This window comes from Patella vulgata, chromosome 6 (assembly GCF_932274485.2).
Source record: "Patella vulgata chromosome 6, xgPatVulg1.2, whole genome shotgun sequence".
Taxonomy (NCBI): domain Eukaryota; kingdom Metazoa; phylum Mollusca; class Gastropoda; family Patellidae; genus Patella; species Patella vulgata.
The window spans coordinates 70,814,691-70,958,869 of NC_065884.2; the positions used below are offsets into that span (position 1 = coordinate 70,814,691).

At 38.3% G+C, this 144,179-nt stretch overlaps 3 protein-coding genes and 1 long non-coding RNA gene across 4 annotated transcripts; all 4 read right to left on the bottom strand.

Annotated features, from left to right (window-relative positions):
- Positions 1–2,361: 2,361 nt before the first annotated feature.
- Positions 2,362–4,918, bottom strand: LOC126824542 (toll-like receptor 2). Its single transcript, XM_050553774.2, has one exon. It carries the CDS (start codon positions 4,916–4,918, stop codon positions 3,410–3,412), a length of 1,509 nt encoding a protein of 502 aa, XP_050409731.1. The 3' UTR covers positions 2,362–3,409.
- Positions 4,919–16,337: 11,419 nt separating this feature from the next.
- On the bottom strand, positions 16,338–23,464 carry LOC126825506 (toll-like receptor 13). Its single transcript, XM_050555147.1, has 2 exons — positions 23,427–23,464; positions 16,338–21,073 (listed from the first exon to the last, which is right to left on the bottom strand). The coding sequence occupies exon 2, from the start codon at positions 21,059–21,061 to the stop codon at positions 18,881–18,883; it is 2,181 nt and encodes a 726-aa protein (XP_050411104.1). The 5' UTR covers positions 21,062–21,073; positions 23,427–23,464; the 3' UTR covers positions 16,338–18,880.
- Positions 23,465–26,868: 3,404 nt separating this feature from the next.
- Positions 26,869–30,042, bottom strand: LOC130013262 (toll-like receptor 4). The gene has a single exon (XM_056102075.1). It carries the CDS (start codon positions 29,816–29,818, stop codon positions 28,811–28,813), a length of 1,008 nt encoding a protein of 335 aa, XP_055958050.1. The 5' UTR covers positions 29,819–30,042; the 3' UTR covers positions 26,869–28,810.
- A 12,571-nt stretch (positions 30,043–42,613) lies between these two features.
- On the bottom strand, positions 42,614–106,949 carry LOC126825541 (uncharacterized). The gene is made up of 5 exons (XR_007682038.1): positions 106,683–106,949; positions 61,299–61,398; positions 56,084–56,179; positions 54,549–54,672; positions 42,614–42,793 (listed from the first exon to the last, which is right to left on the bottom strand). It is a non-coding gene; the product is annotated as an uncharacterized LOC126825541 (long non-coding RNA).
- Between the last annotated feature and the right edge of the window lie 37,230 nt (positions 106,950–144,179).

Sequence of the window (144,179 nt, forward strand, 5' to 3'; positions counted from 1 at the left end):
CAGCAGTTACAAACCTTTACAAATAATCGAAACTAGGGAAGTTTCAATTCATACTTATTGACGATTCACATACCACCCCAAAGGGTTAAAGTGAAAACAAAGATTATTATTTCCTCTACATGTAGTTGTTAATATAAAGTGTCCGAAATCTAATAAATTTACACACGATTTTTACTTTTCTTTTAATTGTGTACTATGGATTAAAGGACCAATCCCGATAATATTTTGGAGAATAAAACTGCTTTGTGTTAAAATCCCTTAAAATCCCCTACCTTAGGGCCGAGCAACTAACTCAAGTTATGTGATGCGTCTGTCTTTATCTGGAAATGGAAACCGGTATCCCACCCTGTATAATGCGGTGTCTGGATAAAACCAGACTTTTATTTTATAAAAATAATGTGTAGGTGAAATTTACCTGTCGTTATCAAGTACAGCACATGGGTCATTCATTGTATAGACCTCTAAAGGAACGGGAATCGATTATCAGGTCACTCAACGAAAAATTTGACCCGAAATCTTAAAAGGGTTACGTGTCCGGATAAGCAGTTTTGACATTCACGTCCAAACGACTCAAATATTTCGAGCTGAAAGTTTGGGACAAGGTAAGTACACCAGTCCTCTATATTTTGGCGTTTAAATTTCATACGTACTCAGACTTTTATTTTTGTTCAAATCGGGATAGTCCCTTTAAAGCATTTTGTCTGGAGTCACTCTACTTTGTGGGACATTTTTCGGGCATCGATTATTATTTGTGAATTCAGCTGCAACAGTCTGATTGGATGGTTGGAATTCGGGTCGGCATAGAGTGGGATATCAGTAGCAATCCGATTGGAAAATTTGAAGTTGCTTAATTCACGAGCTAGAAATGCAGAAAACGCAACTTGCAATCATTCATTGAGCTCATCCGCCTAGGCATCACTGGGCCATTTTATGTATACATTTATCTACTATTTCTTGATTTTCTGCAGCACATTACTTTGGCACATGGTTCAACTAGACGGGAGGTCCAAGTGGCCCACTCTGATCAACCGACTTTGGTCGTTTTAGCTCTGTAGAATGTACATTTCTCATTTTCATTTGTTGTTTTTTATGTTCAGCAGGTTTACCTTTGTGTCCTGAGTACATTTACAAATCAGGTTAGATAAATATTTTTACTTGGGTTGAATATAACCCTCGTCGAGCCCTGAAGCCATGCACAGGCTATCCGTGCAAGCCACCCCCCCCCCCCCCATAAAAAAAAAAGATTACAAAGGCATGGCCGAGGTTTCTGTTAATTGAGAGTCCCTCTACCATTTTTGATATTCAATGGATATCAAAAAACTAAAAAAACGGGACACTCCTTGTAGAGAATGTGGTAAGGAACAGCATGCAACCATACTGCTTAAATTCACATCCTTAGCACTCATTCCTATCAAGGTGTCCCCGCATAGGTCGTTAAATTCAAGTAGAGGAGTTATTCGTTGTCGGAATCTTGAAGACAGCAGTGAGGGTCAAATGGTAGAATACTTTTCATATCTAGGCGTCTCGCATGTAAAAAGGATTTTCGTGCGCCGGGGAGATATACTCTTATATCAGATTCCAACTGCCAAGGGATCTTTTACGTGCATGTCAATGTGTTGATGGGGCCCCTGTATTTCGTCCAATCCAAACGACTAGACAGCCGCAGGAAAAGCTACAACTTAGTGCCTCACAATCCATAGGGGGCCCTAACATGTCTACCACACCCAAGCTAGAAGCCTACAGTACAAACACTGGCGTATCTAATCAAAATGCTGATCTATATTTCGTTTCGTTTTTTTTTTATAATGAAGTAAAGACCAGTAAAACGAAATTTGAACAATAAAAAACAAAACGAAATATACTTAGTTCATCGCTACGATACAATGACGTTGGTTTTAATCAAATGAACACTTTCAGTTACACCTAAATCAAATAATTCTAGATTTTATAAAAGGGATAAAGAACCCAGTCAAGTACACAACTGAATGAATAAAACCCAGTCAAGTGCAACTACCCAAACAGATGCATTGTGTTTAATTAGAAACGATTCTACTCAAACCACCCCAGTTATCATCCTCGGTGGTCTCATTCCGTTCTACCCCACTAACCCATGGGTTAATCCATGGGGGCGAGGCGTGTATTCAAGTTATCTGCGGTTGATAATTGTGCTATTTTTATCGACCAATTACATAAGTCGTTAATTACAAAGGAAGTTGGCGAAGGGAAGTAACTCTCATCGGGTCAACAAAGCAAAACGCTAAGGCTCCCCTTCAAGAGACACGGTTAAGAATTAGCCATAAGTTACCCAAACATCCCTAAGCAAAAAACAATATTATTTCATATTATGCTAAATGCGTATTTATTAACATCAAATAACAATATTTATATTATATATTATGGAAGACGAGACAGATATTTAAATATGTGGGTTCAAGAGTTTTATTGAGAATTGTATCTTAATTTGGCGGTTTCGTAATATCAAAACTCAATCGTTTACACTTGGGTATCAGCCAGAGTACCTTCACACTTCACACACTAAATTACCAAGTACATGTATATGTTCAATAATAATAAACATAACAGAATGGTAATAGTATAGAAACATTTCAGATAACGAACTAATAGTAATAATTTTAACAAAAGTCAAACATATACATTTTATACATAAAATAAAACCATGTACGAATAATCCAAACCATTAGTCCTAAAAAAACGGTATAGGCAAAATAGTGAAATAAGGCAAAATAGTGTAATTAGCATATGGACTGTTCACCGTGTACAAAATACACGACAAACAGTGGTAACAGGTGTCCGGAAGAGTAAGCTTACCCTGCCTGGCGTCACACCAAATCAGCGAAACATACTTCAAATTTTGATAATACAATAAAATATAAATGAATTAGAAATATATACATTATTTACATAAATCAGTCAGTGTACATGAATAAAATAATAAATAAAAATTCATTAAACATATATAGCGACAAAATCCAGCTGGAAACAACTGCTCTATGGCGCTTTTACAATGATACAATGATACAGGTCTAAAGAAAGGACTACAATATACAGATTTAGCTTTTGCATAATGCCTGTTTAATTCAGAAAATACTATGACAATATCAACAATAGATTATCTACCTGGTTGGATTTCAACAGATTAACAAGAGGCCCATCAAAAGATTGATATTGTCTACAGGAGGATTCAAATTGGTTGAACTTAAACTTCTAGTAATAATATCAAACCAAGACATTCGTAGTGTATAAAATCAGTTAACAAGTGATATTCCATTTGTGTATTCGAACATGAGGAATGGATACAGTCTCAGATTGAGTGGGCGGGGTTGTTGTAGCTATTGAACTACGGACCATGAAACCACTGCGGTAAACAGATCCATGTACTTTAATTTTATTATAATTCATATTGACGTTTAAGTGATGTTTTTACCATTTGCCAAACTATCTCTTTGTTCTCATTATCTTGCCATTTGATATAAGTAGTAGTTTTCAATAGAGCGTTCAGTGATTTACTCATATTAACTGTTTCTATATCCTCTAGTAATACTACTACTATAGACTCTATACTCCTATCTATAACCAATTTCTGAGCTAAACTCATTTCAAATTGACACCATTTACTTCTAGCAAAATCATTGGACAAAACAACAAGAACTTTACGACTGCTTTCCATGTGCTGCACGATATTATCAATGATCAGTTTTCCACCAAGAAAATCTCTTTCGTGGATACACAACCTAATGTTTTCACCTTCCTCCACGACAGGTAGAAGATCATGTAAAACCCAGTCTCCATCCTCTACACAGTAAGCAACAAAGGCGTCATGGACAAAGTGTTTCTCTGCAATATCCAACAGCTGTTTAGGTCTGTATCTCCACATATAAATATGATATTTAATATGCCAGATATATTTGTTGATAACAGAAGCGATCAAAATGACACAGATAAAAAAACATGTTACTGTTGTCACAGAGATAAACGCTCCAGTGTTATTCAGACAAATTCTCTCCGTTATATTCAGACATCTATAGCCTTCCGGATAATCCCAAAACTTGTATGGTTCCCTATGAATCCACTGAATCAACCAAACCAATTCACACTTACATACGAACGGATTTGCTGTTAAGGATATTGTTTTCAATCTTTCCCTCAACACTTCAGGCAACATTTTACTTGTAACAGTCTGAATTAAATTTTGACCTACATTTAGGTTATTCAATTTAGTGTTCCTTTCAAACAAATTATTTGGCCAGGATTTAATCAGATTCCAGCTAACATCTAAATAAGTGAGATTATGATAATATCTGGTGACAGTAGGTATTGTCTGTAACTTACAATCCAACAGCAACAATTCTTCAAGAGATACCAGAGGGGTTAGCGTTGTATTTAGTTTTTCCTCCATTTTAAAGAAATTATTTTTAGCCAGATTTAGTTTTTCTAACCGATCCATTCCACAAAATGCACATCCATGCAGACTTTTAGTGGTCAATTTGTTCCTTGATAGGTCTAGACTTAGCAGGTTGCTGTTGTTGAACGCACGTTCCTGTATATAAAATGTTCTACTCTCTCCTGAGATACACAACGAGCTAAGAGACTTGAAAGAATGAAAATAATCTGTTTTTAATAAGTCAATGTAGTTTAAACTCACATCCAAGACTTTTAGCTTTTCCAAGCAGTTTAAATATTCCGGAACGAAATTACCGATCTTGTTGCTGTCTAGTTGCAATTCTGATAAATCTGGATAGGAGTTTCGACGAAGACAAAGGTTTGGTAAAGCAGCCAAACTATTATTAGAAATAGAGAGGTGTTGCAGATGTTGGCTAACACCAGGAATGACGGTGGAAATTTTGTTATGCGAAACATCCAATTTTTGCAATTTTTCTATTGCATTAAATGATGTCATATTAAATAGTTTGATACTATTCTGAGATAAATCCAAGGTTATCCTTTCCGCGGATTTAAAGTCAACAAAAACATTATATGGAATATCTTCTAAGCGATTTCTACTGAGAAATATCTTGGAGAGTCTGCTATTTCTCTGAAAACTAGAGAATAAGTTCCGCAACGAATCTGAAGTGAGTAGATTATCGCTTAAATCCAAGAAGGAAACCTGCGATAGATTTTGAAAAACGTTTTCGTCAATAGACTGAATTTCATTATGATGTAGAGTTACCCATGATATTTTTGTGTTGCTAATGTTTAAAACTGTAGTTGGACCTATATGAGGTAAATAATTAGATTTTATGAATATGGCTTTGGTGTTATCGGGAAATTTTGGAATGTAGGTAAGGTTTTTATTATAACAGCGAGCAATACGATGTGCGCACCGGCATAATCCGGTTGAACACGCATCCTGACTTGCCACAGATGGAAAACAAAGAGCAAGGATAACAACAGCCAACATCTTGAATGGATCTACCATCAAAACAGTTCCCTGAAGAAAAGAATATTTATTTTAAGACGGATGAAACAAAATGGGGTTTAAGGCCCTACATGTCTGCACAAGCCAGGCCGTTGGACAACAGTTTGTAATAGATTTTTCCGCTCCTTTTTCCAAAAACATTGTGATCATGATAAAGGTGCCTTAAATGGGCTGGTTCAAATCTGGTGTAAAAATTATGGTTATGGGATGACAATTGCTCTAAATGATCAATGTTGCAACCTTCTGTTTTGTTGTTAGCTCTTTCCCTTAAAACCCCATGATAGAGGTTACCGTTTTTAAATGATTTTCAAGCTTGTGAACACAATAGAGATCAGGTTCCTCGAATGACCCCTTATCAACATCCTTGTTGTAAATTTTAGATAGACTCGCAGTTATGACTATACTAGTTAAAAAGCCAACAGTGAGGCTGATGTCCCCCGCTGAAATGCCAAAATAAATAGATGACACATATTAATTAATCGCACCTTTTTTTCAAAAGTATCGAGCAATCAAGCTGATTATCAACTATACACTAAGTTTTATCACTCTCTATCATTGAACTCAATCAAGACATTCACCTAATGAACATCTACATCAAGTTTAAACATTCTACCTCAATTCAAAGCAGAGTTGCTATGTTCCAAAGTCTTGACCAATAAATTGCTTATCGCTCCTTAGCCTAAGCAGAAAATTCTCACCATCGAACTTAGTCAAGGTAATGATATAATCAATCTATATTCAGAGTTCCATCGCTCTCACTTCATTATAACCAAAGTTATCGTGCCCCAAAGCATCAACCAAACAGATTGCTTATCTCTGCTTACCTTAAGCAGACAATGTTCATCATCGAACTCCATCAAGGCATCCACCTCATGAACGCCTACGCCAAGTTTGAAATTCGTCCTCAGTTAAAAGCAGCGTTATTGTGTTCCAAACTCTCGACCAATCAAATTGCTTGTCGGTCCGCTAACCCTGAGCAGAAAATGTTCATTATCGAACTTAGTCCAGGTATTGATGTAATAAAACTATACACCAAGTGTCCTGACTCTCAGTGAATTAGAACTAAAGTAATCGTGTCCCAAAGCATCAACCAATGTAATTGCTTATCTCTATGCTTACCCTAAGCAGAAATTCTCATCTTCGAATTCCATCAAGGCACTGACCTAATAAACACCTACGCCAAGTGTGAACATTCTAGCTCTATTTGAGAACGAGAGTTATTGTGTTCCAAAGTCTCGACCAATCAAATTGTTTATCGCTCTGCTTACCCTGAGCAGAAAATGCTCATTATCGAATTTAGTCAAGGTATTGATGTAATGAAACTATACACCAAGTTTCATCACTCTCACGTAATGCCAAAAGTTAGTCTCGGTCATTTAACACAGGGGTATAATTGACAATTGAACCAAGTTGTAGTTTGTGTGCAATGCCATTTAAATAACTTGGTTTTCATCTCGCAAAAGAGGGGTTGAGTGACAGAATGGTTAACGCGTACACGCTGAGACAAAAGATCTGTCCTTGAGTCACGTGAAGTGGTTTCGATTTCCCGCTTGTCGGTGACACTTTTATTGAAATAAAATTGACCTAGTTTGTGTCGAATGAACGTTAAACCCCATTTCTCTCTCTTTCCCTCTCATCCGACAAAAATATCAATTCACCAAACAAAGTCCGATGAAATAATTAATTTTACTTTTGCCCAGAGGTCTAATCATATTATTTGTTCTATATTATACGATATAACGAGAGATAATATACTTACCTTTCAACATGTAGATATAACAGGTGCCCGTTTGCTTACACAACTACAACACGAGTGATATGAGTAACCGGAATAGAAGATTAACAATATATAAAAAAACAAATACTTTAAAGATGCAGTATGCAAGATTTAGATAAAGAGTTGTCTAGATATACCGATTATAAAATAGATAAGGAAAAAGGAATATTTTGAACATTGAAAATTTCAGTCAAATTACATTATTCCAACGAAGTTACGGATGCTGATCAGAATAGTGTAGTGTCGGTTACCATTGCTATCATTGCTATGACAACAAGTAAAGCCTTGATTATTCATTTTTAAATCAAAACGTAATGGAGATTGTGTTTCAATTCATTAAAATCACAAGCCTCTGATAATCTAGAGAGTTTATTTTAGGTTTGTCATGACAATATTTATAAAACATTTGAGTCTAAAGGATAGGTCTGCAATAGACAGATTTAGAGCTTACATAAAGTATCTTTAAAGACATGATGCGTCATTTTAAACAGCAATATATGAATCACTTACAAACTAAAATATTGTAAAAGATGAACCTTCACAAATAATCGAAACTAGGGAAGTTTAAATTTATCCTGATGGGTTTTTCACATCCTTCTCATTTCCCCTTAAAACTTCGCGAGTGACCTACATTACGTAAGAGCTAAATCTACCTATTGCAGATCTTAAATGTTATATTAAATATTCACATGACAAGCCTATAATCAACTATCTAGATCGTCGGATGATTGGGATTTTAAATAGAATGAAACACGATCGCCATTTTTGAATTACTGGATAATCGATACGTTTATTATCGTAACAATCGAAAGGAATTAATTAAATAAAATGGTGTTTAACGTCCTATTGTTCTGCTCCGAATGGGCTAATGAAGACGGGCATACACCATGCGGTGTGCTATGAAAGACATTTTGCCCAGACAGCGGCCCAGACAGCGATAATACACGAATCACCCATTCCAAAAAAATGGCGTCTCGCTGTTGCATTGTGGGAGATCCGTGAGCAAACTCACGATCAGGCCGCCATTGCTTTGCATGGGATTTCTCTGACCAAATTTCGAAAAACGCCGATTTTACGTTAATTTTAGTGATGGGGGATATTTCGTATGATGTGATAGAGACACAGATGGTTGATGCACGTACAGAATACCTCAGAAAGCACATTCTGAAGTATACAGATTAGTCCGGGGGCTGAGGGGGGGGGGGGGGTCCTGTGTGCAATCATATGTCCCCTAATTTTGACTCTTGATCCCTGTAGGGTACCCATTGGAGATTGAAAAAAACTTGGGTAGACATTCCAGATATGGGGCAGAAAGGTGTAATTCAAGATGGCGTTCAAGATGGTCGCCGTACCCATATACCCGATATAACTCCATCTGGATTTGTCCTAAAGTGATGAATTTGGTGTCTTTAACTAGGTTTTGAGGGTCAAGGAATCCATTGAAATCATTTTCAGGGTGAAAAAAGTAGCGGGTAATGGTGAATTCAAAGATGGCCGCCACGCCCTTCCGGCTAGCCTGTCAAGGTGCATAATTGAGCGAGGAGAATAAACTTGGTGTCTTTTCTAGAGTTTTAGGGGTCAAGGATTGCACACAGACCATTCACTCTGCCGGAAGAACAATTTATCATTGTTAATTTCAGTATAGGGCAGCCAGTTGATCAGGATACTGGTTTTACTCAACCAAAATGTCAGAAGGATTTGTGATCATGGCCCTGAACTTGTGTAATTAACGATATGATTGGTTACTTTAAGCTAAATGATGCAATTAGAATAATTCCACTCACGTGTAATCTCGGGGTATTTTATAGACACATGTTATGGTTAAATAACTCTTTTTTATATAACAATATGTCATTTATACCATAAGTTGATTTAGTACACACTACATATGTGAATATGTTTGAAATTACTAACTTGCCAAAGATATTAATTAATGAAATATAAAGCCATCTTATTTCTCTATTCCTTGTCCATAAATTTAAAAACAATGTCTCAACGACGATAGTGCTACACAAGGACAGGAGCGAGTGGCACATTTCACACAGTTACATTTCAAAGACACTTCATCTGGCAAATTACGATGGTATTTATTTGGGACAAGACATTCGTTTTCCATGGTAAACCCATAGTCTTGTGGGTTCAGTAAAAAGTCTCCCAGGCAATTGACTTGGATGTAGGTTGCATAGAATGCCCTCTGAATATGACCTTCTGTAGCATCATAACTGGTTGGGGGAGGGTAAATAATTGTCTTTGACTTTCTGTGATGGTACCAGATGAAACGTAAATTATCCATCGTTTCAATGCCATGGTTCCCTCTGTTCATCACTTGTACCAGGAACTTCTCAGCGTTTTGCACACAATCCTGTACATCGGTATGTGCCCTCCCAAAGTCCTTCAAGTGCAGAACAGGATCGGCCTTGATGCCAGCAGCTTTTGTGCCAAATTTGCTGGTAATGTCACAGCCGGTCAATGCATGTGTCGCAGGGAGGACTTCACACATTGGTTTTCCAACTTTCACAGCTATTACATGAATAGGGATGAATCTTGTCTTGTCGCCAACTCTCCCTCCGAGCCAAAGTTCAGCGAGTCCATTTGTTGCCAACACCCACACAGTCGATAAAGAATTTGCCAGATGAAGTATCTTTGAAATGTAACTGTGTGAAATGTGCCACTCGCTCCTGTCGTTGTGGAGAAAGTAACGTCCGCTGCTGCATATTCTGTAAATGCCAGGCAAACAGTCAGTGCAACCAATGCAAAAACCCTAATGGTGGTATTTTGAGAAATTGAGTAGGTGTAGTTCATAAAAAAAATGATAATCAGAAAAGTGATCCTAACTGTACAACTTATTTAAGGTGAACATTTGTAGATTTGTGAATATTGTGTACAGCATTGTTCAAGATAACAACGCTTGTCAAAATACGATAGTTTATCTCTAGATGTTAATAAAGTATCCAATCTCTGTCACATAGTCAGACAAATCCTTCTGACAATTTGGTTGAGTAAAACCAGTATCCTGATCAACTGGCTGCCCTATACTGAAATTAACAATGATAAATTGTTCTTCCGGCAGAGTGAATAGTCTGTGTGAAATCCCTGACCTCTAAAACCCTAGAAAAGACACCAAGTTTATTCTCCTCGCTCAATTAAGCACCTTGTCAGGCTTGCCGAAAGGGCGTGGCAGCCATTTTGGCGGCCATCTTGGAATTCACCATTACCCGCTACTTTTTTCACCCTGAAAATGATTTCAGTGGATTCCTTGACCCCCAAAACCTAGGTAAAGACACCAAATTCATCACTTTAGGAAAAATCCAGATGGAGTTATATCGGGTATAAGGGTACGGCGACCATCTTGGACGCCATCTTGAATTACACCTTTCTGCCCCATATCTGGAATGTCTACCCAAGTTTTTTTCAATCTCCTATGGGTATCCTACAGGGATCAAGAGTCAAAATTAGGGGACATATGATTGCACACAGGACCCCCCTCAGCCCCAGGACTAGATCGCAAAAAGGTAAAATGAAAACTTCAAAATAAACAGCTGTCAAAACTTAACCTTCGTATCAATCAGCTGATCGCTGTCACTTTTAACAGGTCAATACTCAAACTGTGAGTGTACAGTGTTGCATAGAAATAAATAGCACAGGGTACATTAAGAATGCTTAATAAAAAACATGTTTATTACGTTCAGTATTATTCATTTATATATTTTAAAATTAATTTCTATTATTAGTCTTGTTGTATGATCTATTCTATGCCTACGTTCATTAGTTTTGCTGAGTAGACCAGCGCTACCAACTTCTTTTTGCGGCCTGTACACTTAAGATTTCGCTTTCTCAGGTATTCTTTAAGTGCATCAACCTTCCAGGTCTCTATCACATCGTATGAAATATCCTCCATCCTTAAAATAACAGTAAAATCGGCGTTTTTCTCAATTTGGTCAGAGAAATCCAATGCAAAGCAATGGCGGCCTCCTCGTGAGTTTGCTCACGGATCTCCCACGATGCAACAGCGAGACGCCATTTTTTTCGAATGGGTGATTCATGTATAGCCGAAAAAGGGGAGAGCTAGGTCCCCATACCCAACGACGATGGTTGTTTGGGATTCAAGTAAGTCACTCAAGATAGGCTATTGAAACCACATTGAAGTTGCTGTATTCACGGGCTAGAATAGCAGAAAGATGTGTTTGCGGCAGTTAAATATTCAAGAATTCATTGGGCTCGTACGCCAATGCATCACGGTACCATTTTATGTAAACATTTATCTGATATTTCTAGATATATCTTGGTAAGTGGACACCGGTGAAACATACATCATAAAAGGCTTCTGGTTATTAAAAAATTTAAAAGTCATGTCATGATCCAATAGAAATAATGAATTTACAACAACCATATATTTATCGTTGATGTTATACGTATACAATTTCACAAACCCTCTTCTTTATATATACTATTCAAAAAAAGTAGGGGATATTTGATTTTGGGGGCATAATACTAAAATATGCAAATGACTACGAAAAAAGTCACTATAGAACCTAACAGAAGAAACATTTCCAGTTACATGTGACGCCCAAACGCACCAATAGCTACCGCATGGAATGCAGGTGATGCTTGGGATCATCATGGGGGTCCAACCCAAGTTTTGCACGACTCTGACTTTGAATGTTACAGTCATTGTGGCATTGAATTCCAGGGTGGTAACATCAGTTTAATTGTTTTAGTGACCAGAAAACAAATTTTGATATGCGTCGGCTTACCCAAAATGAAAGGTTACGTGCCCTTGGCATGCTACAGATCGGCACAACACAGGCGGTTGTGGCGCGGACGATGAATGTTTCTCAGTCTGTCATAAGCAGGCTATGGTCCAGATACCGTGATACACAATCTGTACAGGACAGACCACGCTCAGGTCGACCAAGGGCGACAACTCAAGCCCAGGATCGATTTATCCGTACCTTGGCCTTGAGAAATCGTATCATCACAGCAAATCAGATCAGCGCTCGTCTTCAAACAGACACTGGTGTGAGAGTGAGTGGCCAGACGATTCGGAATCGACTGCATAGGGGTCACCTTCGCGCCCGACGTCCTCGCGTGATCCCTTGTTTGAGAGATCATCACATTCAGGCAAGACGTCGTTGGTGTAGGGATCGTCAACACTGGGATAATCGACGCTGGAGCAATGTGATGTTTTCAGATGAGTCAAGGTTCACTGTTGATTTTTTGGACAGACGTAGGAGGGTGTGGCGTCGTCGAAACGAGCGCTTCCAAGACGTTAACGTCATCAGACATGATCGATTTGGGGGTGGTTCTGTTATGGTGTGCGGAGGCATCACTGTTGCTGGAAGGACGGCTTTACATGTTGTTGCAGGGCGTGTTACAGGCCAGTACTACCGGGACAACATCTTGGCAGTCCATGTTGTGCCGTTCGCACGACGTCATGGCCGCCGTTTCATCTTCCAGGATGACAACGCAAGATGTCACAGGGCCAGGATCGTTACAGGTTACCTCCAACAACAGAACATCACCACATTACCTTGGCCCGCACTGAGTCCCGACCTCTCCCCCATCGAGCATGTCTGGGACATGCTTGGACAGAGGTTACGTCAACGTCAACAACGTCCTGCCAATGTCCAAGAACTTGCTGCTGCGTTGCAACAGGAATGGGACAATCTGGACCAAAATGACCTTAGACGTCTCATTAGGAGTATGCCACGTCGGATCAATGCTTGTTTGGCAAACAGAGGAGGATTTACCCGTTACTGACTTGGTTGTGATGCTGTGGTAACTTTGCTGTTTGACCCCGGGTATCATTTTACCCTTATAATGGTCAGTCTGTGCCTTACTTAGTCTAACGATCATTTGGAATAAATCGATGAATGTGAACTTCATTTCATTTTGTCATTTCTTTCTTCGTCAGTTTCATTAGGTGACTTTAATAACACTTAAAAATCAAATACCCCCTACTTTTTTTGAATAGTATTATATACTCAGCCAAATTAAAAACTTGACACTCGGGATTTTTGGGACTAGATTTTTAATATTTGGTTTAAGGCAACTATTTTAGTGTTATGTTGTGCACAGACGACCTTGACATCAACAGAAAGCAAGAACAGGTCTCGCCGAAAGTCCTTGACATTGATAACGTTCGTGATGTCACAGTACCCCCCAAAATGAAATTCACAGACTTGGGAAACAATAGGAATAAAGTGTTTAGTAACGGTTGTGGCCTCCTCTAGCGTCTCGTACTGCCACACAACGTCTTCTCATGGATCCCAGAACATTAGTAAACACTACCCGAGGAAGACGTCGCCACTGCTCAGCAAGAGCATGTTGAAGGTCCTGCAACGTCAGTGGTGGATTCACTTGCTGACGAACACGTCGACCAAGTTCGTCCCAGATGTGTTCAATAGGATTAAGGTCGGGGCTAAGCGACGGCCAATCCAGGACTTGGACACCGGCATTTCATAAAATATTCTGGGTAGCAATTGTTGTATGGGGTCGAGCATTGTCTTGTTGAAACGTTAGTCCAGGTCCATGTCTCTGCATAAACGGAAGAAGAACAGGTTGTAAAATCTGATCCCTGTACTGGACAGCATTTACGTTCCCTTGGACAACAACAAGAGGAGAACGTCCATGTGCACAAAAAGAACCCCAAACCATGACGCTGCCGCCACCAAATCGGTCAACTTCTCTGACGCATACTTTAGCGTAACGTTCACCTCGTCTGCGGTACACACGGGCCCTGCCATCGGCAAATCTCAAAGTGAATCGAGATTCGTCACTAAACACAACCGAATTCCACTGTCTTTGAGTAAATCTTATGTGTCTTGTGGCCCACACAAGTCGGTTACGGCGATGAAGAGGTGTCAATATTGGTCCATTATAGGGCCTTCGAGCTCGAAGACCAGCAGCCTGCAAGCGATTTCGAACAGTTTGTGCAGTTACCCTTCCACCAAACATCTCACTACTTGTGGAGGTTGCAGTGACAAATCTGTTTCTAAGATGACGTAATCGTATTGCTTGATCTTCATGAGGCGGTCGGCAATAGTTCCAGTTTGAAGCACTCTAATTCTAAGATTAATTATTGTCTGGCGTGAACAATTAAAGGCTCTTGCAACAGTGACCACAGCTACTTATAGCACGTAGACGTTCTACATTTGAAAGGCGCGGCATTTTCTAACAAAGATGAAAATAACAATTTTAATTTGTTTCTCCAGTTCAAGTTACGTGTGCGTGTTCAGTTTAAGCAAACTTGCATCGATTGACCTCACGAGTTTGTGTTTGCACGTGTTTTTCAGGTTTTTCATCTTTATATGCTCAAAAGTCACGTGATCCACGTGACTTTACAATTTTATGAAATTAAAGGCTTCTTACTACTTAATATTGTTAGAAACACTTTAAAATTTATTTGACTTACCAGAAAAATAAATTTGTTGGAATTCATCAGTGTCAAGTTTTTAATTTGGCTGAGTATATATTATCAATGGCATACTTATTCAACAAGGACGTTACTCAAACATCTATTTTATTTTACACATGTGACGGCGTCAAGGAACATAAAAGGCTTGAGTATTCGTGCAAACCAGTGAGGCGTTACAAAGAAGATGTAAATACAGCCGTAATAATGTTAGATTCCCACTATCACGATTCGCCCCGAGAAAACGCCCGATTCTTTTTGGCAATTCAGGTTTCGCCCGCCTAAATTACAAAGTGTACGGCCTACTCTTATATCGGATTCCAACTTCAATGGATCTTTTACGTTCACGGCAATGTGCACCTCGTTCTTCTGTCCATTCCAAACGACTAAACGGCCGGCCTTGGCAGGAAAATCGAGAGAACGCTATTCCTCAAACAGTCATAATTAATTGGTTTGACTGCAATTTTTAATATATTCATTTCATCTGTTTTGAAACTATTATAGCGAAAACTGTCAGCTCTTTATCTAAATCTTACATAATGTATCTTTAATCTTTTCTCATTCATTATGTTAGTGCATATCTTTGTTCAACATATATTATGCAAGATCTAAATCTGCCTATTAAAGATCTTTCTTTAGGTCTGAAATTTTATCTGAATTATAAATTAAGACATTAATTAACTTATTCAGACCATAATCACTTACTGTCGATGTCGTCGCTAGCCTGTGATGTTTTTTGGATTAGGTTCCGATTTGCTCTTCGACTTCCATTCATGATATAATCATGAATAATTGAGACTATGTTTTTATCGTACCACATTAGTAATGATGGTCGAGGCTAGACTGAAAATTCAATCGCTACAATCTCGGTTCAGAGTTGATCAATTTGACTGAAATTTTCAGCAAATTCTCTTTACATTATCTAGTTTTTAACTATTATAGTGAGAACTACCAGCTTTGTATCTAATCTCCTATAATGTATCTTTAAGATATCACGAATTGGTTTGTAACAACGAACCTCTGTAATTCCGTACGGTAATAAAACCATCCGTATTTAGCTGACAAAGGCATCATTTTGAGAAAAACTGGATGCGTCTGTAACACTATTAGTGATAACAGGGATCAATTTCGTAAATAAATGATTTCAGAACCCAAAATATAAAAGGGTTAAAGAACCCAGTCAAGTGCACAACCGAGTGAACAATACCCAGTTAAGCACAACCACCTTACATACTAAAACCCAGTCAAGTACAACTACCCAACATACTAAAAGCCAATCAAGTACAACTACCCAACATACTAAAACCCAGTCAAGTACAACTACCCAGCATACTAAAACCCAGTCAAGTACAACTACCCAAACAGATGCATTGTGTTTAATTAGAAACGATTCTACTCAAACCACCCCAGTTATCATCCTCGGTATCCTCAGTGGTCTCATTCCGTTCTACCCCACTAACCCCTTGGTTAATCCAACGGGGCGGGGGAGGGGGGAAGTCGCACGTATTCAAGTTATCTGCTGTTGATAATTGTGCTATTTTTATCGACCAACCACATACATCGTTAATTACAAAGGAAGTTGGCGAAGGGAAGTAACTCTCATCGGGTCAAAAAAGCAAAACGCAAAGGCTTCCTTTCAAGAGACAAGGTTAAAAATTAGCCAGCAGGTAGCCTAATTCTCCTCAAGCAAAAAACAATAGAAGTTCAAATTATGCTAAATGTGTATTTAATTATTTACATCAAATTACAATATTTATATTATATGTAAATGAAGACGAGACAGATATTTACATATGTAGGTTGAAGATTTGTATTGACAATAATATCTTGATTTGGCGGTTTCGTAATATCAATACTCAATCCTTCACACTCTAGTATCAGCCAGAGTACCTTCAGCGATTGAACTGCACAGCTTACGTAGGTAAAACACCATCACTCTCCACACATTAAATTACCAACTATATGTTCAATAATAACAAAAATAACACAATGGAAATAGTTTAGAAACATTTCAGATAAGGAACGAATAGTAATAATTATAATAGAAGTAAAACATATACATTTTATACATATTTGAATTAAGCGAAACATACTACAGATTTTGATATTACAATAAAATAATACTGAATTAGAAATATATACATTATTTACATAAATCATTCAGTAAATGGACATGAATAGGTTTATCTACCCTTATAAATAACGAACGCGAAACGAAGTCCGTTTCATTAGTAAGACTGATTTGTAAACTGTTTTTTGGTTGGTTCGTAGACTGAAGCTATAATCAAGGCTAGAGCAGATAATTTGAAATAGTGGAAACCCTATGTATTAACCCAGGGTATAGTGTATTAAAACGGAATGAGACCACTGATTAAACCGAGGATGCCCTGGAGACGGATATCACAGTGGGAACAACTGACCCAGGCTGAAGCGACAGGATGGCAATGGATTTTAGTTTTCATTCCCAGGTCATGCAAAATTATAAACTATATGCACTTGAAGTAAACAAAGTATGCATTGTAAACAATATTAATTCAACATTATTTAACAGTTGACATACAAAAATGCATGTTAGTTACGTTAAATATCGTAGGATATGCATATAAATTATAATCGCATGCTTTACATTCAAATTTAGCTAGTTAAGTAAAGGGAGATAATAATACCAATAATATGACCACAGATCACCAATGATTTCCCCATGTTAATTCTCTCCTCTTAGGCCTTGCTTTTTTCCCCTAAATTTTCGTTGGAGCAACATGTGGCAACCTCCTGCCCATGACAAACTTGAGATTGAGATACACAAACTGGATGACGGCGTAGAAATAATTGGTGAGCTTGATCCGTATTCATAAGGTTAACATATTATAAAATATAGTCCCTCACTATAATATATAACTACAGTGACTTAAATCTAATTATAGCTGTTATTTGTCTCAACTATTTATACAGACTATAAATAAAACAATACTAACAAAATGAAACTAGGTTTGCCACACTATATCATACATACATTGTGTGTGTCATTTACATTTTTCACAATATAACGCTACGATGTTCTCAAACTGCTATAATAGTTAAAATATAGATAATGAAAAGAGAATATACTGACAATTTCATTCAGATTATTTCACTCCTAGCCTAGATATCGGCAATACAAATAAAGCCACTATTGTCATTACTACCGTTGTTACAATAATAAACATTATCTATTGTTACAGTAAGCTCATCGACCACAAAACGTATTTAAATCTACTTTAATCGCAGCCATCCGATGAAATCGAGAGTTGATTATGGCCTCGGTAAGTTGTATGACATTTCAGGTCTAACGAAAGGCCTACAATAAGGAGATTTAGCTCTCCTCCAGAATGCTCGAATTTAAACTTCTAGTAAAAATATCAAACCGAAGACATTCGTAGTGTGAAAATTCAGTTAACAAGTGATATTCCATTTCTATATTTCTAATTGTCATTTACATTTTTCACAATATAATCCACGTAAAATGTTCTCAAATTGAGAAGTTAACATCTAAAGCAGCATTAGGTAAGCTTAGATAAAGAGCTGACAGTTATCACTATAATAGTTAAAACATAGATAATGAAAAAAGAATATGCTGACAATTTCATTCAGATTATTTCACTCCTAGCCTAGATATCGGCAATACAAATAAAGCCACTAGTGTCATAACTACCGTTGTTACAATAATAAACATTATCTATTGTAACAGTAACCGCATCGACCACAAAACGTATTTAAATCTACTTATATCGCAGCCATCCGATAAAATCGAGAGTTGATTATGGTTTTGGTAAGTTATATACTTATATCACATCCATCCGATGGAATCGAGAGTTGATTATGGTTTTGGTAAGTTATATAAAATTTCATGTCTAAAGAAAGGCCTACATCAAGCAGATTTAGCTCTTGCATAACGTCTGTTTAATTCAGAAAATACTATGACAATATCAACAGTAGATTATCTACCTGGTTGGATTTCAACAGATTAACAAGAGGCCCATCAAGAGATTGATATTGTCGACAGGAGGATGTCAGATTGCTCGAACTTAAACTTTTATATAGTAAAAATATCAAACCGTAGTGTATAAAATCAGTTAACAAGTGATATTCCATTTCTATATTCCAACATGAGGAATGGATGCAGTCTCAGATTGGGTGGGGCTGGGTTCTTGTGGAGATTGGACTACGGACCATGAAATAACTACGGTCAACAGATCCATGTACTTTAATCTTATTATAATTCATATTGACGTTTCAGTGATGTTTTTACCATTTGCCAAAATATATCTTTATTGTCATTATCTTGCCATTTGATATAAGTAGTAGTTTCCAATAGAGCGTTCAGTGATTTACTCATATTAACTGCTTTTATATCCTCTAATAATACTACTACTATAGACTCTATACTCCTATCTATAACCAATTTCTGAGCTAAACTCATTTCAAATTGACACCATTTACTTCTAGCAGAATCGTTGGACAAAACAGCAAGAACTTTACGACTGTTTTCCATGTGTTGTACAATATTATCAATGATCATTTGTCCACCAAGAAAATCTCTTTCGTGGATACACAACTTAATGTGTTCACCTTCTTCCACGATAGGTAGAAGATCGTGTAAAACCCAGTCTCCGTCTTCTGCACAATAGACAAGAAAGACGTCATGAGCAAAGTGTTTCTCTGCAATATCCAACAGATGTTGCGGTCTGTATCTCCACATATAAATATGGTATTTAATATGCCAAATATATTTGTTGATAACAGAAGCGATGAAAATGACACAGATAAAAAAACATGTTACTGTTGTCACAGAGATAAACGCTCCGGTGTAATTCAGACAAATTCTCTCTGTTATATTCAGACATCTATAGCCGTTCGGATAACCCCAAAACTTGTGTGGTTCCCTATGAATCCATCGAATTAACCAAACCAATCCACACTTACATACGAACGGGTTATCATTTAAAGATATTTTTTTCAATTTTGTCCTCAACACTTCAGGCAGCATTTTACTTGTAACAGTCTGAATTAAATTATGACCTGCATTCAATTCCGTCAATTTAATGTTCCTTTGAAAGATCTTAGCTGGCCAGGATTTAATCAGATTCCAGCCAACATCTAAATACGTGAGATTATGGTAGTATCTGATAACAGAAGGTATTTCCTGTAAATTACAATCTAACAGCATCAATACGTCAAGAGATTTCAGAGGGGTTAACGTTTTACTTAGTTTTTCCTCCATTTTAAAGAAATTACTTTTAGACAGATCTAGTTTTACTAACCGATCCAGCCCACAAAATGCATGTTCATGTAGACGTTTCGTAGTCATTGTGTTCTTTGATATGTCTAGAGTTAGCAGGTTGCTGTTGTTGAAAGCACGTTCCTGTATATAAAATGTTCTACTCTGTTCTGCGATAGACAACGATCTAAGAGACTTGAAAGAATGAAAATAATCTGTTTTTAATGAGTCAATGAAGTTAAAACTCACATCCAAGATTTTTAGCTTTTCCAAACAGTTTAAATATTCCGGAACAAAACTCCGAAACTTGTTGATGTCTAGATGCAATGTTGTTAACTCGGGAAAGGAGTTTCGACGATAACAAATGTTTGGTAAAGCAGCCAAACTGTTATTAGAAATAGAGAGGTGTTTTAGCTTTTTCGAGCAGTTTAAATATTCCAAAACGAAATGACCAATCTTGTTGCCTCCTAGTTGCAGTGTTGTTAACTCTGGAAAGGCGTTTCGTCGAAGGCAAAAGTTTGGTAAAGCAGCCAAACTATTATTAAGAATAGAGAGGTGTTGCAGATGGTGGCTAACACCCGGGATGACGTTAGATATTTTGTTCTGCGAAACATCCAATTTTTGCAATTTTTCTATAGCGTTAAATGATGTCAAATTAAGTAGTTTGATACTATTCAGAGATAAATCCAAGGTTATCCTTTTCGCGGATGATTTAAAGTCAACAAAAACATTATGTGGAATATCTTCTAAGCGATTTCTACTGAGAAATATCTTGGAGAGTCTGCTAGTTCTCTGAAAACTAGAGAATAAGTTCCGCAGCGAGTCTGAAGTGAGTAGATTATCGCTTAAATCCAAGAAGTAAACCTGCGATAGATTTTGAAACACGTTTTCGTCAATATACTTAATGTCATTATGTTGTAGATTTACGGTTGATATTCTTGTGTTGCTAATGTTTAAAACTGTAGTTGGATCTATATAAGGTAAATAATTATATTTCATGTAGATGGCTGTGATGTTATCGGGAAATTTTGGAATGTAGGTAAGGTTTGTATTATAACAGCGAGCATTACGATGTGTGCACCGGCACAATCCGGTTGAACACGCATCCTGACCTGTCATAAATGGCAAAGAAACAGCGAAGATAACAACAGCCAACATCGTACATGGATCTACCATCAAAACAGTTCCCTGAAGAAAAGAATATTTATTTTGAGACGGATGATACAGATAAAATGAAATACAATGGGGTTTAACGCCCTACATGTCTGCACCAGTCAGGTCGTTGAACATCAGTTTGTAATGGATTTTTGCCGGTTCCTTTTCCAAAAACTTTGTGAACATGCTAAATGTGCCTTGATTGGGTTGGTTCATATGCGGTGTAAAAATGATGGTCATAGGACGACAATTGCTCTAAAGATTCAGTGGTCTGCAACCTTCTGTTTCGGTGTTACCTCTTTTACCCCCTAAACCCCTTGATAGAGGCTATCGTTTTTATTTGATTTTCAAGTTTGGGAACACGATGGCGACCAGGTTCCCCGAAGGACCCCTTATAAAATGTGATAAGCACCCTTGTTGTAAATTTGAGATACAGACTCGCAGTTATTACTATACTAGTTAAAAAGCCAGGAGTAAGGCTGATGTCCCCCGCTGAAATGCCAAAATAAATAGATGACACGTATTAAATAATCGGTTATTTTATTTTCAAAAGCATTGAGCAATCAAACTGATTATCAACTATACACTAAGTTTCACCACTCTCTATCAGATAGAATCAAAGTTATCGTGTCCCAAAGAATCCACCAATGAAATTGCTTAGCTCTCCTTACCTTTAGCTCGAATTATTAATCATTGAAAACAGTGAAGACATTCACCAAATGAACATCTCCATCAAGTTTAAACATTCTACTTCAATTAATAGTAGAGTTGTTAGGACTTGATCAATCAATTAAATTGCTTATCGCTCCTTAGCCTAAGCAGACAATTCTCACGATCGAACTTAGTCAAGGTAATGATATAATGAATCTATATTCAGAGTTTTATCGCTCTCACTTCATTATATCGTGCCATAAAGCATCAACCAATCAGAATGCTTATCTCTGCTTACCCTAAGCAGACAATGTTCATCATCGAACCCCATCAAGGCATTCACCTAATGGACGCCCACGCCAAGTTTGAACATTCTACCTCAATTAGAGGTTATTTTGTTCAAAAGTCTCAACTAATCAAATTGTTTGTCGCTCCGCTTAACCTCAGCAGAAAAGGTTCAGTATCGAACTTAGTCAAGGTGTTGATGTAATAAAACTATACACCAAGTGTCCTCACTGAATTAGGACTAAAGTTATCGTGTCCCAAAGCATCAACGAATCAAATTGTTTATCTCTGCTTACCCTAAGCAGAAAATGCCCATCTTCGAATTCGATCAAGGCATTGACCCAATAAACACCTACACCAAGTTTGAACATTCTAAGGGGGTTATTGTGTCCCAAAATGTGTGACGGATGGGCGGACAAACATACAGACGGACGAACCCATTTTAATAATCCCCCGCTTTCAAATCACTTTTTTTCTGAGCCGAGTTATTGGCGTTAGAAAAACAGTGTAGACACGATTGTCATTGCTACATACAGTTGTTACGGTAATATACAAAGTCTCGATTATCCATTTTTAAATTAAATTATTAACTGTAAGTCGAATTTAAATCTGTTGAAATTCTCGAGTATCCGATAGCATCGAGGGTTAATTTTGGTCTTGGTTAGCTAATAATGTCTAATTAATAAATTATATAACTTTATATGGTCTTGCCATGTTAATAAATGTCTAATTAATAATTTATATAACATTTAAGGCATAAAGAAAGACCTACAATAGGCAGATTTAGCCCTTGAATAATATCTTTTTAACTGATTGTCATCTGAATAATGGAAAAAGGTTACACGTCTCGTCGGTTCTTTAAAATTAAATGAGGTTTAACGACCTACTGCTCTGCTCCCACTAGGCTAATTTGAGACTAACATACACTTATTCTGTTTCTATGGTTTCACGTGAAATGAGTGTAGAAGAATTTTACTGTTGTGTTCTCGGTTACCCTTCATCGAGCTATATCTACAAGGGGATATTTTACGTGCACTGTATCACTATAACAATTAAAGATACTTTTATCGTATCACCTTTCCAAAGTTAAGTTAGTTAACACAGGGGTATAATGTACAATTGAACCAAGTTGTAGTTTGTTTGTAATATCATTTATATTTACATCTCACAAAAGAGGGGTTGAGTGACCGAATGGTTAACGGGTCTGTGGTTGAGTCACGTCAGGTGGTTTCGATTTCCCGCTTGTCGGTGACACGTTTATTGAAATAAATTTGACCTAGTTTGTGTCGAATGAACGTTAAACCCCATTTCTCTCTCTTTCCCACCCATTCGACAAAAATATCAACTCAACATATAAAATCCAATGAAATAATCAATTTTACTCTTGCCGAAATCCTATTATTTGTCCCATATCTTGCCATATTATGAGATATGTATATACTTAGCTTACCTTTCAACATATAGATATAACAAGTGCCCGTTCGCTTACACAACTACAACATAACTGATATGAGTAACCGGAATAGACGATCACCGGTATATTAAACAAAATATTTTAAATTTTAAAGATGCGGTATGTAAGATTAAGATACAAGAGTTTAGATTACAACACGACTGATATGAGTAACTGGAATAGAAGATAACAGTATATAAAAAACAAATACTTTAAAGATAAAGTATGCAAGATTTAGATAAATAGTTGACTCTTCTCGGTATACTGATTTTAAAATAGATGATTGATATGCACTAAGCTTACCTCTACACATAGAGATCGAACAGTTGTCCGTTTGCTAACACAACTACAACACAACTGATATGAGTAACCGGAATAGAAGATCAACAGAAAATATAAAAAAAATACTTTAAAGATGCAGTATGTAAGATTTACATAAAGAGTTGATTCTTCTCGGATATACCGATTTTAAAATAGATAAGGAAAACGGTATATATTGAAAGTGTAGTGACGGTTACCATTGCTATCATTGCTTTTACAACACGTAAAGCCTCGATTATCCATTTCGATTGTGTTTCAGTTCATTAAAATCACAATCATCCGATGGTCAAGAGAGTTCGTCATGTGAATAAATGTCTCATTAATAATTTATATAACATTTGAGCCTAAAAGAAAGGCCTGTAATATGCAGCGTTAATTCTTAAATATAAATGCCTGCAATCTTTAAAGACATGATGTGTCATTTTAAACAGCAATATATGAATCACTGAACCTTTATAAATAATCGAAACTAGGGAAGTTTAAATTAATGTCTAGTTTCCGGTCGTGGTTACGATCCCTGGTGTGAACATATGGATTTAGTACGGGTACTCTGGTTTCTTACTACACCAAAGATACCTGCGCCATCGTTATTCTGACGCCCCACCCCCGCCACGCACCGACAGGCAAGACCCATGGACATACACTAAGCATAATAAAATAAGGAAATTCTACGATTTTACCCTCGGTGGAAGCGGACGTTAAACATTTATATAATCTAGATACTGATGACAGCTATATATTCATCTTACATCGAAAACATGGGTTGGCAGAGAACGAAGCTTGACTACCATGCAGCAGCTATGTCGCCAGGGTTTAACGATACATTCCCAGATTTAAAAGTTTATTCCTTTAAAACGAGTTTGTTTTTTAAATATACAAATTTCCCAAATAGAATGGTTGAAAGTTTGAGATGAAATCATTGATAGATGTACGCAGTGAGGAGGTGCTTATATTAGAAATTGCACAATCAAAGTGTATGAATGACTTGATGTCAAAGATAAACACTATAGTCTATATGTAAATATGTAAGCTTATTGGGGATTGGTCCTATTTACCTGGACTGTGGCACTATGGGCTTCTCTTATATTGAATTCAAACTTTCAAGACATGGAACCTCGGTCTTTCATTCCAATCCGAACGACCATGCACTGTCCCTTGCCAGGACCCCGGCCCTGCACCACTGGCAAGGGAGAAATACGCCGGAAATCCCCGATGAACTTTCTCTGCTCACACCGGGATCGAACACTGAACCACAAGGTTAGAGATCCAACGTCTCACTTACTGAGTCACCACAGCCCCCGATAAATGTATTAAAATTCTTCCGTGTACATCGTTATACATTATAAGTTACAAGCCTTTACAAATAATCAAAACTAGGGAAGTTGAAATTCATACATATTGGTGATTCACATCCTGCTGATTTCTCCTTAAAACTTCGCGAATGACATTTTCGGGCATCGATTATTATTTGTAAATGCAGCTGCAACCGTCTGATTGGATGGGTGGAAGTCGGATCGACATAGGGTGGGATTTCGGTTGCAAACTTTCAAGTTGCTTAATTCACGGGATAGATTAGCAGAAAAACGCATTTGCGGTTAAATGTTCTCGGGGCCCCCATACCCTATTTGATAAGGGTTGTTTGGGATTTGGGATGCAGGTAAGTCACCTAAGGTAGGCTATATTGAACCACGTTGAAGTTACTGTATTCACGGGCTGGTATGGCAGGAAAAGCGTTTGCGGCAGTTAAATTTTCAAAAATTCATTGAGCTCGTACGCCTATTGGTATAAATTTATCTGATATTTCTAGATTTATCTTGGTAAGAGGTCACCGCTGAAACATGAAACAACCTTCATAAAAGACTTCTGGTTATCGAAAATTAAAAGTAACGTCATGTTCCAAATGTATAAATAATGAATTACACCAACCATATATTTATCGTTGATGTTATACATACGTATATAATTTCACATACCGTATTCTTTATATTATATATTATTATTGACATACTTATTCAACAAGGACCTTATTCACATATCTCTTTGACGAGGTTAAAGAACATAAAAGGTTTAACTGTTTATTTTATTCGTACAGACCAGTGAGGCGTTACATAGAAATAGAAGATGTTAATACAGTCGTCTTAATGCTAGGTTTCCACTATCACGTTTGCGGCCGTTTTGGGGTGTGTGGGATGGGGGAGGGGGTACACTTATATCGTTTACGTGCACGTCAATGTGTTGACGGGGCCTCTGTTTTTCGTCCAATCAAAACGACTAGACAGCCGTAGGAAAATCTACAACTAAGTGCCTCACAATCCATAGGGAGCCCTAACATGTCTACCACACCCATTATAATAAGCTAGAAGCCTACAGGAAAATCACTGGCCTGTCTAATCAAAATACTGATCTATAATGTAGTAAAGACCAGTAAAACGAAATTTGAATTTTAGAAAAAAACAAAACGAAATATATTTATTTCATTGCTACAATATAATCACTATAGTCAAATGAACACTAAGAAACCTACAAAAGGGGTAAAGATCCCAGTCAAGTACACAACCGAATGAACAAATCTCAGCCAAATACAACTACCCAATAAACTAAAACCCAGCCAGACACAACTACCCAATATACTAAAATCCAGTCAAGTACAACTACCCAATATACTAAAACCCAACAACTATACAACATACTAAAACCCAGCCAAGTACAACTTACCCAATAAAGTAAAAGCCAGTCATGTATAACTACCCAAACAGATGCATTGTGTTTAATTAGAAACGATTCTACTCAAACCACCCCAGTTATCATCCTCGGTATCCTCAGTGGTCTCATTCCGTTCTACCCCTCAAACCCCTGGGTTAATCCATGGGGGCGGGGGAGGGTGGAGTGGAACGTATTCAAGTTATCGGCCGTTGATAATTGTGCTATATTTATCAACCAATCACATAAATCGTTAATTACAAAGGAAGTTGACAAAGGGAAGTAACTCTCATCGGGTCAAAAAGCAAAACGCAAAGACTCCCCTTCAAGAGACAAGGTTAAACATTAGCCAGCAGGTAGTCTAATTCTCCTCAAATATCCCCAAGCAAAAAACAATAGAAGGTCAAATTATGCTAAATGTGTATTTATTTACGTCAAATTACAATATTTATATTATATGTAAATGTAGACCAGACAGATATTTACATAATATAGTTTGAAGAGTTGTATTGAGAATGGTGTCTTGATTTGGCGGTTTCGTAATATCAATAATCAATCCTTCACAATCTGGTATCGGCCAGAGTACCTTCAGCGATTGATCTGCACAAATTACATAGGTAAAACACTACCACACAACACACGCTAAATTACCAACTATATGTTCAATAATAACAAACATAACACAATGGAAATAGTTTAGAAAAATTTCAGATAAAGAACGAATAGTAATAATTATAATAAAGTAAAACACATACATTTTATACATGTTTGAAATGGGCGAAACATACTACAGATTTTGATATTACATTAAAATATATATGAATTATAAATATATACATTATTTACATAAATCATTCAGTAAATGGACATGAATAGGTTTATCTACCCTTATAAATAACGAACGCGAAACGAAGTCCGTTTCATTAGTAAGACTGGTTTGTAAACTGTCTGTTTTTTGGCTTGGTTTGTAGACTCAAGACCAGGGCCGATAACTTGAAATGTGGAGACCCTAACGATTATCCCAGTGTATAGAACGGAATGAGACCACTGAGGAAACCAAGGATGCCCTGGAGACGGATATCACAGTGGGAACAACTGACCCAGGCTGAAGCGACACGATGGCAATGTATTTGAGTTTTCGTTCCCGGGTCATGCAAAATTATAAACTATATGTACTGTAAGCAAACAAAGTTTGCATTGTAAACAATATTAATTCAACATTATTTAACAGTTGACATACAAAAATGCATGTTAGTTACGTTAAATATGTCGTAGGATATGCATATAAATTATAATCGCATTCTAGACATTTAAATTCAGCTAGTTAAGTAAAGGGAGATAATAATACAAATAATATGACCACAGATCACCAATGATTTCCCCATGTTAATTCTCTCCTCTGAGGCCTTGCTTTTTTCCCCTAAATTTTCGTTGGAGCAACATGTGGCAACCTCCTGCCCATGACAAACTTGAGATTGAGATACACAAACTGGATGACGGCGTAGAAATAATTGGTGAGCTTGATCCGTATTCATAAGGTTAACATATTATAAAATATAGTCCCTCACTATAATATATAACTACAGTGACTTAAATCTAATTATATATGTTATTTGTCTCGACTATTTATACAGACTATAAATAAAACAATACTAACAAAATGAAACTAGGTTTGCCACACTATATCATACATACATTGTGTCTGTCATTTACATTTTTCACAATATAACGCTACGATGTTCTCAAACTGCTAAAATAGTTAAAATATAGATAATGAAAAGAGAATATACTGACAATTTCATTCAGATTATTTCACTCCTAGCCTAGATATCGGCAATACAAATAAAGCCACTATTGTCATTACTACCGTTGTTACAATAATAAACATTATCTATTGTTACAGTAACCGCATCGACCACAAAACGTATTTAAATCTACTTATATCGCAGACATCCGATAAAATCGAGAGTTGATTATGGTTTTGGTAAGTTATATCACATTTCATGTCTAAAGAAAGGATTACAAAAAGCAGATTTAGCTCTTGCATAATGTCTGTTTAATTCAGACAATACTATGACAATATCAACAATAGATTATCTACCTGTTTGGATTTCAGCAGATTAACAAGAGGCCCATCAAAAGATTGATATATCTACAGGAGGAGGTCAGATTGCTCGAACTTACACTTCTAGTAAACATATTCGTAGAGTACAAATTCAGTCAACAAGTGATATTCCATTTCTGTATTCGAACATGTGGAATGGATACAGTCTCAGATTGGGTTAGGCGGAGTTCTTGTAGCGATTGAACAACGGACCATGAAACCACTACGGTAAACAGATCGATATACTTTAATCTTATTATAATTCATATTGACGTTTCAGTGATGTTTTTACCATTTGCCAAAATATATTTTTGTTCTCATTATCTTGCCATTTGATATAAGTAGTAGTTTTCAATAGAGCGTTCAGTGATTTACTCATATTAACTGCTTCTATATCCTCTAATAATACTACTACTACAGACTCTATACTCCTATCTATAACCAATTTCTGAGCTAAACTCATTTCGAATTGACACCATTTACTTCTAGCAAAATCATTGGACAAAACAACAAGAACTTTACGACTGCTTTCCATGTGCTGCACGATATTATCAATGATCAGTTTTCCACCAAGAAAATCCCTTTCGTGGATACATAACGTAATGTTTTCACCTTCTTCCACGATAGGTAGAAGATCATGTAAAACCCAGTCTCCATCTTCTACACAGTAAGCAACAAGGGCGTCATGAACAAAGTGTTTCTCTGCAATATCCAACAGCTGTCTAGGTCTGTATCTCCACATATAAATATGGTATTTTATATGCCAGATATATTTGTTGATAACAGAAGCGATAAAAATGACACAGATAAAAAAACATGTTACTGTTGTCACAGAGATGAACGCTCCAGTGTTATTCAGACAAATTCTCTCTGTTATATTCAGACATCTATAGCCGTCAGGATAACCCCAAAACTTGTGTGGTTCCCTATGAATCCATCGAATTAACCAAACCAATCCACACTTACATACGAACGGGTTATCATTTAAAGATATTTTTTTCAATTTTGTCCTCAACACTTCAGGCAGCATTTTACTTGTAACAGTCTGAATTAAATTATGACCTGCATTCAATTCCGTCAATTTAATGTTCCTTTGAAAGATCTTAGCTGGCCAGGATTTAATCAGATTCCAGCCAACATCTAAATACGTGAGATTATGGTAGTATCTGATAACAGAAGGTATTTCCTGTAAATTACAATCTAACAGCATCAATACGTCAAGAGATTTCAGAGGGGTTAACGTTTTACTTAGTTTTTCCTCCATTTTAAAGAAATTACTTTTAGACAGATCTAGTTTTACTAACCGATCCAGCCCACAAAATGCATGTTCATGTAGACGTTTAGTAGTGAATGTGTTCTTTGCCAGGTCTAAAACTAGCAGTTTGCTGTTGTTGAAGGCACGTTCCTGTATATAAAATGCTCTACTCTGTTCTGTGATAGACAACGAGCTAAGAGACTTGAAAGAATGAAAATAATCTGTTTTTAATGAGTCAATGTAGTTTGAACTCACATCCAAGTCTGTTAGCTTTTCCAAGCAGTTTAAATATTCCGGAACGAAATTACGAATCTTGTTGTTTTCTAGTTGCAATATTGTTAAATCTGGAAAGGAGTATTGTCGAAGACAAAAGTTTGGTAAAGCAGCCAAATTATTATTAGAAATAGAGAGGTGTTGCAGATGGTGGCCAACACCTGGGATGACCGTAGATATTTTGTTATTCGAAACGTCCAATTTTTGCAATTTTTCTATTGCGTTAAATGATGTCATATTAAGTAGTTTGATACTATTCAGAGATAAATCCAAGGTTATCCTTTCCGTGGATTTAAAGTTAACAAAAGTATCAGGTGGGATATTTTCTAAAAGATTCCTACTGAGAGATATCTTGGAGAGTTTGCTATTTCTCTGAAAACTAGAGAATAAATTCCGCAACAAACCTGAGGTGAGTAGATTATCGGTTAAATCCAATAAGCGAACCTGTGACAGATTTTGAAACACATTTTTGTCAATATACCGAATTTCATTATGGTGTAGATGTAGGCTTGATATTCTTGTGTTGCTAATGTTTAAAACTGTAGTTGGACCTATATAAGATAGATGGTTATATTTTAAGTATACTACTATGATGTTTCTGGGAAATTTTGGAATGTAGGTAAGGTTCTTATTATAACACTGAGCAATCTGATCTGTGCACTGGCATAATCCGGTTGAGCACGCATCCTGACCTGCCACAGATGGAAAACAAAGAGCAAGGATAACAACAGCCAACATCTTGAATGGATCTACCATCAAAACAGTTCCCTGAAGAAAAAAATATTTATTTTGAGACGGATGCTACAGATTAAATGAAATAAAAAGGGGTTTAACATACAACATGACTGCACCGGTCAGGTCGTTGAACATCAGTTTGTAACTGATTTTTCGAATTCGGTGTAAAGAATTTGGGTCCTGAGAGGACGAACCCTATTGATATACAGCGTTCCAAAATTACGCTATATTTTCCAAAAACCTTGTGAACATAATAGAGGGCGAAGTCTTTAATAGGTTTGGATCAAATCTGGTGTGCAAATTATGGTCATGAGATGAGGAACGCTCTAAATATTCAGTGGTCTGCGACCTTCTATTCGGAGTTACCCCACCCCTTTTCGCCGAAATCCTTTAAACGTGATAGAGGCTAATGTTTTGTAAGGATTTTCCAAGCTTCTGAACAACGTAGAGAATCAGATTCATTGATGGATCCCCTTATCAAATTGGATCAACACCCATGCTGTCAATGCATGGCTATCTTTTATTTGTTTTTCATTTAGAGTGAAGCCTGTGCTGTTTGTCTGGAGAAACTTACAGGGGTTGTCTGCGTGGGGTGCCCTAGCTACAATATTTCGCGCTAATCTGTGTTTAACGTTACAATTGATACAGACTAAAACTCCTTACGCAAGTACAAATAGGTTCAATGTACAATTGTCAACACATAGCATTACAGTTTGTATTGAAATAAGTAATTCTATCACAAATAGTGAAGACTGGACCACTAAAATTGTTTCCCAGCGATATTTCTTGCAATGTACAAGCCGCCATGACACCACCCAGGTGAAATCTCGCCAAATATAAAAGGCCTTAATCCCGCCCATCGAGTCGCTTATAAGGCAGTGTTACTGCGTTTTTGTACTATTAGAGCCATATATGGAAAGAGACGTTCTGGCTGGGCGGACATTTTAAGTTGAATAGGAGAATAATTTCGTATAGCAGTTGAATTTCATCTGATCATACAATTATACGGTAAGGCTTCTCATTTATTTTAATGGGAATTGGTTTATTATATGTTAAGCTATGTGCAGTACAGTTTGGGGTCACTTTATAGGCCAGTAATTTTAGAACGATCCACTACTGTGGCTGGAGTAAGACGGAAGATATCATTAGTGGAATCATTTCTAGCGGTCCAACAGCACTTACTATTAGGAGAGAAGTTTTTGTTATACCTTCTACTTATAGCGAAAGGTTTATTTAACTGTTAGTTAATTGAATAATGGAAAGTCGTTTAACGTCGGCCGGTCGTCAGCCAGAGGCGAAGTTGTGGAGATTCCCATGTAGCCCCACAGACCCGCTCCCAGCATCGCCCCTAGCCCCGCTCCCAAATGAAAATTTCGGGCGAATCGTGATAGTGGGAAGCTAGCATTATTACGGTTGTATTAACATCTATTTTGATGTAACACCTCACTAGTTTGCGCTAATAAAAGCAATAGTCAGACCTTGTATGTTCCTTGACGCCGTCACATATATTTGAGTAACTTCCCTGTTGAATAAGTATGCCAATAATAATATATAATTTAAAGGGGGCGATACGTATAAAATCAACGATAATTATATTTTTGGTGTAATTCATTAAATCATTTTGGCAATGACGTGACTTTTAAATGTTTTGATAACCAGAAGCCTTTTATAAAGGGGGTTTCACGTTTCACCGGTGTCGTCTTTCCAAGATAAATCTAAATTTATACATAAAATGGTCTAATGATGCATAGGCGTACTAACTCGATGAATGTTTGAAGGTTTTACTGCTGCAAACGCGTTTTCCTGCTATTCAAGCCCGTGATTTAACTGCATCACAAATCCCGGACAACCAACCAATCGTCCCGGGGTATGGGGGCCTCGCGCTCCCAGAGAAAATTGTGAAAATTTAACCTCAAATGCGTTTTTCTGCTTTTCTAGCCCGTGAATTAAGCAACTTCAAAGCAAATCCCACTATATTCCTACCTGAATTCCAAACATCCAATCAGACTGTTGCAGCTGCATTCACAAATAATAATCGATGCCCGAAAAATGTCGCACAAAGTAGAGTGGCTCCAGACAAAATGTTTTAATCCATAATCAATTATTCAGTACAAATTCGTGGTATGCAATTAAAAGAAAAGTGAAATTAGTATGCTATTAGATTTCGGAAAAGTAGGATTGCCCGAAAATCCATATAAAATCCACTGAAATGACCAATTTCATTTTTGCCCAAAACAAATAAGTATAATCATAATATTGTCCCATATCTTGCCATATTATGAAATATTTATATACTTAGCATACCTCTCAACATATAGATAGTGCCCGCTCGCTTTAAAAACCACAGCACAACTGATATGAGTATCCGGAATAGAAGGTCAATAGTATATTAAATATTTATGTACTATCAAAAAATATTTTAAAGGTGCTGTATGCAAGATTTAGATAAAAAGCTGTTAGTTCTCGGTATAATAATTGTAAAAAAGATACTGAAAAAGAAAAATATTGAAAATGTCATTCAAAGAACATTATTCCAACGAAGTTATGAATGTTGATCAGAATAGTGTAGTCTCGGTTACCATTGCTATAATTGCTATGACAACAAGTAAAGTCTTGATTATCCATTTCTAAATTAAAACATATAATGGGGATTGTGATTCAATCCATTAAAATCACAAGCCTCCGATGGTCTAGAGACCTGACTTGGGGTTCGCCATGTAACTAATTGTCTAATTAATAATTTATATAACATTTGAGCCCAAAGGAAATGCCAGTCTGATTAAAACATAGATCCTATTTCGTTTCGTTTTTTATAGTTCAAAATTTCATTTTACTTGTCTTTACTACACAAGGATCTTGAAGAGGTGTTATCATTGACGTGTTCTGAATGGTGTGAGAAATTAGCCAATGAAACGGTCTGTTACGGCAAGCTTTAGGCGTGTTTTGCACGGAAGGGTGGGTAATCCACTTGTGACATTAATGCTGATTGGTTAATCAAATGTCTGACGTCATAGGGTCAAAACCTGCTCGTATGACCTCTGACGCGACCTATCGCTACAACCGGTCAGATCTTCATGTAGTGTAGGCTACCGAAAGTATAAAAAACGAAACGAAATATAGATCTGTATTTTAATCAGATTGGGAAAATGCCTGTAACATGTAGACTTAAATCTTCTTACATAATGTACCTTTAACTAATAGGTGTGAATTAAGCCTTGTCATAATTTTACAATTCCAATGAAACGTGCTAGCTGTTTATATAAGTTGGAGAGAGAGAGAGAGAGAGAGAGAGAGAGAGAGAGAAATGGGGTTTAACGTCCACTCGACACAAACCAGGTCATTTCGGGACTAACATATGGTTTAATTTTTTTAATTTTGATAATTCGCTTGCGCGTAGGAGTCGTTAGCAGTGGGAGGAAACCGGGGGACCCGGCGAAAACCCAGGAGGTTGGACAGGCGACCCTACTCCTTGTCACGTACAACCGGGGATACGAAACCACGCCAGTTTATATAAGTTAGGTTGGGGTGGCCTAATGGTCAGATGCATTGACGAAGGCAACCTGCAGATTTCCCTCAAGGTCACGAGATGCAAACAGGGTAAGCGCTAGCACTAACCCTAACCCAATACCTAGCTCTAAGCCTTACCCTAACCCACAATCCTTTGTTTAAATATACAAATGCTTGTTAGCAAGTTTCCCAGATACCATGCTTGAAAGTTTGAGATGAAATCATTGATAGATGTACCCAGTGAGGTTGTGTAACTTATTTTAGAAATTGCACAGTTGAAATGTATGAGTGACTTGATGTCCAAGATAAACACTATAGTCTATAAAGGTGTTAGCTTAGGGATTGGTCTTTATTGCCTGGATAGCGGCGCTATGGCTTACTCTTATATTAAATTCAAACTTTCAAGGGTTCTTTTACGTGCACGCAAGCGGTACATGGAACCTCAGTTTTTCGTTCCAATCCGAACGACTATAGGCTGTACCGTGCCAGGACCTCAGCCCTGCACCACTGACAAGGGAGAAACACATGCCGGAAAATCCCGATGAACTTTCTTGACTTACGCCGGGATCAAACACCGGACAACAAGGTTAGAGATCCAAAATCTCACTCACTGAGTCACCACGGCTCTCAATCTACCACAAATTGTATGATGGTACTTAATGTATTTAAGTACTTCCCTGTAAGTTGATACACATGAGTACAAATAATTAAAATTAGGGAAGTTTAAATTCATCCTTATTGGTTTTCCATGTTTTGCTAATTTCTCCTTAAAACTTCGCGAGTGACCCGCATATAGACCGGGAGCCCAGGGGTGGGGGTGGTATTCCACGCCCTAAATGCCATGATCCCCAACTAGGCTAGATTAGCTCAAAAGTGTACCACACGAAAATCTTACTGCAGCGTAGCGTATATCCTCAGGTGTTTTTGTAATACCTGACAATTTACGGTACATTGCTGTGCGATTTTCATGCGGTACACTTTTGAGCTAATCTAGACTAGTTGGGGGGGGGGGGTGCATGGCATTTTGGGCGTGGAATACCACACCCACCACCAGAAACCCGGCAGACTTACATTCTGATGATACCAGATATACATACATTGATACCATATAGGTGAAAATTGGTACACTTTTCAGCTAGGTTAACCTACTGGGCTCCTGCTTTAATATTAAAGTGTAATCTTGTTCATGTTTCGATGTCTTCACTGAGGCGGGTGGATTGTCGAATGGTTAGCGCGTGCTTGTTGTAGCATAAGGTATGTCGTTGAGTCAACTGGCGTGTTAGTGACAAGGGGTAGGGTCGCCTGTCCAACCTCATGGGTTTTATCCGGGTCCTCCGGTTTCCTCCTACTGATAAGACCCCTACGCACAAGCGAATTATTGAAATAAAATTGAACCATAAGTTATTTCCGAAATGACGTAGTTTGTGTCGAGTCGACATTAAGCCCCATTTCTCTCTCCCTACCGTCTTCACTATGCCAGTTTGTGCTGAAAATTATCAAGGACAAGTGTAACCTTAGTTAGGCGGAGAAGAACGCGAACAACTTTATCTATCATTAGTTTCAATGTAGTTATTTCCCTTGGTTCACTAGATGAAACCGGGAAAACACGGCCTACTGAAATTATACAACGCCTTCACTCGATAAAGAGATTATATCAAACGCAAACTATGAAATTTATAATAAAGATTTTTTATTTTTTTTAATCGAAGCAGGGTGGTTTGTTTACATTTTCTGTCACTTTTTGGGGAATATTGATGATTTAGGAGGGCAGGTTTACATGTCAGTATCTGGTGTGATGTAAAAAAATAATTATGGAAACCCAAAAAGGTGATAGAAATGAAATGAAATGAAATTGGGTTTAACGTCCTACTGTTTTCCTCGGACAGCGGCACTAGGACCTATTCTTATATCGAATTCCAACTGTCAAGGGATCTTTTACGTGCACGCCAATATGTACACGGGACCTAGGTTTTTCGTCTCATCCGAATGACTAGACAGCTGTCCTTGTCAGACCCTCCCGTCCTGCATCACTGACAAGGGGGAACTACGCCTGAAAATCTGGGTGAACTTTCTCGGCCAATGCAGGGATCGAACACCCGACCTCCAGGGCGACCTTCGGTTGCACGGATTTTCTTACTATAGTCGAACCATCTGCATGCGAATGACATTTATTTCAACCAGTGGTCGTGACCAGCCGTACCATGCGATTAAGCACGATCGGGATAGTTCAAAGATGGCTGACAAAACTGACACTTGAGAAGATTTTCGGAAAAATATAATAAAATTGCCGATTGCCGTTATGTTATTTACACCTTGGTCGTTATTATAGGGCCCATGTTAACAGATGTTAAATTTGATTTTTGTTCGTCTTTTTTTTTTTGATGAATTTGATAGATTAGGATCATCTTATTCGAATACATCTAGGCACACGACAAAAAAATGTACGTGTGAAATGATCTTGGTTGGGTGACATTTATCCAATGAAAAAAAAATATTCTGATATTGACTAATCCTATTTGTAACCTATTTTAAGCTTGCTTTCACATCGCAGTATGGAAAATTATCCAGTTTTTAAAAATACATGAGTAAATAGGAGAACATATAGCAGGCGGAACAACTGACATGGTCGCCACCATATTGAATAGTCAATGGCTAGGGCCATTTGCGTTTGGGTGCTGGTTCAGACTGTAGTCGCGACCATAGTCTACATCCGAAGGTCGCCCAGGCTAGTGAGCCAGCGTTTTACGCACTTAGCCACGGGGGGGGGGGGGGGGGCTGTGCCGGCGTGTTTTGGGTTGGGGGTTGGGGGTTAACGTCCATTCGACACAAACTAGGTCTTTTCGGAACTAACACGTTTGAATTTTATTTCAATAATTCGCTTGCGCGTAGGGTTCTTTAGCAGTGGGAGGAAACTGGAGATGACCTGGAGAAAACCATCGAAGTTAGACAGGCGATCCTACTCCTTGTCACGCACAAACGGGGAAACGAAACCACGCCAGTTGACTCAATCTCAGACCTTATGAAAACACGCGAACGTGCTAGTCATTCGGCCATTCACCACTCTCAATGTTATTCTCGTCTTCTTGATCGGTTCCAACTTTCTCCAAATTCAAAAACCCATCCTAAAACATGCGGCTATCTGCCCTAAATTCAAACCAATGGCTTCGTTTCTACTCTCTCTCTCTCTCACTCACTCTCTCTCTCACTCACTCTCACTTGAGAACACACGGTAAGCTAGATGATCGACATTTTAAGTCCTAAATTATTGATGAGTTTAGTCGAAAAAAAAACTAAGTATATTACGAGGGTAATATTATGTGTATAACAAATGTGAACCGGACTAGAACCGCATTACAAAATAGTATAGGGGATCACGTGGCTAAGTGGGTAGGACGCTAGCTCGCTAGCCTGGAGGTCGGGTGTTCGATCCCTGCATTGGCCGAGAAAGTTCATCCAGATTTTCCGGCGTGGTTCTCCCTTGTCAGTGATGCAGGACGGAGGGGCTGACAAGGAAAGCTGTCTAGTCGTTCGGATAGGACGAAAAACCGAGGTCCCGTGTACACATTGGCGTGCACGTAAAAGATCCCTTGGCAGTTGGAATTCGATATAAGAGTAGGCCGTAGTGCCGCTGTCCGGGCAAAATTTCCCTCATGGCACACTGTATGGCGTATGCCCGTCTTCATTAGCCCAGGTTAGGAGCAAAACAGTAGGACGTTAAACTCCATTTCATTTCATTTTCATTTCATTTCATTTCACAAAATAGTATACTAATGGTTGTATATGGCGGCCATTTAGGGCAGAGATCTATTCTCGAAGTAGGTAGTTTTCTGTATGCTGAATGGGATTGTCGCCACACCATCGTAAATTATTCTATCTGACGGACTGTCTTTAAGTTGTCGTGTTTGGACATCGTTACTCAGTGGAAACACCAAATGAATCAACAAAATTATAGAAATCACTGACACAAATACTTAATTAGATATAACAGGCTTTCTCTGATTTCATGCCAAAATGGGTTAATTATCTTTAAAATGGCTAATTAGTCTTGCTAATTATGCAATTAGATCGTTGTCATGGAGACGGAATTTAATTGTGACTATAAGTTTAGCCACTGGTGTCCAGGCGAAGGCAGTTGTAATAAGAGCCTAATACAATTAGAGACCGTGGAATGATATTAAATGGTGTTGATATATCGCACTCCGGCTAAATATAGCCACTACAAATAGTCGAGTTGAACCATTCGGCACACAGAGGACTATCTACTATACTTCGAGAATAGATCTCTTCCCTAAATGGCCGCCATATCCAACAATTAGTACACTGTTTTGTAATACGATCCTAGCCCAGTTATACACAAAAAGACTAATTAAACCTGTTCAGTTTTATTAAAGAAAAGCAGAAAATATACTTCTCGATATTCTCGAAATACATGTATACTTAATGTTTTCGACTAAAATAGCCAATTAAGAACTTAACATGCCGGTCAGTGGGTTCGTTTATTATGAGTTGAACCAGCAGCTGGTCCCCCATACTCCTCTTGTTGTACTTCTTCTTGGACCGACGCTCTTTTAAAACAATCCTAAGGCCCGCGAATCCATGTTCGATGAACATCAAACTGGGCAGAATTTTTTCTTGTATAATTCGCATTGATGAAAAGACTTCGATTTTTTTCGTATGAAGTCACGATTCCAAGATGGCGGCTTACCGATTCCTGGTTCCACTCGACAAATCTCAGCAGACCGTACCCTAACTTTGGCCTCGACTGTATGACGAATTACGTCATTGGAACTACTTTCAAGTTTCAGGATTACAAATGGCGTCGTCTATGAAAACGACTGAGAAGAGTGTTTTATTCTTCAAAGCTTTCAATGTCTAAAGTTGTTTATCTTTCAAGTTTATCCGATTTTCTTTAAATAAAAGACACATTTGGAATCAAAACTCTACAAACTCTTCAAACGACGCAGTTTTGAGAATTTTTTTCTAAAAGCGGCAAGTTTTCCTGTTAAGTAAACCGGTAGCCACATCGCAATTGTATAAGCGTAGGTACATATCCCTTACCGTCATATAAGAGTGTGGGGGGATGGTTACCGTGTGCGTGTTATATCATAAGGTCTGACGTTGAGGTTTCGAATCCCTGGTTGTTCGTGACAAGGAGACCAACCCACGAGGGTTTTCTCCGAGTTCTCCAGTTTCCTCTCATTGCTAAAGACCCCTACGCGAAAGCGAATTATTGAAATAAAAGTGAACCATATATTAGTAACGAAATGACCTAGTTGATGTCGAGTGGACGTTAAAACCCATCTCTCTCTCTCTCGCCCTCTCTCTCCCTCACCGTAATACAGCCGAGGCTAGATGTAGGATACCGGAGTATGCCGATGTTTGCCGAGTGGCATATTTCCTGGTTCATATGGTATTATTGTTATTGTTTTGATAAGCGACTTTCTTTTATTTCTTTTGAAGTGGTTTTGTTCATTAAATAATAGACAAAACAAGTAATCTACTTTGGTACGTTGGATTCTTTGACGTGAAATTTACTTTTGAAGTTTGCTTTAATAAAAGAACATCCACTCGATGCTCTATCGCTTCCGGCAACCTGATTTTGTTGTCGATATAATAAAATGTGATTATAGGTACCTTTACATGCCAAAAACACGATATCGTAAAACAGGACTGATTATAACTTCTATAGAATTCTTACAACATAGTTTATTGATGAGTTGTACCGCTGTCCAATTTAGTTCGATTAACATTGCTAGTTGGAAACGTCTATCATGAGCATTTCGGGGAACACTAGATCGGAGACGGTCCTGCACATATGACGGCATATGCGGATTGTGCGTTAGGTTTAAGAATTTGGGGGAGAGGTTAAGACTTCACATAAGCACTGATGAAATCTGCAGCTCCTAACCCTAACCCACAATCCACATGTGACGTCATATTATGTGCTAACATGTGCAGGACCCTCTCCGATCTAGCGTTCTCCTAACATTTCATATAACGTTGTTCAACCTTATTACAAGCAAAATTGGCCTCAATAGTTCTAAACGTTTTAATGACAGAAATATCGATCGATCATTACATTCACTAGAATAATGCCAAGTTGCTCAGCTGAAAGGTTCCCCGGGATTTTCAAGTGAGGTTTGCCCATGTGATTGACGCATGACAGTCTCCAGCATTCTGCACACAGATATATGGAAGCCTGTTGCAGCCATGTGATACGTTTAGAAGTCGACGACCAAAAGGCGAGAGCGAGAAGTCGAGGGCGGGTGTGAGAACACGAAGAAACAAGACCAGACGATGGCGCCCAAAGAACACTTCCGTCCATCGACCCGCTTGCTTTGAAATTCCTCTCGTTCTCACACTCTCTCCCTCGACTTCTCCCCTCGGACCAGAATGCGAGTATCTCGCCCAAATAACACGTCCGCCCCACGAATCGCTTCTTCGCCTTTAAACATCCCCGCGATCTTATACTCTCTCACTTGATTTCCCACTCTCTCGACTTCGCCTCTCAGACCAGAATGCGACGATGTTCACTGACTACAACCAACCGCACAATTTACCCAAACTCACTAAATTTACCCAAATCCACAAAATCTACCCAAATCCACATTAATTTACAATCAGTCAAACTTAAATCGCATTAATTACGTCATGTCGTTATTTGACAACATTCCTGATGACAATATATTATTATAGACCACGAACGGCATTGTTTATCAAACAAGTTACTTTTCTTTACAAATATGTCTAATGAAGGCGGGCGTACGCTGTACAGTGTGCTATGACTATATGAGCGAATTTTTTCCAAGACAGCTGAGCAAAAAGTCGAAATTATAACATGGCCGCAATAGGCTTCCATGTATCCTTGAGAATAGATCTCTGGTTAAATGATAAGGCCAGCTAAATTTCTCGTCATAGGTCACGAGATGTAAACAGGGCTATCGCTAATCCCAACCCTAACCCTGGACCTAGACCCATGCTTACCCTAACTCTGACCTGCAATATCGCCAACAATCATGTGCCCTAACCTTATTTACATCTCAGCGAGCGACCGTGACAAAAATTTAGCCATAGATCTCTGCTGAATGACAGCCATATTGAAAAAAAACCCAAAATAGTCTACTATTTTATTATACGGTTCTGGCTAGGTTTACACCAATCACACACACTAAGACCACTAAACAACCCCCATTTCATAATTCTCGCAGTATCTAGTGTTGTCGACTAAAATGGTGGATTTAGGAATTAAAATATCGGTCAACCAAATTCGTTTCTGTTCTTGAGCGGGGCGTTGGGTGGCCGAATGGTTAACGCGTGCATGTGTGATTTTAAGGTCTGTCATTTGGTCAAGTGGTGTGGTTTCGATTTCCTGCATGTACGTGACAAGGAGTAGGGTCACCTGTCTAACCTCGTGGGTTTTCTCAGGGTCCTCCGGTTTCCTCCCACTGCTAAAAGACACATGCGCTAGCGAATTATTAAAATAAAATTGAACCATGTGTTAGTCCCGAAATTTCCTAGTTTGTGTCGAGTAGACGTTACTCCCTCCCCCCCCAACCCCACCCCCTTAAGTTGCGAATGAGTTTTCATTAGTCTGGTTGGAAGAGAAAAGTTGGACGTCACCAAGCCCTCGATGGAATGAAATTACAATGAGGTTTAAATTAGGACCCTACTTTTTTGCCAAGTACGCGCAGTGGGTGCTGCCAATGCTCATTACCCAAAACATTGCAGGTTCGATCCCAGAGTTTTCCGATAAAGTTCTCTAGGATGTTCCAGCGCGGTTTCCCCCACTGCAGTGGTGCAGGTCGGGGGGACTGACTAGGAACATCGTCTACCAGTTCTGATGGTACGAACCATCGAAGTCCCGTGTACACAATGGCGTGCACGTAAAAGAACCCGCCGCCAGGGCAATCTTTCTCTTATAGCACACTGTATGACGTATGGCCGTCTTCATTAGCCCAGTTGGCGCAGAACATAAGGACGTTAATCCCCATCGTTTTCATTTTATATCCACATTTAATCCAATTTCAGAAATAATCGCTACCAACCAATCATAAGTTAAAACAACCAATAGTGGTCCATGAATGCAAGGGTTCCAAGGCGCTACCAACCAATCATAAGTTAAAACAACCAATAGTGATCCATGAATGCAAGGGTTCCAATGCGCTACCAGCCAATCATAAGTTAAAACAACCAATAGTGGTCCATGAATGCAAGGGTTCCAATGCGGTGGGGCGGGTTGGGTCAATTAGCTCTTTCGTTTGCGGGATTTGATAATAAATAAGTACAAGATAAGCTGTTACACCATTTTTAATTTTCAAATTGTCTCCCTTGCCATACAATATATTACATCATCAAATATAACTACACAGCAACAGCAGATGTGTCTACGACGTCACTAAAACGCGTGTATTATTTTTAGCGCCGCTGATCTGGAGATCCAAAAAGTTTTCCCCAAAACCGTTCATCATCCTGCAAATAGTACAAAAACAAAAATCAATAAATTGTACAAAGTTAATGAATTCTAATTACGGAGGAAAGAGAGAGAGAAATGGGGTTTAATGTCCACTCGACACAAACTAGGTCATTTCGGAACTAGCATATGGTTCAATTTTATGTCAATAATTCGCTTGCGCGTAGGGGGTCTTTAGCAGTGGGTGGACCAGAGGAAAACCCACGAGGTTAAACAGGCGACCCAACTCCTTGTCACGTACAACCGGGGAATCGAAACCACGCCAGTTGACTCAATGACAGTCCTTATGATGCAGCGCACACGCGCTAACCATTTGACTACCCACCCCACCCACCCCTTTCGATTTACGGAAAGACGATGATAACGATGGGCTAACAATTCGAACTAGGCCTAATTACTACAATGGACCTATATTTTACAGGCATAGATTGTAATCTTTCATCATTCTCATAAAATGTCGGTCATCCCTGCATTTTGTTGACGCCCCTCCCCCCACAAGGGAAACATACCCATGGGAAACACGGACAGGCCTTGAATGTCCCTAGGTGGATTCCAAGGATTACTCGAAACCAGCCGTCATTGGTCATAAGTGGCACCTGGGCCTCCTATTTCTGACAGTATGAAAAAGGCATTGGCATGCGTGTTTCTGAATGAACCATTGAGATGTAGTTGGTGATTGAAGATTGGTGATCGGATACGCCGCTGTCCCGGATTATCGCCCCACCCCCCACCCACAGGCGACTTGACACCGTATAGTTGTTCGGATTGACATGCGCGTAAAACAACCGTTAACAGCTGGAATTCAAAATAAGTGTAGGCGATGGTGCCACTCCCCGGGCAACATTCCCGTCATAGCACGCCGTATGACGTAAGACCGTCTTCATTAGCCCATCCGGAGCAGAACAATAGGACGTTAAACCCCATTCCATTTAAGTTTTTTCGTTCTTGGAGTTTTACGTTCACTTCCACTAAGGATAAGTTCTTGTTATATAATGGCGGAAGATGAGATTAGACTTAAGCTCTGATATCAATATGACACGATGAAAGCACGCGGGACATGTTTTATCAATTACAGTCATATTTACCCCGTCACGTTTCAAATCCAGAACAGGATCTATACTAATCTTAATACGTCTAACAAACTCTTGTAATAATGACAAGATTAAACCGCCAATTGTTAGTAAAACAATCTATTTATAAGCCTTTATTTCATAATAAGTCAAAATTAAGCCCGACTCTATCATCACAAAATATATTTAATCTTACAATTAGCCCCGAATATCCAGATAATTTCACAATATTTTGACAGTTCTACGAACTGGAACTACATTCTGTCGCGTGAGGATATTTAATGAGCTGACAACTCGGATTAGTTTAAGAGATCATGTTCAAGTTATTTTGGGTAGCAATGGAATTTCACTCAGTTTCAAATCACTTTTCAACCACTGATCTTTCAATCACTTTCAATGTTAGGCCTATGTTAATTCTCGCCTCTAAATAATCTTTCCACGTACAACCAGTGAAAAGGGGGGTTGGACGGCCAAATGGTTAGCGCGTGAGAGTTGTGACATAAGGTCTGTTTTTGAGTCAACTTGCGTGGTTTCGATTCCCCTATTGTACGTGACAAGGAGTAGGGTCGCCTGTCCAGTCTCTTGGGTTTTCTCCGGCTTCTCCGGTTTCCCCCCACTGCTAGAGACCCCTACGCGCACGCGTATTATTGAAAAAAAAGTGAACCATATGTTAGTCCCGAAATGACCTGGTTTATGTCGAGTGGACGTTAAACTCTTAATAAATGAAAGTAGAACATATAATTAAAAAATTCTCGAAATATTTTTAGTGTTTTGACTTTAATCATCGATTTAGAACTTAAAATGTTTGTCAATTAGCTTAGTGTCTGTTCTCGAGCGCATCTAATTGTAGACGACAGCGTTAGTTTAGTATGCCAGTGAACGTGTAACTATAACTTAGATGGCACGCAAATCGCGTGTAATAATTAAACATTATACTTGACGCCATTGCATTGAAGGGTATCAGCGGTAAGCCATGGTGATCTGCGCATAGGCTTACGCACGGACAAAAAAATCTATAATTAAACGTTATTCTTGGCGCCATTGCATTGAAGGGCATCAGCGGTAAGCCATCTTGATCTGCACACATAGGCCTACCCACGGACAAAAACAATCTATAATTAAACATTATTCTTGGCGCCATTGCATTCAAGGGCATCAGCGGTAAGCCATCTTGATCTGCACACATAGGCCTACCCACGGACAAAAAAAAAATCTATAAGGAGGATTGATCGTGTATTGCAAATTAGAGCAACCCAAAGTAAATTGACACCATAGCGATACAACCATACTCATCACGTAGTCAACGATAAACCATATTAATAAAAATATTTATTCGCTGTTGATGTTGACAGTAGGTTATATGTGATGGATCTTAACACGGTAATTATTGGCTGAAAATGACTGATCGCCTTATTTATCTCACTTACAGAAGAGTTAGTAAAGGGGAATAACAAACAATGCGGTAGAGTAGTCGATAAAGTTGATATAAGCCGCATTTAAGATCAAACAAGAATCAATAATTGCTACAATAAGATGCTATAATTACTGCTCAAGGCTTATATCAACTGTTTTACAAGGTGTTTTTTTTATTTTTAATAGTGAAATATTCTAGCCCCGGGGAGAATTGCCTCCACGATGTGTTGTAGTTTAAGATTAAAAAAAAGACATCAGGTATGCAAGTGCACATAGAGTCCATATTGTGTAACAGTTTTTAATTGATGCGTAATACGCCACAATCTATTGATCCGTATCTATTTTAGAGCAAAGTTTGACAAATCAGTATATGAAAATGGATTCCCTTTTTGACATTTTGCCATATAGTCGCTGACAGCTATTTAAGGGATTTTGAGTTCCGTGCAAGATACAAGTTGCGAAAGTGGAAACATTCCGCTCAGTATGTATTTGCCAAAATGTGATGCATTGAAATTTCGCAATATACGACATCTGTTGCGAAATGCTATAATATGAAAGTTGAATCTTTAAATTTTTAAATTCCTTTCAAGTATTTACAAGTATATGACGGCTTGAAATTTTCGGAACATTCGCTATCCTCTGTAGTCTCGGTCACCCAGAACATTATAGTCTTTAACGTAGACTATTTGTCTGGTCGATAGAGACTATTTGTCTGGACGATAATGACTATATCCTCTGCAGACAAAACCATTGCCATCTATAAAATTTTTCGGCAGGCCTCTTTGTAAATCGATTGAAACCAAACCGGGATATTAACTACTGTTTTGTTTTGGAGCTACGGTGGCTAAGTCAATAAAACGCTGGCTCGCTAGTCTGAAGGTCGCAAGTTCGCTTCCGGTGTTGGTTGAGAAAGTTAATCGGGATTGTCTGACGTGGTCTCCCTTATAAGTGGTCTAGTCTTTTGGATGGAACGAAAAACCGAGGCCACGTGTACACATTGGTATGCGCGTAAAAGATCCTTTGGCAGTGAAATGCGATTTAAGAGAGGCTGTAGTGCCGCTGTCTGGGCACAATTTCCCTCATAGCACACTGTATGGCGTATGCCCGTCTTTATTAGCCCAGTCGGGGGATCACGTGGCTAAGTGGGTAAGACGCTGGCTCGCTAGCCTGGTGGTCGGGTGTTCGATCCCTGCATTGGCCGAGAAAGTTCATTCAGATTTTCCGGCGTCGTTTCCCCCTTGTCAGTGATGCAGGATGGAGGGCCTGACAAAGACAGCTGTCTAGTCGTTCGGATGGGACGAACAACCGAGGTCCCGTGTACACATTGGCATGCGCGTAAAAGATCCCTTGGCAGTTGAAATGCGATTTAAGAGAGGCTGTAGCGTCGCTGTCTGGGCAAACATTTCCCTCATAGCACACTGTATGGCGTATGTCCGTCTTCATTTGCCCTGTTCGGAGTAGAACAGTAGGACGTTAAACGCCATTTCATTTCATTTCATGATGCATCTTTAATATCCTAGGTGAAAAATTATTCTATAAATAAGGAGAGTCTTAAATTACTCGCGACAATTCATTTCATGTCATTTCATGTATTTCCTGTTGATATTTTGGTTTTGTTTGCTTAGTTGCAAGATGTTAAATAATCAATTTATGTGCATATTAGGTAAAGCATAATATTATATATCGTCCGAATCATTCGCCACCAGAATTGGGGACTTCAGTCTGAGAGAGAACTGTAGATTAATACCCACTCAACACAAACGTCCAGATTTTCCGGTGTGGTTCCCCCTTGTCAGTGATGCAGGACGGAGGGCCTGACAAGGACAGCTGTCTAGTCCTTCGGATGAGACGAAAAACCGAGGTCCCGTGTATATATTGGAATGCACGTAAAAGATCCCCTGGCAGTTGGAATTCGATATAAGAGTAGGCGATAGTGCCGCTGTCCAGACAAAATTTCCCTCATAGCACACTGTATGGCGTATGCCCGTCTTCATAAGCCCAGTATAGGAGCAGAACAGTAGGACGTTAAACCCCATTTCATTTCATTTCAACACAAACTATGGTATTTCGGGGCTGTGGGGTTGGATGGTCTAGTGGCTTAACGCGTGCGGATGAAATGACAAGGTCTGTCATTGAATGTGATAAGGTGGTTTTATCTGGGTTCTCCGGCTTCCTCCCACTGCCAATGATCCCTACGTCACTGCCAATGATCCCTACGTCACTGCCAATGATCCCTACGTCACTGCCAATGATCCCTACGTGCAAGAGAATTGTTGAAATATTTTGTGACGAGTTTGTGACGAGTGGACGTTAAACCCCATTTTATCAATATATAATTTTTCACTCTCTCTCGGGACTAACGGTAAATTTTATTTCAATATTTCATTTGCGTTCAGGTGTAGCAGTAGGAGGAAAAGTGGATCGAAACCGTACCACCTGACTCAATGACAGACCGTATTATCAAAAGCGCATACGTTCGGCCACTCGACCACCTATGATTTGATTCTAGGCTAATGAATGAGTCACTTAAACATACATTATGCAAGAGCTTAATCTGCCTATTGCAGTTCTTTCTTTAGGCCTGAAATGTTTTCTAAATTATTAATGTAGACATTAATTAACTGATCCAGGCCATAATCAACACTCGATGGCATCGAATTTCTCCGATATTAAATAGAATAGAACGGTTCAGCCATATTTTGATTTAATCTTAAAATGGAGCAGCGAGACTTAGCTTCGAACATCCAGTACGGTGGTTGAAATTATTGCACACGTCTTGTCAAACCTTTAAAGGCTAATATCTTCGCTCGTAATTTGATTGAAATTTTCAAATTATTCATTTTACATTTTCTATTTTCGAACTATTAGAGCAAGAATGGCTACCTCTGTATCTAAATCTTACATAATGTATCCTTAATTCAATGTTAATGAAGTTACGTAACTGCATTAGAAACGCATGTCGTTTCGTTACAGCTCATTCGGAGTTCGGTCCATAATATAATATAACATAACATTCAAATTTATATAGCCCAATAAATACTGTAGTAGTTAGTATTTTATTGTATATTTTAAACCTTATAATCCTTCTTGTTGTTTTAAAGATTATTCTAAACGCTACCTTAATTAGATGAATTATGGTATAAGCTGTATTGGGGTATTAGCAAGTATTGTGAGGGCTGCGTCTTTAGTTACAAAGAATAAACTTTAATTTAACTAAATTGGCTGCTATAAACTAGGAATGCATAATCTAACTATAAAAGGAAGACATCTAGTAGACTCCTCATAAACTTGCTATACATCTAATACAGTGTTTGTTTCATTTAAGATTTATAACCAGAGAACTTTAGCTTTTACAATATTCGTATTAGGAGTTCTAAATGCTCGTGCAAAGTTCTACATTTTGGTTCCATTTCATCTCTAATGTTGTATGAACCTTGTTTTGAAAATGCAGACAGACTTTTATTCTTTTATATGAAGTGGTAGTGCATTCCACAAGTGAGCTGAGGCCAAGTGGTCCAGAATGCAAGGCTTTTGAATAGTGAACAATATGTGACGAATTGGTCTGTGTCTTTTATAAGGAGGTGCTTGATTGATGTGTATGCAAATCCAGAATTCTTTATTCACTCTTTTAGAGGATTTTAGCTCCGTGATGTTGGCCCCGTGATGCTGGCCCCGTGATGTTGGCTTCGTAAGAGAATGGCGGAGAGTCAAAGTTTATGGTTTTAGAGTGGACAATATACGATATCTTTGATCACAAAAGCTCAAACGAAAACAATCGGTTATTTTAATGAAATGTTAATTCAAATGTCAAAGTGGACCCTCTTCTATCATAGTGCTGACGCCTGACATCCAGACAAACACCACCCGGTAGTCACCGGTTATTAAATATTACAGTAACTTACAATTAAATAGATTACTAAAACATCGTCCGATCTATCTTAATTACAATTCGCCATCTTATAAACATATAATACGATGTTCTTTTAAATTCGGAGCCACGGTTGCTAAGTGTGTAAGACGCTGGCTAACTAGTCTGGAGGTCGGATGTTCGATCCCAGCATTGGCCGAAAATGTTCATCGGGATTTTCCGACGTGGTTCCCCCCCCCCCCCTTGTCAGTGGTACAGGAAGGAGGGCACGACAAGGAGAGCTGTCTAGTCGTTGGGGTGGGACAATAACCGAGGTCCAGCGCATACATAGACATACACGTAAAATATCCCTGGGCAGTTGGATTCCTATGTAGGCTATAGTGCCGCTGACCGGGCAAAATGTCCCTCATAACACACTGTATGACGTATGCGAATGGTTAGCGCGTCTGTCATTGATTTAACTGGCGTGGTGTCGATTCCCCGGTTCCGGTTGTACGTGGCAAGGAGTAGGTTCGCCTGTCCAGCCTCGTGGGTTTTCTTCGGGTCCCCCGGTTTCCTCCCACTGCTAAAGACCCCTACGCGCAAGCGAATTATTGAAATAAAATTGAACCATATGTTAGTCCCGAACTGACCTAGTTTGTGTAGAGTGGACGTTAACACCCCCCTCTCCCCCCTCCCGTCCTCATTAGCCCAGGTTAGGAGTAGAACAGTAGGACGTTAAACCCCATTTCATTTCATTTCATTTCTCTTTCTCTCTCTCTCTCTCTCTCTCTCTCTCTCTCTCTTTATTAACATGTCAAGACCATAATCAACTCTAGATGCCATCGGATACTCGAGATTTGAACTAGATTAGTACGGTACAACCATTTAATGATTCAATTAAAATATGGGGAAGCGAGGCTAAGCCCCAAATATCCAATGTCCAATTAAATGAAATGGAGTTTAACGTCCTACTTGTCTGCCCCGACTGATGATAATAATAATAATAATTTAATAATAATAACAATAATTTATTGTTTACAGTCAGTCACGTACACATATCACCGGACTTTACAGAATTAACACAAATATAGAACAAAAATAAAAAAACAAAAAGCTATAAAAAGATGCTAATGTGTCTATTGTGCGGATTCTAGGCGGCAGATTGTTCTAGAGACGTGGTGCGGCGATAGAGAAAGGGTGGATCCATAGAATTCACATCCGTCATACTCCGGTACATGATGACGGACAAACGGCCTATATTTCGAATTCCAAATTTCCAGGGTTCTTTTACGTGCAAGCTAACCTGTACTCGAGACAAGCTGTCGTATTTTCCTATTTATTATCTTAGCGCACGTGTAGGGGTCTTTCCTGTGGGAGGAGTCTACCCACGAGATTATTGAGAAGGCGCCCCTAACCCCAAGCCACATACTTTTACATGACGGATAAAAACCACAGCCGCCAGCCAGAGGTGATAGGCCAGCTAGAGGTCGAAGCGCGACACTATATACCACTACCTCCCCCCCCCCCCGTTGTTTTTCTTAGTGTTTAACGACTGCTTTCAACGAAGGTGATATCGCAGACAAATCTTATTTTCAACTTTCCTGTGGTTTGGATATCCAAGCCACATACGCTCACATCAGGGATCGAAACAAGGACCAGGCAAGCTGGAGGTCGAAGCACTAGGCCACTCCCCCCGCCCCGCCCCCACGCCACTGTTTATAATAGGCAACAATAGTGTTTATAACTGCATGGTAGTCAATTATCGTGACTCCCTCTATCATTGTCTGGGTTGAAAGTTTCTTCATTTCTCACACATCGGGTTACTATTGCTTTCTATTGAATTATCATGTGGCGGAAACAGTGTTTCCATTACAGTGATAATTGAATCACATGCCGTACAAAACACGCAAAAACTTGACCAGAAACTAACTTAGCGACGTGTAAAAAAAAATCACTAAATTTACAACTGGAATATTCATTCGGTTAAATCGAGTTAAATAGCCTTATAACTACATAAATTTCATATTCTAACGCCATTGGGTTTTTTCTATTTCTTCCTGTCTTCAGACCTGTCTTCGTCACGATATGGATTTTTTCTAATTGCAAACAACGAGATGTCAGGACTATTCAATAAATCCATATTATGTAACTTATCTTTTTCGTGGTGGTTCAGTGAGTAGGGCGGTGGCTCGCTAATCTGGAGTTCGCGTGTTCGATGCCGCTATTGGCAGAGAATGTTCACTCACTAACCAGGAGGTCGCGTGTTCCATCCCTGCATTGGTGTGCACGTAAAAGATCCGGTGCTGTGTTCTAATCGTGTAGGGGGCCACGGTGGCTCAGTGAGTAGGACGTTGGCTCGCTAACCCGGAGTTCCCGTGTTCGATCCTGGTGTTGGCAGCGAAAGTTCATTGGGATTTTCCGGTGTGGTTCCCCCTTGTCAGTAAATGTAGGATGGGACAAAAACCGAGGTCCCGTGTACACATTAGCGTGCACATTACAGAAACCTTGACAGTTCGAATTCGAAAATAGAGTAGGCCGTAGCGCAGCTGTCCGGGAAAAAAGGCGTATGACCGTCTTAATTAGCCTAGTCGGAGCAGAACAGTCGAACGTTAAACCCCATTTCATTTCATTTCTTTTCTTTTTCTTCGATCCCTACATTGACTTAGAAAGTTCATCCAGATTTTCCGGCGTGATTTCCCCTTGTCAGTGATGCAGGACGGAGGGCCTGACAAGGACAGTTGTCTAGTCGTTCGGATGGGACGGAAAAACTGAGGTCCCGTATACACATTGGCGTGCACGTAAAAGATCCCTTGGCAGTTGGAATTCGATATAAGAGTAGGCCGTAGCGCCGCTGCCCGGGCAAAATTTCCCTCATAGCACACTGTATGGCGTATGCCCGTCTTCATTAGCCCAGTTTAGGAGCAGAACAGTAGGACGTTTATAAGTTTATAACCGAGTCTGTTGCACACTTACTATTCTAGAACAATGTATTTTAGATATTAAAGCCTGGATGAAAACCAATCCATTAAAACTGAATGACGACAAGACCGAAGTTATAAGATTTTCAAACCGCTTTAGTAAACACAATTTAAAAACCAATGCAGTACGTGTTGGTAATAGTTCAATCACATGTGTTGATACTGTAAAGAACTTGGGGGTTATATTCGACTCAAAGATGTCAATGAAAACACAAATAACTGCAATGTGCAAATCCTGCTATTATCAACTGTATAATATTGGCAAAATTAGGTCCTTCATTGATTATGACACAACTAAATTACTTGTAAATGCCTTTATCACCTCAAAATTAGACTACTGTAATTCGTTGCTTTCTGGCCTTCCTTCTTCATATATCCAACCGTTACAGCTAATTCAAAATAAAGCTGCCCGAATAGTGTCCCGGACTAACAGGAGTATACATATAACACCAGTGCTCAAAGTCTTACATTGGCTTCCAATCCCATTCCGTATTGAGTTTAAAATATTATCATTGACATACTTTTGTTTAAACTGTGACAATGCTCCAAGATATCTTAAAGACCTAATTCAACCTTACAGGCCATCAAGATCTTTACGATCAAGTGATCAAAATCTTTTGGAAATTCCAAAAGTCACTACTCTATTTGGACAAAGAGCCTTCTCATTTTCTGCCCAGATGCTGTGGAACAAACTTTCCCAACAAACCAAATCCAGCTCAAACTATGCAGTATTTAAGAAAAACCTTAAAACTGAACTTTTTAATCATGCTTTTAAATAGTGTGTAAATAGTGTTTAAATTGCTTTATTCATGTAATGATTTTATTCGTATTTGCTAATTAACTTTTAAAACATATATATATTTTAAATTTTGAGTAATTTTAAGCCTTGTTTGTTTTTTTTTAAATAATTGTTTAAATCGTATATGTTTTTTAAAATAATTATAAATTTAATATATTTCAAATTTAAAATGTATTTTTAAAGTATTTATCTTGATGTAAAACCACTGAGCAGCTATACTAGCTGGAACGTGTGCGCTTTATAAATGTATTAAATTATATTATTATTATTATATTATTGGTTAGTCCAATAACAACAACGGGGATGGATGATCGAATGGTTAGCTCGTGCGTGCTGTATCAATGAGTCAACTGGGGTGGTTTCGATTTCCCGGTTGTACGTGAAAAGGAGTAGGGTCGCCTGTCCAATGAATGAAAATTCTGAAGATATAATTAGTTCGGAGACTAGAACTGGATAAGAATATATGTAGTAACATAGCCATTGATATGAGACAAAAAATTCATTTCATGTTACCTAATCACAATTGAGATAACTGGCCAGTTCAATTTTTGTCAAGGTCGCTGAGATGTAAATAAGGTTAGAGCACGTGATTGTTGGCGAGATTGTAAGTTGGGGTTCGGGTAAGCATTCGTTCTAGATCCAGGGATATGGTTGGGATTAGCGCTAGCCCTGTTTACATCTCGTGACCTATGACGCAAACTTGAGCTGGCCTTATCATTTATTACTAACTGCAATGTCCGCAGTGTTGGTGAAAATATTTTGTCGAATTAGCATAACCCGATGTTTTTTTTGGTTTTTTTCGCTTTGCTATGGGGTAAGACTCATTCGATTAAGTTTTATTTAGGAATAGGTGGAATGTTTTATTGCTTTTTGCTTAAGGCAAAATCCATTCTGTTAATTTTTTATTTTAATCAATTAAGCGGAAGTCGACATGTTTACTAATTATTCCATGTCAAAACGAATCAAGCTCGACCTCATGAACTGTTGCCCAACGTGGAACAGATGCTGGTTGCATTTTGCGTTGCTAATGCTAGGTTTTCACTGTCGTGCGATGCTTTACAACAGGCTTGTCCCTATTGAGTCCACGATCTGGTGTACGTGCAGATACGTTCGGATACGTTTCTATACGATCAACACGATTGCTACGACTGATCTCAATATATGATATATTATAGAGAAATATACAGTGACGGATCCAGGTGTGAGCCCCCACACCCACACCCACCCTACACCTTGGCGTGATGTATTTGGTAAATTTGGATGTTCTATTCGAGTCCACAAATGCGCCACAAATCACCATTGACACTCGGACATTTATAAAATTTTCTCGGAGCACCCACACAGTGCCCTCCGGCCCCCGCCGCCCCCACCCCTCTACCCAAATACCCCACGGCCACCACTGGAATTATATACTACTATAAACTATTGCGATATAATATAATATTTAAAGTTCTAAACTATTGCGATATAATAGACTATTTATAAACTATTGCGATATAATAGACTATTTATAAACAATTGCGATATAATAGACTATTTAGAGCTATATATTATATAATGGGAAATGGTGCGGCAATACAGAAACACTTTTGACTACAAAACGTTATTCATTCATTCATTCATTCATCCACTTATGGAACTTACCGAGGAATATGTTGGTTGTTCCACATCTTTATCATTTATTCTTGTGATCAGGAATTTCAAACCTTTCAAAAAATCCAGGGTATCTTCTTCATCTGTGTCCCACTCATCGTCTAAAATAGGCACTCTGTAAAATAATGGTAACTAAATTAGATGTTCGTGCAATAAGTAATTGAATTTATTTGTGTAAATTTGAAATCACGTGTCAGACTCTAGTTTGTTATTTCTTGGTTTTACCGTCAAAGATATTTTATTTTATCCACTCCAGAATAGAGAGTGGAATAGAGAGAGAAAGAGAGGGGGGGGGAGTGGGAAGGGAGAGAGAGAGAGAGGGGGTAATGGGCTTTAACGTGCACTCGACACAAACTAGGTCGTTTCGGGACTAACATATGTTCAATTTTATTTCAATAATTCACTTGCGCGTAGGGTTTTTTAGCAGGGGGGAAAAACCGGAGGACCCGGAGAAAACCCACGAGGTTGGACAGGCGACCCTACCTCTTGTCACGTACAACCGGGGAATCGAAACCACGCCAGTTGACTCAATGACAGACCTTATGATATAGAGCGCGCGCGCACGTGCTAACCATTCGGCCATCCAACCCCCCTAGAAGGTAAATACGGACGGATTGAAATGAAATGAAATGGGGTTAAACCTCCTACTGTTCTGCTCCTATACTGGGCTAATGAAGACGGGCATACGCCATACAGTGTGCTATGAGGGAATTTTGCCAAGACAGTGGCGCTACGCCCTACTCTTATATCAAATTCCAAGCGTCAGGGGTTATTTTACACGTACGCCAGTGTGTACGCGGGACCTCAGTTCTTCGTCCTATCCAAATGACTAGACAGCTGTCTCTTGCCAGGGGAACTACACCCGAAAATCCAGATGAACTCACTGGGCCAACATCTGGGAGCGAGGTCGAGGCCTCTTGGTTAGCGAGCCAGCGTCTTACTCACTGGGGTACTGGGGCTCCCTATCAGACTAAGGAAAAGAGAAAAACTGAAAAGACGTGTTTGCAAAATGATGAATTACCAAGTCAAATATGGTGAAGCATAGATACAGATCTAAATAATTTGCCAAGCTGTGCTTGCCGTCGACAGTGACCTTAATCAGTGTGCTTGATGCTTGGGACTGTGCGCGCACACCGCGTCACTTAAGAACCCCAGAAGAGCCACACTGGTCCGCAGTGAATATTCACTAGGCTGCGACAATCACTGATAAGGATGACAACGATGCGACTTAATGAGACACAAATATTAAAAAACGTTTTTTTTATGTATTAGAAAAAATAAATAAAGACGTTTGAAGTATTTGTAGGCAAAAATGATTTCCTATTTTAGTGTAAATGGGTATTAAAATGAGTAAAAGGCGCCATTCTGCTCGAATCAGTAACGTCATATGTAAACAATGCACGCGCCATTGAGCCAATGAGACTTTCGTAATATTCTGTAAAACAGATTGCAGAAGAGCCTGGAAGTATCGACTGTAGAGGAAATGACGAAATGAACAAAAAATAAACAATTGAGAACCAACTTACGATTTTGAGGATCTGTGACTGGAAATTTGTGGATAGTTTATTTGATTGTCTCTTTTAGCAGCTACACCACGGCATTTTGGAGCGAACACAAACTTCCTGTGAAAATAACAAAACAGCAATCGGATTAAAATACACATCTATATTTCGTTTCGTTTTTTATACTTTCAATGGCCCACACTACATTTGACAAGTTGTACTCGAAGGTCGTGTCAGGGGAAGCACGAGCGGCGTTTGACCCTATGACGCCAGGCATTGATTAAACTATCAGCGTTGACGTTTCTAGTAGTCTACCCACAGTTCCGTGCATGGCACACCAAGAAGTAACCGTAACAAACCGTTTCATTGGTTTATCCCTCACTTCAACCAAAAAGCCGGTAATATAACAACTCTTCCAGATCCTAGTGTAATAAAGTCAAGTAAAACGAAATTTTGAACTATAAAAACGAAACGAAATAGGATCTGTGTTTTAACCAGATTGATAAAACAGATACATATATATATATATATATATGAAATAATTCAATAACAATATCACATCATGCTCCAAAGTGGGCCACGGTGCTGTACGACGGAGGGTCTACCAAGGACGAAACGTCTTATCGTTCCGAAAGGACGGAAAACCGAGATTCGTGTACACGTTGGCGTGCACATGAAAAGAATTGGGGTTTAACGTCCTACTGTTCTGCTCCGAACTGGGTTAATGAAGACGGGCATACGCCATACAGTGTGCTATGAGGGGAAATTTTCCCCGGACAGCGGCACCACGGCCTACTCTTATATCGAATTCCAACTGTCAAGGGATCTTTTACGTGCAAGTCAATGTGTACACTTGAAATCGGGGTTTCATCCCATCCGAACGACTAGACAGCTGAGAGAGAGATGGGGTTTAACGTCCACTCGACACAAACTAGGTCATTTCGGGACTAACATATGGGTTAATTTTATTTCAATAATTCACTTGTCCGTAGGGGTATTTAGCAGTGGGAGGAAACCGGAGAACCCGGAGAAAAACCCACGAGGTTGGACAGGCGACCCTATCTCTTGTCACGTACAACCGGGGAATCGAAAGCACGCCAGTTGACTCAATGACAGACCTTATGATACAGCGCGCACATGCTAACCATTCGGCCATCCAACCTCCCGGGATTTGACAAGAGTGGGCGGAAACACATGCTCTTGTTTTTTGGCCAAGTTGGCGCAGAACGTGATAACCATACCATCCCGTAACCGGTAACTCCCGAATGGTACTAATGGTGAATCTTTGGCCAAGTTGGTGCAGAACGTGATAACCATCCCACCCCATAACCGGGAACTCCCGAATGGTACAAATGTTGAATCGTTGTCATGGCAATTTAATTTCTTTGAATAGCAACCACCCATTAACAAAATCTTGATGGAATAATGAAAGCTCAAATTGGAAACTTCTTTGATATGAAACAGATCTCGGAGACAGGGAAAGCGACCACCCGCAAAGTATATAATCAAATGTTACATATTACATTTCAAAACAAAAACAAAACTACATATTACAAAAGTGATAGCGTGCTGTAAATATGATTAATCAAATATTATTTAACAAATATCCTTGAGTTAGTTAAACCCCCCGGGATTACAAAACAAATTTACCTTCACATCGCAGTAAGCTATAACAAATTTACTTATAAATGTCAAGAAAATAAGTGATGCTCCCACAAGAAAACATTTATGGATATTTGTAATATTAAAGGTCGCATCCCACGTTGAAAACTGGCTCCATACATAAAAGTTAATTTAAGTGTGTCAATGAAACGTCAAAATTGGAGAAAATAATCCTTGTACGATTTGTGAGTCACAGAGAGAGAGAGACAGAGACAGAGAGACAGAGACAGAGACAGAGAGTTATCTCAATTGTGATTGGTAATTAACAAATAATGGCTTTTTCGTCTAATATCAATGCTATGTCTTATCCTTATCCAGTTCAGGTCTGCGAACGAATTATATCTTCAAAATTTTAATTCTGGTTCGTTTCACAGAGTCCCATTATTTTATATTTGTTCATCTGTGGAACTTACAGATTGGGTAACGAATGGCGATCTTAGCGACAGCTGACACCGCTGACGGGGTACGTAACGAATGGCGATCTTAGCGACAGCTAACACCACTGACGAGGCTACGTAACGCATTTAAAGAACCATTCTGCAATCGTATTTTGTGACAAAGTTTCATAATGCTATAAATATCTTTCACCACTAAATGTTATCTGGGCTTTCTCCTTATACAGGCGGAACGGTGCTTATACGTCATCGCAAATGTTATTTTCGTGAGCTTAGATATGATTTATTTCAATAAAATGGGCGAACGTAGGGTCTTGAGCGATGGTAGGACACCAGAGGAGGCGATGCGTTCGTTCCAGTAAAAATGGAGAAAACTAAACAAGGGACGAGGGTGTTTATCTCTAATATAAATAGAGAGTCACGGTGGCTAAGTGGGTAAGACGCTGGCTCGCTAGCCTGGAGGCCGTGTGTTCGATTCCTGGGAAATGAATTTTGATGACCTACTGCTCTGTTTCTACTGGGTTAATGAAGACAGCCATACGCCATACAGTGTACTATGAGGGAAATTTTACCTGGACAGGGGCACTAGAGCCTACTCTTATTTCCAATTCCAAAAGTCAAGGGTTCTTTTACGTGCACGCGAATGTGTAGATGGGAACCGAACGACTATAGGTTATCCGGTGCTAGCCCCGCCCTCCTCCTCCTCCTTCATCACAGATAATTAAATATATAATGCGGCAGTGAAAGGTGAACCACTTTAAAATTGAAAGATGTATCAACCTCTTGAAAATTGAAAGATCTACCAACCCCTTGAAAATTGAAATATGTATGAACCTCTTTAAAATTGAGAGATGTATCAACCACTTTAAACTTGAAAGATGTATGAACCTCTTTTAAATTGAAAGATGTGTGTACCTCTTTAAAATTGAGAGATGTATCAACCTCTTTTAAATTGGAAGATGTATCAACCTCTTTAAAATTAAAAGATGTATCAATCTCTTTAAAACTGAAAGATGTGTCAATCTCTTTAAAATTGAAAGATGTATCATCCTCTTTAAAATTGAAAGATATATCAATCTCTTTAAAATTGAAAGATGTATCATTCTCTTTAAAATTGAAAGATGTATCATGTATCAATCTCTTTGGAATTGAGAGATGTATCAATCTCTTTAAAATTGAAAGATGTATCAATCTCTTTAAAATTGAAAGATGTATCAATCTCTTTAAAATTGAAAGATTTATGAACCTCTTTAAAATTGGAAGATGTATGAACCTCTTTAAAATCGAATCTCTTTAATATTGAAAGATGTGTCATCCTCTTTAAAATTGAAATATGTATTAATCTCTTTAAAATTGAAAGATGTATGAACCTCTTTAACTATAGTCACCACAACGTTATACAGCTAAGCGGTCACGGTCGACTAAAGTCGACCACAACAAGAACCTTTTTTATAAGCCGCATTTGAGTATTTAGTTTCGTATTTAATTGATATGGCCACGCATGCGTGTCAGACAGGAACTTGTCTTGTCAAGGGCATTGAGAAAAACATGTCTTTGTTCAACATTTTTTTGACGAAAAAGGTAATTTAACGGTGTCGGGAACGTTAAAGACGCTCGAAGTGGTTGAAATACTTATGAATTATTCCGAATCGGTTTATATCGATGACACCGATTCTGAAGACGATATTATTGATGAAAAGGATTTAGAATGATTTGCAAATTATAGATCAACTTATCCCCAACTTTTTTATTGGTGTCAAGAGTCTATCACTTATAATTATTCGGCAATAGTCGATTGAAATAGGCATACAAAATATTTCACGTCAGCCTTTATTTAGCCCGACCACTTGACGTCATAACGTCAAAATGACGTCGACCGGTTAAGGGTCGAAAGATGTATCAATCTCTTTAAAATTGAGAGATGTATCAACCTCTTTAAAATTGAAAGATCTATGAACCTTTTTTTAAATTGAGAGATGAATCAACCGCTTTAAAATTGAAAGATGTGTCAATCTCTTTAAAATTGAAAGATGTAATTGAAAGATGCACCAACCTCTTTAAAATTGAAAGATGTAATTGAAAGACATATCAACCTCTTTGAAATTGAAAGATGAATCAACCTCTTTAAAATTGAAAGACGTAAGACGGGTAAGACGTATATATATATATCAAAGATTTCACATTTCCTTAATTAAAACATAAAGTTCAAACAATAACAGTCGGTGCGTGGGTTGCGATACTCATCATCTGAATAATGTCTGATTATACATCGATATATAGAATTTCTTGTTATAATATTAAATATTGGAATAAAATAAACACAGCATCATTACAATATCCCAAGTATTAATACTAACACTTGACTATGATGCCAATTTGTCGAGATCACTTTTATGTGAATTAAGATACAGTTTATGAATTGTAAAATTAGCTAACGGTTATTGGACGCGGAAATTGTCGTTCGATTGCCGGGGGTGTCCGCCGATATACGTTGATATCCGAGAAAGGTCACAAAAGGGTTGCTTCGCACTTGAAATAAAATGAGATGGGCAAAGATGTGATAATGATAAAATCCATGAATGAGTTAATGAACTGTGATGACGATACACGAAACTGCATGAATGAGTTAATGACATGTAATAACGATACACGAAACGCCATGAACATAGGCGTACGAGCCAGGGGGGGGGGGGGGGCGGCAGCTGTTGCCCCTAACTTTCAAGCAAACTAACTTTTCGGGCAGACGGGTAAAGTGAAAGCAAAAAATATTATTTCATCCGAAATCTAATAAAACACTATTTTACTTTTCTTTTAATTGAATACCACGAATTTATTCTGAATTTACTATGGATTTAAGCATTTTGTCTGGAGCCACTCTACTTTGTGCGACATTTTTCGGGCATCGATTATTATTTGTCAATGTAGCTGCAACAGTCTGATTGGATGTTTGGATTTCAGGTCGGCATAGAGTGGGATGGCGGTTGCAACCCGATTGGAAATTTTGAAGTTGCTTAATTCACGGGCTAAAATAGCAGAAAAATACATTTGCGGCGGTTTAATTTTCAAACTTTTCTAGGGGAGCGCGAGTCCCCCATACCCTCGCCCTCCAGGCTAGCGCAGGACTATGTATGTTTGCATAATGTATGTTTAAGGATTATGGAAAATAAATTGTTGAAACTTACGTGCAGTCTATTTTCCTGGATTCTGTTAGAACAACTAAAACTAATATAAAAACAGTTACTATAGAAACCACCTTATCTGACGTCGTCCCAAACATCGCTCCTGGAAATATAACAAAAAACAGTATTAAATTTAATAAAATCCTTTATTGGATTGAAAACCGATTAAAGTAGCGTGAACAATATTGTATGTCCATAAGTGTCGTCTAATGTAAGTTTGATGAGTATTATGAATACACAGGGGCATGACGTACCTTGATATAAATTTGGTAGAGTAAGTTTAGACTCTGTAGCAATAATTTAACCGGCTATCGCTGCGTGCTTCCTCGCATTATCGAATAGACAAGGACTACTAAACTAAACTTTTACATTTGTATGGGGCTTTTAACAACTAAAATACTTTCTAATTGCCAATATTTAAAGGGGCTAAATCGCTAATATTTAGGACCTAGAAATTAACACAAATGGATCGCAACGCATAGAATAATGTAATATGAATGTATATAAACTGATTTACATTCAATCGTTTCCGTTTTTAAGCTTATTTCAAGTCAGTTATTTTCGGAAAGTCTCAATCGAATGACAATTTCTAGCGTCGGGGTATTCCAGTCTACATAGTATTTATTGCGCTTGCACTCCGAATAAGAATAATTATGGCATAATCTTTTGACATGACTTGTGGAATATGTATAGTCTCGTTCTTCGAGAATGGGCCTGAAACGCATTATGGTACACGATTCGTGTACCAATGATAAAATGTTTATTTTGTCTTAAATATTGTGTATCAAAAGTCCACCTTTCCCCGGTAAGATCACAACACCAATGTTGATTTAAATTGATAAATAATTGGTGTTTTCAATGTGGAAGATTCTGGATGATATTGAGTTAGAGACTTAGCTACTTTAAGTATGTTAGATATCAACTACCCACATTTAGGTACGTTTAACGTCAACTGCCCACAATGTCTGAAAGTCACTATCCGCCTTTTAGACTTGATTGTGGTTTCATCAGTTGCCAACATGATATTATATTAATTGATCTAAGTAGCTGTAAAAAGCGTTTGATACGATAGATTCTGTTGATTGATCGTTTAATAAACATAAATAAATAAAGGAACATCCTAGATTAAGATAGGGAGACTGGCTGACTACCTGTAGAGGGTCAACAGATATTAGGTGAACCTAGCATATATTCAGATACTTATATAGAATCAAGGTGTGTCAAATACGGTAAAACAATTAAACACATGTCAATTGTCCATTAAACGTCCCACAAGAAAACATTTATGGATATTTTTTTTTTGTAATGTTAAATGTCGCATCCCACGTTGAAAACTGGCACCGTACATACCAGTTAATTTAAGTGTGTCAATGAAACGTCAAAATTGGAGAAAATAATCTTTGTATGATTTGAGAGTCACAGTGAGAGAGAGAGAGAGAGAGAGAGAGAGAGAGAGAGAGAGAGAGAGAGAGGGGTGTTAACGTTCATCCGACACACACTAGGTCATTTCGAGACTAACATACGGTTCAATTTTATTTCAATAATTCGCTTGCATGTAGGGGTCTTTAGCTGTTGGAGGAAGCCGGAGGACCCGGAGAAAACCCACGAAGTTAGACAGGCGACCCTAATCCTTGTCACGAACAACTGGGGAATCGAAACCACGCCACTTGACTCAATGACAGACCTTATTACTCCGTATTATAGAGATTGAATTATCTTGTCTTTGAAACACCTGGTCTTTGACACACCTGTATTTGTGTATTTCACCCAGGAGATGATGGGTCAGTCTATCTTTCGACCATGGGGGGGGGGGGGGGTCAATCTATCTTTCTACCAGGGGATGGGTCCATCTTACTCAATCTGGGCATATTTATTGATCTTATATATATTTTTTTTAATTGAACGACAAAAATAGTTTTCATTAAAACTGGGCGTCGCCATAACACGCCTATAATTAGTATCCATTAAAACTGGGCGTCGCCATAACACGCCTATAATTAGTATTTGCATCCTGAATGTATAGTCTGAATGTATAGATTCCATAATATCAAAAGGATGGCAACAGATAAGAAAGAGTTTATAATATTACACATTTCAACCACATGACTCATAATGGGGTTACTCGATTGAACGTTCCAGAATTAAATTCTCTCAATTCCTAAAATAGTGTCAATAGAGTGAAAAGGAGAATTTCGGAGCACAACGCATGTGCCGACTGCATAAAAAATATCTCAACCAATAATAACAGCTGAAACATATTTGTTACTTAAAATACATCACGATTCTACTCACACCACCTCAGCTGTTGGGACTGGCAGAACTGTGACAGGACTGAATTCCGTATCACTTGATTGCGATTCTGTCAATTCGGGATGTTCCGGACTGACAATCGAGTATCCCCTAAACTTCCAACGTGTTTCACTTAAAGGAGATAAGTCGCTAATATTTGGGACCTAGAAATTGACACAAATGGGTCGCAACGCGCGCATACAATAATGTAATATGAATGTATATAAATTGATTTACATTCAATCGTTTCTACTGTTTTTACTGTAATGTCTAATCAGTTAGGTTCGGCGAAATATGCTAGTATTCTCAATCGAATTTCAATCTCTGGCGTCTGGTTATTCCAGTCTACACCGATAGTATTTATTGGGCATGCTCTCCAGATAAGAATATAGCGTCACCATTTGACATGTCTTGTGGAATATGTCTAGCCCTGTTCTTTGAGTCCCTTGTTCCAAATGGCGCTGAAACGCATTGTGGTACACGATTCGTGTACCAATTGTAAAATGTTTATTTTGTCTTGAATGTTGGATATCAGAAGCCCATCTTTTTCCTGCAAGATCACAAGACCAATGTTGATTTGAATTGACAAATAATTCGTGTTTTCAATATCGAAGATTTTTGATGATAATGAGTTAGAGACTTAGCTACTTTAAGCCTAACTCGCAGCCCACCGTGCGTGTTTTGACACCCACGGGTCGTAGATTTTGGCAGCTCGCAGACCAGTCGCTAGAAATCGGGTGAATATTTTGTATGTGCAGGACCAAAGGTCAATACACTCTAAGAGCAGGGGCCTATTTCACGAAATTTTAACTAAGATAAAATCCAAATTTTAGTAATTTGATTGTATAATATTAGACTGATTGTAGTGCTTAGCCAATCAAAATTGAAGTATCTACTAAAATTTGGATTTTATCTTTAGTTAAAATTTCGTGAAACAGGGCCCAGGATATGACCTTCTACGGTGTCGCACACACGGAAGTGACGTGTAATTCTCTCACACGGATTTACTCAAATTTCCCCGTAGACTACCAGCAGCAGCACGCACGGTGGGTTGTCAGTTAGGCTTTAGTTTCTCAAGGCAATGAAAGATTACGTTAGCACATTAATGACGTAGTTTGGGCTTAAATTTGTTCTTTGAGATTTGTCCTTTCAATCTTAATAATAATATGTTATTCGACGACATTTTATAAATGGTGGTAAATTTTCCCTTGGCACAATCACCTAAGTACTCACTAAGGGGACGTTACCGTTGTTCTTTTTACCGGATATGCTGCTTGTGGAGTGTCATCCCACTCCTCAATGTGCACTGTATACCGACACACAGTTCATTGCCGCCACCACAATTAAAGATACATTATGGGAGATTCGATAACAAGTTGGCAGTTCTCACTATAATGGTTAAAAACTAGATAATGTAAAGGCAATTTGCTGAAAATTTCATTCAAATTTCCGCCTAGCCTCGATCATCATCACTAAATTCAGTACGATAAACAGCATAATCTCAATTATCCATTTAATCGTTAAATCGTGAAGGAAAGTTATGCAGTAAATTAGGTCATAATACACTAAAGATCGCAGGCTAGCGATGCCATCTAGAGTTGATTATGGTCTGGATAGTTTAATTAATGTCTAATTAATAATTTAGATAACATTTCAGGCCTAAAGAAAGACCTGCAATAGGCAGATTTAGCTCTTGCATAATGTATCTTTTAAATTCCGAAAAAATCTAATGTTGTTGAATCTGGAAACATTCTGATTAAAATACCGATCTATGTAACGTTTCCTTTTCTTGATACTTTGTATTCTAATGAGATTGATCCGAAGCTTCGCCGTCCAAAATGTGTTATAGTGTTTCCTTGTGTCTATTGTAGGTCGCTCAACTTCCATGGATGTCTGTCCATTGGCGAGTCGGAGCGCTCTGTCAAACTCAGATATTACAAGTCATGAGTACCAAGGGGTGTTTCAGATTGGATTTTAATAAAGTCTGCTTCTTTGATTGGCATTGGTATTTTATCCCAGAAGACAGGCGGCCTACATCTTACATGGCTAGCTTTGTGAAAGTAGTACAACAACCTTTCTAACCTCTTGCAGTTTCCTTCCCGTTTCTAACGACACGTATGTTAATAGAACATTGCATATGTTAGGGGGAGAGAGGGAAATGAGGTTTAACGGCCACTCGACACAAACTAGGTCGTTTCGGGACTAACATATTGTTCAATTTTACTTCCCCGAGGTTGGACAGGCGACCCTACTCCTTGTCACATACAACCGGGGAAGCGAAAACAAGCCAATTGACTCAATAACAGACCTTATGATACAACGAGAACGCGCTAACCATTCGACCATTCACCAACCACCCCATACGTTAGGTTAGTCCCAAAATGGCCGTGTTAGTGCCGAGAGGACAACAGATACTACATTGACAAGACTCTAACATGTCTCATATTCTTGGGAGCCACAGTGACTCAGTGAATAGGACGTTGACTCGCAAACCTGGAGTTCATCAGGATCATCCGGAGTGGTCTCTCCCCGTCTGTCAGCGGTGTAGGACGGAGGGATTGGCAAGGGACAACCCATAGTTGTTCGGATGGGCAAATAACCGAAGACCCATGTACAAAATGGCATGCAGGTAAAAGAACCATAACAATTTGGATTCGATATATGAGTAGGCCATACCGCCACTGTCTGGGCAAAATTTCGCCCATAGCACACACTCTGTAAGGCATGTGACCGTTTTCATTAGCCCAGTCGGAGCAGGACAGTAGGACGTTAAACCCCATTTCATTTCAGTTTCTCATATACTTCTAAATTAACTGTCTTACACAATATTACTGAAACACGTGAAGAGCTTCCTGAAATTAAATTGTCGTGTCGCTACACCAGGGAGTATGAAGGGATAATCAAATTGTCCTCAACTTTATATTCATAGGTTTCTAACGACTGAAAAACAATCTTTTAATGTCTAGAAATACAAAGTGGCATCACAGATCCCAAAAGGTATTTAGATTCATAAACAATGTCATTTACATGTGTATACTGCAATAAAAAATACAAAAATCATCTGATTTGTATTGCTCTAATGTTTGCTTACCCTTTATGGACCCCTGAAAATGTTGACGTACCATTTATGAACCTCTAAAAATCTAGGCGTACCTTTTATGAATCTCTGAAAATTTCGACGTAGCCTATATGAACGTCTGAAAACATTGACGTAGCCTATATGAACCTCTGAAAATTTCGACGTTGTCTATATGAATCTCTGAAAATTTCGACGTAGCCTATATGAACTTCTGAAAATACGGACTTACCCTATATGAACTTCTGAAATATTAACGTACCCTTTATAAACCTCTGAAAATACGGACGTACCCTATATGAATCTCTGAACATTTCGACGTAGCCTATATGAACTTCTGAAAATACGGACTTACCCTATATGAACTTCTGAAATATTAACGTACCCTTTATAAACCTCTGAAAATACGGACGTACCCTATATGAATCTCTGAAAATTTCGACGTAGCCTATATGAACTTCTGAAAATACGGACTTACCCTATATGAACTTCTGAAATATTAACGTACCCTTTATAAACCTCTGAAAATACGGACGTACCCTATATGAATCTCTGAAAATTTCGACGTAGCCTATATGAACTTATAAAAATACGGACTTACCCCATATGAACTTCTGAAATATTAACGTACCCTTTATAAACCTCTGAAAAAACGGACGTATCCTATATGAACTTCTGAAAATACGGACGCATCCTATATGAACTTCTGGGAGGACCCAGAGAAAATCCACGATCCTACTCCTTGTCACGAACAACGGGGAAATCGAAACAATGCCAGTTGACCGCGCTAACCATTTGGCCTTCCAATCCCCCCCCCTCCCACAATGCATCGGTCACTTGAGACTAACATATAACGTTGATAAAGATAGGTATGCGGGATGCCTGTAGTTGGTCAGCATTAAGCAGCTATTGTTTTTGCGCTTATATACTCTTCAAAAAAAGTAGGGGATATTCAGAAACAATACAAAACTGCTGTTTTTATTAGAGGTAATCAGTGTATGTTAATAACAGGTCAATTGCTTACACATGATCATAAACAGTTCATATGTGCGGCTTATCTGACGGTCCCATTTCACTCGCAAAGAGATACACCGTCAAAAGTGAAAATGAACGTTTTTGATTTTTGTCTTAATAATGAGTAATTGGTCCACCAATCCCACCAATCCTCAGACATTCAGCAATTCGTCGTGGCATGCTCCTAATCAACCGTTCAATCACGATTTGGGGCAATCTCACCCTCTCCTCTTGCAGTGCCACCGCCAATTCTTGCAGTGTTGTCGGTTGACGTTGACGTCGACGAACACGTCTCCAGATCAAATTAAACGTAACACACTAAAGCAAAGATACGCTAAACAGTAAATCTTATGCAAGAACCGATAGGAAAGCAAGCGATAGGAGAAACCAGCAAGCGGCAGTTTTCATCAACCCTTCCTTGAAGTGTCAAATTTGACAATGAACCCCTCCCACGTGTATGGCGCCATTGCGTGTCGCATTTGCAGCTTAGTGGTTCTGTTGGGGCGATAAGTTCTTCATCCGTGAACATACTCTCAAAGCATGTGAAGTGTCCATGAACATTTATCATATCACAACCTGCATAGGTATTTGCATTTCATAATCCCCTACACGTAAGCAAATTTTTGAAATAAAAATTAAACCATACGTTAGTCCCGAAATGACCTTGTTTGTGACAAATGTACGTTAAACCCCATTTCTCTCTCTCTCTCTCTCTCTCTCTCTATAAAGCTAGTATACATGTACTATATCACGCCACCTGGAAATGAACTTTAACCCCATTACCTTATATGGGCATGCAATACATTTAAAAGATAAATTCCAGTCTTTTTTTCTCTAAACACAAAGTAATTTTATTTCTCTAAATTATTGCGTAGCCATTTCCAGTAATAAATTTTTCCATCGCCATTTTAACAAAATTGTCTGGATTTATTTACAGGAAGCTCTGTATCCTTTCAGACAAATAAGTCCAGACTCCTAATGGCACCACAAACTTATAGCCTGGTATAAATAAATTCTTGACATTAAACCGGTTCTCGGTACTCTACAGTTTAACGTGATTAAATTGGTCAATATGCGACAACTGGTAGGTATATATATTGGTATACAGTAGCATCCTACGAGGTTTGACCTGACCTAATTCACTGCGTATGCGCTTGTTCCAGGCCAAACTTTCTGCATGAAAGGGGCTAATGACGACGGAGAGAGAGAGAGAGAGAGAGAGAGAGAGAGAGAGAGAGAGAAATGGGTTTTAACGTCCACTCGACACAAACTAGGTCATTTTGGGACTAGCATATGGTTCAATTTTTTTTCAATAGTTCGCTTGCGGGTAGGGGTCTTTAGCAGTGGGGGGAAACCGGAAACCGGAAGGACCCTACTCCTTGTCACGTACAAGATCTTATGATACATGCACACAAGCTAACCAATCGACCCCCCCCCCCCAAAAACTGTTATGACCATGTGATCCTATAGTTTATGTCCCAGTAGTAACTGACATTGTGGGGATTACCACGACGTAGCTTTATATATATATTGAAGATTAAGCCTTCAGCTATGCGTATCTATCCAACTACATTTCTTGGGAGCTATAACTACGTAATTTTAAACTAGCGAAAACCGAGATCCTGTGTATAACATTAGCTGTGCGTTAAAGATCCATTGGTGTTTGGATATACGAATAGATTGTAGCGTCGCTGCTTCGGTCATCTAGCTCCCGCCTTTATTCTCCCCGTTGGTGCAGAAATGTGGGACGTTAAACCCATTTTCGTTACATCTTAATATTTCAAAAATAGATAATGCCAAATGAATATATTGAAAATTTCATTCATTATGCTTTATTTTGAGAAAAGTTATCAACGGTTGTTGTTTTGACAAGATGAATGCATTGATTGTAACTACCGTACTGGTCATTTGAGTCTTAGTCGAGTTTCTCCATTTTGAGATTAAATCATTAAATGGCCGAACCGTTCTAATCTACTTAAAATCGGAGGCATCCGATGGCATCGAGACTTGATTATGGTATTGTCATGTTAATAAATGTCTAATTAATAATTTATATAACATTTAAGGCCAAAAGAAAGACCAGCAATAGGCAGATTTGGCTCTTACATCATGCCTGTTTAAACTGTCAACACTGAGCCCAATTCAACGGCGCTAGAAATAAATATTTTGGTGTTTACACGGGGTGAAAGATTTGTAAGACTGTTAGTTGGCAGGTATTGACGGTGTTAATATCGATTGATAATTAATACGTTAAGTAGTTGATCGAACAACACCACCGATACTTCAACCGTTTAGTCAGAAAGAGCTGGTTCTAGTAGTTATAACACTTGATAGAAACATGGCACTGGTGACACGTCCAGTTAACACCTAACAACATTCCATATACACTCAATTGTTACACTTAACACAACTCCTACATGTTGTCATTTACACATAAACGAGCACCCTGTCACGTCTTTTCACTAAATTTACTGTTTGTGTGTGCGGAGTGGTGTTGGCCAGCAAACTGAACAGCTTAAAGGGACAATAACACTCTTGCTGGCTTGACAGCTCCAGAAAATAAAAAACAGCCTTATTCTAAGTACTAGATATGTTAGTGTCCTACCTGTTGTGTAAATTATCAATTAAATCCTATTTTACTTGTCCAGAGGGTTCAAAACTATTTTTAAATCCAAGTCACATTTGAAAAGCTTTACGTCAGACTTTTCAAAATCATTTAGTTGAATTTTTCCAATTTTTTAAATTAGGTGTGTTAAGGTGAAATTTGTATCATCAATTAATTGAAATATTGTAAAAAAGTACAATTTGTTGACCAGAATAAAGATTGGGACACATTATTCAGTTACAACAAGAGTGGTATTGAGCCTTTAACTCCCCAAAGGTGTCATAATAACTGTTGAATATAGAGTTTAAAACCCAAGCATGCCAGGATAAAGAAAGATTAAATATAAGAGCTAAACTCGCCAATGTCATAATAAAGGTTCAATGCGGACTTTATAACCCCAGCATGCCAGGACAAGCCTGTATTAAGTATGGTTTAATGGTCGAGAACGAGACATTAAGTAATGTGGTTAGCCGAGTGTTGTTTCAATATATTACGCAATGTCTTCAGCTCGAGACCATTAAACAACTTAAAATGCAGACACTATCCCGCACGTGCTTTTCATTCAAATACGTCACACGAGTCCAATATTTCATCTAGTATAGATAATGTACGATTGGCAAGTTGTCCTTACATTATTGGAAATATTGGTACGCCAACATCAAAGGATGACGTCACATCTGTATTTTAATAAAGGTTAAATATACAGTTTAAAGCCTCAGCATGCCGGATGAACGTGTCATAATACAGCCTAAATACACAGCTTAAAGCCCCAACATGGCGGGTGAAATATAAACGTATCATAATAAAGGTTTAATATAGAGTTTAACGCCTCAATATACCAGGATGAACGGTTCATAACAAAGCAAGATTTGTTTATCGTACAAGAAGAAGGACCAGCAATTTAAGGAACCCTTGTACACGTTTGGCATGCTCGTAAATGAACCCTTGACAGTTGGAATTCGATGAAGGGCAACACACTGCATATCGCGTCTCCGTCTTCATTGGGGGGGGGGGGGGGTGAATGGCCTAATGGTTAGCACGCTCGCGCTGTATCATAAGGCCTGTCATTGAGTCTACTGGTCTGGTTTCGAATCCCCCGTTGTACGTGACAAGGAGCAGGGTCGCATGTCCAACCTCGTGGGTTTTCTCCGGGTCCTTCGCTTCCTTCCCACTGCTAAAGACCCTAAGCAAATTACTGAAATAAAATTAAAACCATATGTCCAGAAATGACCTAGTTTGTGTCGAGTGGACGTTAAACCCCATTTCTCTCTTTCTCTCTCTCTCTCCGTCTTCATTAGCCCCTTTCAAGCAGAAACGTAGGACGTTAAACCACATTTTCTTTTCGTTCATTTAATTTAATTCATTTTATTTAAAACAAATCACGAAGTATAAAACAAACAGTGTGTCAGCTATATTAACCTAAACGATGACTGCTTTTATTAAAGACATCACGAGCGAGAGACGATAAAAAAAAACCCACGGTCATTAAATACAATAGGCTATTAGCTGATGAAGAAACAGTATAAACATAGTCTTTAAATCTAACAAAACAAGTTTTATGTTCAAGGTATCTTGTTCAATTTATTTTCTTCTAGCCACACCAATTCCATGTTTAGATCTTCGGGACTCGGCTTAATTTTCATTCTTTTTCTTTTAAATCAAGGGATAAACAGGTGACAATTCTATGGAATATAAATAATGCTTATTACTGAGTGACGTTTCGACTCGGCTTCTCTAGTCATTATCAGTTCTGTGGAATATAATTACTGAGCGACGTTTCCACTAGGCTTCTCTAGTCATTATCAAGCAATGATAAAATATGAAAATATAACAAGACACTATATACATGTACACAACAATGCTTAGTTAATGTTGACCAACCAGAGAGAGAGAGAGAGAGAGAGAGAGAGATATAAAATGGGGTCTAACGTCCACTCGACACAAACTAGGTCATTTCGGGACTAACATTTGGTTTAATTCTATTTCAATTATTCGCTTGCGCGTAGGGGTCTTTAGCAGTGGGAGGAAACCGTAGGACCCGGAGAAAACCCACAAGTTTGGGACAGGCGACCCTACTCCTTGTCACGTACAACCGGGATTTCGAAACCACGCCAGTTGACTCAAGGACAGGCATTATGATACAGCGCGCACGTGCTAAACATTCGGCCATCGAACCCCCCTTTTAACAATGTTTACAATAAAGGTTATACAATACAATAAAGGTTTTGCAATAAAGGTTTTACAATAAAAGTTTTACTATAAAGATTTACCAGAGAAAAAATAGAAATGATATAATGTTCACAATTATCATTTGTTTCGGCTTACAAATTATTAGCACGATATTGCGAATAATTTTACTGCCAAATTATGACATGAAAAAATTTTATAACTCCCTGGAGCCGGACGATATTACACCACTCCGTGTGTTTTTTTATGTTTATACCACCATATCACATCACTTCATCATGTTTATTTATCACATAAAAAAATATAATATGACATTAAATAACAGCCATTAGCTTCGCCAAATCTAAATTAAATGGGGGTTAAGAATATAAAATGATTTAGGCACGATTTTACTCTGACAATGGCATTAAACATCTTGATGATCGCCAAATTATGACGAATTGATAAGGGAGAGATGAGATAAAATAAAATGAGGTTTAACCTTTAACTGTATAGCGGTATATTAGATTCAAAATTCTAACGTGCTATCGTCTAATTTCTATTGCGGTATATTAGATTCAAAATTCTAACATGCTATCGTCTAATTTCTAACTTCTGTTCATGTATTTTTTAACATCTATATATGTAATTTCTAACTTCTATTCATGTAGTTTCTAAATTAATCCAACTTCTTTATTTGTTCAGTGTAAATTGTAAATTCTATGTCATCTTATTTCTATTATTTAGACGAAAAACGTCTTCTTCATTGGTGCCATCAACGAATTTAGAATTTTTACACTTCTGCCTAGGAACCATCATTATGAAGTTGTTTGGTGTCGCCACTGCGTGATTATTTGGTGATTGCGCACCTGGTCGGGTTCATTATGTTGATATAAACGACTCGCTCTTCGTCTGGAAATGGAATGGGGTTTAACGTCCTACTGTTCTGCTCCGATCTGGACTAATGAAAACGGGCATACGCTATACAGTGTGCTATGAGGGAAATTTTGCCGGACAGCGGAACTACGGCCTACTCTTATATCGAATTCCAACTGTCAAGGGGTCTTTTACGTGCACACCAATGTGTACACGGGGCCTCGGTTTTTCGTTCCATCCGAACGGCTATACGTTGTCCCTTGATAGACCCTTAAGGGATCGAACACTGAATCTCCAGGTTAGCGAGACAACATCCTACCCACCGAGCCATTGGGGCTCCTTCATATTTAATACTTGAAATGATTAAATCTAATAAACGTAAACCATGACTCGAGACTAGTGAGCCAGCGCTGTGTATTCATCCAGCCAAATGAATCAATAGCTTAAGATACATAGTTTACAGATGTAGTGGACGGGAAGAGAACCACGCTCGGTTCGTTCCACAAATCAAATAGCCTTAAAGATTAGATAAAGCGCTGTCAGTTCTGACTATAATAGTTAAAAACTAGATAATGTAAAAGAGGGAGAGAGAGAGAGAGAGAGAGAGAGAGAGAGGGTGAGGGGGTTTAACGTCCACTCGACACAAACTAGGTCATTTCGGGACTAACATGTGGTTTAATTTTATTTCAATAATTCGCTTGCGCGTAGGGGTCTTTAGCAGTAGGAGGAAACCGGAGGACCCGGAGAAAATCCACGAGATTGGAAGGCGACCCTACTCCTTGTCACGTACAACCGGGGATTCCAAACCACGCCAGTTGACTCAATGACAGGCCGTATGATACACCACGCACGTGCTAACCATTCGGCCATCCAATCCCCCTAATGTAAAAGAAATTTGCTGAAAATTTCAATCAAATTGATCCACTCTGACCCGAGATGTTAACGATTGAATTTTCGGCCTAGCCTCGACCATCATTACTAACGGCGGTACGATAAAAAAAAACATAGCCTCGAATATCCATTTCTTGATTGAATCATGGGGTCCTAATCCAGTAAATATCGCAGGCTACTATGCCATCGAGAGTTGATTATGGTCTGGATAAGTTAATAATGTCTAATTGATAAATTAGATTATTATGGTCTGGATAATTTAATTAATGTCTAATTAATAATTTAGATAACATTTCAGGTCTAAATAAAAACCTGCAATAGGCAGATTTAGTTCTTGCATAATGTATGTTTAAGTTTAAGTTTATTGAAAAGGAGGATACGTGGTGACTCGATGTGTAAACCGCAGACTCGGTAGCCAGTTGGTCTCGAGTATGTTTCTCGCGAATTACTGCGTGAGTCCCTCTTATAAGTGGTACAGCACACGGGTCCTGACAAGAACATTGACTAGTCGTTTGGATGGGACGAAAAACCGATGTCCCGTGTAAACATTGGCGTGCACGTAAAATAAACCCTGATAGAAGGAATTCGCAATAACTGTTGGCTGTAGCGCGGTGGTCGGAGCAAACGTTTCCCCCACAACATACCGTATGGCGTACTCCCAGCTTCATTAGTCCAGCAGAACAGTGGGACGTTAAACCCCATTTTATTTCATTAATCCAGTCGGAGCAGAAAACAAGGACGTTAAACCCCGTTTCATTTGATTTCGTTTATTGACAAAGTTCTAAAAGAAGATGTCGCTGTGCATGATTAAAAGACGAATGGTATGATTGGATGAAAGTGCGTGTTAAATCTCACGTTGTCCTGTCATTGTAAGAAATAAAACCAGGTTTACTAGACGTCATCAAACTAAACTATCGAGTAGTTTCATGACAAATAACTGACGTTTATATCTGGAGAACTTCTCGAGAATACGACTCAATGAAAGACCATGAGAACCTTTTATTTTCATTTCTATTGATTTCAAACTTCAACAAGTGGCATCGTTAAACTCTTCGCTCTATTTCTTAATCAGTTTTCGATTTTAGGGACAAAGTTTCCCCCGGGTAATGTTCTGATGCCGGATGGTTTAAAGGGGTGTTATCACATTTAAAACAGAGAGAGAGAGAGGGCTATTTAGCAGTGGGAGGAAACCGGGGGACCCGGAGAAAATCCACGAGGTTGGACAGGCGACCCAACTCCTTGTCAAGTACGACCGTGGATTCGATATCACACCAGTTGACTCAATGACAGGCCTTATGATACAGCGCGCACGTAATAACCATTCGGCCATCCAACCTTCCGTAGATGAATATACCATGGGAGCCACGGTGGCTAAGTGGGTAAGACGCCATGAGGTCGCGTGTTCGATCCCTGCATTGGCCAAGAAAGTTCATGGGGATTTTCCGACGTTGTTTCCCCTTTGTTATTGGTGCAGGAAGGCGGGCCTGACAAGGGCAGCTGTTTGGTCGTTCGGATGGGACGAAAAACCGAGGTCACGTGTATACATTGGCTTTCACGGTAAAAGATCCCCTGGCAGATGGAATTCGATATAAGAATAGGCCATAGTGCCGCTGCCCAGGCAAAATTCTCCTCATAGCCCAGTCTTCATGATCCCAGTCGGAGCAGAATAGTAAGACGTTGAACCCCATTTCATTTCATTTGAATAAGACACCCATTCATTTAGCATCAAATCTAATTTCCTATACTGGTTGCTGCTCTGCAAGGGTTTTCAAATATCTATTTTAAAAAAAGTTCGAGCGTTCTTTCTGGACCAGGCACCGAGTATGACGTCAACATAGCCATCTTGGATTTGTGATGTCATACTAAAGATCATTCCAGGAACCAGTATTCCAAGTTATGTCTGGTTCGTATGCCAAGTTATATGTCGCTTTTTCAGAAGAGCATCGTCCCATAGAACAACATCGTCAAGATAAGTAACGCTATGGACCAGTTGCTGGTCACAAAAATATCGTATATTCATCTTACATTATCGAAAATATCTTAAATTCATCTTATATTATCGAAAATATCTTATACTCATCTTCATCTTAAATTCATCTTATATTCATCTAATATTATTGAAAATATCTTATATCCACCTAATATTATCGAAAATATTTTATGCTCATCTTAAATTCATCTTATATTCATCTTATATTCATCTTACATTATCGAAAATACCTTATATTCAGCTTAAATTCATCTAATATTATCGACAATATCTCATATCCATCTAATATTATCGACAATATCTCATATCCATCTAATATTATTGAAAATATCTCATATCCATCTAATATTATCGACAATATCTCATATCCATCTAATATTATTGAAAATATCTTATACTCATCTTAAATTCATCTTATATTCATCTAATATTATCGAAAATATCTTAAATTCATCTTATATTCATCTAATATTATTGAAAATATCTTATATCCATCTAATATTATCGAAAATATTTTATGCTCATCTTAAATTCATCTTATATTCATCTTATATTCATCTTACATTATCGAAAATACCTTATATTCAGCTTAAATTCATCTAATATTATCGAAAATATCTTAAATTCATCTTATATTATCGAAAATATCTTATATTCAATATTATCGAAAATATCTTATATCCATCTAATATTATCGAAAATATCTTATATCCATCTAATATTATCGAAAATATCTTATATCCATCTAATATTATGACAATATCTCATATCCATCTAATATTATCGAAAATATCTTATACTCATCTTAAATTCATCTTATATTCATCTAATATTATCTAAAATATCTTATATTCATCTTATATTATCGAAATATCTTATATTCATCTAATATTATCGAAAATATCTTATATTAAAACATGTTTAACCTAGAGAAATGTTTATGATCATCCAGTCACTGACATTTTGTGCGTTATTAAACTTATTTAAAAAACACAGAACATATGCACGAAAGTCGAAATACAATCTGATTAAAATACAGATCTATATTTCGTTTCGTTTTTTTATACTTTCGATGGCCTCTAGTGCATGAAGATCTGACCGGTTCTAGCGATAGGTCGCGTCAGATGTCGTACGAGCGGCTTTTCACCCTATGACGTCAGACATTTGATTAACCAATCAGCATTGACGTTACTAGTGAATCACCCACAGTTCCGTGCCAAACACGCCTAAAGCTCGCCGTAACAGACCGTTTCATTGGATATAATCCCTCACACCATTCAGAACACGTCAATGATAACAACTATTCTAGATCCTAGTGTAATACAAACAAGTAAAACGAAATTTTGAACTATAAAATTAAACGAAATAGGATCTGTGTTTTAATCAGATTGATCCAAATATAACTGTACTGAAGAGTTTATTTTAATTGAAAATCATTTGTGTCCTAACAAATCGTGGGAATATGTAGTAGTCGATAAAAAGACAGCAGATCACCTTGCTTTTTTTTAGCTTTTTTTGTACATTCTGATATTCAATAATGAGGTGATAAAATTTAATTTCCCTATCACTAAGCTGAAATATTGAGAACATTAACATGGCCGCGTGTCTATTCTAAACTACACAGTAGGTCGTTTTTATTGGACTGAAAAGGAATCTCGGATTCTATTGTTCAAAAAAAAAAAAAAAAAATGAAACCCAGCGGTATTAAGAACTTATATGGAAGATTAGATAAAGAGCTGACAGTTCGCGCTATAATAGTTTAAATATTGATAATAAAAATAGAATATACTGAACCGCAATATTAGCAATTGAATTATAGGTGTACTTTCGGTTATCATTACTAAAGTCGCTACGACAATAAACAAAGTCTCGATTATCAATTTTGACGTTAAATCGGCCATCACAAAATGTATTCAAATCCAGTAAATATCGCAGGCTAGCGATGACATCGAGGGTTGTTTATGGTTTGGATAAGTTTATTGATGTCTAATTTTAAACTAATTTAGATAACATTTCAGGCCTAAAGAAAGACCTGCAATATATAGGCATATTTAGTTCGATCCCTGCATTGGCCTAGAAAGTTCATTCAGATTTTCCGGCGTGGTTCCCCATTGTCAGTGATACAGGACGGAGGGCCTGGCAAGGACGGATGTCTAGTCGTTCGGATGGATACGAAAAACCGAGGCCCCGTGTACAAATTGGCGTGCACGTAAAAAATCCCTTGACAGTTGGAATTCAATATAAGAGTAGGCCGCAATACCGTTGTCCGGGCAAAATTTCCCTCATAGCACTTTGTATGGCGTATGCCCGTCTTCATTAGCCCAGTTCGGAGCAGAACAGCAGGACGTTAAACCCCATTTCATTTCATTTCATTTCAGTTCTAATTTAGAATGGAATAACGTTATTAAGTCATCTTATCCATTCCTATAAAAGTCTTTATTCGGTTAGTTTGATCTGATCGCCTGGTATAAAACCATATGTAAAGATCTGTTGCCTGGTAAATCATATTCAAGCCTATTAGTGATCTCCAGGGATGAATGGACATGCTCAGTTGTCAATCAAAAAGCACCTGTTGTATAAAGCACGTCCAGTAATGATATAATAATTTAAACATGTATGATATTCCAATAATTGTTCATGTATTATTAAAATTACTGCTAAATGTCTGTTTCTGATATACCGGTAAGCGAATCACTCGTCATCCCAGGGGATATATGAACATGCTCATCTGTCAATCAAATTACACAAATTAAATGATCACACCCACAAATAATTTATTAATTAAAACCTGTTGGTAAATTAAATAAGATGTCAATGCATTGATGTAAATTAGGTTACTACATTCTGAAAATCTAATAATTTAACTCTGGTCACGCCCTCTAATGATGTAGTAATTTAAATCTGACCACGCCCTATATAATGAAACGCATGTATGGAAATGACGTAATAATCAATTATTATGGTTATTATATTATAATAGTGTTATGATGTCATTCATTACCCACCGAATATGGTCATTAACCCTGGAATACACCTTCATTGATTTTAGCCCCTCGCGATCCCAACGGCCTATCAGTTGGCCATCTGTTTCACTGGGGTCCCCGTCTTCATTAGCCCAGTCGGAACAGAACAGTAAGACGTTAAACCCCATTTCATTTCATTTCATTTCACTGGGGTAACGCGAAAGTTTCTTCTAACTCTGTGTAAGCTGAATGACCTTTATATAGTTCACATGCATTCTACGTGTGACGTCACATCACACGGGTTTTGATAGAGCGTGCTTTATTTTACATAAGACGTAGTAACGTAAACTGGTGCCTTTTACTCATTTTATCTACTCATTTACACTTAATAAGAAATATTTTAAATCCAGATATACTTTAAACAGCTTTATTTATTTTTCTAATAAAATGTTCTAGCTAGAATTTAATTTACAGAAGGAAAAAAGTTAATATTGTCATCCCTCTCAGTAATTGTATAGCGGATCAGCGAATATTCACTGCTGATCAGTTTGTTGTATCGCCGGTTGAAATGAGCATCAGGATTGAGACAGGTTACTCGGACCTTAATCTATTTACTTCACATCGACTCGTTCGTCAATTGGGGATTATATTAGACTGACCAATGTACATTGTAATCTAATTAAGAGAGAGTGAGAGAGAGAGAGAGAGAGAGAGAGAGAGATATATACTTATTCGTGGAATATTTCAAGTATCCAACCCTTTAGTTGGCTAAGAAATACAATCTGACTATAATTTTTAAAAATCTGAAGCCTAAAGGAATTTATTTTATTTCAGGATTTCTTGTATAAGAATAAGGAATTCTCGTGGGCGATACTACCGCGCTATCATCATCAGCATGGTAATGAAGGTTGAGGATTCACAATAACATGACTATTCGGGTTATTTTCTGAATCAAACCACCAAACAGATGCAAGCCCAACAAGTCCCAGTACTAACCAGTACTAATTCCAAACATTACAAGGTAAGGAAATCGAGGAGATGCTGGACGTCTAAATAGTTCTATTCGGTTAGTGACGAAAATAAAATGTACGTTGTACGTGACAAGGAGTAGGGTCGCCTGTGCGGAAGCGAATTATTGAAATTAAATTGAACCATATGTTAGTCCCGAAATGACATAGTTTGTGTCGAGTGGACGTTAAACCCCATTTCTCTCTCTCTCTCTCTCTCTCTCTCTCTTAAATGTCAAAAGGCTAGCTATATCACTAGACTTGTCAAGTGTGGAATGTCGAAATTTGTTGGACATGATGATTACTGGTGTTGTTTTAGTGTGGAATTAACTTGTATCACGTAGTACAAATAGTCATTGAATGATATTGTTAGTCCTTCCGTTCTACAATCGACTGGACAATCAATCTATCCGTTATACAGTCTTTATGGTCAACATCATAATCTACATACAAATATATCACAGTCTGTGATCAACCTTCATATTAGATAAAAGATGAACATACACAGGCAGGAGAGAAAGAGAGAGAGAGAGAGAGAGAGAGAGAGAGATCAACTTTCATATTAGATAAAGACGAACATACAAAGAGAGAGAGAGAGAGAGAGAGAGAAAGAGAGAGAGAAATGGGGTTTAACGTCCACTCGACACAAACTAGGTCATTTCGGGACTAACATATGGTTCAAGTGTATTTCAATAATTCGCTTGCGCGTAGGGGTCTTCAGCAGTGGGGGGAAAAACCGGAGAACCTTAAAAAAACCATAAGGTTGTGCAGGCGGCCCTACTCCTTATCACGTACAACCCAGGAATCGAAACTACGCCGCTTGACTCAATGACAGATCTTATGATACAACGCGTACGGTGCTAACAATTCGGTCATCCAACCCCCCGCGTTCTAGAAAAACACGAAGGATAAATTCTGGTTAGTGTGATGTCCCTAAACAATGTTACTTGTGGTTTCTGGTATCTCTCCTGGCCGACGTATCAAAAATACCCGTTTCATTAGCCTAGCCGGAGCAGAACAGTGGGACGTTAATCCCCATTTCATGTTAGTTTGTGGTATCGAAGCTTAAAACTCGTCAAAACTTAAAGGGACAATAACACTCTTGCTGGCTTGAAACCTCCAGAAAATAAATAATATCTCTATCTAAGTACTAGATGTTTAAGTGTCCTACCTGTTGTGTAAATTATCCATTACATCCTATTTTACTTGTCCAGAGGGTTCGAAAATATTTTTAAATCGAAGTTTCATTTGAAAAGGTTTATGTTAGACGTTTCAAACCATTATGTTGAATTTTTCAAAATTTTTAAATAAGGTGTGTTAAGATGAACTTTGTATCATCAATTAATTGGAATATTATAAAATAGTACAATTTGTTGACCAGAATAAAGATTGGGACATATTATTCAGTTACAACAAGAGTGGTATTGAGCCTTTAAAGATACATTTAATCAGGAGTTTAATAAATAGCTGGCCATTCTTGCTATAACAATTCTAAAATAGATGATAAAAAATAAAATATTGAACATTAAAGTCAAATTACTTTCTTCTGAACGACGTTATCGCTGTTGGAAGTTTGGACTTGAAATTGGCATCAAATGACTCCGCATCGTCTCAGAGAATTGCCGATCGTTTGATTGACAGACGATAACTCCACCCACATATTCGCGATTATCAAGTAACATTTTCAATGACTCTGGTACCCCGATTGTCAGTCCTTGTCAGTCTCCGGGAGTGACGTCAGTGATTAACGGTAAACGTTAGCTTGGTCAGCCATTTATTGATTTAATCATTAAATGGACGACTGTTTAAATCCAAGCTGTATCCATGCCATCCGTGGGTCTACAGGTTTTATTAAATGAACGACTGTTTAAATCCAAGCTGTATCCAAGCCATCCGAGGGTCTACAGAGTTTATTTTGAACTTGTCATATAAATAAAGGTCTAATTAATAATTTTTATAACATCTGAAGCCTAAAGAAAGACTTGCAATGGACAGATTTAGCTCTTAACTAATGTATCTTTAAACAGTACAAGTATGACAAGACCCCAATAAAAACACGGAATCATTGTCGTGGGTGTCTGAAAGCTTGTCAAGTTTCCTTGCTCGTTGCTAATGTCTTGAGAGGTACCCATTACCTTTCACGCCATTTTTAAGCGTTTGACAGCGTTATTGAACTAAGACTGGACTGACAAGTCCATGAGTCGAATAGGTAAATCACCTGCGTGTTAAATGTCGGAATGCCACCGCTCAAAATACAATCTGATTAAAACACAAATCTTATTTCGTTTCGTTTTCACAATTCAAAATTTCCTTTTACTTGTCTTTACTACACTAGGATCTTGAAGAGTTGTTATCACTGGCGTGTTCTGGACGATGTGAGGGATTAGCCAATGAAACGATCTGTTACGGCCTGCGACTTTTTGGTGTGAGCTGCACGGAGCTGTGGGTAATGCACTAAAAACATCAATGCTGATTGGCTAATCAAATATCTGACGTCATAGGGTCAAAAGCCGCTCGTATGACGTCTGACACGACCTCCTAAAACAACCGGTCAGATCTTCATGTAGTGTAGGCCATCGAAAATATAAAAAAAACGAAACGAAATATAGATCTGTATTATAATCAGATTATAACACAACACAGTTAAATGGATAACAATCACTATATGGTCTCAGACTAGTAATTATTTCCCCTTATTTCATGTACTGCCAGTTATAAATAGACAATTTTTCCCTTAATTTTTTTCCCCTCTTCCTGCATTTTCGGGTTGACTTTTTGGTCTAGAATTGGAGAAAAGGGATCAAATTTGCAATTTCATAGCAGTTTTGGGTAGTACTGATGATAAAGTGTCTTTCTGCAGAGCAATCATTGTGTCGGAAGTGAGATTTTTACCCCAGTCAACATCAAATTCCCGTAGCAAAAAATCTAAACGGTCAACCCCCTACAAAATTATGATGAGGATATTGTCAAATGTGGTCCCCATTGTGCCTATAAAGATTGGAACCAACGGAATGTAGAGCAAAAAGCTACAGCCTGTGATGTTCCAGCCATTTAACATTGAAGTCAATGGACAAATAATTACTAGTCTGAGTCCATATTATATACACGCGACGTCGTTTAGACAAGAATTCACTGGTCGTTATCAAGCATACAAATTAATGAGGAAAAAATTGTGACAGTGTTATATATAGGTACATTGAACAATAATAAGAGAAACCATTCAGAGATTATATCAGACATCTGTATGGAGATGTGGCAGTTAAATTAATTAATCAGATAGGAAAATGTGAGGAGAAATATGTACGTTCATTCAACAGTATAGTTAACTTATGATTTCTATTATTGTTGAACAATGTACCTATAGATACCACTGTCACAATTTTTCGAAACTGGTGATTTGTTAATTAAACCTGTAGGTATCACATGGTTGTCCCGTCACCTCATTAAGAAGGTTGAATGAACATACATTCTTCACCCCACCTTCAATGTACCTATATATAACACTGTCACAATTTTTTTCCCTCATTCCTCATTTGTAATTTGTATGTTTGATAACGACCAGTGAATTCTTGTCGAAACGTCGTGTGTATATAATATAGTGATTGTTATCCAAAGAACTGTGTTGTGTTATATTATGTTCAGTCGCTAAATGTCATTCAAAGATTAACCATCTTGTTCAGAATACGACTCGAACTACTAGAGACCCAAAAGTCAAGCCTCGGTAGGCACTAAACCGTCGCGGTATATATACTTCAGGTTAAGGGCAATATCGTGATTCTATCCGGATCATTGTCATTAACAATGGACTAGCAGCGGATGGCGCCTACTTCGCTTCCTTACCACCCCCAGCCCGGCAAACAAACCGACAGCGCCCCCCCCCTCCACCGCCACTCCAGATTCGGTGAACTGTCCATTTTTCGGGCGATGTACTTCCGTTTTTCGGACATCTGAGAATGAGACCATAAATCATAGAAATATACTTGTAAAATGAAATCGCTTTGGGTTTCCGTTTTAAATACTATGTTAGTGCCTCGCGCAAAAACATTTGTGGAAAATTCGTTTTAGTTATCGAATGATTCATTCTCAAAATTCGAATGACCAAGAAAATTTTCGTGCAAATTTTTAATTACATAATTAACCGCCAATCGTGTAAATCCATTGAAAATCTCGGGTACCCGATGGCATTGAGAGTAGATTATGGTCTTGGCAAGTTAATAAATGTCTAATTAATAGTTTATATAACATTTAAGTCCTACAGAAAGACCTGCAATAGGCAGATTTAGCTTTTGCATAACGCATCTTGAAAGGAGCTAAGTCGCTAAGATTTGGGACCTAGAAATTGACACAAATGGGTCGCAACCCATATAATAATGTAACATGAATGTATATAAACTGATTTACATTCAACCGTTTCTGTTTTTACTGTAATTTCTAATCAGTTATGTTCTGCGAAATACGCCAGAAGTCTCAATTGAATGGCAATCTTTAGCGTCTGGTTATTCCAATCTACACCGATGATATTTATTGCGCATGCTCTCCAGATAAGAATATAGCGTCACCATTTGACATGACTTGTGGAATATGTCTAGCCGCGTTCTTTGAGTCCCTTGTTCCAAGTGGCGCTGAAACGCAATATGGTACACGATTCGTGTACCAATGGTAAAATGTTTATTTTAGTCTGTAAGCTCACAAGACCAATGTTGATTTAAATTGACAATTAATTCGTGTTTTCAATGTCGAAGATTTTTGATGATATTGAGGTAGAGACTTAGCTACTTTAAATCTTTTTTTTATATTAAATTTGACCGTACAGAACAGCGGAAGCTTACGACTGGTTCCGGGATCTATCCACTTGATAGTGATATTAGTCGTTAGTATCTTGAAATCTCTGTGTGGTTTATCTTATCAGCACCCTTATCGGTTCTGTTTTGCATGTAGTGCGCTTCTGCTGTACAAACGAGAGAGAGAGAGAGAAAAAAAATGGGGTTTAACGTCCACTCGACACAAACTAGGTCATTTCGGGACTAACATATGGTTTAATTTTATTTCAATAATTCGCTTGCGCATAGGGGTCTTTAGCAGTGCGAGGAAACCGGAGGACCTGGAGAAAACCCACGAGGTTGGACAGGCGACCCTACTGCTTGTCACGTACAACCGGGGATTCGAAACCACGCCAGTCGACTCAATGACAGACTTTATGATACAGCGCGCGCACGCTAACCATTCAGCCATCCCCCCCCCCCCCCTGTACAAACGAAATGAAATGTGGTTTAACGTCCTACTGTTCTGCTCCGACTGGGTTAATGAAGACGTGTATATACGCATTACAGTGTGCTATGAGGGAAATTTTGCCCGGGCTACTCTTATATCGATTTCCAACTGCCATGGGGTCTTTTGCGGACACACCAATGTACCAATGTATACACAGAACCTCGGTTTATCGTCCCACCCGAATGACTAGACACCTGTCCTTGTCAAGCCCTCCTTCCTGCATCATTGACAAGGGCAAACCAAGTCGGAAAATCTTGATGAAATTTCTCGGCCAATGCAGGGATGGAACACGCGACCTCCAGGCTAGCGAGCTAGAGTTGTACTCACTTAGTCACCGTGGCTCGCCACCGTGGTCCCGGTTCACTGTATGTACTCGTATTTTCTAAAGAAACCTGATTTATTCCCTGTCAGATTACTTCCCCTACTAATTGCTTTTAACATTTTTTGTAGAAAACATATTTATTATCTCTTTTTTTGTTTTGCAAATCATTGCAGTGTACTCATTTTTTCTAGACAAACCGATATATCCACGATCAGACAATCTGGTTAAAATATACAGATCTATATTTCGTTTCGTTTTTTATACTTTTGGTGGCCTCTACTACATGAAGATCTGATCGATTGTAGTGGGAGATCACGCCATAGGTCATACGAGCGGTTTTTGACCCTAAGACGTCAGACATTTGATTAACCAATCAGCGTTGGTGTTTCTAGTGGCTTACCCAAAGTTCCGTGCAGCGCACGCCAAAACTCGCCGTTTCATTGGCTAATCCCTCATATCAACCAGAACGCGTGTTATATAACAACTTTTCCAGATCCTAGTAACAAGTAAAACGAACCGAAATAGGATCTGGGTTTTAAACTGATGACCTGTCATATGATTTCCTGATATCAATTGTCATATGATTTCCTGATATCAATTTTCAGATGATTTCCTGATATCAATTTTCAGGTGATATCAATTTTTTTTAACGAATTTGATAAAAATATTCATAGTTATCTCTTTCTCTTTTTTTCTGCAGAATATTAAAGCACCATTTACTATAGTTACCTAAACAAATGTTCCCCACTCTCTCTCTCTCGGGGGTTTGGGGTCACGGTGGCTAAATGGGTAAGACGTTGGCTCGCTAGCCTGGAGGTCGGGTGTTCGATCCCTGGATTGGCCGAGAAAGTTCACCCAGATTTTCCGGCGTGATTCCCACTTATCAGTGATGCAGCACGGAGGGCCTGACAAGGACAGCTGCCTAGTCGCTCGGATGGGACGAAAAAACGAGCCCCGGAGTACACATTGTCGTACGCGTATAAGAGCCCTTGACAGTTGGAATTCGATATAAGAGAAGGTCGTAGTGCCGCTGTCTGGGCAAAATTTCCCTCATAGCACATTGTATGGCGTTTGTCCGTCTTCATTAGCCCAGTTCAGAGCAGAACAGTAGGACGCTAAACCCCATTTCATTTCATTTCATTTCATTTCTCTCGGGGATTTGTGTGTGATTCCAGGCGTTTATTTAAAACGATGATCTCTTTTATAACGATATAAAACAAGTTATTATACAATTTGATGAAACGATGGTCTCTGTAATAACGACATAATTTGCCACATCTATTCGACTGTCAAAGAATAAAAACTGAGCCAGCTTCCTGACTGAATGATAGTTAAAAAAAACACAACACAATTTATATAGAATACAATCACTGGTTTATACACATATAGCACGACGTTTCGACAAGTATTCTCTTATCGTTTTCAAGTACAAAATGATAATTAGTAAACTAAAAGGTAATATTTAGGGGGTGCTCAATTGTCAGTCCGGAACGTCCCGAATTGACAGAATTGCAATCAAGTGATACGGAATTTTGCCCTGTCAGAGTTCTGTCAGTCCCGACAGCTGAGGTGGTATGAATCGTGACGTATTTTAAGTAACAAATATGTTTCAGCTGCCATGATTGGTTTAGATATTTTTTATGGAGTCGGCACATGCGCTGTACTCCGAAATTCTCCTTTTCATGCGATTGACACTATTTTCGGAATTGAGAGAATTTTTATTCCGGAACGTTCAATCGAGTATGCCCATTATCTGCACCCACGTTTTTCTCGCTCATCAAGCACCTGTTTACAAATGGCGCTAGATCGGATAAAAGTACCGTTGACGTGTATTTTGAGACTAGCGTAAGGCTTTTATTGCTATGGTTACGAGGGCCTCTGGAAAGGGACCTTTACGACAAATAATAAAACATTCTATTATTCGTTCCATCAGAAATACTAGACATGCATTCCTTTTCAGTCTCCTAGACACAACCGCGTTTGAAAAATCACGAAGGTTTTTCTGAGCCTCTAAATAGATTCTCAATGTTAACTATATCTGTAAAGTGTGTGTATACCCTTAGTGTTAACTATATCTATATATAAAGTGTGTGTATACGTTTGGTGTGCACGATTTAAAAAGTGTACGCATAGCCTTAGTGTGAGCTATTTAAAAGGTGGGTATAGCCTTAATGTGAACTATTTAAAAGGTGGGTATATAGCCTTAGTGTGAGCTGTTTAAAATGTGTGGGTATAGCCTTAGTGTTATCTATATCTATATAACAGGAGACAGGTAATTCATTACACACGTCGACCAGTTTAAGTACATGTTGGTGAAATTGATCTGTTTAATCCCCATCCATTGATCAAACAAGACGATAAATAAATGTCTCACCAGATATTGCCAACAATTGATTCTCGTGTTTTAAATTTACTCAAGCCATCCGACAATGTCGACAAAGCGATCAACACTCAAGCCAGCCGACAATGTCCACGACAAGACGACACTGTTACAAACAAGACCAACACCCACGACGACACTGTTACGAACAAGACCCACACCCAAGACGACACTGTCACGAACAAGACCCACACCCAAGACGACACTGTCACGAACAAGACCAACACCCAAGACGGCACTGTCACGAATAAGACCCACATCCAACAAGACCAACATCTAAGACGACACTGTCACGAATAAGACCTACACCCATCAAGACTCACACCCAACACGATCAACACTCAAGCTACAAGACAATGATGTCCACAACAAAACCAACACCCAAGACGACACTGTCACCAACAAGACCAACGCTCAAGTCAGCCGCCAATGTACTTGAGAATTGAGGTGTATTGACTACAAAGTTAGGGCATCCATTTACCACATAAACTGAGGAAAAAACGAACAATATTGAATACAAAGAAGTCAACGGAGAAAGTGCAAAGTGTCGACTTAAATCAAACATTTATTCCCGCAACATGTTGTACTGCTGGTTATGTTACCTGCCCAGTGATATTAATCATTCATGAACAAGTAAAAACATCACAATAATATTGATTTAGGTTTAATAAGGAATGGGTTTTAACGTGGGACTAACCGACTGGTTTCTTTGGTATTGTATACAATTTATGGGGACGAGGGACAGGGATGGTGGGCGACCAATTCGGGGGAATAGGAGACTACCAATTTGAGGGGATACGGGACCACCTTTTCAAGGGGACAAGGGACTACCGGGGCATTTTGTAAGGTTTTACAACTACGAGGGCAAGACTTGTTGTGGGGCGGGGTGGACCCCCCCCCCTCCCGCGGAAATTTTAAAAGTTTTGATACTCTAAATGGCCATTCTGAGCTATTTTGAGAGAAAACATCTCTGACCTACCAATCCTGCCCTTGCACTTTGAAGATTTTAGCTCACTAGGGGAAGAGCAAAACTTTTCAGTACGGGGGCAGATCCGTATTTTAGCTTTAAAAAATGGACGAGGGACTACCAATAATATGTACATGGAACCTCGAATCTGTGTGAGTCGGCCTTGACAAATCCTGATGGGTGTTCGTGTTCCATCCACGCCGGGAGTTGAACTCAAGATTGCTAGACCCAAGTGAAAGTTTCAGAACCGGATCTATGCGACAAAAGGGAATTTTCTAGAAATCATGATGGCTATATATTCTTTCGTAATAGGGAGCCACGGTGGCTTACTGGGTAAGACACTGGCTAGCTAGCCTGGTGGTCGCGTGTTCGATCCCTGCATTGGCCAAGAAAGTTCATCCAGATTTTCGGGCGTGGTTCCCCATTGTCAGTGATGCAGGACGGCTAGAATACCCCATCACCACCCTATAAATAACTAAGTATTGAATTAGTATCATAAACCCTATCAATACCTTAATACCAGAGAGAGAGAGAGAGAGAGAGTGTGTGTGTGATCAACTTTCATATTAGATAAAGACAAACATACAAAGACAGAGGAGGGAGAGGGTAACGTCAACTCGACACAAACTAGGTCATTCCGGGACAAACATATGGTTCAATTTTATTCAAAAAATTCGCTTCCGCAAAGGGGTCGTAAGCTATAAGAGGAAACCGGAGGATCCAGAGAAAACCCACGAGTCTGGACAGGCGACCCTACTCCTTGTCACGTACAACCGGGGAATCGAAACCACGCCAGTTGATCCAGAAAAAAACCCACGTGGTTGGCCAGGCGACCCTACTCCTTGTCACGTACAACCGGGGAATCGAAACCACGCCAGTTGATCCAGAGAAAACCCACGAGTCTGGACAGGCGATCCTACTCCTTGTCACGTACAACCGGGGAATGGAAACCACGCCAGTTGATCCAGAAAAAAACCCACGTGGTTGGCCAGGCGACCCTACTCCTTGTCACGTACAACCGGGGAATCGAAACCACGCCAGTTGATCCAGAGAAAACCCACGAGTCTGGACAGGCGATCCTACTCCTTGTCACGTACAACCGGGGAATGGAAACCACGCCAGTTGATCCAGAAAAAAACCCACGTGGTTGGCCAGGCGACCCTACTCCTTGTCACGTACAACCGGGGAATCGAAACCACGCCAGTTGATCCAGAGAAAACCCACGGAGTTGGACAGGCAACCCTACTCCTTGTCACGTACAACCGGGGAATGGAAACCACGCCAGTTGATCCAGAGAAAGCCCACGAAGTTGGATAGGCGACCCTACTCCTTGTCACGTACAACCGGGGAATGGAAACCACGCCATTAATAACGTCGTGTTATAAGGTTATTTATCGATCTTTTCATCATACAATCATTAATATAAATATAATCACAAGACAGTCATACTTCAACATAACTATTTATTTAGCGTATTCTTTTCTTTGTCTAAACACGGTAACCTTTTTTTCTTCGATACAAAGTACAGAACATTTCTTGTTTGTTTACGCTATGGCCACTTACCCTTTTAATTTTAAAAATTTGTCTGTGAAATACATTTTATTTATGGAAGATATAAAAATGATTATTATTCTCTCGTTAGAAGACACAAATCTGTTTTTTATTCACAAAGGCCTACTTCTAAAGCGAATAGAGTTTGTTTTTAAGCTGATACAACGGAATTCTATAAAGAGGCAAAAACGATAAACTATAATATATAGAATTATTAACGGTTACTGTCAAACAATTTATCACAAACGATAACCTTTTCACTGGTCTTTAGAATTGTATGAATATTTTATCAACTTATCGAATCAATTATGATGTTTTCAAAGGGTACTTTAAAGTACGTCACTCAATATCATCCAAAATCTTCGACATTGAAAACACGATTTTTTTTTGCAATTTAAATCAGCATTGGTGTTGTGACTTTACCTGGAAAAGATGGGCTTCTGATATCCAATATTTAAGACAAAATAAACATTTTACCATTCGTACACGAATCGTGTACCATAATGCGTTTCATCGCCATTTATAACAAAGTGCTCAAAGAATGAGGCTAGACATATTCCACAAGTAATGTCAAACGGTGATATCATGTTCTTATTTGGAGAGCTTGCGCAATAAATAATATCGGTGTTGACTGGAATAACCAGACGCTAGAAACTGACTTGCGGTTGAGACTTCTAGCGTATTTCGCCGAACATAACTGATGACAATTCACAGTAAAACGGACACGATTGAATGTAAAACAGTTTATATAAATTCATATAACGTTATTATATGTGTTGCGACCGATTTGTGCCAATTTCTAGGTCCCAAATATTAGCGATTTAGCTCCTTTAAAGTGTGGAAGATTTTGAACAAGGCAAGGTTTGTTCTGATCGTACACGATATGACGGAGCTGTGGGATTTTGTCAAAGCATTGAAATGAAATGAAATGGGGCTTAACGTTCTACTGTTCTGCACCGACTGGGCTAATGAAGACGGAATACACCATAAAATGTGCAATGAGGGAAAGTTTGCCCGGGCAGCGGAACTATGGCCTATTCTTATATCGAATTCCAACTGTTAAGGGATCTTTTACGTGCACGCCAATGGTTCCCAAGAATAAGAAAAAGAACAACAAGATGAGTTGATGTTCTTGGTGTGTGAACGTCCGCTTCCACGGAAAGTGATATCGGAGACAAGTTTTCTTATATTTATTATCTTAGCACACGACAAGGGATCTTTCGTCTGGAAGGAAACCGGAGTACCCAGGGACCAACCCACTACGATAAACCAGAGTTGACCGGCCAGCTAGGACTCGAAGGGCAGCACTCTATACCGGAGAACCCGGAGAAAACCCACGAGGACTGGTCATGCGAGTGTATGCCTTGTCACGCCACTTAATTGACTCAATGACAGACCTTATGATCTAATGCGCAAGGGTTAAACAATTCGACCATCCAACCCTTTGGTGCCTTTAAAGAAATTCAAATAACCATTCTCTTAAGTTTAATTTAACGTGCTACGTCACTTGTTCAATGATCGGAAGTCAAAACTGGGATGTAAATAAGACAATGCACGTGTATACCTCGCGATGTATCCCTGAACGTTTCCCTGTGATGCATCAGTGAACGTTACCTTGAAATGTATCCCTGATTGTTTCCCAGCGATGCATCGGTGAACGTTACCTCGCGATGTATCCCTGAAGGTTTCTCAGCGATGTATCAGTGAACGTTACCTCGCGATGAATCATTGATTGGATGGTTGTTGTTATGTAAGTCAGTTCGGTATGTGGAACACCATTCTCAAAGGATTGAACCATATTTTCAAACAAAGGTTAATCTAGAAGTTAAAGATGCATTATCTAAGAGGTCAATCTGGTATTTGCAGGTCTTTTTTTTAAGCTCAAATGTAATATAAATCATTATTTAGACATTTATTCAAGTTACAAGCCCATAGTTAACTCTCTGGGCCATCGCATGGTTGCAATATTTAAAGGATTGCAACACGATCGTTATTGAATATTGTAACACGAAAATCGAGACAAAAGTCATAATACTGCTGGATATGAGGGTAATACAACTGAAATTTGCTATATATTCTCTTCACATGTTGAAGATGGTATTTTAACGGTGTAACATATTGTTAAGATGGTGTTTCAAAGATGATATTTTAAAGTTTGTAATACATGATGAAGATGGTATTTTAAACTGTATAACACATGGTGAAGATGGTATTTTAAAATGTGTAACACGTGGTGAAGATGGTATTTTAAACTCCTAACACATGGTATTTTTAAACTGCGTAACAAATGGTAAAGATGATATTTTAAAATGTGTAACACATGGTGAAGATGGCATTTCAAACTGTATAAACACATGGTGAAGATGGTATTTTAAACGGTGTAACAAATGGTAAAGATGATATTTTAAAATGTGTAAGATGGTATTTTAAACTATGTAACAAATGGTGAAGATGGTAATTTTAAACTTTATTTGTATAAAGCAGCTATATTTAAGCGTTGGGTCTACGACATGCTTTTATCTTCAATTTGCCCCCCCCCCCCTCCGCGCCCTCCTCCCCCCCCCCATCGCTCTCTGTCATTCATTAATTTAGTCGGAGCAAAACTCCATTTCATTTCCATTTCTCTCTCTCCTGTAGTGTATGTGGCAGACTAACACCGTGTGTGTGTGTGTGTGTGAAATAGCTTTATTTAACTCTGATTCTACCGAATTGATATCGTCAACAATTTATTACAAGTTATATAAAGGAAGAATAATAGGTGATAAAAGTTAATATATATGTGTGTCATTGTTGTATTTATGAATATATAATACCCACACGTATAGATTTAAATACCACTTATATAAAAAGTATTATAACATACGTAATCCATTCATATCAATCATATCTTCTTGCCATTATATATGTTAATATATATGTGTGTCATTGTTGTATTTATGAATATATAATACCCACACGTATAGATTTAAATACCACTTATATAAAAAGTATTATAACATACGTAATCCATTCACATCTTCTTGCCATTATTTCGCACATCTTGTTTTTCTTAAACAACATATCATTAATACAAAAACATAATATGGAGAGAAAGTGAGAAATGGGGTTTAACGTCCACTCGACACAAACTAGGTCATTTCGGGACTAACACATGGTTGAATTTTATTTCAATAATTCGCTTGCGCGTAGGGGTCTTTAGCAGTGGGAGGAAACCGGAGGACCCGGAGAAAATCCACGAGGTTGGACAGGCAACCCTACTCCTTGTCACGTACAACCTGGGAATCGAAACCCCGCCAGTTGACTCAATGACAGACCGTATGATACAGCGCGCGTGCTAACCATTCGGCCATCCACCCCCCCCCCCCATTATAGTGAGAACTACTAACTCTTTATCTAATCTCCAATAAGGTATCTATAAGTTATATATCTAACTTTGATATCTTATTTTCATATTAGGGATCACGTGGCTAAGTAGGTAAGACGCTGGCTCGCTAGCCTTGAGGTCGGGTGTTCGATCCTTGCATTGGCAGAGAAAGTTCATCCAGATTTTCCGGCGTGGTTCCCCCTTGTCAGTGATGCAAGACGGAGGGCCTGACAAGGACAGCTGTCTAGTCGTTCGGATGGGACGAAAAATCGAGGTCCCGTGTATATATTGGCGTGCACGTAAAAGATCCCTTGGCAGTTGGAATTCGATATAAGAGTAGGCTGTAGCGCCGCTGCCCGGGCAAAATTTCCCTCATAGCACACTGTATGGCGTATGCCCGTCTTCATTAGACCAGTTTTAGGGGCAGAACAGTAGGACGTTAGACCCATTTCATTTCATTTCATTTATATTCATATTGGACACGTTAAGTTATATATTGTAATAGACCGAAGGCTCTGTGCGGGAGGGTGTCCATCAAATGAGCACAAAACCAGACCGAGTGGTAATCAGTACGCCATTGGGGGCGTTTTCGAGATCTTAGGGGTCAAAGGTCAAATGGGGTCATTTGCACCGAAAGTGAATGCGTAGCCATTCTTGTATCATGAAAACATGCTGAAAATGATCGAAAGTAATCACTATTTCAATAAAAATGTAAACTAAATTCACCTTTGTGCTTTGTAACCCCGGAGGTCAAAAGGTCAATTTTTCCGTTTTTGCACTAGGAAGATTTAAATCAAAAAAATGTCAGCGTAAAATATAAAAACTAAAGCGAAACCTGGTCTAATTAATAATAGCAACATTTAAAACTTCTGTTAATGTTGTATCTATTGTTAGTGTATATTGTAATATCCTTTATTCATATTGATGATGTTGTATCTATTGTTAGTGTATATTATAATATCATATATTCATATTGAAGACGTCAAGTTACATCTAATGTTAGTGTATATTATAATATCCTATATTCATATTGATGATGTTGCATCTATTGTTAGTGTATATTGTAATATCCTATATTCATATTGATGATGTTGTATCTATTGTTAGTGTATATTATAATATCATATATTCATATTGAAGACGTCAAGTTACATCTAATGTTAGTGTATATTATAATATCCTATATTCATATTGATGATGTTGCATCTATTGTTAGTGTATATTGTAATATCCTATATTCATATTGATGATGTTATATCTAATGTTAGTGAAAATTGTAATATCATATACTCATATTGAAGACGAGAAGACGGAGAAGTTTGTGTTTATTATGGTATCATATATTAATTCTAATAACGACTAATCTTTCTAATAATTGTGTTTTGTCATATTTAATACCGTTCCAAGGATGTTTCTTTTATTGGTAAGATAAAGATAAGGAGCTTTTCTCTCTGATTAATTTATCCACAAGTATGAGGAAACGCCTTAGATGTAAAGAGACACTGTACCATAAGTAATAACTTAATCGTGGAGTATACAGGTCACAATTCTATGGAATACAATTACTGCTTTTTACTGAGCGACGTTTCGACTAGGCTTCTCTAGTCATTATTAAGCTATGTCAGCATTAACTAAGCATTGTTGTGTACATGTATATATTGTCCTGTCATATTTTCATTTTTTATCATAGCTTGATAATGACTAGAGAAGCCTAGTCGAAACGTCGCTCAGTAAAAAGCAGTAATTGTATTCCATAGAATTGTGACCTGTATTCTCTAGTTCAATTACTAAATGCCATTGAAACAGTTTAATCGTGGAGGTGGGCACTTCTGTGTATATCGCTGATCATTTCACTTACACATCTCTTAAAGACAAGCAAATCTACCACAGCATTTCATTGGCACTTGGGAGCCACGATTGTTAAGTGGGTAAGAAATGAAATGAAATGGGGTTTAACGTCCTACTGTTCTGCTCCTAACCTGGGCTAATGAAGACGGGCATACGCCATACAGTGTGCTATGAGGGAAATTTTGCCCGGGCAGCGGCCCTCCGTCCTGCATCACTGACAAGGGGAAACCACGCCGGAAAAGTGGGTAAGACACCGCGTGTTCGATCCCTGCATTGGTCGAGAAAGATCATCGGGATTTTCCGACAAAAAAACCGAGGTCGCGTGTATACATTGTCGTCCACGTAAAAGATCCCTTGGCAGTTGGAATTTGATATCAGAGTAGGCCGTAGTGCCGCTGTCCGGGCAAAATTTCCCTCATAGCACACTGTATGGTGTATGCCCGTCTTCATTAGCCCAGGGATCTTTTACGTGCACGCCAATGTGTACACGGGACCTCGGTTTTTCGTCCCATCCGAACGACTAGACAGCTTTCCTTGTCAGCCCCTCCGTCCTGCATCACTGACAAGGGAGAACCACGCCGGAAAATCTGGATGAACTTTCTCGGCCAATGCAGGGATCGAACACCCGAGCTCCAGGCTAGCGAGCTAGCGTCTTACCCACTTAGCCACGTGATCCCCATGACAAACCTATAATCAACTCTCTAGAGCACCGGGTGGCGCAGATGTAGACGGATTAAAATACGATCGTCATTTAATAATTAAATTTAGAAATAGATAAACGAGGCAAAGTCTCGATTAACCAGTAACTTTGATATATAATAAAAATCCATACCACTCGACACAAACTAGGTCTTTTTGGGACTAACGCATGGTTCAATTTTATTTCAATAATTCGCTTGCGCGTAGGGGTCTTTAGAGCAGTGGGGGGAAACCGGAGAACCCAGAGAAAACCCACGAGGTTGAACAGGCGACCCTACTCCTTGTCATGTACAACCGGGGAATCGAAACCACACCAGTTGACTCAAAGACAGACCTTATGATACAGCGCGTACGTGCTAACTATTCGGCCATCCAACCCCCAGGCCCTGGCTTGTTTTTGTATCCTATTCTGTATGCCTTTTTATTGTATAATATTCTCGAAATAAACACTGTTTAAACCAGCGGTCAGCTTTAAATCTAACATTATGCATCTTTAATTTTGTCTGCTGATGGCAATTTCTCATCTGAACAACGTGTTACATTTGATCACGTTAGAATTACGCCTTAATATGGTGGTTTGAAATTTCACGCGTTTCGTGGTCCTCATTTGAATACTGTTTTCAGTTCTGTCGAGAATTGGAGTGTGTTCGATCCCTGATGAATAACTTTTTTTTTATAAATCTTTACAATCTATGAGACCGACAATATGTTTATATATTGCTGAAACTATTTCGTTTTGGAACCCATCAACACCTGTTATACAAGAAACTTATCGTCTTTTTCGTCCCCTATCTGATATATCTATGCATAATAATCAGTTTTATTACACCGCCGACTATCATGTCACGGGATATGTCATAATCTTTTACAGGGATTTGATTTTTCTTCACTTTAGAAGGCTGCCCACGTGTCAAAGATCACGTACATGTCATGGTGGCGTATGAATATCGCTTAATATACTTACAGCTTTTGTTTAGCAAGAGCTACCGGAAGTGCCGACATTGACAGTCACCCGGATATCAGCACGCAAATAACGTGGGTGACTGTGATTGTAGAGAAGCTATCAATATACCATGTATTGTTTCATTTATCCTAGAAAATTTGCTCCATTAGGACTCTTTGATCTGAGATCTTCCCTAAAACTTCGGAAAATTGATCAAATGTATTAAAGATGTTGACAATATTGTTTGTCTGCTGCATGGCTAGCCTCCTTTGTCACATAATTAGTTTTCTGTAATATTCTACGATGAACTGGTTAATCATAGATAATAAATTTCGTGCATTGTGACGTAAATGTATCCGCGATTGTCAATGAGCACTTTAACGTTTACATATTTAGCGGTCTGGTTTAATCACGATTGATTTGTGGAGCTGTATTTGATTGGTTGTTAATTCGACTGTTAACCAATCATAATTTGCGACTGGAATCGGGAGAGAGAGAGAGAGCGAGAGAGAGAGAGAGAGAGAGAGAGAGAGGGAGGAAACCCATGAGGTTGGACAGGCGACCCTATACCTTGTCACGTACAAGGAGAGAGAGAGGGGTTAACGTCTACTCGACAAAAACTAGGTCATTTCGGGACTAACATATGGTTCAATTTTATTTCACTAATTCGCTTGCGCGTAGGGGCCTTTAGCAGTGAGAGGAAACCGGAGGACCAGGAGAAAACCCAAAAGGTTGGACAGGCGACCCTATTCCTTGTCACGTACAACCGGGGAATCGAAACCCCACCAGTGGACTAGGAATCATCAGTCTGTCCGACAGTGTTTGAGTGGGATTAATTTTAATCAAACGACACGCTGCGAGGAATATGGATATGACAAAAAGTACATGGACAATACAAGCACCGACGCAATAGAAATGAAATTTAATGGGGTTTAATGTCCTACTGTTCTGTTCCGACTGGGATAATGAAAATGAGCATACAGTGTGCTATGAGGGAAATTTTGCCCGGACAGCGGCACTACGACTTACTGTTATATCGAATTCCAACTGCCAGGGGATCTTTTATGTGTACGCCAATATAAACACTGGACCTCGGTTTTCCGTCCCATCCGAACGACTAGACATCTGTTCTTGTTAGGCCCCCCGAACTGCACCACGGCCAATGCAGTGATCGACATCGCCACCTCCAGGCTAGCTAGCCAGAGTCTTACCCACTTAGTCACCGTGGCTCCCCAATAACCTAGAAGACAAGCCGACAGACACAGTGCCGCTGCCCGGGCAAAAATGTCCCTCGTAGCATATTGTATGGCGTATACCCGTCTTCATTAACCCAGTCGGAACAGAACAGTAGGACTTTGAACTCTATTTCATTTTCTAAGCTTTTGTTTGGTTGCTATGGTTACTAAGGTTCTCATTATATATTCAAGTTAGCCAAATATATATCAACTTCACTCGCTTAACCATTATTTTGCTGACTGGTGCTTTAAATTTCGATTAACCTAACAAATGTATATGAAACAATTTTCATTAATATCACAAACTTGCAACTTAAGGAGATCATCAGATTAATATTCCCTGTACACTTTGCACCGTATCAATATCTTGTAGTCAGAATGAAGCTAATCTGTTTGATAATGGTTAAATTTGGGTAATCGGGTGGCTTGTTTCCATTAGTTACGGGACAAAAATCCATACGATTACAAGGCGGACGTTCGTTTGTTGACAACGTTTTCTGGGAATTCAAAACTAGGAACATCAGTCACAGCCCAGTCCCACAAGACAGGACACATTTTACCATTTGTTTTCCCATTAACTCTAATGTTAATTCCCGTCTCTTTGACAAACTATAACCTTTTCCAAAATTTTCGTTGGCTTAAAGAACTGAAAGCTTTATACCACAGATGCAACAGGAGAGAGATAAAGAGTTGACTGTTCTCGCTATAATAGTTTAAAAATATAGATAACGTAAATAGAATATGCTCAAAATTTCAGATAAAAACTGAATAACGTTAACGGAATATGCTGCAAATTTCAGTCAAATTGATCCCCCCAGAACCGATATATTAGCTTTTTAATTTTAAGCCTAGCCTCGATCATCATTACTAAAGTCGGAACGATAAAAAAAAAACAAAGTCACGATTATCCATTTATCGATTTAATTATTTTTCAAAAAATGTATTTCAATCCACTAATTATCGCAGGTTAGCGATGACATCGAGAGTTGATTATTGTTTGGATAAGTTAATTAATGTCTAATTAATAATTTAGATAACATTTCAGGTCTAAAGAAAGACCTGCAATAGGCAGATTTAGCTCTTGCATAATGTATGTTTAAGTATGTGTTTATTTTGGAGCTCTTTACATTTTGTAAAATGGCCAAGTGGGTAAGGCGCTGGCTCGCTAGCCTGGATGATTGGGCGAGAAAGTTCATCCAGACTGTCCGACGTGGTTCCCCCTTGTCCGTGATGCAGGACGGAGGGCCTGACAAGGACAGCTGTCCCGTGTACACATTTGCGTGCACGTAAAGGATCCCTTGACGGTTAGAATTCGATAAAATAGTAGTCCATAGTGCCGCTACCCGGGTAAAATTTCCCTCATAGCACAATGTATGGCGTATGCCCCTCTTCATTAGCCCAGTATAGGAGCAGAACAGTAGGACGTTAAACCCCATTTCATTTCATTTCATTTTCCAGTTTCTAAATCATTCCGCACACATACTAACGGTCGGGACCAGAATAAAGTTAACCTTATAAAGAAACATAATATTTACTGGACAAGAACAGTAAATACGGAACACCTCCCTAAAAAAACATTCTTGGCACAGAGAACTAACAAAGCCAGCTCAGACCGGGCTATATTACACCAAACATATGGTGAATACTAACCATCAAGAAACATAGTATATACCAGACAAGAACTGTAAATACGGAACAACTCCCTAAAAAACATTCTGGACACACATAACTATCAACTTCGAGAATAGATCTCTTTCCTAAATGGCCGCCACATCCAAAAATAAGCATCCTTATTTTAAATGCGGCCATATTCCGGTTCACGTCTGCTATACACAAAAAGGCTAATTAAACCTTTTCAGTTTTATTAAAAGAAAGCAGATTATCTACCTCTGAAAATTCTCAAAATACACTTAGACTAAAATCGTCGATTTAGGATTAACAATGTCGGTCAACTAGCTTAGTAATTGTAAACAGACGCCGTAAGTTTAGTATGTTACTAAATGCAAAAACTTTTATATAATTGTTTTAAATCAGTAATCGTCTATACTTAATTTATAATTAATAAACGCGAGCAGGCCTTTGGTTCAATAGTCATGTTGGTCCCGGTATTGGTCGATAAGGTAAAATGCAACCAGCCGTTTGGATAGAACGATCAGCCGTGGTGTACTCGTCGCCATGCACACAAAAGAACCTATAACAGTGGTTAAATCATCTTGATGTAGGGAATCTAAAGAGGTTTGCCGAGTGTGGTTAAATATCCCCCACCGCAAGGCGTATACGCGTCGTCTTAACCCTTGCTCGGACAGGTCACACGAGAAGAATTGTCGGCATAACAAAGGGTAATCTAAGACCCCCAGACATAAATAGGTTTTTGGACACATAATTGTATTCAAATACGATCAAACTACAGCTTCATATAAAGACTGAATAATAATCAATCAGAGTAAAAAAAATATTTCAGGTATTAACATTGACGATATGAATTATAAGGTATTTTTGAAACCATACAGATCTACAAATAACTTAATTTTCATTTCCATGTAGAATCGTCTTTTAATGGGGTTAGTAGAGTACCTAGATTTTTTTCAGATCTAGATTACTAGAATGACCAATACAATATCATCAGTAAGAAAGATTCCAAATACAAACTTAGCACCGAACGCAGAACAGATTAGACACTTGTAACCGGCAAAATGTTGAAAGAAAGGGGAGTGTGTGTGTGTGGGGTGGGGGGATGGGGGCGACAAGACCCTTTTTGCCTGATAATGTAATACTCGTAGTTTCTTGCCAAATGATGAATGTTACTACTGCCTCACTTCCGTTCTATTTGTAGCATTATACTCAACGTTAAATAAAATTATCGCTAGAAAATTATGAACCAGTTCCTCACAAATGTTAAGTATACGGTCGTGGAGTCCCGAAATATCCCTTTTTTAAGCACAAGGGTTAAGCCCAGATGGTGCTGGGGCACAAAGGTACACCCTTATACCCCATTGTATTTCACAGTAAGTTGATTACAACAATTGCTCTCCGAATGTTGGGATTATCTTTAACCCCGCGGAATAACAGAAAACATTTTTTTACAATGGGGGTCTCATCATGACAAGACTTCTTCACCTATTAGTGTTTATCGTCGGCTTCTACCTAAGGGTGATATCACAGACAAGTTGTCTTCTATTTATTATCTTACGGTACGCGTAGGGGTCTTCCGTGTGGTAGGAAACCGGAGTACCCGGAGTGAACCCACGAGGTTGAGAAGGCGCCCCTATCTCTAAGCCACATATGTTCACACGAGAGATCGAAACCACGACCGTTAGCCTGAGGTGACCGACCAGCTAAAGTTCTATACCACTAGGCCATGCCAACCCCTAAACAATACTTTCAAGATTGTCATAGTGTTGTTATTTCTGTGGTTTATCAGGGAGAAAGAATTCTGCCCGGAACGCGGCATTTCTGCCTAGTCCAACTGTCTGTTCAAGGCAATATGTACACGGGTAGGCCTGGGTTTTCCATCGATCCAAACGACAAGGCAACATATCATAGATACCCACACCGCTACTCGAACCCTTGTCAACACCCCAGCAACCCCTAACTTGCGCATAGGGGTCTTTAGCTGTGGGAGGAAACCGGAGGACCCGGAGAAAACCCACGAGGTAGGACAGGCGACCCTACTCCTTGTCACGTACAACCACGCCAGTCGATTCAATGACAGACTTTATGATACAGCGCGCGCACGCTAACCATTCAGCTTTCCAACACTACTCAAACGGAGAGAGATGGGATAAATATCTACTCAAAATAAACTAGATAATTTTTGGACTAACCTATCGTAAAATTTTATTTCAATAATTGGTTTGCGCGTAGAGGCTTTTAGCAGTATCTAAGGAACAAGTGAGCCCTGATAAAGCCCACGATAGGAATTCTCGTTTTCAAAATCTTTTCTGAAATTCTGAAGTCCTAGATCTAAACAATTATACATTTTGTCTCCGTCAGACAGATTAAAAACATAATTTCCCAAATGATATTAGGATGACTGGTCGTTTTTGATTACGGTAAAAATTTATTTCTCTTACGAAGTGGACTTTATCTGTCAATGTTTACAAAGGCTGATTCAATGTTCAATTGCTAACGTTCCCCCTTGTCAGTGATGCAGGACAGTGGGCCTGGCAAGGACAGCTGTCTAGTCCTTCGGATGAGACGAAAAACCGAGGTCCCGTGTATACATTGGAATGCGCGTAAAAGATCCTTTGGCAGTTGGAATTCGATATAAGAGTAAGCGATAGTGCCGCTGCCCGGGCAAAATTTCCCTCATGGCACACTGTATGGCGTATGCCCGTCTTCATTAGCACAGCATAGGAGCAGAACAGTAGGACGTTAAACCCCATTTCATTTCATTTATTTCAATTGTTAACATTGTAAGCCAGAACTGTCTTGTTTCAGTAATATGTTTTTCTCTTTGCTCTGTGGTCAGATTTCTATCTTTTTCTACCACATTGGGTTGTACACAATGTTGGACAAGACGTGACGATAAATACAGAAATTGATAATTACAGATTATTTAGATTTGAGTTTAAGTTTAAATTCTACTTTTTTAAAGAGACATTATGGAAGATAAGATAAAGAGTTAAAACAAAGATAACGTAAAGTGAATATGCTGAAAATTTCAGCCAAATTGCTCAACTCTGAGCCGAGATATAAGCCTTTGAATGTTAGGCTAGCCCCGATCATTATTACTAAAGTTGGTACGATAAAAAAAAACAAAGTTTCGATTATCCGTTAAATATTTTTTTTCAAAGTATTTCAGTCCGCTCAATATCGCTGGCTAGCGATGAGATCGAAAGTTGATTTGGGTCTGGATAAGTTAATAAATGTACATTTAATAATTTAGATAACAATTCAGGCCTAAAGAAAGACCTGTAATAGGGAGATTTAGCTCTTGCATAATGTATGTTTAAGGGACATGTTAGTAACTGATATCTAATGCTAATACGGGGGTTGGATGGCTAAATGGTTAGCACGTCCCTGCAGTATCATAAGGTCTGTCATTGGGTCAACTGACGTGGTTTCGATTTCCCGTTTGTACATGACAAGGAGTAGGGTCGCTTGTCCAACCTTGTGAGTTTTCTATGGGTCTTTCGGTTTCTTCCAACGGCTAACGACCACTAAGCGTAAGCGAATTATTGAAATAAAATTGAACCATATGTTAATCCCGAAATGACCCGGTTTCTGTCGAGTGGACTTCCCCCCCCCCCTCTCTCTCTCTCTCTCTCTCTCTCATGCTAATAACACATCTTATATAACAACTACTGGTTTTTATATAACCAACGTGTTGACGATAGCACCCTCCTCGTTATCAAGCAAGTTTAAAGTAACTAAGTCTCTAACTCGGTATCATCCGAAGTCTTCAATATTGAAAACACGAATTATTTATCAATTTAAATCAACATTGATGATATGATCTTACCGGGAAAAGATGAGCTTCTGGCCGCGAGTTCACAAAGCATTCTCAGACTTAAGTTAAGAATTTACTCAACTTTCAATCACTGTTTATGAAAAATCTGTTTAATTCAGAAACACAAGAATTTACTCAACTTTCAATCACTGTTTATGAGAAATCTGTTTAATTCAGAAACACAAAATTTGCACATAGTTTCGTATTGGTGTATCTGATACATTAAAACAACAACAGTTTAATAAAGGGTAATATTTTAGTTAAAAGAAGGCAAACAATTTTGAGTAAATTCTTAACTTAAGTCTGAGAATGTTTTGTGAACTCTGAGCCTGATTTCCAATATTTAAGACAAAATAAACATTTTATCATTGTGTACATTGTGGTTCAGCGCCATTTGTAACAAGGGACTCGAAGAACGAGGTTTGAAATATTTCGCAAGTCATGTCAAAAGGTGACGTTATATTCTTATCTAGAGAACATGCGAAATAGATACTATCGATGTAGACTGTAATAACCAGACGCTAGAGATTGCCATTTCGCCGAATATAACTGATTAGAAATTACAGTAAAAACAGAAATGATTGAATGTAAATCAGTTTACATGTATATACATTTGTTCATCTCTAGGTCCAAAATATTAGCGACTTAGCTCCTTTAAATTGATATTTGTATTTCTTGGGCTTGAGGTTAACAATCGTCTTATTTTTACCATGGAATTCCATCCAAATGGCACTCGTAGGTCCAAATTACAATGTTACTAAATGAAATTGAGTTTAATTTCGTAGTATTTAACACTGACTGGACAAATTACAATGTCACAAAATGAAATAAAACGAAATGGGGTTTAACGTCCGGACCTTTCTGCTCTATTTGAGCTAACGAAGACTGCAATACGCAATACAGTATATTATGAAGAAAATTTTGCCCAGGCAGCGGCACTATGGCCTACTCTTATGTAAAATTCCAACTGTCAGGGGTTATTTCACGCGGTCGCCATTTTGAACACAGGACTTCGATTTTCAGTTCCATTCGAATAACTAAGCCCTCTGTCTTGCATTTCTGACAAGGGGAACCGACACTGGAAAATCCCGATGATTTTTCTCGGCCAACAGCGGACACGAACTCACTGAGCCACCGCGCCAACTATTAACAATACGACTGTGGACAAATTTCTTTAAATTCGGTCTAGTAAGGTCGGGAGGCGGAATGCGCGTTGAAACAGAAGGTCTGTCATTGAGTCGAGTGGCGTGGTTTCGAATCCCCGGTTGTATGCGACAAGGAATACGATCGCCTGCCCAACCTCCAGGAACCTGATGGTCCCTTGTATACGTTTGGCATGCTCGTAAATGAACCCTTGACAGTTGGAATTCGATGAAAGGTAACACACCGCAAATCGCGTCCCGTCTTCATTAGGGGGCGTTGGATGGCTGAATGGTTAGCACGCGCGCGCTGTATCATAAAGTCTGTCATTGAGTCAACTGGCGTGGTTTCGAATCCCAGGTTGTACGTTGCAAGGAGTAGGGTCGCATGTCCACCCTCGTGGGTTTTCTCCGGGTCCTCCGGTTTTCTCCCACGGGTATAGACCCCTAAGCGCAAGCGAATAATTGAAATGAAATAGAACCATGTTAAACCCGAAATGATCTACATGTAGCTGTGTCGAGTGGACGTTACCCCCCCCCCCCTCACTCTCTCTCTCTCTCTTTCTCTTAAATTCAGTTGTAACTTAGGGAAGGGCGGTGCATGATTAAAACTTTCTTTAACTAAAATGAAAGTCAAATGAAGACAGCTGTTGGCTAATACAAATAAGTAAAAAAATCTATGATGAAATAAAATCCAGATTAAATCTATAATAGATATATTATAAACCCTCAGAAATCTATGATGACATGAAAGCCAGTGTAAATCTATAATACATATATTGTAAACTCTTAGAGAAATCTATTTTATATAAGGCTCAGTAATCATCAATAACTTGACAAATTATTAAATAATTATTTCAAAAATTATCAATCAAACAATTTATTGCAAGGCAGTTGCTGGTCCGTAATGTAATTTCTATTTCTAACCTTGGGGCATCATGCAGTCAAATTTTAAAGAATGCATCCTCATCAATAACTATTTCAAAAATTATCAAACAATTTATTGACAGGCAGTTATTGATCCGTAATATAATTTCTATTTTTAACCGTGGGGCATCATACCATCAAAGTTTAAAGAATGTATCCTCATCAGTAATGACATTTAACTAAATATATTTTAAAGTTTGTAATTTATTTCTTTTAAAATTGATCAATCAAACTGCCAGACAGTTATTGTTCCGTAATGTAATTTCTATTTTTAACCGTGGAGAATCCTCATTCTCATCTATAACGATATTTAACTAAATATATTTTAATGTTCGTAATTAATATTGAATATATGGCATATTTTTTTTTCAATCAACAACGACAAAGATTTAATTATAGAAAATTGATTTACCTTAAGTGAAGTGTATAGCTGTCTTTGTCCTGCGTACAAAATATGAAAATATTAAATGTTCCCTTTTCCTCGTTCCGTGTTTCCAAGTTTACTAAATACCACCAAAAGTATAAAAGACGTCCACTATCTAGCGATAAACTTTGCTGGTCCCAATGTCTCAAACTTGTTTGGTAACGACAGTCTATAGAAAACTTTTAAAAGAGCGATATGAGGGCTGACGGAAGTTTAAGTGACCGTTTCGCCCACCGCGCCCACGGTAAACAGTTCTACACGTGACGTCATCGCTTTCTGCATATATTCCCTGTAATCTGTTTCCAGGCACCCCAGTATTTCATGTATTGATCTGTAAGAGCGTGGTGATTTAATTGTATTGTTTCGCGACTCCCCATCAATGGTAACTGTGGAATCAATGAATGTTCTAACACTGCTGGACAATACCGTGTGTGTGAAATTCCATATTCTGTAACGTTATCTTAGAATTTATAAGAATTATCTTATTAAAACAGCAGTTACCTGTACAGCTTGGTATCTCCATATTATAATCGTATATCATGTTTATCAACACATATAACTTGAAATGAAATGAAATGTCCAACCTCGTGGGTTTTCCCCGGGTCCTCTGTTTTACTCCCACAGCTAATGACCCCTACGCGCAAGCGAATTATTGAAGTAAAATTGAACCCTGTTAGTCCTGAAATGACCTAGTTTGTGTCGAGTGGTCGTTAAATATCATTTCTTTCTCCTACTTTTCTGCACTGAGTAGACAAATGAAGACGGGCATACGAAATACAGTGTGCTATGATGGACATGTTGTCCCATCAGCGGCGCTATGGCGTACGCTTATTTCGAATTCCACTTGTCAATGGCTCTTTTCCGTACACATGGGGCCTCGGGTTTTTGTCCCATACTAATATCTACATGTATATCGTTTAAAGAAGATATAGATAAATATACAGGTATTAGAATTATTAAAGGGTAATATAAACCGAAATACCCTTTGCATAATGGTGCAGGTGTGAGGGCCTGGCAAGGAACAATGTCTAGTCGTTCGGGTGGGACGGAAAACTGAAGTCCCGTAATTCTCCCAGAATAACTGTCTCGATAACCACATCGAGTGGGTGACCTGATAAAGGCGAGTATATTTCTAACTGATTAATGGTAATAAATATAAAATTATTTTACTAGTTAAAAAATACCAAAGTATTACTGGTAAATAGCACTGTGTACGCGCCCTACTTGTCACCGACAAGGACCGAAAAAAGAGAGCGTTATTCCGTCAATATCGCCCAAAGTATTCTAAAATGGTACCGACAATGAAAAATAAGTTATATCTAAACCTACTGTACTCATCTTTTCCAACATTAAAATGATTTCATCAAATAATTGACAAAGTTATGGATAATTGAAACTGCCAAAAAAAAAAACCCCAAAAAAAACCCACTCTTGTCGATGATTATAAAGACTGTTTTGGTCAAAATTTCAATTGATCATAAGATTCTCAATCTTTTATGAAATCATTCATGTGCCATGTCTTTCCTTTTCGGTCACTTGTCGTTCGGATGGGACGAAAAACCGAGGTCCCGTGTACACATTGGCGTGCGCGTAAAAAATCCCTTGACATTTGGAATTCGATATGAGAGTAGGCCGTAGTGCCGCTGTCCGGCCAAAATTTCCCTCATTGCACACTGTTTGGCATATGCCCGTCCTCATTAGCCCAGTTCGGAGCAAAACGGTTGGACGTTAAACCCCATTTCATTTCATTTTTTCGGTCACTTAAAGGACAATATTGGTGGTGTCAGTCATTAACACATATGTGATAGAACTGGTTAAACACGTTCCAAATATGACTTTGTCACAGAGACAGGGACTAACATACGGTTCAATTTTATTTCAATAATTCGCTTGTGCGTAGGGGTCTGTATCATAAGGCATGTCATTGAGTCAGCTGGTGTGGTTTCCAATCATCGGTTGTACGTGAGAAGGAGTAGGGTCACCTGTCTAACCTCGTGGGTTTTCTTCGGGTCCTCTGGTTTCCTCTCTCTTCTAAAGGCCCCTACGCGCACTCGAATTATTGAGTAAAATTGAACTATATGTTAGTCCGACATGACCTGTATGTGTTGAGTGGACGTATTTTAACCACTCGACACAGGCTAGGTCATTTCGGGACTAAAATATGGTTCAATTTTATTTCAATAATTCGCATACGCGTAGTGGTCATTAGCCGTGGGAGGAAACCGGAGGACTCGGAGAAAACTCACGAGGTTGGACAGGCGACCCTACTCCTTGTCACGTACAACCGGGCAATCGAAACCACGCCAGTTGACTCAATAGCCGACTTTATGATACAGCGCGCACGCGTCAACCATTCGCCCATCCAACCCCCCTTTTCAGGTGACAGGTCAACAATTATCTCTATAGATTGAAAATACGTAAGAGGAATATATATCAGTTTTGGGTTAGCAATATTGACTACATGAATTTGACGTTATGAACACAGGAAAAAGTACAAATTGATTTCAACTTTAAGTTTGGTGTCAGTAGGGATATTTATTTTCATCAGCTTTACGGCTTTAAATAATCCTTGAGTGATTACCTATAGAAATCACACTCCACGATAATGGTGGTTGCTACTTTATCATTTCAACTTGATTTAGCTGGCCTGGAATCACTGACCTCGTCTATAGCGTACGAGGGCTGGCTGAAAAATTCTAAGCCTGAACAGGATAGATCAGTTCGGTTGAAACAAACTTATTTCATCAGCAAGTACAATCATTGAATGAATCATAGACATTGTTAACAATCGTTAACATGTCCATAATCTTGTTTATTTATGATTACATGTTCACTTTGTAAAGTGCCCCTGGACATGTTATATGAAAGGACGCACTATAAATATGATGTAATAATAATAATAAGAAGAACTGTAGTACCATTGAAATCACCAAAAATGGACAAAACTGACTATAGTGCAGTCACCAACAATCCGATCAAAATACACATCTATATTTCGTTTCGTTTTTTTTTTATACTTTCGATGACTTACACTACATGAAGATCTGACAGGTTGTACTGGAAAGTCGCGTCAGGGATCATACGAGCGCCTTTGGACCCTATGAAGTCAGACATTGATTAATCAATCAGCGTTGATGTTTCTAGTGGTTTACCCACATTTCCGTGCATAGCACGCCAAGAACCCACCGTTACAGACCGTTTCATTGGCTTATCCCTGACTTCAACCAGAACGCCGGTAATATAAGAACGCTTCCAGATCCTTGTTTAGTAAATGCAAGTGAAACGAAATTTTGAACTATAAAAAACGAAACGAAATAGGATCTGTGTTTTAATCAGATTGAGTCATCACGTACCCGAAAGGAATAGCCACAACACAGATACATGCCGATATGGTCTCCACTTAATTGGATGGTGCGGAATTTAAGTGTGGCAGAGAGAGAGCCTTGACAATGACCCGCGTCCTGGGAAGTCATGGTCAGATACATACCGACATGGTCTCCACATTAGGGGATGGTGCCCCTTCTTTTTCCACAGTAAAGAAGTGGGCGGAGAGAGAGAGAGAGGGAGCCTTGACGATGGCCCGCGTACTGGTAGGTCATCAGCAGCAACCATTTAAGAAAACATCAGTCGGTGCATGACATGGTCATGGCTGATTGACCATTAGATATATTGCCAGTGTTGTGGGCTTCTCTCGTGAGAGAGTTGAGCAAATTATCGCCAATTATTTAGGAATGACAAAAGTTTCTACAAGACTGGCGCGGGTCAGAAACGTGTCAGATTCCTGACGACCCGTGACAAGTGCAGGTTTTTATATATATTTGGGCCAGATTTGTAACCATGGATGAGACCTGCTTCTAAAAGGGAAAAGAAACTAGTTGTTCATCATTTTTCTAGCTGTAGACGACTTTTTTTTTAGGATGGTTGAAGAAAATGTCCTCCTGACCGACATCCAGACCTTGCAACATCATTAGCAAAAATGTGTACAGTACCTCGGAGGGGGCTATGAAGAAAAATAAAAGGAAACCATCGACTTTGTACAAATCTTTTACAGATAGGCTTAGAACTTTTCAGTCAGCCCTTTATATCAAAATACCCTTTTTCGTCTCATATTCGCGGTAACAGAAATTTTGCCGGGCTAATTTCACAACGAGCAGACAGACCGAAGAACATTAAATTCAACATATCTTTGTAAATAATGAAAGGATTTGAACCATTTTTGAATCGATATTACTATTTTTAGAGATTCATTGTTTACAATATTTTATGTATAATAATAATAAATAATAATTTATTAAATATACATTATGTAAATTTTATAAATGAAATGAAATGAAATGGGGTTTAACGTCCTACTGTTCTGCTCCTAACCTGGGCTAATGAAGACGGGCATACGCCATACAGTGTGCTATGAGGGAAATTTTGCCCGGACAGCGGCACTACGGCCTACTCTTATATCGAATTCCAACTGCCAAGGGATCTTTTACGTGCACGCCAAAGTGTACACGGGACCTCGGTTTTTCGTCCCATCCGAACGACTAGACAGCTTTCCTTGTTGTAAGATTTAGATAAAGAACTAGCTATTCTTGCTATAATAGTTCGAAAATAGATAATGCTTAAAGAATATTTTGAAAATTTTATTCTAATTTTTCCAATTATTGCGAGCGAAGATATTAGCCTTTGAAGGTTTGACAAGATGTGTGCATTAAAGCTGAACTCCGATTACATAGAATATGGAAATAATTAAATAAAAAAAAGGTAACGCTCCAAACAGTCGCCATACTTGCTTTCAATTTGTCAGATAGGAAGGCCCACATTTTTACGATAACACCCATGGTGAAAGTGAATGTAAATCTCCATAAAATTATTTGGTGTTTCTACTTTGTTATGAAAAACATTTCACTAAATAGGAAGAATTGAATGGCTTTGGCATAGATTATACTGTAACCCCAATGAAGACGATAACAGTTAGTCTCGTGTACAGTAGGCTTTAATACAACTAATATACAGGTAGGTGTCATGTCATTCCAAAAACCAGCCGACAGTAAAAGACTGTAAATACAGAAATTGTAATCATAAATCTCAGTTTAAAACAGAACGAAATATAATCGAATAATTAAAGAAGAAATACAACCATTCACTATTATTTGATTATATTTCGTTCTGTTTTAAACTGAGATTTATGATTACAATTTCTGTATTTACAGTCTTTTACTGTCGGCTGGTTTTTGGAATGACATGACACCTACCTGTATATTAGTTGTATTAAAGCCTACTGTACACGAGACTAACTGTTATCGTCTTCATTGGGGTTACAGTATAGTAAAAGAATTATGATGTCCAGTGATGAAGAGCAAGATACTTTTGATGTTAATCCCGAGTTTCAGTTCACAGGTGATAGAAAAAGACTTAGGAAACTAACTCCCAAGGCTCAGAAGGAGTTCACACAGTCTGTTCTTCACAAACTTAGCACGCTCGGAAAGTGTTGGGCTGAAATACTACAATTAACGAATTCTGTTTCAAAAAGTGAGAAAACCGAAACAAATGCACATACGTCTATCAGCATTTTAGAGCAGCAGTTTACTGTATACACTCAGCTATCAAACTCGTTTATTGATTTTCTTGAAAGGACACGAACGGAAGAAAGCCTTGGACTTAAAAATGAACACTTAGATGAGTACCAGCAACAAAAGCAATTAGTTGAGTTAACGTTATACAAGCTCAATACCATGCTCGCTTCAGTTTCAGAAATGTCACCCAATTCTTCGTATGGTGGTACTGGTAGTATACAGAGTAAAGCAGCAAATGCTCGTGCTAAGGCTGAAGCAGCTAAGGCTCGCTTATCGTTTATGGAAAAGGAAGCTAAACTAAAACAACAAAAGGCTGTCATAGAAACTGAATTAGATGTCATAGCTGCAGAGAAGGATGCCGCCGTAGCGGTGGCTGAGGCGGATGCTCTAGATGCGTATGGATCATCACGGCGATCAAGAAGCTCGCTCATTTCGCTCCCTTCAGAAAATAAATTGACGCGTACTAAAAATTATGTGGAAACCATACAGTCACAAAAAAGACCTACCGGTAGTTCCCCTGTATCTCAACAAGATGTAAATGTTGCGGAAAGAGTTACATTGAATCCAAGTGCACCGCCTTTTAGTCCACAAATTAATGCAAACACAGACACGTTCTTTGCATCGGAAATAACAAAACTACTTCTGAAAAAGGATTTATTATTCGCAAGTCTCACAACTTTCAATGACTCCCCAGAAAACTATCAGTCATGGAAATGCAGCTTTAAAGATAAAATGAAAGAACTCTCAGTGACCCCTTTAGAGGAAATGGATCTTCTTACAAAGTGGACTGGTGCAACATCGAAACAGCAGGTCATCGCTTTACGGTCAGCTTATTTCAATGCCCCTAGCAAAGGTGTTCGTGAAATTTGGAAAAGACTTGATGAACGATTCGGCTCCCCTGATGTGATTGAGTCATCATTGAAGAAAAAGCTCACAAACTTTCCAAAACTTTCCTCTAAGGACACTCAGAAATTGTATGAGCTTGCTGATATTTTAACCGAAATAGAAGCAGTTAAAAGTGATACCAGGTATAGTTCTGTGTTAGCTTACTTTGACTCATCAACTGGTGTCAGTCCCGTAGTTAGTAAGTTACCATATAGTCTACAGGAAAAATGGACAGCGACTGCGTCTAAGTATATGGGGACTTACAATGTGACTTATCCCCCTTTTACCTGTTTTTGCGACTTTATAAGACAACAGAGCTGTATACGCAACAATCCTAGTTTCACTTATGATAATAACATTACACGTTTTAAAGATTCAAAGCCAAACATTCATTCTCGAAAAACCACATCGGACGTGAAAGACAGTGCTGTTCCTGTGATAAACAATGGTGTGACAGAAATATGTCCGGTTCACAACACAAACCATTCGCTCTTAAAATGTAAACGGTTTAAGTCTAAACCTATAGACGTTAGAAGGAGATTTTTACAAGACCGTAATTTGTGCTTCCGATGCTGTTTACCTGGACATTCATGGAGCGATTGCAAGAATATAGTCAAATGTGACGATTGTGGTAGTAATAAACACAGCACAGCCATGCATGTACACTTTAGATACGACCCAAGTAAATCTCCTGGGAATCAAGATAAAGAGCTAACTGATCTTAAGCAGTCGGTCACTTCAGCTTGTGCTCAAATATGTGGAAATAGTTTTAAAAGTAAATCGTGTTCCAAAATCGTGCCTGTCTGGATATGGCATAGCAAGTGTCTAGATACAAGACTGAAGGTTTACGCTTTGATCGATGATCAAAGTAATAAATCACTTGTAAAACCGGAACTCTTAGACAGATTTACTGATATCTGTACATTTCCTGAAGTGCAGTATTCGTTGACATCATGTGCAGGAGTCACACAAACTTCTGGGCGACGTGCTAATGGGTTTGTGATTCAAAGCTTGGACCGAACAGTAATACTTGATTTACCTGTGCTGACTGAATGTAGTCAAATTCCTCAGGATAAAGATGAAATACCCACACCTGATGTTGCGCATTATCACCCGCATTTAAGTGACATTGCCAGAGATATCCATCCATTGGATCCAGATTGTGATATTTTGCTATTACTAGGGAGAGACATCGTCGAAGTTCATCATGTTCACGAACAAAGAATCGGAAGTAAGGGTTCTCCCTACGCTCAAAGGCTGAATCTTGGATGGGTAGTGATAGGGGAAACATGCCTAGGTGGAGCACATCGTCCTGAAGCCGTCGTGTCTACGTTCAAGACCCATTTACACAGCAATGGAAGACCTTCATTGTTACCACCTTGTCCGTATCAGTTTAATGTTAAAGTAGGCCAAAGAGACAATCCTTTATTGGACTCGCAAGACATTTTCGAGCGGAATCTAGACAGTGAGAGACCAGGCAGGTCTATCGAAGATTCTCAGTTTCTTCATCTGATGGAGGCGGAATTTAAACCAGACCCTCATTGTAAATGGACTGCACCTCTTCCATTTAAATCCTCACGACAACGACTACCTAACAATAGACAGCAGGCTTGGAAGAGAGCACAGATACTTCATAATTCCTTGGAGAAAAATGACTTGAAGAAGGAACACTTTTTTAAATTTATGAAGGGCATAATTGAAGATGGTCATGCCGAGATAGCACCTCCCTTGAATCCTGGAGAAGAGTGTTGGTATTTGCCCCTCTTTGGAGTATACCATCCTAAAAAAAGGGATAAAATTCGAGGAGTGTTTGACTCGTCTGCGGTCTACGATGGTGTCTCTTTAAATGAAGTGCTTCTTAAAGGCCCAGATCTCACCAATAGCCTTGTGGGTGTTTTGCTTAGATTTAGACAAGGAACTGTAGCGATCAGCTGTGACATTGAACAGATGTTTTACTGTTTTGGCGTTAGAGAAGATCACAGGAATTTTCTAAGATTCTTTTGGTACAAGAACAATCGTCTCAGTGAACCTCTCATTGAATACCGAATGTGTAAACATGTTTTCGGAAATAAGCCCTCACCAGCAGTCGCCAACTTCGGTCTTCGAAGAATTGTTATAGATGCTGATGATGACGTCAAAGAGTTTATTGTCAAAAACTTTTATGTCGACGATGGACTAACATCTTGTGATGACACAAACTCTGCCATTGACTTGGTTAAGAGGACACAGCAGGTTCTTAAAGAGAATGGACATGTTAGACTCCATAAAATTACTTCAAACAAGAAAGAGGTCCTAAAAGGTTTTGATGATGAAGACATCGCGAAAGATATCGTGAAATTAGATATGGAGCTTGAAGATATCCCTCTCCAGCGAAGTCTTGGTATACAATGGGACTTACGTGAAGACTCATTTACATTCCACTTAGATTTTAAATCACGACCGTACACGCGTCGTGGAGTGTTATCAACTATTAATAGCTTGTACGACCCGCTGGGATTTGCAGCACCAGTCACTATTAAAGGACGTGTTTTACTTCGAAACATGATGGCAACTACCACAGATTGGGATAAACCCCTGCCAGAACACTTTAAATTTGAGTGGGACTTGTGGGAGAAGAGTCTAAAAGATCTTGATATTGTTAAGATACCCAGAGCGTATCACAAAACACCTAATCAGGAAGTTGTCAAATCAGAGCTGTTTGTGTACTGTGACGCATCGGAGAATGCAATAGCAGCAGTGGCTTTCATACGGACGGAGGACACTAAAGGCAACCTTAATGTTGGATTCGTCTTCGGAAAATCTAAGGTGGCTCCCAAGCAGGGACATACTATACCGCGCCTTGAACTGTGTGCATCTGTGTTAGCCATAGAAGTAGCGGAAATCGTGACTCAAGAACTGTCACTCTCGCCTGAAGCAGTATCATATTTCACAGACAGCAGAGTAGTCCTAGGCTATCTTAGCAATCAGACTAGAAGGTTTTATGTCTATGTTACCAATCGAGTCCAGAGAATTCTGAACTTTTCAAAACCTGGACAGTGGCATTACATACCCACTAATGAGAATCCTGCTGACCATGGGACACGATATCTATCCCCAGCACTACTTGGAGACAGCTCTTGGCTTAAAGGACCACAACATATCTTCTCAAAAGATGTTGAAGTTTCTCAAGACTTTGATCTAATTAAACCAGATCAGGACCGAGAAATTCGTCCAGATGTTTTTGTTGTTAAGTCGGAACTTGAAGTATTGGACGCTTCGCCCTTTGTTTCTAGGATAACACGATTCTCAAGATTATCAAACCTTATAAGAACAGTTGCGTTCCTCAGTCACGTGGCTGTCAGCTTTTCACTACAAAAGGAAGAACCTTGTTATGGTTGGCATAAGTGCTCAGAATACAAGAACATTGAATCGTACAAACGAGCTGAAACATTCTTGATTAAAGTGGTCCAATATGATATCTATGATAAAGAAATCAAATGCCTGAAAAATCAAAACCCACTTAAACGTGACAGTCCTCTGATTTCTCTGTCTCCAATTCTTAGGGACGATGGAGTTCTCTGTGTAGGTGGCAGGTTACAGAATGCGGACATCCCTGTCAAACTCAAGAATCCTGTTCTCATACCTGGGAAACACCACTTAGCTCTTCTTATTGTACGTCATTTTCATGAAAAGGTTAATCACCAGGGACGCCACATAACAGAAGGAGCTATACGGGAAGCTGGTTATTGGATCATAGGCGGCAAGAGATTAGTTTCGTCGGTAGTTCATGACTGTGTCACCTGTAAAAAGGTTAGAGGAAAATTAGGAATGCAAAAAATGTCGGAACTTCCTTCTGATAGACTAACTCCTGGTCCTCCTTTTACTTCGGTTGGTGTAGACTGCTTTGGTCCATGGCATGTCATGGTTCGTAAAACTCGAGGAGGCCAGGCCAATAGTAAAAGGTGGGCAGTTTTGTTCACTTGTCTCTCTTCTAGAGCAGCCCATATAGAAGTTATTGAAGAAATGAGTACCTCGTCTTTCTTAAACGCGCTTCGTAGGTTTATTTCAATCAGAGGAAAAGTACAACTCTTCAGGTCTGACCGTGGAACAAACTTTGTTGGTTCGACAGAAAAGATTGGTATCAATATTGAAAGTGCTGAAATTAAAGGGTTCTTACTGGTCTCTAGTGCAAAATGGATATTTAATCCACCTCATGCCTCTCATATGGGAGGAGTGTGGGAGAGAATTATAGGAATAACACGAAGAATCCTGGACTCGCTCCTGCTAGACACATCTAGAGGTATACTCACACATGAAGTGCTTACTACCTTCTTGGCTGAGGTTACGGCGATCATAAACTCAAGACCTCTGGTACCAGTGAGTTCAGATCCAGAACACCCATTCCCTCTCAGCCCTTCACTTTTACTCACACAGAAGAGTGATGCTGTTTGTAATGTTGTCATCCCTTCAGATGTCCGGGACTTATACAGAGCGCAGTGGAAGCGAGTTCAACTACTCGCAGATATGTTTTGGAAGCGGTGGCGGAATGAATTCCTGCAGATGCTTCAAGAACGTCGAAAGTGGACAGATGATCAAAGAGACTTCAAACCGTCCGATGTCGTGCTTCTACGAGATAAACAGATTTCGCGCAATAGTTGGCCGCTTGGTGTTATAAATCAAATCTTTCCTAGTGCTGATGGAAAAATTCGAACTGTTGAAGTTAGGACTGTAACTAAGAACGGAAAGATAACTTTATATACCAGACCTATTCATGAGTTGGTTTTACTAATTCCAGTGTAATAGACAAACCTTGTGTGTTCGGTTCAAAGTTTTTCATAATTTCATAAACTGTATGTTTTGGTCTATAGATTTGACATATTGCTTTAAATAGTACTTGAATCTTTTTGTGTTCTAATATTTCATATAATATGTTTAGTTTCATCGTTTGCATGTATACAAAGTATGTAAACACATTTTGTTCCAGTTTAGTTTTTGTGTATATGCTGGATTTTGGTTTATGATATCCTGTGGGTATCATGGGGGGAGTGTTCTGTTCACATAGTGAGTTCACAGAGTTATGTCCCTTGCATGTAAGCTCTTTAATGATAGAGTCAGTTGTATAATTTTGTTTTTCAAAGATGCTAGTTCACCCTGGATAAATTAAAATGTAAGCCTTTAAAATATCTTTTTGTAGTATATACTGCCATAATTAAGCCATTTAATATGTTTTCTGTATATCTTATTCAATATAAGTCTTGTTTGAAATAGAGAAAATACTTTGTTAGTCTGGGTTCAGCTGTCAAATTTTAGAAGTATGGTGACTTGTTTGGGGCATATTTTTCGGTGAATGTCAACACTTTAGTAAATAATAGTGAATGGTTGTATTTCTTCTTTAATTATTCGATTATATTTCGTTCTGTTTTAAACTGAGATTTATGATTACAATTTCTGTATTTACAGTCTTTTACTGTCGGCTGGTTTTTGGAATGACATGACACCTACCTGTATATTAGTTGTATTAAAGCCTACTGTACACGAGACTAACTGTTATCGTCTTCATTGGGGTTACAGTATATAGATATTGTTTGGGTTACGACACTTTTTCTCTTATTTTTTTAGAGCAAAAGTACATCGTGGTTGGCTTATTTCATCTAATTAGTAAAATAATATGTACCTGATCAGACATAATAATTGTGTAGCAATAATATTTTCAGTAAGCTGATAGTGAAAAAAAAACCCAACCAGTCGAGCGTGTTGTAGTTGGAATATGGCAAGCCGAATGTGCCTACGGTGCTTGACAAGGCATAAACTGGATGTGGGCGTTCGTTCGTTCGTTTCTTAGGTTTTACGTCCACTTCCGCCACGGGTGATATTGTAGACAAGATGTGGGCGTGGCCTTTCTAATTTCTTATACCCGTCATCAGTCGCCATGTTTGTTCTACAAATTGAAAACAAGTATAGGGACTGTTTGGGGCGTTATCTTCTTTTTTTTAAATTATTTCCATAGTTTTGTAATCGGAGATCAGCTTTAATTGTATTTACCGTACTGGTTGTTCGAAGCTAAGTCTAGGTTCTCCATTTGTATATGCCTAAACCGTTCTAACCTACTTGTCTACGATATCACCCCCTGGTTGAAGTGAACGTAAAAATCTAGGAACGATCGAACGAGCGATGGCATCGAGCGTTGATTATGTCAAAGTGACAGAGAACTGATACTACACCGGTTGTTTTTTTTTCTGTGCATGAAGGATATTTCTCTGTTTGAAACGACGGAGAGAGAGAGAGAGAGAGAGAGATGTCGTTTAACGTCCACTCGGCCATTAACTAGGCCATTTTGGGACTAACATATGGTTTAATTTTATTTCAATAATTCGCCTGCGCGTAGGGATCTTTAGTAGTGGGAGGAAACCAGAGGACCCGGAGAAAACCCACGGGGTTGGACAGGAGACCCTACTCCTTGATTCGAAACCACGCCAGTTGACTCAATGACAGGCCTTATGATACAGCTTGCACGTGCTAACCATTCGGCCATCCAACCCCCCTTTGAAACGACGGACTGTTACCTTGAACACCGAAGCCTGAACAATGCACAAAGGATGTCCCTGCTAGACAAAGCCCAATAACCCACAATAACGTTATGTATAATTTTTAAAAGTTTGTAGCAAACGCAGAGAGCAAACTGTAAGTGTGGATTTAGTGTTTATACTATACAAATATTCATGTTGTATAATTGTTTTCTCGTTTCATTGTTATTTATGACGTCATGTCTTCATAGCAAAGGGTATTTTGCTTAATACCAACAAGCTTAGTTTAATGAACTGGAGACGGCATGACGTCATTAATGTTTCTTGATTAATACAGAACTTAACACATAATTATCTGCTCTTTGTGTTTTGTTTTGTTTTTATTTCATATTAATCAACATGTACAAGCAAGCTGTGACATGTTACTTTACCGACATATAACCACCACCACGCCACTCCCTTGAAATATTTTTATCTGCCGTCTTCTGCATAAAGCTAAAGAAGATGATCACTATGAAAACACCGAAACATAGCCAGTATTATTTTTATTATTTACCTGTTCTATAAAGATTGTAAACAAAAATATAACAAGTGCGCAGCGGCGGGAATCGTAATGGCGGCAAGGGGGGGGGGATCAAACAATACGTAAATTAATTCCAACTGTCTGCCTATTAAAAAAGAAACAACAATATGGATTGTATGTATGTCCTTTAATTGAGCCAGAATAGGAAACCAGTGCAAAACATAGATAGGCGTAAAAAAATTGAACTATTCACGTTTATTTTTTCAGTATCGGGCCATATTATTTTACAGCTGTTCGTCTTCAATGGCAGGGCAGTGGGACGTTAAACTCCATTTCATTCCGTTTTCAATATCAAGTTCATCAGCCGCCATTATTACGTCATATCCTGTCTGGTTATCTTCTTTGATCTTTTATTACAGGCGAAGCAAAGTTTACTATAGCCAGAAACATATATAAAGATATAAATAGTATTCATTGTAATTTATATATACATAGATAACGAATAAAATATATAATCCCCCTCCCACCTTTATAAACTTTATTGTACACTCATATCACTAAATAATTAAATAATCCCAACCCAACCCTCCCCTCCATAAAAACACACCAAAATCACACACTTCAAGAAGCTTCCCATTAGGTATGGTTATCTAACAGTTTTTCTCTGATTGTCATTGAGTGATACCAAACTTTTTACAAAATTAAGCAGTTTTATATTACTATCACCGTGATTCATGTTTTTTTTTTAGTTTTTAAAGAAATGGAAAAGACCAAAAATATCGCGAAAAATATTTTCTACGGATGGAGATCAGCACATCTTCAACAGCTTACATATTACAAAATTTGCATGATCTTTTATTCTTTCAATTTCATTATATCGCCCGGTTTCAATGTTTAGTTGGAGAAGACCACAACGAAAATGACATGTAACAATTTTATAGTTGACTTGAATATTCGATTGGAGGTAAGTTTCTGGTTCATGAATAGTTTTATATAATTTATAAAACCGTAGTTTACTCTGAGTCTTCTACTGTGGCCAACCATGTCTGGTAAAATTGATCTGTTATACGAAGTTCTATTTGTCATAAAAATTGATATATCAAAAGCATCATGATGATCCCATATATAGGAAAACCCCACGTTATTTAAAATTAATTTAATTTCAGTTGCCCAGATTAAAGAATCACGTAGCGAATCATTAGATAGAAGAGTATAAACAGTAGATAATAATGAATTATTTTCCTTCAATAATTTGAACCAATATCTTATTATTCTTATTTGACGTTTAATTATAGCTGGGAACATACCTAATTCGCCTAGCATAGAAGCGACAGGACAATTTTTACCTACTTTTGAAATATATCTCATAAAATCATTTTGTACTTGATCAATTGACTTAGCATTATGAAAACCCCAAACTTGGTTTGATCTTTCAGTTTAATTTATTTCCCGTCTATTTATATAAGAACAGTATTTGAAGTTGGTGTTCTACAGAAACAACAACGACTGCTCGTTTTATGATATTCTTATTGTTGTAATAGGCGCACAATATCAAGATAAACAGATTTTCTTTTATTCAGAACAAAACTTGAAAGGCTTATAATATGATTAGGATTTTTGTTTTGTTTTACTCAAAGTCGTCTTTGTAATATTTATAAAATGTTCATCCTACTCAATTCATATCCGCCTCTTCAATAGAAAACCATTTTAACCCGACAATTCACAATAATTCATGGCTCATACCAGTTTAATTAAATACATTTTAGTTCAATATTAGTAGTAGAGATCTACAATCTGATTAAAATGCATGACTTATTTCGTTTCGTTTTGTATAGTTCAAAATTTCGTTTTACTCGTCTTCACTACACATGGATCTTGAAGAGTTGTTATATAAGCCGCGTTCTTGTTGATGTGCGGGATTATTAGCCAATGGCACGATCTCTTACGGCGAGTTTTTGGCGTACGATGCACGGAACTGTGGATAAACCACCAGACACGTCAACGCTGGTTGATTAATCAATGCCTGACGCCATAGGATCAAAAGCCGCTCGTACGACCCCTGACGCAACCCATCACTACAACCGGCCATCGAAAGTATAAAGAAACGAAAGGAAATATAGATCTGTGTTTTAATAAGATTGTCGAGATCTAAGAACTATTGTGGTCTGGATGTTCGTTTATTACTAGTTTCATTTGTTTCGTTTCACTGTTTAACTCCATTACATCAAAGCCCTATATAGGGAAATTTACGACAACTCATTTCCAGGCGCCATTTTTGATCCCAACCAAGATTTTTTTTTTTATAAGCAATATTTTATTCAGATTTGTATCTGAATAGGGATTGGGGAACAGGCATAACCTATATTAAACCCCTCTCCCTGTCAGATATAGATACATGTATTTACATTTTAGAAATTAATAATCAATGTACACGTGCAAGTATGATTATCGTGAAAATATATTTACAATGAGTGTTTATAGTTGTCCCTGGAACCGTCTGTTGATTTCGAAAAAGGAGTGGACAAGATGTTATCAAAACTATGACGCCATTTGCTTCAGACATCATTTGGTATTCTCAGAAGGACGTTCCCACAGCCTCCCCGTCTTAGATGCCGGGATACAGACGTCATGTGGGATTCTTAGAAGGATATAGGCCTACCCACAGCCTCTGACTCGGGGTGAGGGCTATGATATCATGCAGGGCCCTTCGGAGAGACATACCTTTAGCTGCCTCGGCTTAGAAACCGGACCAGATAAACACGTAAACTTTAACTTATATTTAATGTCATAGCTGTGTATGTGTAGTTTCCTGTTTATTTAGTGATAGAACATCATCGATATATCGATAAGTGAAATTAAAATGTCTGTAATCGGCTTCGTAGGAATAGAGAAACAAATCAGCAAGCAAAGGTGCACAGTTGGTTCCCATGGGGATACCTACCACTAGCTGATAAATTTCCCCTCCAAATTCAACAAAGATATTATCAATTAAAATATCCAACATCTGAATTATCTTGTTGGCGGTGAATTTATTTTTGGAATCACTATGGTTCTTAACAAAATATGTAGAATTGTAATAAACAACTAAATATTGATATCTAACATTTCTCGATTTAGAAGAAAAGACACTGTGAATAATGTCTTTTAACCGAGCTTTTAATTTACTATGGGGAATTTTAGTGCTTAAAGTAGAAAAGTCAAACGTTTGTATAGATGAGATTGAAGAAAGTGATCTAGATTGTAAACCATCAAGTAATTCTTTGGAATTTTTTAATATCCACATTTGATTAAAACCACTACGGGAGTATATTTTGTCACAGTATTTTTGAATACCCTCTTTCACTGCCGTTAGTATAGATGTCAATATTTTTGAAAGTGGTTTTGTGGAACAACGGGATGAACCTGCTATAAAACGTTGCTTGTAGGGATTTTTATGTAGTTTAGGTATCCAATATAACAAGGGCAGATCTGTATAGGTATCTCCACATGGAGTACCAAATGAAGTGAGTACAGATCTGTGATTGGATATAATTTCATCCTTACTAAGCGTAGAGCGTTTATACATAGCACTGTCGATTGATTTCCCGAAATTAAGCTCTTTGAACAGGCAGTCATAATAATATCGTTTACATATAAACACTAAGTTATTGGACGCTTTGTCAGCCGGTACAATGACATACTTGTCAGGTAAGGCGTTGAGATTTTCAACAATGCTGACATCATTGAAAATAGATTTAGGCCTAGTATCAACTAACAAACGTTGCATGTAAATTCTTCGTTTAAGTAAACGACGGATAGACTTTGTCCAATCTGAGAGAGTATCAGAAATAACATCCTCCCTCTTGGCCCATGATCTGGCGTAGTCCTCTACGGCATCCATAATAAGTTTGAAATTTTGATCCCATGAAAATGGTTGTGGTTCCCGGTATTTGGGTCCTTTAGACAAAATCTCACGTAACTTATTATTCTGGACTATGTTTAAATCACCAGTGACTACATGTCCAGCTGGTTGGTAAATGAAGGACGACGTAGAGCAAGAACAGGGTAGCGGGATATCATATAATTCTTTTGCATTGATGTTAGATAATGCGTTTCTGTAATTAAATATTTTGGATGCAATGGGTTTAGTATACGTATAAGAAATCCTAGGAACAGTAACAGTTTTGAAGTAAGGAGGGATGTGTGCCGTGACTTGCTTATGGTGTAATATTTGGCTTAACCCGATAGCATCAATGCCTTTATTAGCAAATTTCAGTTTTAGAAATGAACTGTTGGTGGTGTTAGACACATCAGGCTCAGTCGCAATGTCCAAACGACGGTGGGCAATGTCAAGAACAATGGATACAACCCTGTATTCATTGGATGCAGGATCAGTGCAATTTGAATCCAAACATTCAGATTTAAGTAATTTCAAAATAGTAAGTGGAATCGAATATAATTTAGTACGTATATGGTGTGGCCCTAGTGGTTCTTGGATAATTTCCAAAAGGGCATCAAGTGAAATCGTTCTGAGCTTGGGTGGTGTGTAGCGACGATGTCCATGACTGCGTTTTCGACGAAGAAACTTTGGGAATAACGTCATGACATTAACATTACTACACGCAGGGCTAGACAAATTTCCAATACTAGCTACATTGTCATTGCACCCATAAGGGGTGGCAGTACCTAATGTACGTATCCAATATTCCTCTCGGCTTCTGCGAAATCGCAGAAGCCATATTGGTTAACCCAAAACAGCATCTTTCTGATTCTTTTGACGATAGGCTCCGAGTATACGGGTAATGTGAAAAAAAAAGAAATACAATATTTTTTGAGGAAAATAATACTTGTCCCCTCAGTTAACAAAATAAAGTGCCCGGAATCCCTTGACCTTTTGGCCAGAACCCAGTTTGCATTGTGCGGCAGTGTTCTGCATCATATTGCTTTACTAACAAAACGTTTTATTTTTTCTTGGGTTAACGTTTTACGGGCTACAATTTATCCTAAACAAATTGCAAAAGAAACCAATGCAGTTTTTGTCAAGAAAATTATATTTAAAATTCGGCCAAGGCAAAATGACGTAATTAACTTAATTCTTTTCGGCGTTCTTCGGGAATTATCGGAGGGCGAATATGGTAATCGGTGTCTTTCAGTGGTGGGAGGATAAATAATTTCTTTTTAAATTCCTCAAACACAGAGTGGTTATGCAAGCGAAATGTACCGAAAAATCGAACGAGACAAACATCAAATTAAAAAATGTATTTTTCATTGGTGTCGAGCATTTCTTTCAAAATGGCTGCCAAATTTGGTAATATAATACCATTTTAAAAAAACACCCTAACCCATAAATTTGTTCACAAAAGGACAGAGATAATTTCTTAAGATATGACTTTTGCTTTGTCTTTTATATGGTTTTCGATGTCTCTGAATTTAAAAATAAATTTCGAAAATCCAAAATGGCAGCAATACAAATCGACTGATGTTAATTTAATCATCATTGATTATGTTGGATATTACTTGTAACATGTCATTTACACGGTTTTTGATGTCGCCGGATTCAATACTGATCTGAATCCATGATGACAGAAATTAAAAATGGCCGGCCAAATTTAACCCGAAATTGCGGAATTTTGTAATATGTCTTATAATAATATATGTGGTTTGGGGGTTGTTGGGTTCAACTCTGATCTCAAAAATAAATTTCGAGAATTCTTGATGCTAGAAATTCAAAATGGGACGGCAAATTGAAATCCAAAATAGTGGAATTTTAAATATTCGTCATTTTTTCCGTTGGGTATGGTTTGTAATATGTCGTATATATGGGTTTGGTGGTTGTAATAAGGTTTTTAGGGTTACTGAATTCAATATTGGGTTCAAAACTAAATTTCAGACAGTATTGTCACACGTCAAACTCTGCGTAAATTACATTTTTACGATCAATTTTATAAAAGCAGGGAGGGAACCCCACCGGACCCCAATAGAGTCTCTAAACCATATTTACACTGAAGTTTGGATAGTTTTGTAAATAGGAGATCGGTCGTCAAATGAATATGAATTTTACGATATGTTAATCCAGAACTGACATAGTTTCTCTTAAAGCAATATATTATTAACGCGCTTTAAATATCTGGATGCAAAAGACTTGTAGAAAATTCTAGGAACACACTGTTAACCACCCATAGATGTTTTAACGATAATAAGTCATATACTTTATTCAGCTCGACGAAAGACTTAACATGAATAGATGCAGTTGGTTTAACTTGATGTGTAGCTATTAATTATTTGTGTCGCATATTGTAGAACATTTCGGTTGAATCATATCATAAAGATATCTTATTCCATATATTCTTACGTATTTGTCAAAATCAAAGTGAATTTGTTCTATTGTTCCATTTAGCCTATTCAGATTTGTTCATAGTTATGAATTTTCTTGTTTCACTTGACAAAACAAAACATTTTTTAGGGATGTGGGCTTTTATAAAGTCGATAAATGTTGAGTTGTGTGGAACATGCTTAATATGTTTGATACTGGTTGAGAACGATAAGAACAAAATTCTTTTCGTTGGAAATCGAGCGCAAATACCCAAAGGATTCGGACAAATCAACTGCGTCCGCATCAATGGACCCCTTTAATGTCTGTCTACCTGTGGGAATAACATGTACATTATTTGTATCTGTGCGGTTTATATTTTAGGCAAATTAATATTATTATTTACACATAGGCGGACAGTAATAACGTCTTACCCCAAACAAATTGCAAAAGAAACCAGGAAGTTTCGGAGAGCGATATCTTGTATCACATGACACTGGTCAAACATATTCCCGAAACACATGTCGCGCTTACAGCAGAGTGGCAATAGACACCTTTTATTTAAATTACACTGATTTTACACTGATTTTAAGTTACACTGATTATAAATGTTTTATCCATTTGTCAATTTAAAAGAAATTTTAATTTTCGAAAAATTGATGATACAATAATCAATGGCCGAAAACTGTCACACAATCCGGAATCACTCCAGACCAAAAAATCATGGAATTTCAGGCCCTTATTTTCCTGGCTAGAAGACACAAAGCTTTTATCTCCCAAATTATTATTTAAATTTTGATTTTTCACTTTACCCGTCTGCACAAAAAAAATCGATTTTTAAAGCTTATCAAGTTAAATATATTTAAAATACAGATGTGACGTCATCCTTTGATGTTGGCGTCTCATTATTTCAAGTAATGGTACGGGCAATGTTCCAAGCGTACATTATTTATACTAGTTAAAATTTTGGACCCGTGTGACGTATTTCATTGCAAAGCACGTGCGATTTTAAGTTGTTTAATGATCTCGAGCTTAAGAAATTAAGTAATATATTGAAACAACAACTCAACCATTAAACCACACTTAAAATAGCTAAGTCTCTAACTCAATACCATCCAAAGTCTTCGAATTGAAAACACAAAATTACTTGTCAATTTAAATCAACATTGATATAGTGATTGTACCGGGAAAAGATGGGCTTCTGATATCCAATACTTAAGATAAAATACACATTTTACCATTGGTACACGAATATTTTCTTATGAATTAGGCTATATAACAATAATGTGCGCTTTTTGTTGTATAAAATAATAATAATAGTAGTATATTTAGCTATACTTTGTATGTTTTATCTCCTATAGACATTTTTCGCGGAAATCTATGACATATCTATCCACATCCCTCTCGGAGCAGTCAACTTCGACACAACAATATAATAGGGCATATAAATAGATAGTGAGTAGGTACAATTACCCAAGATAGCTCCTTTATCATGACGTCATATGGAATTTCAGGCTTTCATATTAGTGTATATTTCAATCTATATTTCGTTTCGTTATTTTATACTTTTGATGGCCTCTACTACATGACCGGTTGTTGTGGAAGGTCGCGTCAGGGGTCATACGAGCGGCGTTTGACCTTATGGCGTCAGACATTTGATTAAACAATCAGCGTTGATGTTTCTTGTGGGTTACCCACGGTTCCGTACACCTCACGCCACAAACTCACCGTAACAGACCGTTTCATTGGCTAATCCTTCACATCAACCAGTACGCGGGTTTTATAACAAATATTCCAGATTCAAGTGTAGTAAAGACAAGAAAAACGAAATTTTGAACTAAAAAAGAACGAAACAGCTATTTTATATATCAATATCATCAAGTAGCAAATTGTATACGTTGAAAATAAAATACTCTTCGGTTATTCAGTGTTAATTTATTGATAGTCGTCTGCGGGTCGCGGGTTCGCTCTAGTGTTCGCCGAGAAAGTTCGTCGAGATTTTCCGGCGTGGTTTCCCCTGTCAGTGGTACAAAACGGGGGATTGACAAGGAGTGTTGTCTAGTCGTTCGGATGGGACAAAAAACAAAGCGACCCTGTACACATTGGCAGTTGGAATTCGATATAAGAATAGGCCGTGGCGCCGCTGTCCGGGCAAACTTTCCCTCATGGCACACTGTATTGTGTATACCTGTCTTCATTAGCCCAGTTCGGAGCAGAACATTTAGACGTTAAACGCATTTCATTTGATTTTACCATAGGACTAAAATACTAACGCGAACGCCCACCGTGTGACGTCACTACCTGATGTGACGACCGGCATCTGACGCTGATATCGGGCACAGCGTACTTCCGATTTCTGCTGACACTAACAAAACGGCCGGCCTCTGACGCTGATATCGGGCACACTAAAAAATGTCTGGCGCGAACTGTGTTTTGTTCGGATGTTCCGACTGTAATAAAAGAGATCGGGGGTTATCTTTCCATCGCTTACCAAAAAACAACACAGAGTGGAAGGAGAAGCGTTTACATATAATACAATCTATCTACCCGATCAGACCCGATAAACGAAAAGACCTTGACAATATGTTCAAGACACTGCGAGCCGGATTCTTTTTCAAACTGGGGGGTATTTCTTCTTTGATATACATCACAGCACCAACATCAGACAGTGACAACCTCGTCTCTTAAAAATACATTATGGGAGATTAGATAAAGGGCTGACAGTTCTCACTATAATAGTTAAAAACTAGATAATGTAAAGGCAATTTGCTGAAAATGTCAGTCAGATTGAACCACTCTGAACCGAGATTTTAGCGATTGAATTTTCGGCCTAGCCTCGATCCTCATTACTAAAGTCGGTACGATAAAAAAAAACATTGTCTCGATTATCCATTTTATGATTAAATCATGAATGAAAGTTGAACAGAAAATCGGAACTCAATCCAATAAATATCGCAGGCTAACGATGCCTTCGAGAGTTGATTATGGTCTGGATAAGTTAATTAAGGCCTAATAAATAATTAAGATAACATTTCAGGCCTAAAGAAAGACCTGCAATAGGCAGATCTAGCTCTTGCGTAATGTATTTTTAACAACGTTAATGGTTGCATGACAATGTTACTTGGCTAGGTGACATATAATTTGCACATTTTACATAAAGGAGGATGACAGATGATTTTTTTGCTAAAGTTTGAATATGAATAGCCAAAATATATTCCCCAATGATAAGTGTCTAATTTCTGGTATTTTTAATTGACTGGAATATTGTTTTTCTTGTCTTAAAATTTAAAACTACTGTCAGTTTCTTCACATTCTAAACATGAAATAATTGGAAAATATTTTTAAATTGTATCAAAATATATTTATGTATGTTTGTTTAACAACGTTAATGGTTGCATGACAATGTTACTTGGCGAGGTGACATATAATTTGCAAATTTTACATAAAGGAGGATGATAGATGATTTCTGTTGCTAAAGTTTGAATATACATAGCCAAAATATATTCCCCAATGATAAGTCCTCTAATTTCTGATATTTTTAATTGACTGGAATATTGTTTTTCTTGTCTTAAAATTTAAAACTACTGTCAGTTTCTTCACATTCTAAACATAAAATAATTGGAAAATATTCCTAAATTGTATCAAAATATATTCCAGTCGTAATGAATGTGGAGGTCTTTCACAGAATGTTGCAAAATATTGTCTGTTTTTGATGGCTATTGGGGTGAATAGCATTTAAAGATACATTATGTAAGATTTAGATAAAGAGCTAGCTATTCTTGCTATAACAGCTCAAAAATAGATAATGTAAAATGAAAATATTGAAAATTTCATTCAAATTACTTCATTCTGAGTCAAGTTGTCACTGTTTGTAGTTTTGACAAGATGGGTGCAGTGTGTTAACCAGGCACTGGTATATTCGATACTTAGCCTCGATTTGCCATTTTTAAAATTAAATCTTTAAATGGCGAACCGTTTTAATCTAGATAACATCTCGAGTATCCTATCCAATCGAGAGTTGATTATGGTCTAGTTCTGTTAATAAATGTCTAATTAATAGTTTATATAACATTTCAGGCCTAAAGAAAGACCTACAATAGACAGATTGAGAGAGAGGGAGAGAGTTTAACGTGAACGCCCACTCGACTTAAACTAGGTCATTTCGGGACTAACATATGGTTCAATTTTTTTTTCAATAATTCGCTTGGGCGTAGGGATCTTTAGCCGTGGGAGGAAACCGGAGGATCCGACGAAAACCCACGAGGTTGGACAGGCGACCCTACTCCTTGTCACGTACAACCAAGGATTGGAAACCCCACCAGTTGACTCAATGACATGCCTTATGATACAGATCCCTACGCGCAAGCGAATTATTGAAATAAAATTGAACCGTATGTTAGTCCCAAATTGACCTAGTTTGTGTCATTTGATAAGGTATTAGGAATCCGGATCGATGTTGGTTTCGAAATGACCGTTTTTTTATGTTTAGATCTATTTGATAAAGCTCTCTCTCTCTCTCTCTCTCTCTCTCTCTCTCTACTCTAATGTTTTCATTGTTCCATATTCACCTCTACTCCATATTCTGGTTGCCAGAAATAAATATTTTAGATAACTTGTATTCCCTATAATTGTGTCTGGTATTATACATTGCTACGTTTTAAAGCTAAAACACAAACATTTTTAAAGATTATAATATTTTTCCCTGGATAGTGTAACGAGACCTCCGTTCCGACCTAAACCAGGGAACAAACATTGTGTTAAAGTAACCAAGTCTCTGACTCAAAGTCTTCCACATTGAAAACACGAATTAATTGTCAATATCATCTAAAGTCCACGACATTGAAAACACGAATTAATTGTCAATATCATCTAAAGTCCACGACATTGAAAACACGAATTAATTGTCAATATCATCTAAAGTCCTCGACATTGAAAACACGAATTAATTGTCAATATCATCTAAAGTCCACGACATTGAAAACTCGAATTAATTGTCAATATCATCTAAAGTCCACGACATTGAAAACACGAATTAATTGTCAATATCATCTAAAGTCCACGACATTGAAAACACGAATTAATTGTCAATATCATCTAAAGTCCACGACACTGAAAACACGAATTAATTGTCAATATCATCTAAAGTCCTCGACATTGAAAACACGAATTAATTGTCAATATCATCTAAAGTCCACGACATTGAAAACACGAATTAATTGTCAATATCATCTAAAGTCCACGACATTGAAAACACGAATTTATTGTCAATATCATCTAAAGTCCTCGACGTTGAAAACACGAATTAATTGTCAATATCATCTAAAGTGATCGACATTGAAAACACGAATTAATTGTCAATATCATCTAAAGTCCACGACATTGAAAACACGAATTAATTGTCAATATCATCTAAAGTGATCGACATTGAAAACACGAATTAATTGTCAATATCATCTAAAGTCCTCGACATTGAAAACACGAATTAATTGTCAATATCATCTAAAGTCCACGACATTGAAAACACGAATTAATTGTCAATATCATCTAAAGTGATCGACATTGAAAACACGAATTATTTGTCAATTTAAATCAATATTGATGTTGTGATCTTACCGGAAAAAGATGGACTTCTGATATATAATATTGAAGACAAAATAAACATTTTACCATTGGTACACGAATCGTGTACCATAATGTGTCTCCGCCCCATTTGTAACAAGGGACTCAAAGAACGAGGCTAGACATATTCCACAAGTCATGTCAAACGCTAACGACATAATCTTGAGAGTATGCGCAATAAATATTATCGGGGTAGACTGGAATAACCAGATGCTAGAGATTACCATTCGATTGAGACTTCTGTAGTATTTCGCCGAAAATAACTGATTAGAAATTAGAGTAAAAACATAAAAGATTGAATGTAAATCAGTTTATATATATTCATATTACATTATATGCGTTGTGACCCATTTGTGTCGATTTCTATATAGATCCCAAATATTAGCGATTTAGCTCCTTTAAAAATAAAGGTAATCAGCATAAGCGATAATTAGAGACTAATTGCAAATTATTGCGTAAATCGGCGCGGATAATTAGAAAAGGATTTCAGGAGCTCAGAGGAACCTTCATCAGACATAAAATCATCCTTCAGTATGTCTCGCGAGAAACCGCGTTATGATATCGCCATGTTATTCTTCTTCAGGGAGGTCATTTAACGTGCCACTGGGATTGCTAAGGGATATTTAATTGTATACTGGGTTCTGTTGGGTGTGATTATCTGGCCATTGTAAATGTAACAAAACTAGTCGATAATACATGATCCAATGTATTCCGGTTTAAAAGTTCATCTAATTTCTTTTGATAATGTATCAAAATATCACATTGAAAAAAAAACAACAACAAAAAATATAATTTGCCCACACAAGGGTTAAAGAAACGTGTCTGAACCTTTAATATGTTAAATAATGAGACATTTCTGGCTATACTTCTTCAAAATCTAACTGTCGGTGGATCTTTTATGTGCACGGGTCCTCGATTGTTCGTACCATCAGAACGACTAGACACTATCCCATATCAGTCCATTCGACCTGCAACACTGAAAAGGTGATAATAAATGAAATGAAATGGGGTTTAACGTCCTACTGTTCTGCTCCGACTGGGCTACGGAAGACGGGCATACGCCATACAGTGTGCTATGAGGAAAATTTTGCCCGGACAGCGGCACTACGGCCTACTCTTATATCTAATTCCAGTTGCCGAGGATTCTTTTACGTGCACGCCAATGTGTACACAGACTTTGTTTTTTTGTCCCATCAGAACGACTATGAAGCTGTCCTTGTCAGTCAGCGCCCATCCCCTCGTCCTGCACAACTGCCGGAAAATCCCGATGAATTTCCTCGGTCAACACCAGGAGCGAACCCGCGACCTCTAGGCTAGCAAGCTAGCGTCTTACTCACATAGCCACCGTGCCCCCTCCTCACCCCCAACGCTAGGATCTGACTCAATACCTTCCACACTGATCCAATGAGATTCCCGAACCATTTCAAAGAACATCGCAAGAGCTAAATCTGCCTATTGCAGGTCTTTCGTTAGGCCTGAAATGTTATCTAAATTATTAATTAGACATTAATTAACTTATCCAGACCATAATCAACTCTTGATGGCATCGGATTTCTCTGATATTAAATAGATTAAACAGTTAAGCCATTTTTTGATTTAAGTTAAAAATGGAGGAACGAGACTTAGCTTTGAACAACCAGTACGGTGGTTGAAATTATTGCACACGTCTTGTCAAACCATCAAAGGCTAATATCTTAATTTAAATGCAATTTTCAAATTGTTCATTTTGCATAATCTATTTTCGAACTATTATAGCAACAATGGCTAGCTCTTTATCTAATCTCCCATAATGTATCTTTAAGATTTAAAAGAAATTAAACTCAGGTGCAAATTAAAAATAAAGGCAGTATAGATTATTGCTCAATGTGAAGAAAGAAAAATGAAAAAATAGAATGACACATTGCTAAAATAGTCCAATTCTGAAATATGAATATTATGTTAAAAAATAAACAGATTGCAAAATTGCCTCTTTCAACATGTAAAAAATGATTTGTCTGCGTCCATACAAAAACTCTAACACTATCAGTTTATAACAGAAGATCAGTTTAGCAAAGAGAGAGAGAGGGAGAGAGAGAGAGAGATAGAGAGAGAGAGGGGTAACGCCCATTCGACACAAACTAGGTCATTTCGGGACTAACATATGGTTCAGTTTTATTTCAATACTTCGCTTGCGCGTAGGGGTCTTTAGCAATGGGGGTGGGGGCGGGGGGAGGACTGCAGAAAACCTACGAGGTTGGACAAGCGACCCTAACGTGGAATCAAAACCACGCCAGTTGAGTCAAACAAAGACCTTATGATACAACGCTCACGCGCTAACCATTTGGCCATCCATCTCCCTTCGGAAACAGGAATATCAATACAAAGGAACGGATATCACCATCGGTGGAAGCGGACGTTAAACACCAATAGAAGGAGAAGATGGGTGTTGCATTTGTGAATACGTACTGCAAATTATCCAATTAAAAACACCCTACAATCCTAGCTCAAATACACTCTCACTGATTATTCAACATTGAAAAACAATCAAATCAAAATATTAACCATAAAAAATCTCTCCGTTTGGATTCATTGGCATTACAAAGACATATATCAAAAGACTTCAGCAAAATTCCTAGGTGACGCTGGCATGTGTTGACTGTATGCTATATATCGTCTGAAGTGATGACGATTGCTTACATATCTTCGGCCCATCGTGTATTTATTGAACCACTTTAGAGATTCAACTTTCACAACCTTTTGGATTTTTTCAAGCCCAGTTCTAGGAATAGCGCTGATAATTTAAATAAAAATGTGTATAGTAGTTCGGATAGTACGATAACAGTGGTATGTAAAGACCCTATGGTAGTTGGAAATCGGAGAGGGTGGGGTGAAAACGTCGCTGTACCCCTCCCCCGGCCCAAACACACACGCCTTCATTCAACCTATGATTACAAGTTACCATAGATATGTCAGTTTGAGAACGAGAGACACCTTGAGTAGACCTCACACCCCGCATCTCCAGCCCCCCTCCCCACCCCAGCTCTCTCTCTCTCTCTCTCTCTCTCTGTATCTATCTACGGTGAGCATAGAAGCATTTATATATTAAACTAATTTAATCTCTCTATATAATTGAAACCAAAACGGCAAAAAAAAACCCCAAAAAAACTGTTGGTTACAGATTACAAATATTAATCCCAGCACGGTTATTTTTCAATAAAATAGCTTTTTTGCATCCAAGAGGTCGTTGTTTTTTGCTATGTAATCTATATAAAAGAAAAACTATATTTATATATTTACAGCGATATATAAACGATTGGTAATTTCTCTCTGAACGCCTCCGAAGACACAATCTGGTCGATTAAATATAATTTCACGAAATGTTCTTTGTTTTTTGTTCCCATGAATATCTGATATATTCTATTCTTGATTTAACTAATAGAATCCTTAACTGGAACGAAACGAAGACGAATATGTATGGTTAAATAAGAAACCGCCACTTGTAGCGGCACGTAATCCGAAATATTATAACTGTGCTATAACACCGACCATAAGCTGATCTATGGCAATGCGGACTGGGGAACGCAGAAACTGATACAAGTTCAACAAATTTGCGAGACACGCTTCTCCATATTCATACGATTCTGACACCCAGTGCAACTTTTGGACAGAATAATTTCCGTTATGCGTGAAAAATGAAACTGGGGAAATATTAAACATAAAAAATAAACGTTTTATTAATTTATTGAGAAACGAGATCAGTGACTTTCAGGAGAGAGAATTTATTGATTGGTACCAGTAGGTGGCGAGGGGGTTTCTTTAAGGTTTTATTTTGGTATTTTTTTCTTTTATATTTTGGGGAGTTGGATGGCCCAATGGTTAGCGCGTGTGCGTTGTATCATAAGGTCTGTCATTGAGTCAAATGGCGTGGTTTCGATTCCCCGGTTGTATGTGACAAGGAGTAGGGTCGCCTGTCCAACTTCGTGGGTTGTCTCCGGGTCCTCCGGTTTCCTCCCACTGCTAAAGACCCCTACTCGCAAGCGAATTATTTAAATAAAAAGAATTGAACTATTTGTTCGTCCCGAAATGACTTAATTTGTGTTGAGTGGACGTTAAACCCCATCCTCTCTCTCTCTCTCTCTCTCTCTTTCTCTCTCTGGATATAAACCACTAACGTTAAACCAATCTCTCTCTCTCTCGTTACCGGTACATTGGCGCCCTTTAAACATTCAATATCAATATTACAATATGTTCGCCGAAACAATACGATTTAAAGTTACAATTTCATATTTTCTAAGAAAGTCAAAACATAATTATTTCTATGTCTTTTGCTCAATAGGTTGTCAACTATTATACGATCATAGGTGTCATTCTCACACTTAAAACTCATTTACACCAGAAATAATAACACAATTACCTCCCAATTACCTCCCTTGTTTTATATTCTCCACCATGGAGTAGCTATCCTCAAACGTTTGAATTTGAAGAGGAAAATGATATTTTTGCCAATTTCTCAACTGGCAATAGTGAATTATAGGATAAATAGGATTATTCTTTACTTTAACAAGGTAGGACTGTTTACAGATACCATTTATTTTAAGGCTTTATTTTAATACATTTTAAAAATATAACGTAAAAATATGAAAGTGCAACTTTAAGACAGTCGATCTTTTGGGATATTCTATGAATGATAATTATTTTCAATTCTAATTTGATTTGCAAAATCCCATTATATTTTGCGAATCATTCCTCCAGGAATGACAAATAAATGTCACCATGACGGATGTTGATTACACGCCCACACAAAGAGACAGAGGACGTGGCACGTGTATTACTTGAAAATTATTTTCAGTCCTGAGACATTAACTAATATCACGCCCCCCCCCCCCCTCACTGCTTGAAATTAAAAAAGAATCATATAGGCCGGAATTGATCTGGTTTCTCTCGAGTCGACTTTAATAAAGCAATCCTCTCTCTCTCTCACTCTCTTTCTCTCTCTCTCTCTCTCTCTCTCTCTCGCTCTCTCTTTCTGGATATACATTACTAACGTTAAACCAATTGTCTCTCTCTCTCCCTCTCTCTGATACCCCCCCCCCCCCCACAACTGTTTAAGACCACTACGAGCAAATTATTGGAAATTAAAAAAGGACCATATTTTAGGCCTGAATTGACCTGGCTTATCATGTAATTTTGAAAATGCTGAACAAAGGAGGTCACAATGAAAATAGGCCATGACACAAAATAGCAAATGACACAAGGAAAGCAGAACATGACACAAGGAGAATAGCAAAGGACACAAGGAAAGCAGCAAAGGACACAAGGAGAATAGCAAATGACACAAGGAAAGCAGCACATGACACAAGGGAAAATAGCACATGACCCAAGAAATGTAGCAAATGACACAAGGAAAATAGCACATGACACAAGGGAAAATAGCAAATGACACAAGGAAAGCAGCACATGACACAAGGAGAATAGCATGACACAAGGAAAATATCACATGACACAAGGAAAATAGCAAATGACACAAGAAATGTAGCAAAGGACACAAGGAAAGTAGCAAATGACACAAGCAAAGTAGCACATACACTTTGAAAATTTGAAAATATCCAGAAGCATATAAAAACACACATCCGCTCACCCAGGTGTTATTTTAAAGGTTAATATTCTTAGAAAGACTATATTTCACAGATTCAGAATATTAAGCCAGTTCTTCTTTTAATTTTTATTTTTTTCTATTTATTTGTTTATTTTTAGTATTTTTTTTTTAACAAAAATAAAACGACGGTAGTGAAAGAAGTTAATGAGAGTGTTAAAACGTTTACTGAAACTATGGCTGATAATCATCGTACATGTTTATAACATTAAATCTTTTACAATGGTACCAATCGGGTGGAAATTGGGTTATCGAGTATAATATTTGTAATTGAATAGCATATCATGCGTTTGGGGGGATCACGTGGCTAAGTGGGTAAGACGCTGCCTCGCTAGCCTGGAGGTCGGGTGTTCGATCCCTGCATTGGTCGAGAAAGTTCATCCAGGTTTTCCGGCGTGGTTTCCCCTTGTCAGTGATGCAGGATGGAGGGCTTGACACGGACAGCTGTCTAGTCGTTCGGATGGGACGAAAAACTGAGGTCCCGTGTACATATTGGCGTGCACGTAAAAGATCCCTTGGCAGTTGGAATTCGATATAAGAGTAGGCCGTAGCGCCGCTGCCAGGGCAAAATTTCCCTCATCGCACACTGTATGGCGTATGCCCGTCTTCATTAGCCCAGGTTAGGAGCGGAACAGTAGGACGTTAAACCCCATTTCATTTCATTTCATTTCATATTATGCGGAGCCACAGTGTCTCAGTAAATAAAGACCAGCTCACAACCCGCTGTACGTGTTTTGACACGGACTGGTCGTAGAGTTTGGTAGCTTGCAAACCAGCCGCTAGAAACCCGGGAGAAAATTTTGTATGTGCGGGACCAAAAATCTCTACAACCAGTCTGCGATATTCTACGGTGCTGAACACACGCAAGTGACGCGTTAGATTCGAGCACGGGTTTACTAAAATTTTCCCCGTAGACTGCCTTGCACGGCGGGTTTTGAGTTAGGCTCACTAAACAGGTGTTTCATTTTCAAAAGCCTGTATTCCTTTTGTCAGTTGTACCGAACGGGAGATCTGTCAATGAAAAGCGGATAGTCCATCGAATGAAACTAAAAACCGAGAGAGAGAGAGAGAGAGAGAGAGAGGTGGGGTTTAACGTCCACTCGACACAAACTAGGTCATTTCGGGACTAACATCTGGTTTAATTTTATTTCAATAATTCGCTTGCGCGTAGGGATCTTTAGCAGTGGGAGGAAACCGAAGTCGCCTATATTTGATTGGCATTACGTTAAAGACACCCTTATATGGAAATAAGGTTAGGCCGTAACGCCGCTGTCCGGAAAACATTTCGCTCATAGCACACTGCGTGGTGTATGACCGTCTTCTTTAAACTGGTTGATTCAGAAAGATACAACGTTAAATCCCATATCGTGTGTTATTGTTTTTTGTGTGTGCCATTTCAAATGGGGGGTTGGGTGGCTGAATGGTTAGCACGTGCGAGCTGTACCATAAAGTATGTCATTGAGTCAACTAGCGTGGTTTCGAATCCCCGGTTGTACGTGGCAAGGAGTAGGGTCGCCTATCCAACCTCGTGGGTTTTCTCCGGGTCATCCAGTTTCCTCCCACTGCTAAAGACCCCTACGCTCAAGCGAATTATTGAAATAAAATTTAAACCATGTGTTAGTCCCGAAATGACCTAGTTTGTGTCGAGTGGACGTTAAACCCTATTTCTCTCTCTCTCTCTCGCCATTTCAAATAAATGCATCGATTGAATTGCAAGCCTAAAATGTTTTAGGTGAACAAATACAAACATAGAACTATGTATAAATCAGGAATTGTGTTTAAATCCTTAATTAAATTATGATAAATTATTGTCATAAGAGATTAGCCTTGATCAAATTAAAACCAATTAACACACAATAAAATAGATCCCTCCCGACCACGGTATGGCGATCTATTGTCTTAAATGTTAGCTTTATTAAGACACGGGGTTGGGACAGGCAGATATAATTCATTCCTTTGACTTTGTCGTTCGATAATTTGACCAATAATCTTCGGTAATCGAATTACCGAAGGTCCTGTCGATATAATTTCTACGCTAATGTTGCCATGCCGATTGTGACTTCCACGTGGGGATTACGAAGAGTAAACCAGGGGCGGGTAATTGTATTATTGTTATCTCATAAAGTTGATAACGTTAAATATAGTAGAATTAACTAGAAAACCAACAGACATCGGGCTATTTAACTAATCATGAATTTATAATAATGACTTCCCCCGCGCCCAAATAGCAGACATAACAACGCTATTCATAGATAACGAAATAAAATGGGGTTTAACGTTTCTGTACTAGACAGAGAGAGAGAGAGAGAGGGAGTTTAACGTCCACTCGACACAAACTATGTCATTTCGGGACTAACACATGGTTCAATTTTATTTCCAAAATTCGCTTGCGCGTAGGGGTCTTTAAGCAGTAGGAGGAAACCCAAGGACCCGGAGAAAATCCACGAGGTTGGAAAGGCGACCCTACTCCTTGTCACGTACAACCACACCAGTGTTGACGCAATGACATAGTTGACTCAATGTCCTACGTCGTTGTATCTAACTATTGAAAACCCAGGCGAATGTGAAAATGTAATCAATTAAGATCTGGTCGACTAAATGGAAAGTAAGATTTAACCTCCTAAAAATAGTTTCCATGACATTCTTGACATTCTCTAGTAAACAATTCCAAACCTCTTTTGAATTAAATTCTAACAATGTAAGAATTAAGGAATCGATATACCACAAACACTTTGGTCTTATTTTATAAAATAATTGTCAATGGGATAACATTATTGAATATGTAATATCTAAAGCTAAACGCTCTATTCACTGTCTCCGTGGTTTAAAATATTTTATTTCTCTCTTAAAAGTCCCTAGAGATGGGGGTTCACGTGGCTAAGTGGGTAAGACGCTGGCTCGCTAGTCTGGAGGTCGAGTGTTCGATCCCTGCATTGGCCGAGAAAGTTCATCCAGATTTTCCCGCGTGGTTTCCCCTTGTCAGTGATGCAGGACGGAGGGCCTGACAAAGACAGCTGTCTAGTCGTTCGGATGGGACGAAAAACCGAGGTCCCGTGTACATATTGGCGTGCACGTAAAAGATCCCTTGGCAGTTGGAATTCGATATAAGAGTAGGCTGTAGCGCCGCTGCCCGGGCAAAATTCCCCTCATAGCACACTGTATGGCGTATGCCCGTCTTCATTAGCCCAGTTTAGGAGCAGAACAGTAGGACGTTAAACCCCATTTCATTTCATTTCCCTAGAGATTATTTACAATGCATTTATTTTACCCTTCTTCGTCTGCGCTGACGTCGTTTGGGAAAACTGTAACAAATATGAGTCATTAGAATTATAGTCTCGGGGCTCAGTGCGAAGGGTGTCCATCAAATAGGCACAAAACCAGACCCAACTTTTGTATAGTAAAATTTCGCGTAGAATATGATGCCGAGTGGTAATCAGTCCGCCGTTGGGGCGGTCTGTTAGAAAATCTCCATCTAGATGCATTGAGAACAATAACAGGTCTTTTTCGTGGCACTTCCCATAATGTACTTTACTATGAATCCGTGTGGAGGATGTTGAGGTTGGCCGAATGGTTAGCACGTGCGTGTTGTATCATAAGGTCCGCCATTGTGTCAACTGACGGGGTTTCGATCCCCGGCTGTACGTGACAAGGAGTAGGATCGCCTGTCCAACCTCGTGGGTGTTCTCCGGGTCCTCCGGTTTCCTCCCATTGCTAAAGAATTATTGAAATGAAGTTTAACCATGTTTTAGTCCCGAAATGACCTAGTTATTGAAATGTATAATTTACATGGAGATGAATATATATAAGCTATGGTTTGTTTTCAGGACATGTTATAGAATAGATTAGACCGTATTGCCATTTTATAATTTAACATTAAATTGAAAATGGATCCTTTGTTTATTACAGAAGCAATTGTACTTGACAATACTTCAAACATCTATAACTTCGCTTAGAATAGAGTAATAAAGTAAATTTTCAATTTCTTCATTTTCATTATCTATTTTGAAACTATTATAACAATAACGGTCAGGGGGCAGTTTCACAAAAGTTTGTAATTTTAAGAAAAAAAAGTTACATTAAGAAAAACTTACGAAAAAGATACGAATTATTTACACCGGTTTCACAAAGGCCGGCGTAAGTTTTGTCTTAAACATGCATTATGCAAGAGCTAAATCTGCCTATCGCAGGTCTTTATTTAGGCCTAAAATGTTATCTAAATTATTAATTAGACATTAATTAACTTATCAAGACCATAATCAACTCTCGATGTCAAGGCTAGCCTTCGATATCGACTGGATTAGAATCCTAAATGCTGCTAACACTCATTGATAATTAAAACAAAACAGTGGATAATCGCGACTATGCTTTTTAACTTACTAACTTTAGTAATGATGAACGAGGCTATGCACAAATTTCCAAAGCTGATATCTCGGTTCATAGTGGATCAATTTGACTGAAGTTTTCAACAAATTACCTTTACATTATCTAGTTTTTAACTATTATAGTGAGAACTGTCAGCTCTTTATCTAATCTCCCATAATGTATCTTTAACTTTTTTTCGTAAGTACGTCACGAATGGTCGTGACGTCATGTTGCGTCAATTCATTCAAACTTCTGTAAAATTCCCACGGTCTGAATATTAATCTATCCCTGAATATTCTCTCTCGCCGAAGTTGCCGATACGCATAAAGTAACAAGGTGGCCATTTTGTCAAAGATACGTAAAAGATTCCAACTTACGACAAGGTAAGAGTTGCCGTAGACTTTACTATTATACGTGAAACGCGATTTTTAGGTAAACTTACGCAAATTTTTCATCGTTAGTTGCTTTGTGAAACTTCCCCAGCTCTTTATTTAATTCTTACATAAAGCATATTTAAAGTAGTATATATAATATCGATTATGACATCAGATAAAGGACAGCTGTCTAGTCGTTCGGAAGGGACTAAAAACCGAGATCCCCAGTGCACATTGGCGTGCACGTAAAAGATCGCTTGACAGTTGGAATTATATATAAGAGCAGGCCGTAGTGCCGCTGTCCGGGCAAAATTTCCCTCATACAACACGATATAGCTTATACCCGTCTTCATTAGCCTAGTTCGGAGCAGAACAGTAGGACGTTAAAACCCATTTCATTTCATTTCATGTCTTTTCATTTCGACATCAGATAAAGGCTATAGAAATTGGTTTAGGTGACAGTTTATGGAATCTTTCTGTCATAAAAAGATTAAATTGGTGTAACATGCTTATTATATCACATAAGTAGAGATTTAAATTATAAAAACCCTGAGAGTAATCCCCCTTGCTGTGAAATGATCAGGCGCTAATTACCGTCATCCACCATAACGGAAAAAGCCGCGTGTTCGCCATTGTTGTATCATCCGGGTTCTTTAGACCAGAACATGCTGTGACGTTAATTTAGTGCGTGAGCAAACTATATTGCCAGAAATGTAATTTATATATTAATTTCAAGAGCACGTGAAGTATCTAATATTTTGCTTAAAAATAGAATAGATTTTTTATAAATGCTTTATTGGACACTTCAGTTGAAACGAACAAGGGGATAGTAGGCCAATAAAAATAACTTCATTGTTAAAATAAGTAAGTCTTGATAGGTCTTATTTATCTTGTAATTTAAACGACTGTGAACAAAAGAAACAAAGGTTAGATATATTTATATATGTTGACGTAAGTGCACTGTAACTAAGAAAAAAGAGCGTACTATACCAAGGGCATCTTGGAATTGTGATCTCATATCAAAAAAGAAGTCCGGTAATTGATCTCTAATTGCCCAAACAACAAGTGTCGGTGGAGAGAGGAGGGGGGGGGCGAGAGAGAAAGAGGGCGAGAGAGAGAGAGAGGGGGGGGGGTTGGTTTAACGTCCATTCGACATAAGCCAGGTCAATTCCGGCCTATATCGTTGTCTTTTAATTTCCAATAATTCGCTGCGCGTATTAGTCTCAAGCAGTGGGGTGGGGGGAATTAGTTAATGTTTCAAGACTGAAAATAATTTTCAAGTAATACACGTGTCACGTGCTCTGTCTCTTTGTGTGGGCATGTAATCAACCTCCGTCATGGTGACATTTATTTGTCATTCCTGGAGGAATGATTCGCTAAATATAAGGAGATTTTGCAAATCAAATTAGAATTGAAAATAATTATCATTCATAGAATATCCCAAAAGATCGACTGTCTTAAATTGTATTGTATCGGCGAACATATCGTAATATTGATATTGAATGGTTAAAGGACGCTATTGTCTGGTTTATTGGTCGAGGGCGAGATATTAAGTAATATATTGAAAAAACACGAGAGACTTCAGTTTCAATATATTACGCAATGTCTTGAGCTCGAGACCATTAAATAACGTAAAATACAGACACTCGCACGTGCTTTGCAATGAAAAACGCCACGTGGATGCAAAATTTCAACTACTATAAATAATGTGCGCTTGGCACATTGCTCGTA

What these genes read in the sequence shown, in the direction of transcription:
- LOC126825506 (XM_050555147.1), bottom strand. Translation starts at nt 21,061, where the DNA reads ATGGTAGATCCATGTACGATGTTGGCTGTTGTTATCTTCGCTGTTTCT.
- LOC130013262 (XM_056102075.1), bottom strand. Translation starts at nt 29,818, where the DNA reads ATGGAGGAAAAACTAAGTAAAACGTTAACCCCTCTGAAATCTCTTGAC.
- LOC126824542 (XM_050553774.2), bottom strand. Translation starts at nt 4,918, where the DNA reads ATGACATCATTTAATGCAATAGAAAAATTGCAAAAATTGGATGTTTCG.